This window comes from Lygodium microphyllum, chromosome 9 (genome assembly GCF_053477565.2).
Source record: "Lygodium microphyllum isolate KBCC chromosome 9, Lygodium_microphyllum_v1.1.10, whole genome shotgun sequence".
NCBI lineage: Eukaryota > Viridiplantae > Streptophyta > Polypodiopsida > Schizaeales > Lygodiaceae > Lygodium > Lygodium microphyllum.
In genome coordinates, this window is record NC_141143.1 from 26,926,170 (window position 1) to 27,070,348 (window position 144,179).

At 41.2% G+C, this 144,179-nt stretch overlaps 1 protein-coding gene and 1 pseudogene across 3 annotated transcripts; both read left to right on the plus strand.

Annotated features, from left to right (window-relative positions):
* The first annotated feature begins 1,307 nt into the window (after positions 1 to 1,307).
* ERA1 (Prenyltransferase family protein) lies at positions 1,308 to 76,199 on the plus strand. Of its 3 annotated transcripts, none has more exons than XM_087684440.1 (13): positions 1,309 to 1,546; positions 1,634 to 1,720; positions 33,732 to 33,837; positions 36,789 to 36,824; positions 36,959 to 37,041; positions 53,236 to 53,289; positions 73,020 to 73,071; positions 73,170 to 73,234; positions 73,403 to 73,459; positions 73,860 to 73,932; positions 74,796 to 74,885; positions 74,964 to 75,341; positions 75,797 to 76,199. In XM_087684440.1, the coding sequence occupies exons 1-13, from the start codon at positions 1,419 to 1,421 to the stop codon at positions 76,052 to 76,054; spliced, it is 1,467 nt and encodes a 488-aa protein (XP_087540566.1). In that variant the 5' UTR covers positions 1,309 to 1,418; the 3' UTR covers positions 76,055 to 76,199. The 3 variants fall into 3 exon arrangements, with proteins under 3 accessions (XP_087540567.1, XP_087540566.1, XP_087540568.1); XM_087684442.1 differs by having other exon boundaries at positions 1,523 to 1,546; positions 33,725 to 33,837; XM_087684441.1 differs by lacking the exons at positions 36,789 to 36,824; positions 36,959 to 37,041 and having other exon boundaries at positions 1,308 to 1,546; positions 53,228 to 53,289.
* Positions 59,812 to 62,070, plus strand: LOC148030893 (uncharacterized; annotated as a pseudogene).
* Positions 76,200 to 144,179: the final 67,980 nt, after the last annotated feature.

A 144,179-nucleotide genomic window follows, 5' to 3' on the forward strand; every position in this document is an offset into this window, starting at 1 on the left:
TTCTTTTGGACTTTAGGTTGTAGCCTCTCCAACAATTTCTCTTTTGCTTTAGCTTCATCCATGGTATCTTGTGCCTTCTTGGGCAATCTTTTGCAAAGTGCCCCCCTCATTTGCAAACATAACAAGTATCACAAAAAGATCCAAACCGAACCTACAAAACAATCTCCAAACCCCCTTGATCGATAATTTCCAAGTATTCAAGGATCTCCTTCCTTCAGTTCCACAATATGCATCCCCCGTGATTAGGTTTAAGAGCACTCATAACATAAAAGAATGCAAGAGCATACATAACATAACCAAGGGTGCCAACCGAGGCTACAACCTCATCATCTAGCCAAACGGGAAGATCTAGCAATGTGATCCAAATAAGGCATTCATAACACACAGTCTTTGGCCAGGGGGATAGGCTCCATGGCATAGCCACCAAAACAAGATTCCCCTTATAACCGATTGCATAGCCAAGCACCCAATCCCTCTTAGTAGCAGAGTTGAGAAGCACTAGGAAAAATCCCTTCTTGACAAAGTGATATTGCTAGACAATAGCTTTGCTTTGATATGTCAAGGTAAACCACCACAAAAACTCATCCTCAATTGGAGGGGGCCCCATAAAATAAAATAGACACCATTGGCTGAAAAGTTTACATGCCGTTGCTTGATTCTATCCAATGAGAAGTTAACGTTTGCAGGATGGAAGACCTTCCTTATGAACTTAGCATTTCAACACTCATTGATACAAGCTTGCTTCTTGAGGATCTTCTTCTCCACTTCTCACATTTCCAGACCCTCTCCTCTCGTTGTAATAGTGCAATCAAACTCCGTGGGGATGTCATCTACCATCAATTTCTTCCCATGTTGCAAAGCATTAGTGTCTTCCTAGGCCGAAGGCTTGTTGCAAGCCATTGCAAACAGTTGCATGCATGTAACTTCACACATCGGGTTGGAGTAATAACCCTAAAGGCCATTCATGATGTCACGATCATTATAGTCATTGATTCATGGTGGGCGTTCCACTTTTCCCAACCTCTCCTAGTCCAACTCGTGTCACGATTGTTGATATTGCAAACAGTTGCATGCATGTAACTTCACACATCGGGCTGGAGTAATAACCCTAAAGGCCATTCATGTGTCACGATCGTAAATAGTCATTAATACACGTGGGCGTTCCACTTTTCGCAACCTCTCCTAGTCCAACTCGTGTCACGATTGTTGATAGTCATTATACACGGTGGGCATTCCACTTTCCCGACCTTCAATATGACATACACATTTTGCCTTTGTAGATATTCATATTGTTAACCATCGACACGAATACGTGGTCGCATTTTTAATTAAAAAAACCTTGTAGCGGATTCGCACATAATTAACGTTTAAGATAATACTTTCAGAGTTCACTCTGTGAGAGAGAGAGAGAGAGAGAGATGGCGTCCTCCATCAGAGACAAAAATGCTCCAACAAACACACAGATACAACAGAAGGATCTGGAGGACAAAGTTGCCGTCTTGTTGCAAGCATTCGCTTCTGGATCAGCTCATCACCATTCTATGCTGTGAGTTGCTCCGATGGCGCCATTTTATGTGCTTCTTTCCAGGCTTTTATGCCATTCATTTATCTGAGCATAATCTCGATATAACAGGCTGGAACTTTGGCGTGAAGAGCACTCAAGCTTTCTCTTTAGAGGACTTGAGCGCCTAAGTCCCAGCTTTTGTGTCCTGGATGCAAAGTGAGTTGCTTTTACTTTGCTACAAAACTAATTTGACAGTTCTTGAAATTGAGATTTGAAACGACCAAGTTGTTAATTTAAAGTCAAACAGGTTTATCTTATTTAAAGGCAAAGAGGTTTATCCTTCCATTGAATCACTAAATTGTTGGGCATTCAGATACTTAGCTGTCATGTAAAAATATGAGAGTATTGAAGCTATGAATTAAGCATGTAGACTTACCATGATCTCTTGTAGGTGCAACCAAAATGTTTGAGTTGGTGACATTTGAGCCTATACACCTAAAAGAATAAGTTTCATGTGACACTTGGTATGAGCTGGGGTTTCTTTATAAGATGAGAATAGAAAAATGAAAAATCAATCTCTTTCCGTTGATGAATAGTTGTCGATATGTCTTTTTTCTTATTATTGAGACGACTAAAGAGCTTGAGAAGAAGGGCTTGTGATGAATGTATAGGTCTGCTATCCTATAAAACAACGAAAAAAGAGGGCATATGGATATATTTGATCATGGAGTGGGGGATGATGATGTAGATGAATGGGGCTAACTTTAGGCTATTGTACAAAAGTTTATAACTAAGAAAATTGATGTAAAATTAAAAAAAAAGTGTTTTTTTAATAAGAGAAAGGAAAGAGCTAATGCAAAAAGAAGAAGTGGAGTAGTGCAAGACAAGTTTTCAGCCACAAGTCACAAGGTATGACCAGTGGTAAGACACTAGAAAGCTTGTGTGATAAATATCCTATGAGAGTGCTATGAAAGAGAAACATGAACATAGAGGGAAGCACACAGAGAGAGAGAGAGAGAGAGAGAGAGAGGGAGAGAGAGAGAGAGAGAGAGAGAGAGAGAGAGAGAGTAGAAGATGAAGGAAGAATACTGCACTCACTAAAGAAGCATGTTGATACAATGGAGATGGATTAATCAGTCCTTGCACGTAGTCCAAAGCATCAGTGAGAGCGCCAAATTAAGCTAATGACAATGGCAATATCAGGTACGGAGAGTTGAAGTGTGTACTTACAAAGGGAAGATTGAAGAGTGTGTGTCTGCCAAGTGGGGGAGAGTGGCCATAAATGTCCCAAATTTGGTTGACCTGTACTAGTAGATACCAAAAAAGCTAGTTGATCAGTATTTAATGTTGGTCATTGAAGAAAAATACTAGAAAAAATAGGGGTGATCTTGAAAAAATCCCACAAATGACAAGGACAATGTCTAGTAGGTGTAGATAGATTGTGGAAAAGAGTAATTGGCCTAGGAATACACACAGGAAGCCAAAAAATAAAGAAAATGCACGTAAACTTCCAAAGCTTCTATGTCTTCGTCAAATTCTGACGGGAGCTCATAACTAGGAGATGACAGATTGATATAACTAATATAGATAGGCCTATATCCCCTCCTAGATCCGGGGGTATTTGAGGACCCAATAACCTCATCTGATGAAGCATAGAAGCCTGGGGCAAAGGCTTCGTGAAGAGATCAATTGCGTTGTTCTCCGTGGGACAAGAGGCCACCTCTAACTCGGAATCCATAATCGTCTCTTGAACATAGTGATACAGAACCTCAATGTGCTTCGTGCGAGGATGAAACATAGGGTTCCTTGCTAGAGCTAGAGCACTCTAGTTGTCCAACGTAGCTTTGTAGGTCTAGATTGAGGAAAACCAATCTTTGCAAACATGTTGTGAAACTAAATGACCTCCAATGTTGTAGAACATAATGCATGATACTCTACCTCCGTAGAAGAAAGGGCCATAGTAGGTTGCTTCTTGCTGCTCTACGAGATAACTCTCAATTCAAGGAAGAATGCATAACATGTAGTGGAGCGGCACGAATCCACATTACCCTTAGTCTGAATTGCTTCAACTAGAGAGAGTAATCCTCTCTTCATACATGATATGGTAGGATCGAGTCCTTTATAAATGATGAAGAACGCGCAGGGCCGCTTTTTAATGCTCCTAAGTGGGAGTCTTTATGAAAAAAGACAATAATGCCACAATAAAAGAAACATCTGACTGAGTGTAAATAAGCCAGATGAGGGAGCCAACAAGACACGTATAGTGGGTGGCATCTATAAGGGGAGCTCCAATTGCCAAAAGCTTAGACTTTGGGTTCATGGGGCAAGAAATAGGCCAATAATCGGCCATGTCAAACTCCGAGAGAAGCTTAGAAATGTACCTATGTGACGAAATAAAAATGCACTGTGCCATTTGATAGATCTCGAAGCCAAGGAAGAAACGTAGGATACCAAGATTCTTCATGTTAAACTCTTGTCGCAAAATCTCCCGAGTACAATCAATCTTGTGACTAGAGCTCCCTGTAACGATAAGATCATCCACACACAAGATGAGCAAAACACACTTGTCACCCGCAACCTTGAAGTATAGGTTTGGGTCATGAGTTGATCGACGGAAGCCACACTATAGAAAGAAACGATCAATTCTTTGGTATTAAGCAGAAGGAGTCTGCTTCAGGCCGTAAGAGGGCCTTCTGCAATTTGTAGACATGGTCCTCCTTCCCCTGCACAAGAAAACCTGGAGGTTGTGAAACATAAATCTCCTTTTGAAGTGTTAGAAGTGGTGTAGCAATGGAAGCATAGACAAGTGCTAAAATAAATTGCTGAACACAAGACAGAAGAGAAAGAAAATAGAAGAACACTGCAAAAGAAGAGAACTTAGAGATGTGCTCAGAAAATGGAATCCATATACCAAACACAAGAATGATGCGTATAATAGTGAGTCACTGGTTACGTGGGCACTGGCATTGGCTCCTCTCTCCAATAGGAAGACCACTTGAAGAATGATGATGATTGAACGAGGAGGAGGAGAAGCCCTTGAATAAATAGGCCCAAAATATGTCAAATATTGTAGTTGGTTGGCGAGCATTAAAGCATAAAATGCCACAAAAGCCACATAAAAATCACTAAAATAATGCCTAAATAATGAGTAGTGTGCCCAACCCAATTGGTATACACAAACTCACAGATGAGCTGACAATCTTGCTAACACCCTCTCTTAGATCATGGGTGATTTGATACAATACAATGATAATGATACAATGAGAATGACTCATTATAGTCCATACAACAGAGAACCACCAGAGTAGAACCATGGATACCTAAGTAGTGGGTGATCAAGCCACCACCAAGGTGTCTCGGGGAGAATCTAATGTTGATGTCAATCATACCAGCTCCTAAAAATAAAGAAGAGTCATAACTGATCTCTGTGTTTGTTAACAATATCTCGTAGGAGCATATAAGACTATTCTGTCAAAAATGCCTCTGAATATATATGACTATGGATTCTCTGTCTTTGGCCAAGACTGTCAAAGTGTCCCCTCATGTGAGCTCGTACTAGGAGCAATCCCTCTCTTTGTTAAATAACAACCCATCATGAACTTGGATGTTAATCCTAGCTCCAGGATTGGAACCTACTGGATTCCGATCGATGCATTAGGAACGTTCCTCTCTGGAACTTGTGCACCTACATACTTGTATAGATGAGGCACATCTGCCCCATCTCACCGCCCTCTCACACTCGCTCTCCGGCATTGGAGAATTATGAGGAATGATCGCATCACCTGGACTAGAAAGAAGTAGAGAAAGGGGTAGTCAAGCCCTTCCCTTGATCTAAAGAAGCGGATCCCTTCTATGCCTTCTCCTTGGCTGGAGGTTTGGAGTCGGAATCTAAGGAAGATGATGACTCATCGAAGGATTTCGTATCTTGAGTCTTCTACTTCTCCTTCTTCTTTTGTGAGATTGCTAACTTCTTCTTCGGTGGAGGAGGAGGAGGGGGAGGAGCTGAAGACGAAGAAGGGGTGCTAAGAAGCAACTTGGAAGGAAGGAGAGGAACTGAGGGTGGGGGAGGGTCAATTGATGATGAAGAATCACCTAGAATAGAAACATTAATAGGATCCTCGGAGGCCGAAGCCTTGCCGAAGATCACATCCTTGCTTACCTTAAGCTTTTGTGTCTTTGGGTTGTAGAGTTGATAGCCCTCTGTGGGAGTGTTGTAGCCTACGAAGATGAGCTTTTTGGACTTTGAGTCAAGCTTCGTCTTCCTCTTCTTGTCTATATGGACAAATGCATCATATCCAAAGATGCAGAAGTGAGACATGGAGGGCTTTCAACCAAAGAAGGCCCTGTAGGGAGTCATGTCCAGTAATGCAAAAGTCGGGGAACAGTTGTGGATGTGAATTGCAATAGCCACTACCTCACCCCAAAGGGAATGAGAAAGACCTTGATGATCGAGAGCCATCTTCAATATGGTCCGATTTGCACGCTGCACTACACCATTCTCCGAAGGTATGTTTGGATGGGTATACTCCACTTGAAAGCTGTGATCCCTGCAAAACTAAGAAAAGAGGTTAGAAGTAAACTCTCCACCATGATTAGCTCATACGCCATGAACTTTGAAAGTTGTTCATGTCTCCACAAACACCTTTCACTCGCAAAAACGGAAGTACATCTCACTCTTGTACTCCAAAAAAATAAGGCCACACATAACAATTGAAGTCGTTGATAATCAACATCAAATACTTGGCCTTCCTAAGGGAGGCCTTGTTGCCCATAGGTTTGCAAAGATCAGTGTGAATCAACTCAAGCAGGATTGAAGCTCTCCTAGTGGCAACTTGGGGATGAGGTTTATGTTGCTTGCCCCTCAAATAGGTAGGGCAATGTGTGAATAGGAGGGAAGTCAGAAAGTCCCTTGACTATCTTCTTCCAAGAAGTTGGTTGTATAGTGTTGTCGCAACGCGTAGGGTTGAAGGTCACCACAGGGGTTTGGCAAGAGTATGTGCGAGACAAAGCATACCTAGAGTGTCAACAATGTGTTGGTACACAAAGAATAAAATGTATTTATACTTAGGGCACGTAAGGGTGCTTTTATGTGTACAATGTGCGTGTACTATACACGGGGTTTAAAGCGGATCTTTATCCCAACCACCTCCCACTTAAAGGTCCGATGTGAATCTCTAACCAACTCCCACTAGTCATATGCAATGCTCGTGCTGAGCTTTGCTTAGACTTTTAGTGAGAACATATACAGGGTTGTCTTGTGTTTTGATCTTGGTCAATGTGATTTGACCATCTTCCAAAATCTGTCTAATGAAGTGATATCGCACGTCTATATGTTTTGTGCGTGAATGATACATGGCATTCTTAGCCAAATACACAGCACTTTGGCTATCACATCCCAAAACTGTAGTATCCATAGACATGCCGAGATCCTCTGCAGGTCTGCTCAACCATATCTTCCTTAGAAGCTTCAGTAGTTGATATGTATTTAGCTTCAGTGGTACTGAGTGCAATGATGTTCTGTAACCTGGAGCACCAAGACACTGTTAGCAGAGTATTTGTCAGCTCATGTGTGAGTCTGAGCTTGATCTGGGCTGGGTATTTTTTAAAGGTATTTTAGGTATTTTTCTGGTGTGGCATTTTATGCCAGTGGAGCATTTTTATGCACCAGCCGGCCAGCTTTAATGCTGTCCGACCAGCATTATTGCTCCCCACTTTTTCAGCCTATTTATACTCAGTGGCTCCTCCTCAATCAGTCACTTCATCTTCACCATCTGCAGACTCTGTGGAGAGAGGAGCCAGTGCCAGTGCCCACGCAGCCAGTGACTCACTGTTGTATGCGACTGTCTCGTGTTCAGATATATGGATTCCATTTCCCGTGCATACATCTGAGTTCTCATCCTTATTGTGTTCTTTTCTTTTTCTCTTTTTGTCTTGTGTTTCAGCAGTTTATTTCAGCACATGTTTATGCTTCCACCGCTGCTCCACTTCTGACATGGTATCAGTTTTCAGGATTTGTGTTTCTGCTGTGTTTTCTTGCTGATTTCAGGACTGTTTTGTACCCCTGCTGATCAGACGACTGCTGTCGCAGCCAGGCGACCTGTTTTGGGGCTGTTTTCAGCCTGCGTTTTTTGCAGTTTTGCCATCGCTTGCTGCCTCCGTACCCTCTGTTGCCTGCGTTTTTCATCTGCAGCTGCTGGCGACAGTTTTCTACCTGTTTTTCTCCAGTTTACAGCCTGCGTTTTGCTGATTCAGCATCTCTCGTGGCTGGGTGACTGTTACTTCAGGCCGTTTTCTCTGTTTTTGGCAGTTTTTGACTGATTTTTTGACTTTCTGCAGCGGATTTTGTCTTCTATTGATCAGATTTTGGGTTCTATTGCATGTGAACTCTCTTTTTCTGTAGTCTGTGCTTGTGTTTTGGCTGTGTTTCCTCTCTAAATTCCATCTCTTCTCTACTTCTCTTCTTATCCTCTTCATATGGCTCCTCCGTGCACTTCCACTGATGATAATTTACATGGACCTGATTATCTCACATGGAGTGCTGTCATGAAAGCTTGGTTTGTGCAGAAGCGGTTATGGTACATCGTCTGTGGAGCTATGCCTCGACCTCTCTGTCCTTTTCCTCTTTCTGAAGACTTTGATGAGGACAACCATGAGGAAGCGGTACTCACATGGGACTCGGACGATGCCCGTGCTTACTCGGCGTTGCTTCGGTGTATTTCTAAAGCGGTCTTACCGGCAGTTACCTCCTGTAGGACGTCTCCTGAAGTATGGCAGAAGTTGCAGCAGATGTACGAGGCACCTTCCACCATGCGGGCCGTCACACTTTATGGCCAGCTCTAGCAGATGAAGTTTAAGCCGAAAGATACTATTCAGTCTTTTCTTCTTCGTGTTACGCAAGTACAGGACCAGCTTTGGCACATGCAATCTGCTCTTCCCGAGGTGCATCTTGTCGGGACGGTCCTCTACAAGCTCCCCCCGGAGTTTGATGGAGTGGCCAATGCTTTGCGGGCGCAGACATCCTCGACTCCTGTCAGTTTTACACATATGACCTCGATGCTTCTTGAGCATGAGACATCCTTGAGATTACAGGGGCGGCTTCCGGCACATTATGGAAACGAGGCTTATGTAGCTTCAGAGAGGGATAACGGGAAGAAGAAGTCGAAGGACCAGTGTTACCACTGTGGCAAGAAGGGACATTTGCGGAAGGACTGCACGTCGTTAGCGGCTTCCAGGAAGAAGGAGCAGAAGACAAAGCGGGATGTTGACTCTACGGATGAGTCCTCTCCTTCATCAGACTCCGACTTAGATCCTCCGACGAAGGTGAAGTCCAAGGCGCGGAAGGGATCCTCTTCTTTGGATCGCGGGAAGGGCTTGGTGGCCCCTTCCTCGGCTGCTTTCTAGTGGTGGTGATGAGGTCATCCCTCACGACTCTCTTGTGCCAGAGAGGGAGTGCGAGCGGGTGTTCAGATGGGGCAGCCGCGTCTCATCTATATTTTTATACAGGTGCACAGGTTCCAGAGAGGGACGTCCCTGACGCATCGACTTCAGTCTGGCGGAATCAAATCCTGGAGTTGGGATTGACATCCAGGTTCATGCTGAGCTGGTTATCTGACAGAGAGCGGGAGGCTTTCGTCTGGAGCTCACATGAGGGGACACTTTGGCGGTCTGGCCAAAGGCGGGGAATCCATGGTCACCTATGTTCAGGGGCATTTTTGACAGGATGGTCTTGTATGCTACTGCGAGACATTGGTGATGGACACAGAGACATGCTATGATCTTCTCTATTTTCAGGAGTTTGGTACGATCGACATCGACATCAGGTTCTCTCCGAGGCACCTTGGTGGTGGCTTGATCACCCACTGCTTGGGTATCCATGGTTCTACTTGGTGGTTCTATGTTGTATAGTTTCTGATCCCTTTTCATTGTACTATTGTATTGTATCAGATCACTCATGATCTGAGAGAGGGTGTTAGCAGAGTATTTGTCAGCTCATGTGTGAGTCTGAGCTTGATCTGGGCTGGGCATTTTTTAAAGGTATTTTAGGTATTTTTCTGGTGTAGCATTTTATGCCAGTGGAGCATTTTTATGCACCAGCTGGCCAGCTTTAATGCTGTCCGACCAGCATTATTGCTCCCCACTTTTTCAGCCTATTTATACTCAGTGGCTCCTCCTCAATCAGTCACTTCATCTTCACCATCTGCAGACTCTGTGGAGAGAGGAGCCAGTGCCAGTGCCCACGCAGCCAGTGACTCACTGTTGTATGCGACTGTCTCGTGTTCAGATATATGGATTCCATTTCCCGTGCATACATCTGAGTTCTCATCCTTATTGTGTTCTTTTCTTTTTCTCTTTTTGTCTTGTGTTTCAGCAGTTTATTTCAGCACATGTTTATGCTTCCACCGCTGCTCCACTTCTGACAGACACAACCCCACCGGCAAATGTGAAGACATACCCGTTGGTGGACCTACGAGTGTCCAAGTCACATGTCATGTCTGCATCACAATAACCCTGCAAACTAAGTGCACCTTGCCCATAGCATATACAAATAGTTAATTTCTTTATAAGATGAGAATAGAAAGAGAGAAAAGCAGCCTTTGTCCGTTGATGAACAAAGTACATTGATATGGCTTGGTTTTTATTATTGATATGGTAGAAAAGTTCGAGAAGGACGGGGTTACAATGAATTTATAGGCCTATTGTTCTATAGAATAGCAGCAAAAAAAGAGAGAATATGTTGTAGCCAAGTTTAGTCTATCTTCAGCTACTGTACAAGAATTTATAGCTAAGAAAACTGTTGTAGAATGAGTAAAAATGAGCTCTCTTTATATAAGAATGGAAATAAGTGGAGTGGAACAACACAAGTTTCCAGCCACATGTTATGAGGTATGATAAGTGGTGGGATACTTGGAAGCATGTGTGACAAGCATTTCGATGTTAAGATATATGACAGTGTAGAGAGATAGTAGGGTTTATGGGGAGAAACACAAAGTGTGTATGACAAACACTGAGAGAGAAGAGAAACTCAGAAATACAAAAGAACACGGTGACAATGCATTGAATCATACTATGAGAAGAAAAGTGGATATAGTGGAGTGGAAGCTTAGAAGATGATTGCACTGTCTTGTCTGAAGTAGGCAGCAACACCTGTGGGGAATCTGCACAGTGAAGGGAGCAAAATGCAATCCTTGGGGTAGTGGGCTGTTGAAGTAATCACTAGAAGGTGAAGCACAGCTATTGAGGGAGTGAAGTGTAGTCCTTTGATGCCGTGAAGAGGACCAGGTTGCAAAACATAGTAGTAGAATACAAGAGTAAAACGCCATAGTAGAACGTGGCAGTAGGATGCCATAATAAAATGTAGTAGTAAAACATGGTAGTAGAACACCATAGCAGAATGTGACAGTAGAATGCGACAGCAGAATGCCATAGTAGAACAGTAAAAAATGCCACTGAACATATGTGACTATGGCTTTCTTGCCGTTGGCTAGACCGCAAAGTGTCCCCTCATGAAAGCTCATACTAGGAGCCAAAACCACGCTCTGTCAAATAACTAGCTCATCATAAACTTGGATGTCAACCCAGCTCTAGGTTTTGAACCTGCAAGACTTTGGTCGAGATTCGTCAGGAAAACCCCTCTTGGGAACCTGTACACTTGTATACTTGTATAGATGAGGCTCTCAGACCCCATCTCACCATCCTCTCACACTCCCTCTCCGGCATTGGAGAGGTGTGAGGAATGACCGCATCATCTGTACTAGCAACTTGGAAGGGAGGCCCTTGCAAGGTTGTTGGGATGTAAAGGTCCTTTATTCACGATGTAAAGGTCCTTTATTCACCTCCATGTACTTTACACGTGTATTGTTATGTTGTACAGGTGAATGCACCCTTACGGGCCCTAAGTGTAAATACATTTTATTCTTTGTGTACCAACACATTGTTGGTACACCCAAATCTGTTCGTCACTCTTACTTTCACTCTCACTCACCTGTTCACTTCCTCTGCTGCAAATCTTCACGCTTCTGCTACCCGCGCGCTCCAACAATTGGTATCAGAGCTGAGGTTAAGGTGCTCGCGCTCCTCGAAGTCCGTGTGAGACAGCACCAGCTCTTCGCTCGCGAGAAATCAGTAAGTTGTCACTCATACAGGTCAGGTCGTCACTGTTTCAAGCACGTGTATGTGCTGGACAGTCAGGCGACTGTTGCAGGTCACGTTTTGTGCAAGCGACAGCCTGATAGACAGGCGACAAGTCGTTTTTGACCTGGCAGGCAGGGACAGGTCGTTTTTGATCAGGTGGCAGCCAAACAGGTCACGAGCAGCCAGGACAGGTCGTTTTAGACCATGCAGGCAGTCACGAACAGGTCACGAGCAGCCAGGCGCAGGCTGCACAGGTCAACGCTGGTCACAAAAACTGCAGTGACAGGCTGCGTGGCACCAGGCGCAGGCTGCACAGTCACGCAATGCAGTTTCGGCACGTTTTCTGAGCAGGCGACAGCTCACGCAAGGCTGCGTGGCATCTGACGGGCAGCGCGACAGTCAACGGCTGCAGTTCGACACATTTTTCTTCCAGAAATTTTTACATTTTTCTAAGGTTTACTGCAAGCAACCCTTTGGCCACTGACGGGAGTTCGCGCACGCAAGCACAGTTCTCAGATTTGGTCAAATTTGAACCTGGAAATTTGGGGCTTTTCCCAGATTTGATGCTGTTTATGCTTGACAGTGACATCTGTGTCAGAAATTGCAGACATTGTGCACATTGACCTCAATTAATTTGGGGATTTTTCAAAATTTGTTGGAATTTTGCTCATCCGAGTAAAATTTCTTGGCATTGGACCAAGGAAAATTGGGGCTTTTCATGTATTGATGCAATTTTGCTCAGCTGAGTCAGTTTGGGTGACATTTGCGCACATTTGGACCTGGAAATTTGGGATTTTGTGCAGAATTTGATAAATTTCTGCATTATTTGCCTATGCAGTGGTTGGTTTATGTCAAAACAGCAAAGGATTATTGCTGGTTATGCAAGAACAGCAGTGTATTTGCTGATTTAGCTTGTGCTCTTGCAGTTCAGTGCTTTTACACTTGTACTTGTGAAAAATGGCTGCAACTTCTTCCAGTTCTGACATTAAAAGTTTGATGGAAATCAAGCGATTTGATGGTCAGGGCTTTGATCTTTGGAAAGATCGTATGCAGGACATACTGTTCTTAAAGGATTGTGAGGATGCTTTGCAAATGGATAAACCCGCACAAATGTCTGAGGCGGATTGGGCCAAAGTCAATAAAAGGGCTGTGGCTTATATAAAGATGGGTGTCACTGATGACATTTTGATAGACATTAAGGGTTTAGACACTGGTCATGCAATATGGGAGAAGTTGAAGACTACCTATGAGATCACCACACATGTTAATCAGGTGCATTTAATGCGTAAGTTGGCGAATATGCGGCTGGATGAGTCCAAGCCTGCAGCTGAGCACTTGAGTGCATTTACTGGCATTTTAAATTAGCTCAAGGATGCAAGTTTGGATTTTGATGATAAGTTGAGGGCGATCTTTTTGATCATGACATTGCCTGACTCTTGGGAGACTTTGGTTGTTTCTCTCAGCAATAACCCCAATCTCACATATGATGGTGTGAGGGGTTCGATCTTGAATGAAGAAATTAGACGTAAGTCTAGTGGAGAAGGCAGCAACTCAGCTTATAATGTTAGAGGCAGGGCTGAAAAGAAAAATGCAAATGCTGGACAGAGAAGCAGGAGCAAGAGCAAAGGAAAAGAAAAGAGTGATGTTACATGCTATCAGTGTGGTCGGAAGGGCCACAAGAAGCCTGATTGCAGGTATTACAAGAAGGAACAAGAGAGAAAGAAGAATGCAGGAGACAAAAAGAAGAAAAAGGAAAAGACAGATGCATTTGAGGCAGGTAAAGGCAAGGAAAAGGCCAATGTGGCCTCTAGTGTTGTCATAGAGGAGCTCTCAGATGCAGAGGCTGATGTATTATGTGCAGTGGATTATGATGCCCTTGTATGCCACATGCAGGATATGCAGATCACCAAGGCTGATGTGATTGATGCACTTTTGTTAGTTGATGATTGTGTCACTCAGACTTGGATTGTAGACTCTGGTGCCTCTTTCCATGTGACTCCATGCTTGGAGTGTTTTGCTACTTTTGATGCAGGCTGTTATGGCAAGGTTTACCTTGGAAATAATCATGCTTGCAGCATTGATGGGATTGGCACCATACACTTGTCTTTGGATAATGGGCAAGAACTTGTGTTGAAAGATGTCAGATATGTGCCTGGCATCAAGAAGAGTTTACTATCTGTTGGACAGCTTGACTTGCATGGTTACACCACACTGTTTGGTGGTGGTTTGTGGAAATTAAAAAGGGGTTCCATGCTGATTGCTAAAGGAACCAAGAAGGGCACTCTGTATTGTCTGCACTGTAAAGCCTTGAATGGCAAGTTTCTTGCAGTTGCTGAAATTGGCTGTCATTTGGAGTTATGGCATAAGAGATTAGGCCATATGAGCCAGAAAGGTCTTGATGTTCTTACCTCTTTGAAGAGGGTTGATGGAAAAGGCTCCAAACTTGATTTTTGTAATGACTGTCAGTTTGGAAAGCAAATGAAAAATTCCTTTTACTTTGGTGTCTCCCGTAAGTCAAATGTATTGGACTTGGTGCACTCTGATGTATGTAGCATGCCTTTGAAATCGTTGGGTGGTGCTGCATACTTTGCCTCTTTTATTGATGATTGTTCCAGGAAGATTTGGGTTTATTTGTTGAAAAAGAAAAGTGAAGTGTTTGCTGTTTTTAAAACTTTTCATGAATTCGTGACTACTCAGACAGGTAGAAAGTTGAAATGCTTGAGAACTGATAACGGGGGTGAGTTCACGTCTAATGAATTTAAGTCCTTTTGTGACTTGCATGGGATCAAGAGGGAGCTTACAGCCCCTTACAGCCCTTCTTCGAATGATGTGGCTGAAAGATACAATAGGACTCTATGTGAGAGAGTGCGGTGCATGCTGTCCATTGCTAATCTCCCTCATGAATTTTGGGGAGAGGCACTTAAAACCGCGGTTCACATTTGCAACCGCTCTCCAAACATGTCCCTAAATAATGGCATTCCTGAGGAGGTTTGGTCTAGCAAACCGGCCTCATATGACCATTTACGAATATTTGGCTGTGATGCTTTTGTGCATGTTAGAAATGAGCTGAGGAATGAGCTTGACCCGAAATCCACCAAAGGCATTTTCATGGGCTATGGTGATGAGGGTGAATTTGGCTATAGAGTGTGGCTACCTCAGTCCAAGAAAATTGTTTGCAGCCGTAATGTTGTGTTTAATGAGGCAAAGTTGCTGAAAGGTACTTTAGCCTCTGATGAAGACATGAAAAAGGTCAAATTTCAGAATTCGCAGCCACCTATTACTTCAAATGATGAGCCTCATGGTGCTGTACCACAGGCTGAAACTGATGATCAGCCGGTTATCTTTGAGCCAGATGATGATGGACAGCAAATAGAAGCACAGGGAGGTCATGGACAGCAAGATAGACTTGCTGATTATGAAAATGCAGGTGCTGGAAATGAAAATGAAGGTGCTGTACAGCATGAACAGCATGCTGAAAATGGCTTACAGCAGCCAATAAATGCTGAAAATAACATGCCTCCAGACGTAGATCCGATTCCTGAGAATGTAGATCTTTGGGTACGCAGGTCTACACGCCTTAGAAGGCAGCCAGATAGGTATGACCCCTCTTTGCATTATGTGATGCTTACTGATGAGGGTGAGCCTCTGACATATAAAGAGGCTAAGTCATGCAAATTCAGCAATAAGTGGGAGCTAGCTATTAGGAAGAGATTAAATCTCTGTATGCTAATGATACTTGGGATCTTGTGTCGTTGCCCAAAGGAAGAAAGCCTCTTCCAAACAAATGGGTTTACAAAGTAAAGACAGTTGATGGGAAACCCAAGTACAAGGCAAGATTGGTTGCCAAAGGGTATGCACAGAAGGAAGGGATTGACTTCCAGGAGGTCTTCTCACCTGTCGTGAAGATGACCACACTACGTGTGCTTTTTGCTCTCATTGCTGTATTGGATTTAGAGCTGTACCAAATGGATGTGTGAACAGCTTTTCTGCATGGTGACATTGATGAGGAGATCTACATGAAACAACCCGAGGGTTTTGTAGTTCCTGGAAAAGAGCAGTTGATGTGTAAACTAAAACGCAGCTTATATAGGCTGAAACAAGCACCACGGCAGTGGTACAAAAAGTTTGGCACTTTTATGCTCTCTCATGGGTTTACGCGCAGCCATGCAGACCATTGTTTGTATATGAAAAAGGATACAGATGGCAGCCCTATCATACTTGTTTTGTATGTGGATGATATGTTGCTAGCTGGGAAGAGAAAGACTAGCTTGGATGCTCTCAAAGATCAGCTGAAATCAGCTTTTTCCATGAAAGATTTGGGGAATGCAGAGCATATATTGGGCATGAGGATTCGTAGGGATAGAACGCAGAAATTGCTGTTCTTATCTCAAGAAAAGTACATTGAAAAGATATTGGACAGATTTAACATGGCTGAAGCTAAGCCTCTTGGAGTATCCTTACCTCCATACCTTAAGCTTAGTAAAGCCAACAGCCCAAAAAATGACATGGAAGCCAATGCTATGAAGGGAGTCCCTTATGCATCAGCTTGTGGCTCTCTTATGTATGCTATGGTGGCTACTCGTCCAGACATTGCTCATGCAGTGGGAGTTGTCAGCAGGTTTATGTCAAATCCTGGCAAACCACATTGGGAGGTTGTTAAGAGTATTCTTAGATACCTGAAGGGTACACAAAGAAAGTGTATTTGCTATGGGCAGGGTGCACTTAATTTGCAGGGTTATTGTGATGCAGACATGGCAGGTGACTTAGACACTCGCAGGTCCACTAGCGGGTATGTCTTTACAGTTGCCGGAGGGGCCGTCTCTTGGTGCTCTAGGTTGCAGAACATTGTAGCATTGAGTACTATTGAAGCTGAATACATATTAGCTATTGAAGCTTCTAAGGAAGCTATATGGTTGAGCAGACTTGCAGAGGATCTCGGCATGTCTATGAGTACTCCAGTGTTGGGATGTGATAGCCAGAGTGCTGTGTATCTGGCTAAAAATGCCATGTATCATTCACGCACAAAGCATATTGATGTGCGATATCACTTTATCAGACAGATTCTGGAGGATGGTCTAATCACATTGACCAAGATCAAAACACAGGACAACCTTGCAGATGTTCTCACTAAAAGTCTAGGCAAGGCTCAGCATGAGCATTGCGTACGACTAGTGGGAGTTGGTTAAAGGTTCACTCCGGACCTTTAAGTGGGAGGTTGTTGGGATGTAAAGGTCCTTTATTCACGATGTAAAGGTCCTTTATTCACCTCCGTGTACTTTACACGTGTATTGTTATGTTGTACATGTGAATGCACCCTTATGGGCCCTAAGTATAAATACATTTTATTCTTTGTGTACCAACACATTGTTGGTACACCCAAATCTGTTCGTCACTCTTACTCTCACTCTCACTCACCTGTTCACTTCCTCTGCTGCAAATCTTCACGCTTTCGCTACTCGCGCGCTCCAACAGGGAGGCCCTTGCAGCCATTGCTGGGCCCACATAGGTGGAGCCTAGACCTGATCTTGGAGATGAGGAAGACTCGCCGAGAGAGTCGTCACCCTTCGTCACCGTCCGTTCCTGCTCTTGTTGTAAACTTGCTAATGTCTTGGAGTCCTTCTAGAGGTGTCTCTTCTTGTCACAATAATAGTATTGAGACTTGTTCTTCTTTCGCCGTATGGCACCCCTCTCTGAAACTAGAATATCTGAATCACCAAGAGACAACATCCTCACAAAAACTTGAAGCTGAGCATAGCAAAATGCCATAAATGGCAGCAGGTCGGCCAGCATTTAATGTTGATCGACCAGCATAAAATGCCCAAAATAGACATCATAAAATGCCACATAAAATGTCTAAATTATCTAGGAAATATATTGGTGCCCTCGCCCATTGAATTGCAAGCATGGACTCAACCATGAATTGACATATCTGCTAATAGTCTCCCCCTCTGCGAGAGAGGGAATCTCAAAAACTCATGGAGCATAGACTTGAAATTATTCGATGATGAAGGAAGTGCCATCGAAGATATCGAAGGACTCCTAGAGGTGTCATTGGTCATGCTGAAGAAGGTATTTGGGGTGTGGAAGATATTGAAAAACTCACGGAGCATAGACTCGGAATTGTCTGATGATGAAGTGCCATTGGTCATGTTGAAGAAGATATTTGGGGTGTCGAAGATATCAAAGAACTCCTAGAGGTGGCCTCTTGAGCTTGAGTAGTTGAGGGTGGGAAACCGTGAGGCTCATGCTGAGCCAAGGATGGGCAATAGTTGGTGTCTTGCAATGGAGTGAACTGTAGAGTTGAAGTAATGGAAGGTATTGAATAGCCATTGTCTCTTGAAGGAGTGGACTGTTGAGGGGACAATAGCCAACAATCACTCTCTCTTGGTGGAGTCGACTGCAAAACCACATGTTGTCGAGATGACATTTCTAAAACCCTAGAAGAAGTAGAAGCAACCTTTGTAGCACATTGTGGCAGTCGCACCTAACGATCCTCCTTTTGTTCGATAGGACTTGGTGCGCATCGGATGCATCTTATTGCCTTGAGCATAAAAGTCTAAAAGCCAGTGCATAATAAATTGTGTGGCCTAGCCTAGAGAGGTCCATGTCGGCAAGCATTGGTGGGAGGTCCGGTGATGCTAGAAGAGGAGCACCCAATGGTTTGCCCATTTGCTTGTGGAGAAGTCATAGCATCAGATTATCAACATGTAAAAGGAAGGGTGGGAGGGAGAGGAAGAGAAGGGTATCTTTGTCTCCCCAGTAATGCAATGCGAGGGGGAAATCAATAGATGATGCCGATCCGACAACTGGCCTTTGCCTTCCTTGATGAATAGGATCTTTAGCTCTTTGAGCTCCTACGCTCTAATAGCATGTCAAGATATGCGACGGTGCAGAGAGATAGTAGGGTTTGCGGAGAGAAAGATTTGCGGAGAGAAAGACAGTGTGTACAGCAAACAGTGAGAGAGAAGAGAAACTCAAAAACGCAAAAGAACATGGCGATGATGCACTGAATCATGCTATGAGAAGAAAAGCTAATACAATGGAGCCAAAGCTCAGAAGATGATTGCACTGTCCTGTTTGAATTAGGTGGTAGCACCTGTGGGGAATCTACACAGTGTGGAGAGTGAAATGCAGTCCTTCGGGTAGTGGGCTATCAAAGTAATCATTGAAAGGTGAAGGACAACTGTCAAGGGAGCAAAGTGCAGTTCTCTAATGCTAGGAAGAGGACTAGACTAGAAAATGCAGCAGTAGAATGTAGCAATAGAACGCAGGAGTAGAATGGCGTAGTGAAATGTGGCAGTAGAACATGGTAGTAGAATGCCAGAATAGAACGCCGAATGGGAATGCATGGAAGGTGGAGGTGGCCATGAATTGGAATGTCCTTCAATAGGGGTGTGAGTAGTAGTGGCAAGGAGAAAGAAGGTTGGCGGGATGACGGAAGAAGAGTAGTGAATGAATAAGAAGAGAGGTGAGAGTGTGGAATGAATGAAGAGGCAGCCTATTTCTAGGCCTTAGTTGTTTAGGGTGGCACACCATTGTGTGGGTGTCCACTGAAAAAGTGCCCATAATGAGGGCATTAGCCCTTTTTGGGGTTGTTAGTGCAAAACCCTGATTGAGCTGGATACACGAAAGATGTTGGGAATAAAGGCCCTCGTGCTTTTAAATGTGCTCGGGTGTGAACACACCCTTAGCACTTGTACTTACACATATATATCTATCTAAAAACCTAAAGGCACACACTCATCATTGTACCTACATGGACACACAGCTGCCTCATGGACTACGCACAGTTATTGGTCAAATCCGCATCTTATCCCACCACCTAAGGATTGAGACAAGCAGATACGAGGTAGATACCACTGTCTGTTTCGAGGGGGTTTTGGACCCCTGAGACGGATCATGCAGTTTGAGGATCAGAGAAGCTTGGGATTTTTCCTCTTGGAGCTCCAGAGACGCAGAGCAACAATTCTACGGAGTAGGAGGCCCCCACAGCTCGGCTCACATAGACAAAGAGCAGTCACTGACTTTTTCACTGATACACGACAGAGTATGGCAGATACCACTACTACTGCCACACAGTCTACAGGAGTACACCATCATTGGATCTCATCTTCTGTAGGTGTCCCTCTGGATAGAGCAGTGGCACTTAGCCGGTCTAGGCGCCCACGTCCACCCGGACGAAGGCCTAGACATCCACACCATAGATAGATTAAAGCCATCATTGAGCGCCACAGGAGATAGATGCCGAGACGCCTCAGCCATACAGAGATACACCTCCCTAGAGAACAGACATATCATTGATGGAGAGTTTTCCTTTCTCTACTCTCACTTTCAGATCATTGACATGTTTCACTTTTATAGGACACTATTTCAGTCTTATAGGCATGTTTGTCATCTTTTTCTCGTTCCAGATGAGAAACAAACCACCATTGTATGTACTGCTTTGGTCTCATAGGCCACATTCGCCTTTTAGAGACGTTAATATACTCTCTCTCTCTCTCTCTCTCTCTCTCTCCATGACTAAGGAACACCCACTGTCTTGATCTTCGTGCCTAACCCGTCACTACAAACTGGTATCAGAGCTGCGGTTGAGGCATTTGTACCTCTCGGAGATTGATCAGGACAGGCAAGCAGGTCGTGAACTGCAAAAGGCTCTAGCGTGGAGAGTGTGCACCTAGCCCTAGCGTGGAGAGTCTGGAACTGTAGCGTGGCAACGCTGATGTCGGACACTGCACGGCTCAGTGACGACTGGCAAGTGGGGCGACGGCTGGCAGTGGGGCAGCGAATGTTTGGACTGGTGACGACCAGCAGTCGCCGACCAGGCCAGCGCAACCATTGAGATGTGACTGGGCAGTTGCAGCGACGGGCAACTGCAGCGCTGATGACAGAAGTGGGCAGCGGGCAGCGGGCAGCGGGCAGCGTGTGACGGGCAGCAACTGACGGGCATCCAGCGGGTGGCCGTTTGGCAGGCGCGATAGGTCGTGGACCTGAATGGCACCCGCAATTCTTCTCTTTTTTCTTTTTCAAAAATTTTGAGTTCGCTTTTACCTCCTCTCCTCCGGGTGTTCTTGCGCGCAAACACAATGTGCAAATCTGTGCAAGTTTAGGCCCTGAAATTTGGGGCTTTTCCCGAATTTGGGGATCTCAACTCAGAATTGGACAATCTGACTCAAAAATTGCAGAGTCAGTGCACATTTGCCCGGGAATTTTGGGATTTTTCACATTTTAGTGAAATTCTTTCAATTTCATTGAAATTAGTGCATGCAGGACTTGGAAAATTTGGGGATTTGTCCAGATTTGGTGCAAGCAAGATGCAAGAGTGATATCTGTCTCAGAAATTGCAGGAATTTGTGACATTTTGTCTCCAACATTTGGGGCTTTTCATGTACATGCACAAATTGGGCTGAAATTTCCCTAATTTCTCGACATTGATGCACATTGGACCCTGTGCAATTTGGGGCTTTTGCAGTTTGGGCAAAATTTGTGCAGCATTCGGTCATTTTATGTATATGCAGGTTCAATTCCATGCAATTTGGACATTGACACTTGGTAAAATTTGGGGGTTTTGCTGAAATTGCTCTATTTTGGCAGAATTGGCCTGTTCTATGCATGACAAAGAAAATGCAGATGTGTGGTTGATGCTTTGAGCACAAAAATTTTGGGGCTTTTGACTGTGTGTGTCAAATTTTATGCCCGTGGGTACATGTACAACAGAAATTGCAGCTAAAATTTTGGATTTCTCATGTAATGTGATGCATATGCCCTTGGAATAGTTGTAATCAATTGTGGAATGTTGTAGCACATGGTTTGGTGCTTCTGAAAATTTAATTACAGATCTGAAATCTGTGCTTCTATGTTGTCATTTATTGCTACTTGGTACTTGTTTGTACCTTGGTTACTTGGGTAACTGTTTTGGGCCTGCATTTGCTATTTTTTGGTCACATTTGGGCTGAAAATCATGGCTGGCAGTAGTGACAACAGTAATCTCATGCACATAAAGAAGGTTGAAGGAACACATAACTTTGCAGTTTGGCAAAAATAGTGCTACAATATCCTGTTGCAAAAGAAGTAGGCAAAGCCGATCAAAACCAAAGGGGCAAAGCCCACGGACATGGAATAGGAAGATTGGGATGAATTAAATGAGTTTGCACGCTCAACCATCGAGCTATCAATTTCTGATGCCTTGTTGTTCAACATTGAAGGTTTGGATTCTGCAAATGCTGTATGGACTCGACTTGAAGAACTGTATGCATAGAAAAGTGCTGCAAGCAAAGTGTATTGGCTGAAAAAGCTCATGGATTTGCGTATGAAAGAGGGTACAGCAATGTCTACTCAATTGAGTGAGTTTAACTCTATTTTCAGCTAGCTGGTTGCCTTGAAATTTATGATTGATGAGGAATTTAAGGCTACTTTCTTGCTTTACACTCTACTAGAGAGTTGGGATACATTCAGGACTGCTATGAGCAATGCTAATGCGATTCTTTTGTATGCTGATGTAGAGAGTAGGGGCAGATCATAACAGAAAGGCAATCTTGATAGCAAGGGACGTAGTAAATCGAGTGGTAAGGATGCTGAATGCCATCATTGTGGCAAGAAGGGTCACTTTAAACGTGACTGCTACAAATGGAAGAAAGATAAAAGGAAAGGGCAAGAAGACAGATGATAGCAAGGAAGAGAAGAAAGAGGGTCAACCTAAGAAGAGCAGTGTCAAAATTTAAGAGGTGAATGTAGTCACTCATGACAGTGACAATGGGAATGACTTACTCTTGGTCTCTTCACACTTTGGTGCACATGCTTTACTTGCAGATACAGATGATGACATGCATACGTGGATTTTTGATTCAGGTGCTTTCTTTTATGTCACCCCTTATCGTGAGTGGTTCTCTGCCTATATAGGGGGTCGAAATGATGTTGTCCATCTTGGGAACAACTATGCATGTGACATTGCAGGTATTGGTAGTGTGCAGTTACAGTTTGAGCATGGCTCTATCTTTACACTTCAGCATATACGGCATGTACCTTAGCTCAAGAAGAGCTCGATTAGCACAAGGTAGCTAGATGATGATGGTTTTCATATCACCTTTGGTGATGGAAAATGGAAGATTTGTAAGGGATCTGGAGTGATTGCCAGAGGTTGTAAAAGTGATACTTTGTATCCTCACCATGTATCTAGTATGAGTGATCATTTTGTTGCCATGACCGAGTAGCCAAGTGTTTCTTTGTGGCATGGCTGGTTGGGACACATGAGTCAAACATGAATGAAAGTGCTTTATTGTTTAGGTTACTTGCCTTGTCTTCGTTATGCTGATTTTGAGCATTGTGATCATTGAATTTATGGTAAATATGCACAGACGTCTCATAAAAAGTCTCTTTCGTTGAAATCTTCTCTTCTAGAGTTAGTACATCCGGATGTATATCAGATGCGAGGATTATCTTTAGGGGGAAAGCAATATTTTGTCACCTTTGTCGATGATGCACACAAAAGGTATGGGTTTACCCTATTCGTAGCAAGGATGAAGTGCTTGACAAATTTAAAAAATTCTTGGCATTGGCTGAAAATCAGACAGATAAGACACTTAAGTATCTTCGCTCTAACAATGGTGGGGAATATGTATCCAAGGCCTTTCAGGCATTTTGTGACAGCAAAGGGATCAAGAGGGAGCTCACTACTCCTTATAATCCACCCCAAAATGGAATTGTAGAGCTTATGAATCGGACCATACAGGATAAGGTCCGTACGATGCTGTCTTATGCTGCATTTCCCCATGGTTTTTGGGCAGAGGCTGTTATGATAGCCATACACTTAATTATTCGGTCACCAAACAGGTCTTTGGGAGGGGGAGTTCCCCAAGAAGCATGGTCGGGCAAGCCACCTTCATATGCTCACCTGAAAGTGTTTGACTGCGAGGCTTTTGTGCACATTCGTAAAGAAAAACGCAGCAAACTTGAGCCAAAGTCCTGTAAATGCATTTTTCTAGGATATGGTGACGAGGGTGAAATGGGGTATAGACTGTGGGATCCCAAGAAAAGGAAAGTAGTACGCAGCAATGATGTTATCTTCCGGGAAGATTGCATGCATAAACAGCCCGAAAAGACCAAGGAGGTCCATAGGGTTGTATTCCGGGAAGAAATACCTTTTGGACAGCAAAATGTGCTCATTGTACATTAGCAAATACCTGCTGTAAATGAACCTGTAAATGCAGAAAATGATGCTGGAAATGATCAGCCAGCTATTGCCCATGATAATGAGCCACAATATGTGCAGGAACAGCCAGGACAACAAGCTGTTAATGGTGATTTGAAGGTTGAAATGCCAGGACAGCAAACTGAAAATGCTCAACAACCAGCAACAATGATCATTGGGTTAGGAGATCGTCTAGGGCTACTAGACAATCTGATAGATTCATTCCTGGTGCAAATAATGTGGCTGATTATGTCATGTTGACAGACTGTGGTGAACCGTCTTGCTTCAAGGAAGCAATGGACAGATAGGACAGCAAGAAATGGTATAAAGCCATGTTGTAAAAAATGGAATCTCTTGAGAAAAATGACACTTGGGACTTGGTGCAGTTGCCTAAAGGGCAGAAAACACTTCCATGCAAATGGGTTTTACAAGATAGTCACTTTTGGTTCCTCACCAAAGTACAAAGCAAGATTGGTTGCAAAGGGGTACAAACAGGAGCATGGAATTGACTTCGATGAGATTTTCTCTCATGTAGTCAAGATGACTACATTGAGGACCATTTTGGGCTTGGTTGCGACTGAAGATATGGAGCTCATATAGGTGGATATAAAGACTGCATTCTTACATGGTGATTTGCATGAAGACATATACATGTAGCAGCTTGAAGGGTTTGTTGAAACAGGGAAAGAAAAGATGGTATGTAAACTCAAAAGGAGTTTATATGGACTAAAACAAGCACCAAGAGAATGGTATCATAAGTTTAATATATTTATGCAATCTTAAGGTTTCCATAGAAGTCAAGTGGATTACTACTTGTATACCAAGAAGGCAGCAAATGATAGCTTGATTATCTTGGTTTTGTATGTAGATGACATGCTGATTGCTAGTAGGGATACTCATGCCTTGGATTCACTGAAGCAAAGTCTTCATGGCAACTTTGACATGAAGGATCTTGGTGATGCAAATCACATTCTTAGTATGTGAATACTCAGAGATAGGTCAAAAGGATTGCTCTATCTATCTCAGCAGGAATATATCTCCAAAGTTTTGCAGCGTTTCAATATGGATGGGGGGAAAACAATTGGGATTTCATTGTCTCCATATGTGAAACTCAGTGTAGAGGATAGCTCTACATTTGATGATGAGAAGGTTGAAATGACCAAGATATCATATGCTTCAGCTATTGGCAGTTTGATGTATGCTATGGCTGCTACATGTCCTGACATTGCCTTTGCAGTGGGAGTGGTTAGCAGATACATGGCAAACCCTGGCAAGAAGCAATGGGATGCGGTAAAAGGTATTATGAGATACCTCAAAGGCACAAAGGAGTTGTGCATTTGCTTTGGAAAGCAGAAGGCATGTGTTGTTGGCTTTACGGATGCAGACTATGCTCGTCATGCGGATTGCAGAAAGTCCACTTCTGGGTATGTGTTTACTTTCATAGGAGGAGCAGTTTCTTGGATCTCCAGGCTACAAAACTACGTTGCATTGTCTACTATAGAGGCAGAATATGTGGCTGCCACTGAGGCATGCAAGGAGACTTTATGGCTTTCACGTCTGGTAGGAGAGCTTGGCATCACAAAGTTACCTGTTCTCCATTGTGACAATGAGAGTACCATCATGCTAGCACGGAATCTTGTCTTTCATGCAAAGACAAAGCACATACAGGTGAAGTACTGTAAAATATTATACGGCGCAGCGAACAGAATCTGAGAAAGAGATAGAGAGTACACAACAGATAAGAGGAGAATCAGTAAATTCTTTAACTTCAAACAACTAATATAAAGATGGCTCTGTCCACTCGTGTGCTTCCACTGTATGAAGCTTAGATGGCGATCTAGACAGAAGATAGGTGAAGAGCTTAAGGCTAGCTGGAACAACAACTCTGACTGGGTGAAAGATAATAAGTGAGTGATGGCTACGAAGGGGTTTAGCTTTTATAGCCTGCGAAGGTCGTTAGGTCGGCCTGCTGACCGACCTACCATATGAGCCTCCACTAGTCCCTTCCTTTACCATCGGGCCGGAGGCGATGCCCTCGGACCCCCGCTAGGGGGGCCGCTGGCCCCCCTGGGACCCCCCAGCCAGGGGCCGCTTCCGCGGCCCTCGGACCCCACAATAGGGGCCCCTTGTAACTCCCTTACCACGCAACTCAATGCAATGTGCCTCGAGTTGCTACCTACTTAACCTCTTCGTCTAACCCAAAGATTAGACCCACAATGGTCACCTTTTTGCCATCCGGTCACATAGACCTCATCTGATATACAAGTCAGGACTCCACCAATGTCCGGGCTCACACTTGGCTTCTCCTCATAATGGAGGCCTTACAACTTTGAGCACCATGGATCATTGGTAGCACCTAATGAGGGTGGGGCATTGATCATATCTAACAAGTACCACTTCATTAGAGATGTACTTGACAGCAAGAGCATTGAGCTTGTCAAAGTGCATGCAGATGATAATCCTGCAGACCTTTTCACAAAGGGTCTTCCAGCAGAGCGGTTTGCTCATTGGCGACAGATGATGGGAGTTGGATAGATATATGTATTTCAGCTTTGTACATACCTAGACTTAGCTGATTCTTTTCTCCTCTTAAGGCACATTGCCTTTAGGTGGGAGGTTGTTGGGAATAAAGGCCCTCGTGCCTTTAAATATGCAAGGGTGTGAACACACCCTCTGCACTTGTACTTACACATATTATATATATCTATCTAAAAACCTAAAGGTACACACTCGTCATTGTATCTACAATCGTACACACTCTACTTTGCTCTCTCTCTCTCTCTCTCTCTCTGCGACTAAGGAACACCTACTGTCTTGATCTTCATGCCTGACCTATCACTATAGAAGGCGTGGTTTCTCAACACCCAATACTTGTCTCTTCTCTATGGCCTTCCTTTTTGGACTAAGTATTGTCAAGAATAGAAATGATCGAATTTACTAAGCACTGCCAAAGGTTCAAGTTTCTATTTTTTGAATATCATCCTATTTTTTTAAGGATCAATATTTTTAGAATCAATCCAAGGCTCCTTAAATTTAGAAACGTCCTAAAATTTAGAGATCCCATAATATGGATGTCATGTGAAAACTCTTTAGGAGTACATTACAAAAAACATGTTGAAATCTTTTTATGAGCTTTCTATAAAAAAATGTGTGCATTTTAAGCTTTTAGCCTACACATGCACATTGTACAAACATTTCATGATCATGCCATCTTGTTGATTGTAATCATTTGTTTTAGTGGATCTAGCCTACACTTCAAGACATTAATCCTTTGTGTGTGCAAGCCTCATTGTAATATGCTTGTGTTTTGGTCAAAGATATCCGATCAAATCATATAGGTGATAGTGTTATCAAGATAATATGTGTGCTCTAATACCATGTCAAGATATGCGATGGCGCAAAGAGACACTAGAGTTTGTGGGGAGAAACACAGTGTGTATGTGAAATATTGAGAGAGAAGAGGAATAAAAAACACAAGAATACACTGATGATGTACTGAATCGTGCTATGTAAAGAAAAGCTAATACAGTGGGGCCGAAGCTTAGAAGTGTTAGCAGAGTATTTGTCAGCTCATGTGTGAGTCTGAGCTTAATCTGGGTTGGGCATTTTTATTAGGTATTTTAGGTGTTTTTCTGGTGTGGCATTTTATGCCAGTGGAGCATTTTTATGCACCAGTCGGTCAGCATTAATGCTGTCCGACCAGCATTATTGCTCCCCACTTTTTCAGCCTATTTATACTCAGTGCTCCTCCTCAGTCATTATCGTCATCATCATCTTCACCATCTGCAGAATCTGTGGAGAGAGGAGCCAGTGCCAGTGCCCACGCAGCCAGTGACTCACTGTTGTATGCGACTGTCTCATGTTCAGATATATGGATTCCATTTCCCGTGCGTATACTGAGTTCTCATCTGTATCATGTTCTTTTCTTTTCTCTTTTTGTCTTGTGTTTCAGCAGTTTATTTCAGCATATGTTTATGCTTTCACCGCTGCTCCACTTCTGACATGGTATCAGTTTTCAGGATCTGTGCTCCTGCTGTGTTTTCTTACTGATTTCAGGACTGTCTTCTACCCCTGCTGATCAGACGACTGCTGTTGCAGCCAGGCGACCTGTTTTGGGGCTGTTTTCAGCCTGCGTTTTGTGCAGTTTTGCCATCGCCTGTTGTCTGCGTTTTTCATCTGCAGCTGCTGGCGACAGTTTTCTACCTGTTTTTCTCCAGTTTACAGCCTGCGTTTTGCTGACTCCGCGTCTTTCGTGGCTGGGTGGCTATTACTTCAGGCCGTTTTTGCTGTTTGTGGCAGTTTTTGACTGATTTTTTGACTTTCTGCAGTAGATTTTGTCTTCTATTGATTAGATTTTGGGTTATATTGCATGTGAACTCTCATTTTCTGCCGTCTGTGCTTGTGTTTTGGCTGTGTTTCCTCTCTACATTCCATCTCTTCTCTACTTCTCTTCTTATCCTCTCCATATGGCTCCTCCGTGCACTTCCACTGATGATAAGTTACATGGACTTGATTATCTCACATGGAGTGCTGTCATGAATGCTTGGTTTGTGCAGAAGCGGTTATGGTACATCGTCTGTGGAGCTATTGCTCGACCTCTCCGTCCTTTTCCTCTTCATGAAGACTTTGATGAGGACAACCATGAGGAAGCGGTGCTCACATGGGACTCGGACGATGCCCGTGCTTCCTCGGCATTGCTTCGGTGTATTTCTAAAGCGGTCTTACCGGCGGTTACCTCCTGTAGGACATCTCCTGAAGTATGGCAGAAGTTGCAGCAGATGTACGAGGCACCTTCCACCATGCGGGCAGTCATACTTTATGGCCAACTCTAGCAGATGAAGTTTGAGCCGAAAGATACTATTCAGTCTTTTCTTCTTCGTGTTACGCAGGTACAGGATCAGCTTCGGCACATGCAATCTGCTCTTCCCGAGGAGCATCTTGTCGGGACGGTCCTCTACAAGCTCCCCCCGGAGTTTGATGGAGTGGCCAATGCTTTGCAGGCGCAGACATCATCGACTCCTGTCGGTTTTACACATATGACCTCGATGCTTCTTGAGCATGAGACATCCTTGAGATTACAGGGGCGGCTTTCGGCACATTATGGAGACGAGGCTTATGTAGCTTCAGAGAGGGATAACGGGAAGAAGAAGTCGAAGGACCAGTGTTACCACTGTGGCAAGAAGGGACATTTGCGGAAGGACTGCACGTCGTTAGCGGCTTCCAGGAAGAAGGAGCAGAAGACAAAGCGGATGTTGACTCTACGGATGAGTCCTCTCCTTCATCAGACTCCGACTTAGATCCTCCGACGAAGGTGAAGTCCAAGGCGCGGAAGGGATCCTCTTCTTTGGATCGCGGGAAGGGCTTGGTGGCCCCTTCCTCGGCTGCTTTCTAGTGGTGGTGATGAGGTCATCCCTCACGACTCTCTTGTGCCAGAGAGGGAGTGTGAGCAGTTGTTCAGATGGGGCAGCCGCGCCTCATCTATACTTTTATACAGGTGCACAGGCTCCAGAGAGGGACATCCCTGACGCATCGCCTTCAGTCTGGCGGAATCAAATCCTGGAGCAAGGATTGACATCCAGGTTCATGATGAGTTGGTTATCTGACCGAGAGCGGGAGGCTTTCGTCTGGAGCTCACATGAGGGGACACTTTGGCGGTGGCCAAAGGCGGGGAATCCATGGTCACCTATGTTCAGGGGCATTTTTGACAGGCTGGTCTTGTATGCTACTGCAAGATATTGGTGATGGACACAGAGACATGCTATGATCTTCTCTATTTTCAGGTGTTTGGTACGATCGACATCGACATCAGGTTCTCTCCGAGGCACCTTGGGCTTGATCACCCACTGCTTGGGTATCCATGGTTCTACTTGGTGATTCTATGTTGTATAGTTTCTGATCCCTTTTTCATTGTCCTATTGTATTGTATCAGATCACTCATGATCTGAGAGAGGGTGTTAGCAGAGTATTTGTCAGCTCATGTGTGAGTCTGAGCTTGATCTGGGTTGGGCATTTTTATTAGGTATTTTAGGTGTTTTTCTGGTGTGGCATTTTATGCCAGTGGAGCATTTTTATGCACCAGTCAGCCAACATTAATGCTGTCCGACCAGCATTATTGCTCCCCACTTTTTCAGCCTATTTATACTCAGTGCTCCTCCTTAGTCATTATCATCATCATCATCTTCACCATCTGCAGACTCTGTGGAGAGAGGAGCCAGTGCCAGTGCCCATGCAGCCAGTGACTCACTGTTGTATGCGACTGTCTCGTGTTCAGATATATGGATTCCATTTCCCGTGCATACATCTGAGTTCTCATCTGTATCGTGTTCTTTTCTTTTCTCTTTTTGTCTTGTGTTTCAGCAGTTTATTTCAGCACATGTTTATGCTTTCACCGCTGCTCCACTTCTGACAAGAAGATGGCTGCACTATCTTGTCCGAACCACCAGATGGTAGCACCTGTGGGGAATCTGCACAATGAAGGGAGCAAAATGTAATCCTTTGGGTAGTGGGCTATTGAAGTAATCATTGAAAGGTGAAGGACTATTGAGGGAGCAAAGTGCAGTTTTCTAATGCCATTAGGGATGAAGAAGACGATCATCAGTTGCTATTGAGGAAGTAAAGTGTAGTTTTCTCATGCCAAGAAGAGGACCATACTACAACATGTAGCAATAGAATGTTGTAGTAGAACGTGGCAGTAAAATGTGGTAGTAGAAAGCCGTGGTAGAATGCCAAGTGGGGATGGATGAAAGGTGGCCCACGAACTCCAATATTCTTCAATAGGGGTGTGAGAAGCAATGGCAGGGAGAGAGAAGGATGTCAGAATGATAGAAGAAGAGTGGTGACTGAATGAGAAGAGGGGTATAAAATGAATGGAGTGGTGGTCTATTTATAGGCCTCAGTTATCTAGGGTGGCGCACCATTGTATGGGTGCCAATTGAAAAAGTGACCAAAATGAGGACACTAGTTCTTTTTGGGGATGTTAGTGCGAAACCCTAACTGAAGTGTGGAAACTGAAGAATTGGTTTTTCAACACCTCTTCTCAGTTCCAAAAAGGGTTGAAGAAAGAGGAGCAAAGAGAGATATGAAGATGTAGAGGATGCCGAACATCGAAGATTTCCACTTGAAAGGTAACCTGTAGTAAGGAATAGTAGATAGGATGAACTTGTAGAGCCTGACTCCACTTGAGGAGAGAAGCCACTAGCTGTGTACCTCCATGTTGGAAGGAATTCGAAGGCCTCATCACCAAGGGTGCATGAACCTTCAAGGCCTCTATCGAGGTGGTATTTGAAGATCATGGATATCAATAAGAGAAATGATTGCTCAAAAATAGCCATTCCCCAAGAGGAAATGGCGGGGAATAACTTCATGATGAGTAGGTGCCCCCTCTGAGGGTGGAGACACAGGGGCCCACTCTGAAGCCAAAGAAGTAGGAGCCCCCTTTGAGAGCAAAGAGAGTACATCCCCCTTTGAACCCCCCTTGTGAGAGAGGGAATTTAAAAACTCGTGGATCACGTGCTTCAAATCATGTGATGATGAAGAAAGTGCCGCTAACCCTATCGAAAAAAAATATTTCGGGTGGTGTAGATGTTGAAGAAATCCCAAAGGTGGTCTCTAGAACAAGAGTTGAGGGTGGGAGAAAGCGAGGCTCATGCTTAGCCAAGGGTGGGCAACAGTTGGTGTTTCTTGATGGAGTGGAGTGCGGACCTGAAGTAAAGGAAGGAGTCAAATAGCCACTGTCTCTTGAAGGAGCAGACTGTTGAGGGGATAATATTAAACAATTATCGTCTCTCGGTTGAGCAGATTGCACAACCATGGGTTGTTGAAGTGGCATTCTTGAAACCCTAGAAGAAGTAGAAACAACCTCTGTAGTGCATTGTGGTGGTTGTGGCCAGAGCCCCCCTGGCACCCTTATTGCCTCCTAGCCTAATGTCCTCCCTACGGATAGACCTCTTGCATTTGGGGCCGGTCCTAGGCTCTAGTATGGTAAAACCAGCCACTTGGTGAAGGGCTCTTGCCACTAACCTTGGGGGAGGTTTAGTGCATGATCAGAAGTTTGCCCATGAGGGCACAAGAACTTTTGTGCAAATACACAACCAAGCACTCGGCCTACAATCAACAGCTAGGAAAATGTTTTTCTAAAGGATAGGGTCTTTAGCTCTTTGAGCTCATGTGCTTTGATACCATGTCAAGGTAATAGGTATGCTTTGATACCATGTCAAGATAACATGTATGCTTTGATATCATGTCAAGATATGCGACGGTGTAGAGAGAAGGCAAGTTTTGTAGGGAGAAACACAATGTGTATGGCAAACACAAAGAGAGGAGAAATGCAGAAACATAAAAGAACATGATGACGATTCACTAAATCATGCTATGTGAAAAAAAGCTTATACAGTGGAGCCAAAGCTTAGAAGATGATTGCTCTGTCCTGTTTGAATCAGGAAACAACATTTGTGGGGAATCTGCAGAGTGAAGGGAGCAAAATGTAGTCCTTTAGGGAGTGGGCTATCAAAGTAATCACTAAAAGGTGCAGGACATCTGTCGAGGGAGGGAAGCGTAGTCTGTCAAGGGAGGGAAGTGTAGTCCTCGAATGCTGTCAGGGATGAAGAAGATGATCATCAGCTATTGAGGGAGTGAAACACAGTCCTCTAATGCCAAGAAGAGGAAGTTGCAAAATGCAGCAATAGAACGCAGCAATAGAACATGGCAGTAGAATGCCGCAGTAAAACACGCCAGTAGAATGCTGCAGTAAAAGGCAGCAATAGAATGTCACAGTAGAACACGGCAATAGAATGCCGCAATAGGATGTCCATTAGGCTGGAAACACAGGAAAACCAGCATGATCTGGGTAGAAACGGGCCTGATGAACAGCTGAAACAACAGTAGAAAGCCATGAGCAGCTGGAACTGCCTATGTAGAGGTTAAACGCAGCTGGTGCAGGCTGTGTTTTGCTGAAACATGGCATAGTGGGATGTGAGGCTGGGCAATGGACTCCAGGGCCTGGCAAGAAGTGTGTAGCCTGCAAAATCGCAGGGACTGTGCAGAAAAAGACAGCTTGCTGCATCAGAATTCAATATTTTTGCGAAAGCAGGAGGATGATACCATGTTAAAATGAGAGTGAAAGTAGGAACTTGCAAAACAGAAGACAGAAAACTGAAGAGCAAAGATGAAGGTGATGAGAAAAACAGAAGTGATTATCAGGAAGGCTGATACAAAGAAAAACCCCTACATGTGTCGCAGTGTATGGCTATATTGAAGCCAGTGGGAACATGAGAATTGAAAGAAACTGTGACTAAACAAATGAAGTTGCCTAGCTGACAGGCTTCTCTATTATAGACACATGACCTAAAGTGGTACAAAATGTGTCCAAGGCCTGAATAGCATCAGCGAGCCCAAAAGGACACTGACCACAAAATGGACAAAGTGGACCAAGATGACCTAAATGACCATGACTTGACAGAGCTCCTCATGTTCCTCATTGACTTGATGTAGGGCTCATAACCAGGATATGAGCATGACTGTTAATACAGTTTGGTTTATGATTTGTTTTGTTTGATTTTCCTCATCATCTGCATACATGGGGAAATTTGCTTTGCACTTTTAATTGGATGGTTCTACCTCACAAGACCTTATATTTGAGTTTGACTTTATGCCCAAGTTGATGTGGTTGAAGCGTATTGAAGTTTAAATAATTTTTCAACTTGATTACTGTTTGTGTTAGTGATGTTTGAGCACTTTTATTAAGGCCTTCAATATTTTGATTGATTCTTTAAGGAGTGGTACATGAATGATACATTTTTTGTAGTCAAGTTTGATGTAGGTATTGTGCTCTAATGTTTCAAGTTTTACATTTTTTGTTTTGGTTGTCCTTGTTGTTTTTCATTATTGAGTCAAGTGTCTTTTGCAAGTGTTCAGTCGGCCATGGTTGTGCTATTGGATTTTGCATTCACTTGCACTTCTTGGTGAACCCATCGATCCAATTCTTGGAAAGAGAAGTATTGGTTTTCTTTCGAGATGTCAGGTTTGAACCTTTCATGCAAATGTTGAAGCTTTTGATTTGTGAGTATCCTTTTTGTGTAGTTCTTGAAAGTTCTCAGTATTTTTAGTAATGTTGACTATATATGAAGTTATGAAGCATGTGATACAAAGTAGCAAGTGTACGCATGTAATATTTCTGGAGAAATATGGGTTTGTTTAAAGTCAGATATTCACAAATATATTGCCATTATCACCATACCTCAGCCTGTGATAAACAGCTTATAATGGGCCATTGTGACAACCTAAGCTTAAGACTCAAAGCTAAGATCAAGCATTGAGACAAGATTGAGCAAAGGTTGCAAAAAGGCTAGACAAAAGGTTGAGAAGAAGGCCATAGATTTGCATGATGAGTGAGTATGTATGTTGAAGTAAGACATCTTTTAGTCAAGACCATCTTCTTCCTTCTTACTTATACATTTGTTCACGGTGGAAGATAGAGAGTGCTTTGAATGCTCTTCAAGAAAACTTCTTGCGGCTACATGCACCTCACATTCGTACCATCCTCCATAGTAAATGAGGGATCATTATCTTTAGTACTTTTAATTTTCCAAGAAAAGAAAATTCTTTTAATAATACCTCAGAGAAATCCTCTGATGTAAATACAAAATACAAGGAACTTTGTGAAGAGTGACCAAGTACATAAAAAATACAATGGTTATGTGAACAACCAATCTGGTGGGCTAAACTGCTAGATCATCTGGAAGGGGGCAGGGTATGAAAGAAGTTGTGAATCCAAAATCTGCAAGAAAGCATATGAAAGGTGTCTGAATCCCAAATCTGCAGGAAAGCCTCCCTTTTCTTCCTTAACCTTGAAGTCTAGGACCTCCCTAAGACCCCGTTAGAAGTTGCTTGTTATCATTAATTAGCGAATGAGCAATCATGATTTTTATTACATTGTGTCAGTCCATGCATCAATTAGATGCTGTTGTTTACCGCATTTCCAGACCGTTTTATCATCATTTGTGAGGCTCATTGGCATGTGGCTGCTAGTCAATTGATCCACTGTGCAGGTCGGCCATTTATTGGCATGTGCAACATGCTTTTGGCCTGTTGCAGGCAGTTGGTTGCAGATTGGCCCTATGGGCAGCAGGTTGGCCGGTCTCACCATTATCACCTTTCAAAGGTGGCTGCTATCGTGCCTCCTTTCACTCAGCCAGCATTCACCCTTGTTCTCTTCATCATCGCCTGCAAGCATTCACCCTCATTCTCTTCATCATCACCTGCAATCATTTTTTCCTCCTTTCATTCCGGCACCCTCACTGGCATACTTTAGCATTCGTGCAGCCATCACTTGACCTCATTCTCTTCATCATTGCCTGCAGTCATCTTCATCTGGCTCCATTCTGGCACCCTCACTGATGTACGTTGGCATTCATGCAGGGGCTGCTTGTACTCAGCTCATTACTGCATTCAGTTTCAGTTTTGATTCCATCACCATTCCTGCATTCTTCTTCACACACATTTTCTCTCCTTTTTTTTTGGTAATAGCTCTTGCTTGGTGTGTGTGTGTGTCTTTATTGCTTCAGTTATGTGCAGTCACAGATCCTTGCCAAATGCTATGCAAGGAGAGACCTTCAGCCTGCTGCACTTTTGATTCCACTGCCTTCTTTTGGACCTTTCACTCAGCAGGTGACATCAAAACAAAGGTGCAACAGCTGTCATCGTCATCAAAATGCAGCCTTGTGTCTTCTTCCCAAATTATGGTGAAGGCTGCAGAGAAATCTGCCAAAGGGTGGTGGAATTTACAAATGTTTTTAAATGGTGGTTTGAGGACTTTTGTTTTGCTTTGGAGATTTTTGGCTTTAACTTTGCAATTTTCATGCACAACTGCTTTTCATCAAAAGTACAGTCCAAATGATATTAGATTCATAAAGAGATCACATTTAACTGCTTCTACCAAGAGTATAGACTTCAATTTGTGCAAATATTAAAAAAGTACACATTTTCGGGAAATTCAATTTTTGCAAAACCCATACAGATCAGTTAGTTACTTTATGCATCTCATCATGCTTGCTACTGTCCTATTGTGTGATTGCTCCACCTGCTGACCTGCTGCTATGCCATACACAACCTGCTGGTAGGTGCGCTTTTTGTACAACAGGCAGCCCAATTGCTGCCCAGGCACCCAAAATGTTCCACTGCCGCCCGAAACTTTGTGGGCGCCACCCTAGACATTCTTTTGGCTCATGTATCTATGAATAGGGGATCTTTTCAGTCACTTAGCATCCTATATCTGGCAGTCTACAGTTGCTGCCCATCGCCAATATTATTGTCCTGTTGCTGGTAACTGCTCCACCTGCTGCCACCTCATGCATGGCATGTTGGCATCTGTATTTTCTGTGCAGTAGGCATCCCTGCCCAGCTGCCACCCAGCTCCCACCTAGTGCCACGTCATTATCCAGCTGCTGCTGACCTGATTCCAGCCCTTTGCCGGCATTTTCAGCACCTTTTTCAGTTGTGTTTGCTGTTGATCAGGCCATCTTGGCTGAACCATCATCCTGGATAGTTTGTAGGCTGTGTTTTCATCACATCTGCTGCTGCCCCCTTCCCGGTGTTCCCAGAAAGATGTGTCTGCTGCTGATCGTTCATCTGTGACTGCTACAGCTGTGTTTTCATCATCTTTTGTTGCATGGCATTCTTTGACATTTGAGCTTTGATGGTGTGTTGATTTGGGATCTTTTGGAGGCATCTCCATTGACCCCCTCCACTCAGCTTGCTCTTGGAGAGAGTAGTTTTGAGTTTTTCTCCGCTCTTTGGACATACATTATATTGTTCTATTCATCGAGTTATTCCTCTACACTCATGAGTTTTGTGTTTTTTGAATTTCTCTTGAAGTTCAGTTGTTGATTTGAGTTCATGCACATTTTGTGTGTTCTCTACAAGCCCTAAAGTGTCCCGCTCGTGTATGTTGTACTAACTTATAATATGTTTCAGGATTCTCATGGTGGTTATGGTGGAGGGCCTAGTCAGGTGGATAACCGTTGCGTCTTATTGATTTCTTCCACTTGCATTTTGTAAATGAGTGACTTGTGTTTTCAGACTTGGAAGCAAGATCAGCTTGTGCTTAGCTGTATGAGTTGATCATTGTCCTCATGCTTTTGTAGATGCCACATCTAGCTACTACTTATGCAGCAGTTTGTTCGCTGATTACAATTGGTGGAAAGGATGCTTTGGCTTCAATAAACAGGTATTGAAGATATATAATCAAGTTGCTGTGGGGCTGGAGTAGTACTTGTTTTGTCTGTTCTTGGGTGCACAAAAAACTTAAGAGATTGTATACATATTAGTAATTACCAGATTATTGTAATAAACTCGAATGTAGTCTACAAGTTGCTTGAAAAATAATTGTCTTTTTCTGGGATTAAGTTTGTTGAAGGGAATATATGTATGTACTTACTGTTAGATATGATCAATGCCCCACCCTCATTAGGTGCTACCAATGATCCATGGTGCTCAAAGTTGTAAGGCCCCCATTATGAGGAGAAGCCAAATGTGAGCCCGGACATTGGTTGAGTCCTGACTTGTATATCAGATGAGGTCTATGTGACCGGATGGCAAAAAAGGTGACTGTTGTGGGTCTAATCTTTGGGTTAGACGGAGTGGTTAAGCTGGTAGCAACTCGAGGCACATTGCATTGAGTTGCGTGGTAAGGGAGTTAAAAGGGGCCCCTATTGTGGGGTCCGGGGGCCGCGGAAGCGGCCCCTGGCTGGGGGGTCCCAGGGGGGCCAGCGGCCCCCCTGGCGGGGGTCCGGGGGCAGCGCCCCCGGCCCGATGGTAAAGGGAATATTCCCTGGAATATTCCCTGGCCGACTAGTGGAGGCTCATATGGTAGGTCGGTCAGCAGGCCGACCTAACGACCTTCGCGGGCTATAAAAGCTAAACCCCTTCGCAGCCATCTTACACTTATCTTTCACCCAGTCAGAGTTGTTGTTCCAGCTAGCCTTAAGCTCTTCACCTATCTTCTGTCTAGATCGCCATCTAAGCTTCATTCATTGGAAGCGCACGGGTGGACAGAGCCATCTTTGTATCAGTTGTTTGGAGTTAAAGAATTTTACTGATTCTCCTCTTATCTGTTGTGTACTCTCTATCTCTTTCTCAGATTCTGTTCGCTGCGCCGTGTAATATTTTTACATGGTATCAGAGCCCAGGGGGCTCTAGAGATCGGAGAGCGTGCAAGAGGCAAAGGCTTCAACAGCAAAGAGAAACGATGTCGACTCCGGGAAGCAGTTCTGGCGCATCCGGAAGCGGTGCAGGAGGTGGTGCTGCTGTACCGGCTATTCAAACACTGAGGATTCGTCCACCAACCTTCAGCGAAGGCAAGTTAGATGGTACAAACTACACCTTGTGGAAGTTCAAAATTACTACTATCCTTGATTCTTATGAGCTTCTGGAGACTGTGCTGGGGACTGACGCAGAACCACAGCCTACCCCCGACCCATCAAATCCTAGTGTGATGATTCCTCCGAATGCAGATCTTCTACGAGCTTGGAAACGAAGGAATGCAGATGCATTGTGTGCCTTAGTTACAAGCTGTTCTGACAGTGTTTTGACTCTGATTCAGCATACAACCAAAGCGTCGGAGGCTTGGAATGTACTAAGGAGTCAGTATGAAACACGAAACCAAACAAGGATTCAAAACTTGGAGAATCAACTAGCAGCGGAGAAGTTTGCTGAAGGAGAGACGGTTGAAGCATTCATCACTCGGATTAAGAATCTACGCGACCAGATGGCTGGCGCTGGGATACAAAAGACTAGCGAAGAGCTAGCTCGGAGGTGTCTTCGGATTTGTCCACAAAAGTTTGATGGACTAGTAACTGCCCTTAATACTCAGGTGAGACCTCAAGCTTTGACTTTTGAGGAGTTTTGTGCATTATTAATGGAGGAGGAGTTGAGGCTGAAAGCCCGAGAAGGAAGCAACAATGGAGATGCTGCATTCTCTGCCAATGCAAAAGGCAAAGGTGTTTCCTCCACCAAAAATGATGGTGACAAAAAGAAGAAGGGCGGCAAGAAGAAGTTTCAAGGAGAGTGCTTCTACTGTAAGAAGAAAGGACATGCAATTGCAGATTGTCGTGTCAAGAAGGCAGATGAAAAGAATGGTACCCTTAAAAGTAAAGGGAAAGAGACAGCCAATACGGCTGAAGCAGAGTTGGAATTATTCATGGCGACCATTGAGGAAGTGTGCTCCTCGGCGCAAGAAGAATCTACCACTGACTCTTGGGTGTTGGATAGTGGGGCCTCCCGTCACATGACCAACAAGAAAGGTCTATACAGTTCTATGCAGCCTCTACAAGAATCCATCACTGTGACGGTTGGAAATGATGCTAAATGCCCTGCTGCGGGCACAGGTACTATTTCTTTTGTTGCTGCAAATGGTGAAGTCAAAAAGCTTTCAAATGTGTTGTATGTTCCCGAAATCAGGAGAAATCTCTTATCAGTTGCTGCCATAACTGATCTTGGTCATGAAGTGAGGTTCAAGAAGACAGGTGCAGAAATTATTGATAGTGCTGGCACAATTGTTGGCAAAGGAGAAAGAAGGAACAACCTGTATGAGCTAAGTGCTCTTACAGCCACCGCTGGAGTGGGCACAAGTAAGCTTTGGCATGAAAGGTTTGGACACATCGGATTTGCAGTATTGAAGGAGATGCAAAAGCAAGGTATGGTTGCTCACCTACCTACAATAACTGAATTGAAGGAACCATGTGAAGCTTGTATGATGGGCAAGCAACAGAGAAAGGCATTTCCACAAGAAAGCAAGAATAGAGCACATGCTCCTCTAGAGTTGGTGCATGCTGACTTGTGTGGTAAGATGCCTACACAGGCCTTGGGGGGATCTTCTTATTTTATGTTGATTGTCGATGACTACAGTAGGAAGATGTGGGTGTACTTCCTTCGTGATAAGGCTCAAGCTTTTGGTAAGTTTAAAGAATGGCTAATACTTGTTGAGAATGAAACAGGGAAAAGTGTGAAGAAATTTAGAACAGATGGTGGTGGTGAGTTCAACTCAAAGGAGTTTGAAGGCTTTTGCAAGAGCAAAGGGATCAAGCGTCAATTGACGACGCCTCACACACCTCAGCAGAATGGTGTTGTGGAACGCAGGAATCGTACCATTGTGGAGATGGCAAGATGCATGCTAAAGGGCAAGGGATTGCCTAACCATTTTTGGGCTGAAGCTGTTAATACTGCAGTCTACATTCTAAATCGGAGCTACACAAAGGCTCTCAAGGGAAAAACACCTCATGAGGCTTACACTGGTAAGAAACCATCTGTTTCACATTTCAGAATTTTTGGATGTGAATGTTATGCACATGTTCCAGATGAGAAGAGAAACAAGTTACAACCAAAAAGCAGAAAATGTATCTTCTTGGGTTATAGTGATGAGCAGAAGGCTTACAAGTTATATGACCAAGAGGCAAAGAAGATCATCGCGAGCCGTGATGTGGTGTTCAAGGAGGAGCCGCATACAGTGGAGGAGGAGAAGGCAAGGTCTTCCACTTTATCATCAAGCGAAGAAGTAGTCCACTATGAACCTGTCCCGAGAGCTATCCCTATCCTTAAGGAGGAGGAAGCATCATCTTCAGATGATGAGGAAAAAGTTCACCAACCTGACATCACCCCACCGGAAAAGCCATTGCCGCGCTGGGTGAAGCAGCTCTATGACCACAATAATCCTATGCCTGCATCTGTTGAGGAGAAGGCAGACGGACCAAGGAGGTCTCAGAGAATAGAGGAGCAAAGGAGGGCTTCTGCTCACATAGTCAACATGGCCTTGATGGTTGAGATTATGAGAGAAGTAAAGGAGCCAACTGACTTAGAAGAAGCACTTGCAGATCCATCATGGAAGGCTGCTATGCAGGCGGAGTATGACAGCATAATGAAGAATGACACTTGGGAGCTAGTGGATCGGCCAGCAAAGCGGAAGATTATTGGCACCAAGTGGATCTGGAAGGTAAAGTACAAGGCTGATGGTACCTTAGAAAAGTACAAAGCTAGACTGGTTGCCCAAGGATTTTCACAAGTTGAAGGGTTTGATTTTCAAGAGTCATTTGCCCCAACTGCCAGAATGACCACTATTCGCACGGTACTTGCAGTGGCTGCCCACAAGAAGTGGCCAGTGTACCAAATGGATGTTAAGTCAGCGTTCTTAAATGGTGACCTCAAGGAGGAGGTGTACGTGGCTCAGCCACCAGGGTTTGAGGCCCCCCATTCTGAGAACAAAGTGTGTAAACTGAAGAAGGCATTGTATGGGCTGAAACAAGCCCCCAGAGCATGGTACCAACGGATAGATAGGTTCTTTTTAAACCTAAACTTCAAAAGATGTGCCTCAGATGCTAACTTGTATGTTTACAGGGATGGTAAAAAGTCTGTAGTGATTGTCCTATATGTGGACGACCTTCTTATTACAGGTGACTATGAAGATATGATCAACCAAACTCGAAAGGCTTTGAGTTTTGAGTTTGAAATGACAGACTTGGGCTTGCTGCACTATTGTTTGGGGATTGAAGTCTGGCAAGAGCCAGGAAAGATCTTCATCTCTCAGAAGAAGTATGCATGGGAGATCTTGAAGGCATTTGGCATGACCGAGTGCAAGGAGATAGCTACACCTATGGAGGTGAATGTAAAGTTATCCGTTGAGGATACATCAGCACTAGCAGACATTGGGAGGTATAGGAGGTTGGTCGGCAGTCTAATCTACTTGTGTAACACCAGACCAGATATCAGTTTTGCTGTTGGTGTTTTGAGCAGGTTCTCAAACAAACCTCATGAGAGTCATTGGAAAGCTGGGATGCGGGTGCTCAGATACTTGAAGAAAACTCTTGACTATGGTATCACATACAGTTTCGGAACTTCTCTTGTGGGGAACTGTGACTCAGATTGGGCAGGAGACATTGATTCCAGGAAGTCAGTTTCTGGTTATTGTTTCTCTTTGGGTTCAGGAATTTTCTCTTGGATTAGTAAGAAGCAACCAACAGTGGCATTGTCTTCTACCGAAGCAGAGTACAAGGCAGCTTGTTTTGCTGCATGTGAGGCCGTATGGTTGAGAAGGATTCTATGGCATATGGGAGTGCAGGATGAAGAACCAACTGTGCTGAGATGTGACAATCAGAGTTGCATCGCCATTGCCAAAAATCCAGTGTTTCATGCACGCACCAAACATATAGAGATCCAGTATCACTATGTGCGTGATTTGATGGAGGATGGGATAGTGGAATTGGTCTACTGTCCAACAGAGGAGAATGGAGCAGATATCTTCACCAAAGCACTTACGAAGGATCTGCTTCAAGTTCATCTTCAGAGACTCGGCATTGGGCCGAGGAGATAGTTCACCTATGGGTGGACATTGAGGGGGGGTGTTAGATATGATCAATGCCCCACCCTCATTAGGTGCTACCAATGATCCATGGTGCTCAAAGTTGTAAGGCCCCCATTATGAGGAGAAGCCAAATGTGAGCCCGGACATTGGTTGAGTCCTGACTTGTATATCAGATGAGGTCTATGTGACCGGATGGCAAAAAAGGTGACTGTTGTGGGTCTAATCTTTGGGTTAGACGGAGTGGTTAAGCTGGTAGCAACTCGAGGCACATTGCATTGAGTTGCGTGGTAAGGGAGTTAAAAGGGGCCCCTATTGTGGGGTCCGGGGGCCGCGGAAGCGGCCCCTGGCTGGGGGGTCCCAGGGGGGCCAGCGGCCCCCCTGGCGGGGGTCCGGGGGCAGCGCCCCCGGCCCGATGGTAAAGGGAATATTCCCTGGAATATTCCCTGGCCGACTAGTGGAGGCTCATATGGTAGGTCGGTCAGCAGGCCGACCTAACGACCTTCGCGGGCTATAAAAGCTAAACCCCTTCGCAGCCATCTTACACTTATCTTTCACCCAGTCAGAGTTGTTGTTCCAGCTAGCCTTAAGCTCTTCACCTATCTTCTGTCTAGATCGCCATCTAAGCTTCATTCATTGGAAGCGCACGGGTGGACAGAGCCATCTTTGTATCAGTTGTTTGGAGTTAAAGAATTTTACTGATTCTCCTCTTATCTGTTGTGTACTCTCTATCTCTTTCTCAGATTCTGTTCGCTGCGCCGTGTAATATTTTTACACTTACCTATATGAACACTCACAAAAAGCGAGAGAGAAAGAAAGTCATATTAACGTCCTATGGAGGCCGATACTGATCTAAAGGACAAATCAAGCACATCAATCATCATTTATAGATTTCACTTTGGGTGTCAAAAGGCATAGTCAACTGGAAAGCTGAAAACGGAAAAAGTAAACTAACCTCTGAGATCAACCTATCCTTACCGGATAGGAGTACAATATATCAAAAGATCATCTAGGCATTTTAGATGGTCACTTCCTTTCTACTTTGGATGTTTGGAACTTTGCAATGATGGCTCCACCTTGTTTGTAGACCGCTCATTTTCCCTGCCTTTGAGCTTCATGTACTTGGCTGATTTTTGTTTCTTGCTCTTGAGTTGGTGGGTGAGAGCTCATTTTTCCATCCATATCTTGGTTCTTTGCAAGGATCTGGTTTGCTTTGTTAGCTCTGCCTTTTCTTGCACTGTTGTGTATCAGAATATTAGATGCTTTCCTTTGACTGTGATTGAGGGATCTCCAATAGCGATGAAGGGAATGGCCCTACACACCTTTCTTTGTATTATTTCGTGTTGTGGAACAAAGATGTCTTTCTCTATCTCTTTATCCTCCAAGACCTTGACCTTATCCCACCCTTTATCTTGGTTCTCTACTCTGATTTCCTTCACAACCCATTCTTGCAGTTGTTTTTCTTTAATATGCGTAATGACTTCTTTTACTAAAATCTCTTTTTGTAGTTCAGATTGTTGCACTTGATGGATGGTCTCATCTTCATTTTTCTTTTGCTGGCTGATGTGTGCTTCCAGTGATTGAACTTCCTTTTTTGTTTCCGTCAGCTCCTCCTTTAGCGTTTTGTTTTGGTTCCAGGGAAAGCCTAGTGGTTGGTTTCAATGATGGTGAGGCTAGTACCTTGGAGAAGCTTGGTTTGGTTGCCATCTCTACCTGTGGATGGGGTTATAGATAAAATGGGGGGGCTGTTACTGCTATACTGCCCTGGCCATTTGACGGACAGCTCCTTGCCCTTAGGTGACAGGGACTACTTCACCCTACTTTGGCTGAACTATCAGACAGGTGGATTTCAGGGCTGGTTGGGCAGGGGGGTATGGGATGGAAAACTACACAGAGAACAGGGACAAGTGGGGAAGACCTATGGCAGGGCTGATTTCGGATTGGGTAGGGGTAGGACAGATTTGGGATGGGGCAAAATCTGAGGCAAGCTTGGGTAGGGCAGGGCAGTGTAGGGGCAGGGGAAAATCTAGGGCCGGAGGTGGGGCATCAGAGCAGGGCAAGGGCCGTGCAGGTCTGAGGTGAGCCAGGGTAGTGCAAGGGCAGGGGCAGATTTGGGGCGTGGCAGGGACAGGGCAAGTCTGAGGTGGGCCAGCAGATCAAGAAAAATCAAGGCAGGGGCCAGGCATGTCTGAGGCAAGCCAGTAGATTAGGGTGGTTCAGAGCAAAGCGAGCTGTAGCAGATCTGGGATGAGGTAGGGGTGTGGCAGGGGTGGGGGCAAAGGAGAGAGAGAGAAAGAAAGAAAGAAAGAAAGTTATATTAACATCTTCTAAAGACCAAAACTAGCCTATGAGACAAACTGTGATACAACTGATGAGGTCCAGCTATCCAAAATAAAAGTGCTGAATGAAAAGCTAAAAACTGGAAACTGAAAATACGGTGCTGTGAGTGTGATAAGTGTCGTGTATGTGTATGTGCGCATGTAGCCATTATCTGGAGTACCAGAGCTACATGAGAGAGAGAGAGAGAGAGAGAGAGGGAGAGAGAGGAGTGTGTTTTTTTTTACAAAAAAAAAGAGAGGAGTGTGTTTGCATGCTTCCTTTGCTAGGGGAAATGGGGTATGCTCAAGTAATTTTAAAGGTGAAATGGTCATAGATCCTCGAGCAATTGTACAGATGTGCAGGAACTATTTTATGGATTTGCTTGGAGTGCAATCCTTTGCTTCTAATGCAGTCATGGTGGCTCGCTCATTGTTTTGTGATCTGGTTAAAGATCAAGTCTTGCTGGATGTTACTGGCACATTGAATGTAGACATAGCACAAGATGGGGTGATGGAAGTTGTGTTGCATTTGCCTAAAGATAAGAGCCTTGGGTGGGATGATATCACTAACGAGTTTTGTGAGACCTATGCAACCCAATTGGCTGCGCCTTTGATAGCCTTATGTCAGCAGGTTTGGATGATTGGAAACATGCTGTGCTCTTGGAAGGAGGGTGTCATTAAATTGATCCCCAAAGTGCCATCCCCTTTAGCTTTGAAGCACTGGCAGCCGATTTCTTGGATGGGCTTTGTGTACAAGATTTTTACCAAAGTCTTGGCCAGTAGATTGCATGAATACCTTTCGGACCATATTTACCCTCTGTAGTATGGATTTGTTAAAGGAAGGAATATTCTACACAACACCTTGAACATCGAAACGGGGATAGATTGTGCTCACTATACAAAGTAGAAAACGTTGATGGTTTAGTTGGATCTGGAAAAAGACTTTGACCACTTGGAATGATCTTTTTTGGGCCAGCTAATGTAGTGCATGGGATTTGGTCCTAGAATGTCTAGACTTACTAACACCATTAGTGTGGATTTCTCTTTGAGAGTTTTTCTTAATAGTGGTATCACAGAATCCTTTCCTCTTTGCCAATCTATTAGATAGGGTTGTCCCTTGAGTCCTTTATTCTTTGCCTTGGCCACTCATCCTATTTTGATGATGTTATTGAGCCTCGCGGCTAATGGTGAGGTAGTCAGACTCTCACTCCCTTCATAGGAGCAATTGGTAATCTTTGGTTGATGGACACTTTCATGTTTCTCAAAGCTAAGTGTGACAATATACAAAGAGCAATGGTTACATGGGACTTGTTTGCCCTTGCTTTGGGGCTTTGCATTAATGCCTCTAGATTAACCCTTATCAGTTGCATTGAAAGTGATCTTCAAGCCTTGGGCTAGCAAGGTGAGGTTGTGCTTAGGCACCGTTTTCAAGCATCTAGGATATCCTTTGGGGTGCATGTCTCCTCTAAAATGCTAATGGATTGGATATCCTTAGGCATTATGGGCAAGTTTATATATTGGAAATCACAGCTTGGCCTTTTCACGTGAGATTGAAAACAACTCAAACCATCATGGTACTAATGGTTTTATATTACCTACCCTTGCTTCCTTGGTTGAAGTCTCACTTGTGGGGAATAACTCAACCCATCTTGCTTTGGGAGAAGGATTCTACATGGATGAACCCTTAGACCTTAGGGTTGTTAATGTGCGTTCACACCGGAAAGGTGTAAAACACGGTAAGTGCCCGAATTGTGCAACATAAACACATAAAATAGAAAAGAATGTAACTGTAGGAAAAAACCTCTCGTAAGAAGAGTAAAAAGTGCCCTAGTGTTCTACTATGGATCACCAAGATTCCTCTGTGAACGTAGGCGCAAGTCAAACCGAACAAACCCCCTTGGAGCAAAAAGTGATCAGCATATGAGGATTATCTACCAAAGGAGATCAAATTTAAAGCATTGCGAAATGCTTCAAATTTGCATAAGGAAGAGCTTTGGTGAAGATTTTTGCCACATTGTTGGTGGTAGGATTGTAGACAAGGTTGATATCTCTTGGATGTAGCCTCTCTTTGACAAAGTGATAGTGGATCTCTTTGTGTTTCGTGCGTGCATGAAACATTGGGTTTGGTGCTACTACAATGGCACTTTGACTCTTAGTAAACAAAGGAGTAGGCTTTGTGACATATATATCAAGATCAGCCAACAAATGTCTCAGCCATACACATTCAACTGTGGTAGTGAAAGTTGCCTTGTATTCAGCTTCACAAGATGATGTGGCAACAATGGATTGCTTATTGCTAAGCCAACAAATGCAAGATGAGCCAAGAAAGAAACACTTTCCACTTGTAGAGTGACGTGAATCAAAATCAGCACCCCAATCTGAATCATTGTAAGCATGTAATTGTAGCGGTCCCCCCTTGGCATAAAGCAACTCAAGAGTCCTAGTACCCTGCAAGTGATGAAAAACACGCTTCACAGCTTGCCAATGTGACATGCGTGGGTTGTGCATATATGTGCTTAGGGCTAAAATTGCAAACTGAATACAGCCTTGTGTTGCATAAGTAAATGAGGCATCCAACTACTTGAGCATATGTATGAATGTCAAATGGATCACTGTCATCATGCAAAGGCAGCTTGAGTCTAGTCTCCATCGGTGTGCGAATTGGTTTGTAATACTAAAAGGCAAATCTCTCAAGGAGTTTACCAATATATCTGGACTGTGACAATCCAATGCCTCTAGCATCATGGATAAGCTCAATGCCCAAGTAGTAATGCAAAGGCCCTAAATTTGACATTTCAAAAGTTTGCTGCAAATTTTTCTTGAATGCTGAAATCTGATCAGCATGTGTTCTTGTGAGTAGAAGATTATCTACATAAAAACAAATGACCAAAGCAAGGATCCTTTCTCTTTGCATATGTAAAGAGTAGACTCTGATGGGCTGTTAATGAACCCTTCATTGAGTAAAAAGGCGTCATTTTTTGCATACCAAGCTTGTGGAGCTTGCTTGCATACCAAGTGTTTGGATCCCTCAACTGCAAAACCAATGGGCTGTTGTACATACACTTCTTCGTAAAGTTCCCCATGTAAAAATGCAGTTTTAATATTAAGTTGGTACACAATCCAACCATAATGGGTACCATACACCGGATGGTAGTCATATGGGATGTAGGAGCAAATGTCTCCTCATAATCAATGCCCTCCTTTTGCGCATAGCCTTTTGCTACAAGCCTAGCTTTATACCGATCGATGGATCCATCCGCTTTTCTTTTCAGCTTATAAACCCGTTTTGTGCCAATGGCTTTCTTTCCAACAACCAATGTCACTAAATCCTATGTTTGATTCTTTATGATAGAATCAAATTCAGCTTGCTTTGCTGCCATCCAATGCACACTCTGTTATGCATCCTCCAAACAATTAAGCCCCTCATTATCAAGTGTGTGTGATGCCATAACAAACTCCATTGTATTAGCATGATCATGTTGACATACTTGTCTTTGAGTACAACCAGCAATAGGAGCATCCAAATGACTATCTTTCATGGTTTGCAAGTACCCTCTAGGCGTATGCCTAGCTTCCTGATTATGTACAAGATCCTGATGAACCTCAAATTCAGCATCTTGCTGAATATTCAGATTAGCCATAGGCTGAATTTTTGCATTGCTTAATGGAGCAACTGGCTGAACATTTTATTCATTTACTGAAACTCCAGCTGTATTACCAAAAGAAATGGGCAGCAGCCCTTCAAATGCATCATTTGCAGCCTGATATATATCAAAACCAGCAAGGGATAGTTCTGATTTTTCATAAAAAATCACATCCCTACTGACAAAGATTTTCTTGGAAATAGGGTCGTACAATTTGTATCCTTTGCTCACTGTTGTATACTACAAAAATGCATTTGACAGCTTTGTTGTCCAACTTCGTTCTTAGTACTTTGGGAATATGCGCATATACAAAGCATGCTAGCAGCCATCAATAGATGCTCATGCAGTGCTTCCAATACAACTGTCCTGCAATAGGATGTTTCAGCAAGGAGAGGAATAATACAAAAAAAGGGGGGGCAAGGGAGGAGGGGGTAGGTTGGCTGCCTTTTTTTGTCATTTGCAATGGCAGACTTTAGTCCAGCATTTGAGCATTCCGCAGCTGCCTTCAAGCTTGCAATCTTGTATATGTCCCTTAAACACAAGCAGATTCACTCGGTTCTATCCACAGAGTATTTGTTGATGGCAGGATAGTCAAGCACTCCCCACTTCATGTTAAAGAGAGAGTTGATTGGCTTTAGGCATCTCTTCTCCTAGAGATAGGTCGATTGGGGTGTCCCTACTTCATTTGCCACTAGCTACACATTCTAGTCTTTGACATGATGAACTCTTGCAAAGGCAACTCTACATTTTAAAACCTTGGAGGATCAGTAAGAGAGAGGTCTTGAGTCCCAACGTAATGTAAATGTGGAACAAAAATAGTGAAGGCCTTTTTTTTTCACCACAAGGACCCAAGATGCATGGAGAGATTTAGCTATCTTCAAGATGGAAATGCTCTTTGGAGTTCTCTTGGGGCTATTAGCGGCTTGGGGATTTTCTATTGGAGCAACTAGAAAGAATTTATGAGGGGAATTGCGGCAATTGGTAAAGGTGGAAAGTTGGGGCACCACCCTCACACTCATGCTTCCAATCTCCTCACTGTAGATGCAACCACTTGCAGTATGCCAAATTCCCAGCTCAAATCTATGAAAGGAAGTGTAGCATCAAGCAGATCTACTTATAGGTGATTGCAAAGTTCAATCATGTCCTCCAGGAGCAACTTTCCCAGCAATTATTACAAAATTAGCCTAGGAGCCCCTTGCTTCATTGAACTCATGAGTCAAAGATTTTACAAACCTGATTATCTTGAAGGACAAGAATCATCAATAGTAAACTTAGGCCCCTCCTTCCAAAGACCGTTCATTAAATGGAGATGGGGTTTGTCCAAGAATGGAGTATTTTAGACAATACTGTCAATATAGACTAAGTTTGAATGTATCAATAAGCACACAAGCCTCATCCAAATGGAGCAATTTGGACAATATCTTTTAGTATAATTTTGATGCTCAGGAAATTGATGCTATCATCTTGGATTTCAATTATTCCTATTCCAAAGTCAACCAAGACTTCCTAGAGGGAACCAAGGCTTATATGGGCTTTCCCTTAACAATCAATTAGGGAAGTGTAATTATTGATGGATGAATGGGAGAGAGTTCCAACCTTTGATCCACAAGTGTGTGTGGCTTGGACTTTGGGTGAGGAGTGTGATAGAATTTTTGACTTAGACTATGCAATGGCACAGCCCTCTATGTTAGAGGAGTTATAATTAGGCTGGAGGCCTTAATTTGGATTGCTGTGGGATTAAAGACTACTTGTCAACCAAAAGTATGAAAGTGACAAAATCAAGGTTTCTGGTTGTTCAAAGCCTCAAAAGGCGTGACATTTTTCAATGCCTTGGTAGGGCACTTGTTCAAAACATGACAAGCACACATAACTGCTTCCATCCAAAAGCCATGTGGCAGATTCTTAGCTTTGAGTATACATTTGGCCATCTCCATGAGTAACACATTCTTCCTTTCTGTAACCCCATTTTGCTGTGGAGTATATGTAGTAGTACACTGATGGGCAATGCCTTTTTGCTTTAAAAAATTATTTAGTAAGGAAGATATGTATTCTCCCCTTGGTCCAAACAGAGAGTCTTAATTCTACAGCGAGATTGATTTTTAAGAAGTGCAACAAACGCAAAAAATGCATCATATACCTCTGACTTTTTCACCATTGAGTAAACCCCACAAAAACAAGTCGAGTCATCAATGAAGGTAACGAAGTAATAACATTAACACAATGACTTTGTCAGCATAGGTCCACATACATCCGAATGCACAATCTATAATCTGGCTGTTGCCTTAAGAGCAACATCATGAGGGAACGAGAATTGATGCATTGTTTCCAAAATGCATCCCTCACAAGTACGCTCAGGAGGTCTCTCCAAGAGAGGTAAGCCATCTAGCAATTGAGTACGCAGCATAAGCATCAAACTGCCATAGTTGACATGCCTCATGCAAGCATGGCACAAATTCTCTTGTGACATAGCGGTAGTAAGAGTAGACGCTAAATAGATTGATTGATAAATTGAATAAGCATCTAACTCATAGAGTCCATGACATAATGTGCCAGCCAATGCCAAAGTCAAGAATTCCTTATCTCTGACTATGCATTTGTCATCATCAAATGTGACATGCATACCACACTTTACTAAAGAAGAAATAGATAATAAATTCTGCTTTATTCCTAGCACATATAATGTATCTTGTAAATGGAGAGTAGAGCCATCAATGGCTTTTAAGACAATCTCCCCAACACCTCTAACAGGATAATATGCATTGTTGGCACATTGCACAGATTTGCCAACAAGAGCACGGAGGAAAACAAATCCTTGTGGGATGTAATGTGCTTAGAAGCACCAGTGTTAAAGAACCAAGTGCTAGCATCCTTATTAGTACAACTATATATTAGCCCAAGAAGAATCATAACTACAAGTGTAAAAACAATAGTCTTGGTCTATAACAAAAGACGCGGACGCTATAGATGTAGAAGTTGCATTAGAAATAGACATCCCTGACTCCTTTTCCTTGGCAATGCACTTTTTACATTCCGTGATGTAGTGACTTGGCTTTTTACAATAATGGCATTTGCCCTTCTTGGCTTGCGCGCCTCTTGCTTCTTGTTTCTCTATGAACTACCTAAACTTCTAGAACTCTGCGGAGCATTTCTAGACTGGTTGCCCTTGCCCTTCTGTCTCGCCATAAAAGCCTATTTAGAGGCTACGACATCCACTTCATTGTTCTTTCTTGTTTGCTCTTCTTCTAGGAGTAAACTAACCAATTGAAGAAAGGTAAATGGTTGAAGAGAAATTCTCATGGTGAGATTTAAGGCCGTGTGAAAGGCCAAATAAGAGGGTGGCAAGGAATTCATAGTAGTAGAGATCATTTGTGCATTAGAATAATATTGATCTACATTCATTAACTACTCGTGCAAATCTTGAATTTTGTCTAGATGATCTTGCATGGCATCACCTTCATCCATCTTCACATTCTCAAGCTCCTTTTTCAAGAAAGAGATGCGTGTCTCATTTTTTCTAGCAAACACTTACTCAAGTGTGAGCCATGTTTCTCATGAAGGAGTAGACCTTGTATGTGGTATTATGGACTACTAAACTGCCAATGCAATCAATGACAATGCTTGAGCATCCTATGTGTTCCAAACCTTTTGTGTTGCTGATCTTTGGGGAAGTGGTTGAGCTAGAGTGGGCCTTTGATCATGTCGTCCTGGGGGAGGTGTTGCAGGAGCCACAAATCCGGGATGGACTTCTTCACCATTAACATAATCCCAAAGATTTTTTGCAATCAGCACATTCTTCATCATGAAAGATCATAGAGAATAATTATTGCCGTCCAATCTATCTTCCTTGGATACATATGTGAATACATCATTTTGTTCCTAATTGGCCATGGTAATTATCATTGTTTCAAAGAACGCAAAGGCAAGAACCAAAGCTGGAACAACCTGGAAATCTGCAAATTTCTAGAAATTACAACATACACCAAGCTGTAATTGGCAAAATTGTGTCACTCTTGATCATAACTGTCCGATGTACATGCTGTCCAATGCACAAACAGTGCTCAGCAGCACAACAAATGCAAAAGCCCCAAAATTTAGCTGTCCAAAATGCACAATTTCGGTCGATTTCAGACTGAATCTTCAGCACATGTACCAATGTTTGCCAAGCCTGCAAAAGCTCCAAATTCTCTGACCTGAATCCCAAGAAATTTCTGCAATGTGTGTGTCCAAAAAACGCGTCTAGGAGCAGAAATGCACTCCTTGGGCAAAAGCCCCTTGCTGTAACTCAAATTTTTGAATAAAAAAATGAACAAATGTCTCTTTTACCTCTAATGCTGGGCTGCCTCAGGCCTGGTGGAGCTGTGTGACAGCTGGAGTTGGAAGAGGTGCTAGTAGAGGAGCTGGAAGAAGCAGTGGTGGAGTAGAGCTTAGGTGGAACTGGCAGTGTAGAATGCCCAGGGGTGGCGCTGGTGTGGAGAATGGAGATGGAAGCTCTCAGCTGAGAGTACACAATTGACAGTAGAGTGAGTATGAGAGAAGACACAGCATGACACCCAGTGCAATTCCAAAGTGTATGATGAAAGTACGAAGTACAACCCTTAGACCTTAGGGTTGTTAATGTGCATTCACACCCAAAAGGGGTAAAACACGGTAAGTGACTAAACTGTGTAACATAAACACATAAAATAGAAAAGAATGTAACTGGGGGAAAAACCTCTCATAAGAATAGTCAAAAGTGCCCCAGTGTCCTACTGTGGATCACCGACACTCCTTTGTGAGCATAGGCGTGAGTCAAATCCAACATTTATGTTTCTAGAACATGATTAGCATTGCCCCTGAATAGCATGACCGCAATTAAGGATCTTCAATAGACTGATAGGAAACTGATAGAAAACAGTGGCAGAACTTAGGGAACAAGTGTCCAAGTGTTTATTTCAAACAAAAAGTGCTAGTAGTTTGAGGCAGATGTGTCCATGGATGCATATTGACTTTATGGAACCTTATTGCTTCTTTCAAGAATATGTGATGAGCTTTGCCCTTGAATAGCATGTACATAATTTAGGATGTTCAGCAGACTAGTATGAAACTGATAGAAAACAGTTGCAGAACTGCAGGGAACAGGTTCTCAAGTTTTTACTCCAAATGAAAGATGTTTCAGGAGGGTTCAGGTGATTGTTTCGTATAATTTGTTTTTGCTGATTCTTTTGGGACTTCTATAGATTCAAATAAGCTGAATGCCTTTGATTTCACTCTATTGAATAGTATCAACAATTGTAAAACTCAGGCTACTTGTATATGATCTATCTACAAACTTATTTAGTATTTACTGCTTCGTTATAATGTTGTTAGGTGAGTTAGAAAGCTGTAAAGCTATTATATGCTACTGCAGGTGAATCTATTATTGTGAGAATTCATATTGCTGATCTTGCTATCCTTGATGAAAGCGAAGAATGAGATTGTTTTGAACAATATGATGATTCATCAATGCTTGATCTTCTCACTAGCATCTTCACCATTATCTTGTTATATTCATTATTAGATTGTGAGGGATGTAACTGGGTTTTGAGTCATAAAAGGGTCCTGCGAAATGATCGTGTTGGAGCTTTCATAAGAAAAGCAAACTGGATTCTTGTGCTATTATAATCATTGCTTTCATATGCTCAAACGGATTTACATGAAAATAACCAAAAGGTTTTCTGTCTTAAGATGAAAAACAATTCTTATATCCCGGGTGATAACTAAAGGACACCCAAGAAGCATACACATATGTCATGATACAAAAAGAGACTGGATCATATTTTCCAGGATCAGAGGATCAGGATCATTAGTATATATAAATTTCAACGTGCTTTGTTGAGCTAAAAACAGCTGCAGACAGTCTTCAATCAACATGCTAATTCAGCAAGATATGTATGCATATGTTGTGTTAAAGAAAGAAAATAAACGATCAGGATCATTAGTATATAATTTCAACAGGCTTCATCGAGCTAAAATCAGCCACAGACGGTCTTCAATCAACATGCTAATCGAGCAAAATTTGTCAAAGTTTGTGGCTTTGGCAAGGAGAGCCCTAGCCAAACTCCTGCGTTATCCAAGATAGTTCTTTTGGAATGGTGATTGTAAGCTCTCTAGATGCAACATGCGCTCCCTTTGTTTTAGGACTCAGCCAAGTTGATCAGCTTAATGTTGATCTAGAAACAACAGTTGAGGGGCCAAGGAAAACTAGGAAGATTACATAGTTGCTTGAGCACAACACATGAAAATTCAATGTCTCAAGTAGATAAAATTGAGATGCAAATACATGTGTTCGTGCAAATGATGGACTCCATGGACCGCAAGTGACAACATTAGTGGAGTTAGTTGAGAAGGGTAAGGGCAAGGAAAGAGAAATGCTGGACAATAAGTCCATGTGCATAGACCTCAATACACCCTCAACATCAAAGGATGTTGGCAGTGCAAGTAGGGACCCTACTATCATATCTGCTGATATTCAGTCTAGGGAGAAGCTATTAAGGGTAAGGGATAATCTTGTCTTAAAAGATATGAAACCTCTTCAATTCAATGGGAAAGAAAAAGAGGAACAAAGGTACAATTTTCATGTTTTGTAGAAATGGCATGATTTACATTGGCCAAGGAAGATCCCATCTGCATATCAAGTGTTTGAGGCCAGATTGTCGTTGGGGTCCAAAGCATATAGGTGACAGTGAATGCTTAAAGAAGCCAACAGGATCGCCAAAGATTTGTCTCAGTTCACATTTCTTGAAGGAATTCCTTCGACAGAATGAAATGAAAAGAAACTGGGATGACTGTGAGATGGTCATGCAAAGGTGTAGACCGTTGATAACAATCATGGTGTATTGAAATAATTCTCAAGCTAGAGGGAATTTATGACTTCCAAAAGATAAGGGGTTTTGTTAGGGGGTTGGATAAGCCCGGTAAAAGGGAAGTTAAGAGGAGTGCACCTAAGACTGAAGCAATTAAATTCATAATATATTCTTAGGTGCATTCACCAGCTCCACCAACTCTGAGTCAATTGCTAAAGCATTAAGCAGTAAAACCATGGGAAATCTCAAACAAAAATCGGCTTTCACTAAATATAAGAAGCACCAATATTTGGCAAGAAACAAAGCATAGAGGTAAGGTTAAGCCAAGAGGATTACAAAAATGCAAGAAATGAAATTTTGTGCTTGTTTGAAAAGGGAAGAAGGTGAAAGATAAATAGATCCATGTGGTGCAGATCTTGGCAATCCAAGGCATGGAATTATAAATCGTTAGAGGTTCTGCATAGGGACAACACACAAATGTAGCATGTTCATCTCAATGTGGAAGACCTCATTTGGGCCACATGAGTTAGTGAGAATGCATGTATTAGTAAGAGGGCATAGGATCACAACCATGATTGGTGACTCGGCCACACATGATTTTATCAATTATTCCCTTGTTAAGAAGCTAAAACTTCCCTTGCTATCTAGTCAACACCAATATGAGATAAAATGATGAAATGGTAGGATAGAAAATATTGTGACACAATTATGTCCAATTTGAAAATTAACATCCAAGTGCGAAAGGAAAAGCAGGATTATCAGATAATGAATCTGAATAAAGCAGATATATCTCTAGTTAGAGACTGGATTTGGAGCCTAGGATCGTCTTTAAAATGGAGCTATCATCACAATTCATTGGAAGTTAAAATGTGGTATGATTGTTGTAATTCAAAGTGAACATAATCAGTTGAACTCTCGTTTAATTTATTCACTTGAATTAGATGAATAAGAAGCTTTGAGAGAGATATTTTGATTGGTCTTTGCCTATTGAACAGAGTTTTCAATTTGCAATCAAACCAAATTTTTTCTGTCCTTCTGAAAGTATAAATATCAATGAATCAACATAATTGTTGAGTGAATTTCCTAGTGACTTACCTATTGGTTTGTGTATTTTCTATCGGAAAAAGCTCCTATCGACATGCTGTGTGCCGCCATCGTGCCTCCCCCATCTCTCTTGCCGCCATAGCGCCTCCCCCCTTCTCCGACTGTCATTGCATCCCCCTCCCTAGCCGCCTCCCCATCCAGGGCCCAGCTTTGGGACTTGCTTCACTCCACGCTACGCATCGGCACAACGCAGATTGTGGAGGCAGTTCTAATGGGCCAAGGGATCTTCATGGTACGGCTCACATCGGCAGATACAGCCCGTGAGTTACTAGCCAGTTCACCCTATGCTTCCAGGAAGGGGGTCATCTATATGGTCCCTTGGTACAGTGGCTTCACAGTGGAGGCATTTGTGCTCCACAACAGGTTCCTTAGACACTCGGTCACCCTTCTCTTTCGTGGACTAGCGATAGAGTATTGCCAGTTGGTGGAAGACTTTGGACGGCTCTTCAGCACTGTCCTTTCCGCCTCTTTCGCGAACGTAGTGACAGCTATAGGAGTTCCAAAGGTACGGGTGGCAGTGAAAGAGACAAAGAATATACCACAGTTTCTAGAGATTGAGACAGGCGGACACTCCTTCAAGCAACAGGTCATTGTGACTGGGCAGCCAGGGCAATGCGTGCGTTGCCATGACTTCGGGCACCAAGTAGTAGACTGCACGCGCTTCAGAGCTAAGGCGGCTTTGCTGACAAGCCCATAGGTGGACATGGATGGCTTTACACGGGTACAGAGATGACAGAGAGGGAGACGGTAGGGGGAGGGGTCGCAAGCAGCCCCTTAGACAATGCCACGGCAGCAAGGAGCAGGAGAGCGAGCGTCGCTCCCCCAGCAGAGCACCACGCGGCCCTCCCCTCCTCGCCTTACCCGATAGGATCACATGCCTACATATCCACCCCCCACGGAGGCGTCACAGGCCACCTCATCGAAGGGCCCCCCTCTCCCCCCCAACCCATTCCCCCCCCCTCCCACAGGAGGCGAGGAGCCCCATATGCCAATATCCATCCTCCACCCACTGGCAATCTAGTTCCCCCTTCCCTACCCACATAACCACCAGTTCATCCGTCCATGGCGCTTGTCACACCTTCCCGAGATAGGTGCAACTGCTACCACAGGAGTTTTTTTGCAATGGGCCGTGGTCTTACCTGAGAGTTGCGGAGCACGGAGAGTTCCCACTACCCCTGGAGGTGGGAATCTTCGTGATATGCAAGTCTAGGAACAGCAAAGTCCATCTACTAGCACCATCGGATGGACCAAACTATGCCTTCTTCTTTCAGACCTCTCACACTGGAGATTGGACGATGGCTCAGATAGAGGAGGAGATGAAGAGCCAGGTGGCAGACCACACCTCCGAGTGGTTGGGAGAAGGTGGACTAGCCCTTTTCTCCCAGCAGTGGCCAGGTTGCATGATGGACATTAATTGGTGGGAGTTGGGGCCGAGGTCCCTCATTTGAGCATTATCTTTCAAGCCCCTCCGTAGTGGAGAGCGCCGATGGATGTGATCGAGCGGCCCTTGGCACAAGCAGCCCGTTTCTACCAGTGTACGGAGTCTCGCCTCTCAGCTTGGTTGATTGATACCCTAGTGGTACCACCAGGCACATCCATCACCCCCATGGTCTGCCTAAGGGCCACCATGGGTGAATGGAGTTCACCGTTCAGGCCGGCAGCAGCTTCCACATCGAACAGATGCTTGTTCAGTCAGTCACAGGTCTCCCTATGAGTTTACATCTTGCATCTTGGAATATGAATAGTCTCCACTATAGTGGGGCACGTGGTTCCAGGAAGTTGATTGTTCGGTAGGAGCTTCAGCCTGCCCTTGCCGGACGGATCGACATCTTACTTCTACAGGAGCACAAGCTCACTTCCACTCGGGCCCAGCAGGTAGGGAAGTACTTCCGAGCAGTTCACTCACTTACTGGGAGCGCGCCATCAGTGCCTACGGCAAGAGTGGATACGTATGCACCTTTGTTGGCCCGAGTCTCACCGTCTGTGTGTCACAAGATTGTGACAACTATTACCTTTTTGTTGATTTCTTTATTACATATTTTATTTGGTTTTTTCTTTTTGGAAGGATCCCTCTTGAAATCTAAACGCCTGAGTTGCATGGCCAATATGTGAAACGGACAGGAATGTCTAGTGAGTCAAGACTGGACAGTTAAGATCCAGTATAAGTCTAGAAGAGACTGATGGCACTGTAGATTGACAAGTCTGGAAGAGATTTGTGAAAGTGTATATGGTCAAGTGTGTTGAAGAACTAGCCTGGAAGAGACTAGTTCAAAGTGAAGATGGACAAATCTTCAAGAGATTAGTCCATGTGGGGTCATTAGTGGAAATTCACTTTCAGTTGAGCTACATTGCAAATCTGGATGTAGCCATAGTCTGCAAAGATGGTCAGAAGACTAGTGGGATGCAATGGAAGCAACTCCTAAAATTGAGGGAGTTACTATTTTTGGACCTCAGAATCTGTTCACGTCATTATCTTCGTTTTTGTACGAGGATTAATCTTCTGGTTTGCGCCGAGTTCAAATTTTGAACCGAGGATGGAGAATTTTAGACCGAAAGGTTTAAACAGGAAAATTGTTACATGTAAGCGATGTGTCACAATTTGGGCATAAATTCCCAAAAGAGAGAGAGAGGGCAGCACAAAAACGAGTTTCAATGCATGGGGGGACTCATTTTTGTGAAAGGGAGATGGATTGCTGCAGATGGAGGGCTCTTGAGAGCTGGTCTACCTTGTCTATGATGGACAGAGGCTAGAGTTTGCTTTCTACTCTCTCTCTTTCTCTCCCTGATAGTATGGTTATGCTGCAGAATCAAGGGCCTTTCTTCTGATTCAGGTAGAGCTGCGTGGAATATGCTGTTTTTGCATGAGGCAAGAGCCTCCCTTCTCCAGGAAAAGGAGCAGTTGTTTGCAGTTCCCAGCAGGGACAGGTGAGGGTGTTAACCTCACCAAGCAAGTGACTGAAACAGCACTGAACCAGAACTGATTCTGGACTGTTTAGAGGGTATTTCAGAGCCCAATTGATGTCAGAATCAAGGGGCACTTGGCACAAAAGATGCAGGACAGTGCAGGGAACAATATGAGCTGAAAACAGGTTTCAGAACAGGTCTGAACCAGTAAATACAGCAGGCTGAAATGGTCAATTCTGCACTCCAACCAGAAGATTCAGACTTGGGCAGAGTTTCGCCTCCTGGTCAGCTTGTTTTGGGTCAGTAATTGTACTGTTATGCTGTCAAATTTCACCCAGAATAGGTGAAAGACAGCCCATTGTACTTTATCCTTTCTACAAATAAAGAAATACCGCGAGGGGCGCCTAACTTAGGGGCCAATAGGGTGTTTGTGTGGCAACAGGAGCATTCTAGCTTCCTGTATTTCTTCTTGATTTTGTGTCTTTAAGTTCAGGTAAAGTGGACGACTGTAAATTGGGTGAAAGCATTTATGTAATTTTTGGTTGTACACTACCGCCCTTTCCAATGAACAGGCCGGTTTCATGGTTCCGTTGCCAGGACGGAATCACTTTTTCCCTAAAGAGTGAGCCAGGGTTTGTTTGGGTGTAAGACACAGAATTGTGCATTATGGCTGATAGAAAGGAAGACACCAGAGAGGAAGCGTCTTCATCACAGGAGATCCCTGTTGTTCATGAGGTGGGAGAGTCTTCTAGACCTCCACAGTTTGTCACTTCTCTTGTTATGGTTGAGCCACAAGTTCATACGGCTTTTTCTATGGATGAAGACATTTTCAAGACTTAGTTAGTTGCTGCTGTGAGTATGTTTACTCAAGTGATGCAGAATCCGAGGTTTTTGGCATTTTTGCAGCCCTCCCTTCCTTCACAGCAAGTTGGGCAATTTGCAAAGATTTCGGATCCAGTAGAGGTCCAGGATAAGGGTAAGCATGCTGCAGATTCAGTGGAAACACCAAGGCAGCTTGCGGAGTCAATGGAGACTCCAAGATTGGTTCCGACTGTCCAGGAACAGTGGCGGAAACGCTAGTTACATAGGCATTGCCAGTTCAGCTCGCCACTTTACAGCAGCCAAATGTTGGCTTAAATGGACAGGGAAACTGTTTTTAGGCTTTACCACAGGTTTTCCCACCGACCTCTGTACATCCTGGGTACTTTGGAGGTGGATCTGTATTTCAGAGTATGGCTGGTTATGCGCCTGGAAACCAGATTTATGTACCAGGAACAGTGTTTGGGGGTACACAGGGTTTTATGCCAAACCCCATGTATGGCAATATAGGTATGCAGCCTGGATTTCAGGGAATTCAGGGCAGTTTTGGCATGCCACAGGGCACTTTTGGTATGGCTGGTTATCAAAATCAGCAAGCAAGTATTGTGTCTACAAGCCCTGTAGTCAGTGGTCAGGCAACTCCTATGCCACCTGTTAGTGTTCCTATGTTGTAGGCATATCCTATGGACCCTTTGATGGTTCATGAGAAGCCAAAGCCATACAAGGAAGGTGGTGCAGCCGTACAGTTTGACATCTTTCGAGGATTTGAAGATAGGACTAAGGCACTCTCTTTCTTACAGCAGTTTGATGCCGCATTTGCAGGAGGGAACTTTACAAAGCCTTCTAAGGTTCGAAAAGTTGCCACTTTTCTTAAGGACAATGCTAGTTAGTGGTGGAGTACACTGTTGATGCAAGGACAGGCTCCTGCCACTTGGACTTACTTCAAGCAAGTATTTGCTTCTGCTTGGTTGACCAATGAATTTGAGATTGATGTTATGTCAGCTTGGCACAATTTGGATGCAACTAAATGCAAGGATCTGGAAGATTATAACAAGAAGTTTTGGAAGGCTTTGCTTCCAGTCACTTCTTACAGGGTTGTGCCATTGACTGAGCAGATAGAGAAATATTGCTGTGGGCTGACCAAGGAACTCCGGAATTATTGTACAAAGACAAAGGTCACCACTTTGACTCAGTTAATTGAGAATGCTACCACAGGAAATGCATTATTGTTGGGACAGTCAAGTGGTTTTGGGGGCAGCATTAAACAGGACAAATCTGAAAAATTTTCAGCAAACAAGCCATTTGGTAAACAGGTTTCTCAGATTTCTCAAAGCACAGAAATCTTGGCAGTTCAAGAAGAAATCAGCCAAGTCCTTTGGACAGCAGTCAATGGACCAGAAGAAACCTTTTGTGCGCAAGTCTCTTGAAGAGAGAGAGGCTTTAATGGCTGAGAGGAAACGCTTTATCTGTGAGCAGACTGGTCATATTGCGTCTAACTGTCCGGACAAGAATAAGAGATCAGCTGATGATGATAAAGAGGACAGGAAAGGAAAGAAGCCCAAACCTTTAGCAGGTTTAGTGCCAGATATGCTGGGAGACAAGCCACACTCGGATGCTAATGAGCTCTGCAGAGCTTGGGGTAAAGTTAGGGATCAACATGCACTTATTTTCTTTGATCCTGGAGCTAAGACAAACTTTATCTCACCAGAGTTGGCTTCTACTTTGGGCATCAGAGCAGATGAGATGGGCTACACAGCAGAGGCAGGGTTGGCATGTCCTGGTCACTTAGAGTTTGTGACACCCATTCTTGGAAAGCTGTGTCTTCATATAGTCTTATGTTGATGCAGAAGAATTTTATATCATGCCACTTGAAGGCTGTGATGTCTTGTTGGGAATGCCATGGATGTTCAGAAAGCATGGTGTGATGGATGCCTTTAATAAGACACTGACTTTGGAACATAGGGGAAAGACTCATGTGCTTGATGTGAAGCTTAAAGGAGAGTCTGTACCTGTTGTATCGGCTTCTGCCATTACATCTGTAATAAAGAATCATCTTTCTGCGTACTTGATTTTTGCACGTGATGTCAAGGATAATGATGAGTCAAATTTTCTATGTTAGATAGAGACAGGTCTGCTTTCTTGTCTCAGTTGAGTGATTGTTTTTCTAACTCATTACCATCACAGTTGCCACCAGAGAGGTTTGAGGATCATGCAATAGATTTGGTGCCAGGCAGTAGCCCACCAAATAGACCTCCGTATAGGGTTAGTGCAGCCCAACAGAAAGAGATATTGAGCTAGGTGAATGAGCTGTTGAAAAAAGGGCTGATTCAGCCAAGTTCATCTCCCTTTTGCTCACCAGTGCTCTTAGTGCAGAAGAAGGATGGCTCTTGGCGCATGTGCATAGATTATCGAGCTTTGAACAAGAGTACCATCAAGACAGGTTCCCCATTCCAAGAATTGACGATATCCTTGACCGTTTGGAAGGAGCGTCAATTTTCAGCAGGATAGATTTGAAGAGTGGATATCATCAGATCAGGATTAAGCGAGAGGATGTGCATAAGATTGCATTTAGGACCATGTTTAGTCTCTATGAGTTCTTGGTAATGCCATTTGGACTTACTAATGCTCCTGCTACGTTTAATCGAATGATGGACAGGATTTTTCGTCCATACAGGCAGTTTGTTGGTACATTCTTTGATGACATGATTGTCTTTTCAAAGAATGAACAGGAGCATAGAGAACACTTGAAAGCAGTCTTTGATGAGCTTTGTAGTAATAGGTTGCTTATCAATGGCAAAAAGAGTGAGTTCTTCTTGGAAGAAATCCAGTTCGTGGGGCACATAGTGTCAAAGGATGGTGTCCGAATGGATCATGCTAAGGTTGAAGCAATTAGAACATGGCCAGATTTGAAGACTGTCCATGATGTTAGAAGCTTCTTGGGTTTGTGTTCCTACTACAGGAGGTTCATTCGCAATTTTGCAGAGATTGCTTCACCTTTACATGCTTTATAGAAGAAAGGAGTCTCTTTCCAGTGGACGCAGTGTTGGCTGTGATTCATGTGCTTTCTTGTTGGAAACACTACCTACTTGGGGCAGATTTTGTTGTCTAGACAGATCATCAGACATTGCATTATTTCTTAACTCAGACTAAGCTGTCAGAAAAGCATATGCGTTGAGCAAACTTTTTGTCAATGTTCCATTTTCAGATTGTGCATGTGGAAGGCAAAAAGAATGTTGTGGCTGATGCTTTGTCAAGGAAGCCACAAATTTCAGCTGTGTCAATTCCTTATCATCATGAGCTTGATGATATGAAGGAACAGTATGCTGATGATGAAGATTTTGCAAGGATCTTTGATCAGCTTATCAATGGACAACATCATGAGCATTATCTTCTCAAGGATGGTTTCATGTTGATGCATGGTAGACTATGTGTGACTATGCCATTGAGACGGAAAGTTATGACAGAGAGTCATTCTCCACCGTATGCAAGGCATTGTGGTATTGATGCAACAGTTAAAGCAGTAGAGACATTCTTTTATTGGCCTACTTTGAGAAGAGACGTGGATGCTTTTGTGCGGCAGTGTTTGATTTGCCAGAAGGTCAAGTTTGACAGGCAAAAAGCACCAGGGCTTTTACAACCATTGCCTATTCCGGATAAACCATGGGAAAGCATAGCTATGGATTTTATCTTTGATCTTCCAAGGACACAGACAGGAAATGATGGGATATGGACTATTATTTGCAGGTTTAGCAAACAGGCTCATTTCATTCCTGGTAGGAAGAAGATAAAACCAGATCAGATGGCACGTTTGTTTATGTGCAATGGCTTCAAGTATCATGGTATGCCACAGTCTATTGTCAGTGACCGTGATCCACGGATAATGTCTTCAAGTATCATGGTATGCCACAGTCTATTGTCAGTGACCGTGATCCACGGATGACAAGTCTATTCTGGAGAGGCATATTTGAGAACATGGGCACAACGCTTAAGTTCTCATCGTCATTTCATCCACAGACTGATGGATAGTCAGAAGAGAGCTTCTTGCTCTATGACAGGTGCAATCCATGACAGGTTACCAATATCCTTTAGTAGGTTGTTCAAGCAATGAGCCATACAATATGAAACTGTGATATGTGGATAATATCCCTGAATAATAGCACCTGCTGCCCTATTTGCAGGCTCTCCATTTGCAACAAATCCCACAACATGCTCTGGGCCAATAAGCTCAATACCTGTAACCCACTCTGCTGCAAGTACATCTGCTGACTTTCCTGTCCCCGATGCATCATGTGAAGATATAAAATACATTTCCCCACGAGAATAAGCAACCATACCATGAATGGATTGCTTGCGTGTATCACTCCAACCATCAGCAATCAAGGAAACTCCATTTTTAGCCCACATGCTCTTTCTAGTCACTGTTGCTTGCTCAACAAGGCGCTTTTCCTTGTCGAGCAAAGTGGTGCGTAAGGTCTCTGATGATGGAGGTACATACGAAGGGCCATACTCACCAATCTTCTTGCACATCAATTTAAAATACTCAAACTTGGCTGCACGAAATTGAATGTGGTCATGATAAAAATAGCGTGCCACTAATGTATCCACCTCTTCCTTCTTCTTGGGATCCCAACTAGCATCAAGTGTGCTTTGTCTACGTGCAACATGTGGCGTTGTTGATGCCATGGCCGATGCAATGCCTGTAGTAGGTGTGGAGGTAGCACTTCCTGATACTGACCCTGCTCTAGATACATCTGATGGGGATGGTGTCATAAAAGTTGCAGGGTCAACTGCAACACGTCGTGGTCTAGATGCAAGATAAGCTTGTTGACCTGCTACACGGTTACGAAGCTCCCTTTGCTTTTCCAAGGTCACATTTGGACAAAACTGCACCTCTGAAATTGGCTCATGTAGGAGATGAGCTCGTACTTGATTATGCATAAATATTAAAATTTAAAATGGAACAAGTGGCAATTGGTAGTCCATATTCTAATATTTAAGTAACTTTGAAAAATGAAAATAATAAAAATTTGAAATACAAGTGCTCGAGCCTCGGCTCAATGGATTACCTTGTTTGCTCCACTAGTTCGCTTGTATGGGCAAAGCTTGCAAGTCCATGGTCGAGATCCTCCACCACTCAAAGGGCGGTCAGCATTTACTTCTTCCCACCATGACCAATCATCAGATCTTCTTCCTCGACCACCAACCCGACGAGCGGGGCGGGAAGATGAAGCCATTTATGATTTCAGGCTGAAAATTGAAGGCCTTAGGTTCAAGAGTCGAGAGAAGGAAAAATTGAAGGCTGAAAATTGATTATTGAAGGCTTGAGAGAAGGGAGAAGGCTCAAGAGTCAAGACTCACTTAAGAGTCGAGAGAGAAGGGAAAGGGAGAGAAGGGAGAAGAAGAAGAAGGTTCATGGAAGAAGGAAGAAGAGAAGGGAGAAGTGAAGAGAAGGTAGAAGGAAGAAGAGAAGGAAGAGAAGAAAGAGAAAGAAAAGAAAGAAGAAGAAGGAAGAGAAGGAAGAGGTTGGAGGTGGGAGGAGAAAGAAGAGAAAGAAGAAGAAGGAAGAGAGGGAAGAGAAGGAAGAGAAGAAAGAAGAAGAAGGAAGAGAAAGAAGGTGGCTGGGCCCTGGGGTCTAGGGGTAGGATGCAGGCGGGTCTCGCGAGCAGGATGCAGGGCCCAGGCGGGAGCAGGACGTAGGCTAGGACTGGGCTCAAGCCTCAGGCGGAAGCAGATGGGAGCAGGAGAACTGGGCCAGGTGGGAGCAGGCGGGACGTAGGAGAACTGGGCGCAGGCGGAAACAGTTAGCGGGCGGCCCGTAGCTAATTTTTGCCACGTGGGATTCCTTGTCCCGTTTCAGACACGGAACGCACTGCCTGAAACGGGACAGGGAACGTTCCATCATTTGGAAATGCGGTCCGCGACGGATACATGTCGGGGACGGCGATTCCACGTGCCGAGGGGCTGTTCCGGCCATTTCTTGTCACTATGCCTAATGTGTTGGAACTTTACCTTGAAGCATTTCGCTTGCAACCTACCTTGATCCCTTGTATCTCTAAGCTGAAATAGATTGTCAAAGTGACAATTGCTTAAGAAAGAAATTATGTACAGAAACAGATTTTGTACAGGTTGACACTTATTGTGTCCATATGGTTTTCTCAGTGCTAAAGAAGTGAGTATTGCTTGCAAGAATACAGTTTTTACTTCTATTGAATTGAATACATGTTGTAACAATGGTTACTCGATCGGGCATGTATTCTGTGAATTGACTCAGTGGGGATATCATTTTGATGTACCGGCCACTAGATCTCTAGTCAGGGTGATATGGAGTCATCAAATGAGAATTTGCCACTATGGGGATATCATTGTGGTGTACCGGCCACTATATCTGGAAATAGTGATGTGGAGTCACATGATGATAGTCTCCCATGTTTCACAGTTAGAACATACATGTGTTAACAGTGTGTTCAGTACACAATGTTGATTGATAGCATGTATATGTTGTACATGTGGTGCCAAGTGTAAGTTCACTGGGTTAGCTGGAAGCATGCATGACATTCATGCAAACGAGGACATTTGCGATTTCGAGAGGGAGGTATGTCACAAGACTGTGACAACTATTACCTTTTTGTTGATTTCTTTATTACATATTTTATTTGGTTTTTCTTTTTGGAAGAATCCCTCTTGAAATCTAAACGCCTGAGTTGCATGGCCAGTATGTGAAACGGACAGGAATGTCTAGTGAGTCAAGACTGGACAGTTAAGGTCCAGTATAAGTCTGGAAGAGACTGATGGCACTGTAGATTGACAGGTCTGGAAGAGACTTGTGAAAGTGTGTATGGACAAGTGTGTTGAAGAACTAGCCTGGAAGAGACTAGTTCAAAGTGAAGATGGACAAATCTTCAAGAGATTAGTCCATGTGAGGTCATCAGTGGAAATTCACTTTCAGTTGAGCTACATTGCAAATCTGGATGTAGCCATAGTCTGCAAAGATGGTCAGAAGACTAGTGGGATGCAATGGAAGCAACTCCTAAAATTGAGGGAGTTACTATTTTTGGACCTCAGAATCTGTTCGCGTCATTATCTTCGTTTTTGTACGAGGATTAATCTTCTGGTTTGTGCCGAGTTCAAATTTTGAACCGAGGATGGAGAATTTTAGACCGAAAGGTTTAAACAGGAAAATTGTTACATGTAAGCCATGTGTCACAATTTGGGCATAAATTCCCAAAAGAGAGAGAGAGGGCAGCACAAAAACGAGTTTCAATGCATGGGGGGCTCATTTTTGTGAAAGGGAGATGGATTGCTGCAGATGGAGGGCTCTTGAGAGCTGGTTTACCTTGTCTATGATGCACAGAGGCTAGAGTTTGCTTCCTACTCTCTCTCTTTCTCTCCCTGACAGTATGGTTATGCTGCAGAATCAAGGGCCTTTCTTCTGATTCAGGTACAGCTGCGTGGAATATGCTGTTTTTGCATGAGGCAAGAGCCTCCCTTCTCTAGGAAAAGGAGCAGTTGTTTGCAGTTTCCAGCAGGGACAGGTGAGGGTGTTAACCTCACCAAGCAAGTGACTGAAACAGCACTGAACCAGAACTGATTCTGGACTGTTTAGAGGGTATTTCAGAGCCCAATTGATGTCAGAATCAAGGGGCACTTGGCACAGATGATGCAGGACAGTGCAAGGAACAATATGAGCTGAAAACAGGTTTCAGAACAGGTCTGAACCAGTAAATACAGCAGGCTGAAATGGTCAATTCTGCACTCCAACCAAAAGATTCAGACTTGGGCAGAGTTTCGCCTCCTAGTCAGCTTGTTTTGGGTCAGTAATTGTACTGTTATGCTGTCAAATTTCACATAGAATAGGTGAAAGACAGCCCATTGTACTTTCTCCTTTCTAAAAATAAAGAAATACTGCAAGGGGCGCCTAACTTAGGGGCCAACAGGGTGTCTGTGTGGCAACAGGAGCATTCTAGCTTCCTGCATTTCTTCTTGATTCTGTGTCTTTAAGTTCAGGTAAAGTGGATGACTGTAAATTGGGTGAAAGTATTTATGTAATTTTTGGTTGTACACTACCGCCCTTTCCAGTGAACAGGCCGGTTACACTGTGTACGAGACCATGAGATGATAGTGGCAAGGAGGGTTCTATGGATCAGATTGGATATTGGGGATTTGTTCCTTGGAGTTCTCAATGTCTATGCCCCTAATGAGGTTAGGGCATGTAGCAGATTGTGGGTAGAGATCGCTGCAGGACTCCTAGAGATGGGCTCCTGGATTGTTGGAGGAGACTTCAACAACCTGGAGGCTGTAGAGGACCAGTAGGGCAGAGGCAGAAACTACCAAGGCATGGTTGGGGAGGAGCAGGAAGCATGGGAGGTCTTTCTACTGGCAGTAGGAGCACGCGATGCTTGGAGAGACCTTGCCTTCCACAGGAGGGAGAGGTTGCTGGACTTCTCTTGGGGATATAGGCGGCTAGGTGGAGTCCTGGTCTAGTGGTTGGACAGGTTCTATGTGGGAGAGTGGGGATGCTCTCGTGGAGGCCAGGTTGGGTAGTTGGCGAGCACCACTTTGTTCGATCATTGCGTGGTTCTCTTGACACTTGACCCCCCAGCATCTGCCCTAGACACACGATCCTGACTCGATCTATAGGAGGGATGAGGTGAAGAGGCAGATTGAGCAGATTTGGACCAGGGAGTGGGGTCCTAGTTGAGTCGAGCAATATCTGCTAGGAGGCAGCCCTACAGGCCAGGTAGCAGAGTTGGGAGGAGGAGAGAGCACTTCGGCGGGACCTTGCAGCCACACAGAGATTATTACAAGAGGCACCAGGGGATTCCACCCTCCACACATAGGAGGTGCGCGCACGAGTAGCCATTGCCGGCCTAGAGGATAGGTGCTTGGAGTTCTCATTCCGCACCTCAGCAACTTTCTGGGCACGGAAGGCGGACACGATGTGCAAGGAGTTTTTCTAGGTACACCAGTCCCGCACCTCAAGAGAGCAGATACGTAGCCTTCGGGATTAGTATGGGAGGACTCGTTCTAGCCCAAACAAGGTGATGGAGATTGCCACTGCCTACTACAGACGCCTTTTCCAACAGGAGATAGCCTCAGCTAGAGCAGAGCGATGTAGATAGTAGGTTTGGGATCACATCTCGTCACTCATCACAGAGATGCGATGCTCCCTCCTAGCCCCCTTCACAAAGAAGGAATTGGAGGAGGCTTTTTATACACAGGACGGGCAGAAATGCTCGGGAGAGAATAGCCTTTCTAAGGCCTTTTTCACTACCTATTGGGAGGTGGTGAAGGACCCCTTACTGATGGCCTTCCATGAGATTTTCACTTTAGGACAGATGCCAAGGAGTCTTTCGGCAGGCCTCATCAGTCTCCTCCTCAAAGGAGGGGGAGACCGGTTGGAGCTTTCCCAGTGGAGACCAATCACCCTTTTGTTAGTGGCCTATAAGGCACTGGCAAAGATGATTGGTAGGCGACTCCCCCCGGTGCATCCAGATATCATTCATGACACACAAATAAATTTTGTCCAAGATAGAAGCATCCTAGACTATGCATTCACCTTCTTTGAGGTGACAAAGTGGGCTCAGCACAATGGGCAGGGACTGGCCGTACTACTACTGGACTTTGAGAAAGCCTATGATAGGGTGGACTAGGATTTCCTAGAGGGCACCATGGTGAGGTTAGGCCTCCCCCATGCATGGATCTGTGGGGTCTCCGCACTTTATAGATCGGCTACTAGCAGGGTTCTCACAGGTGGTAGGCGAGGGGAGGAGTTTCGGCTGGAGCGATTGGTTTGGCAGGGCTGCCCTCTGGTCCCATACCTGTTCTTACTCTTGGCAGAGGCGATGTTTCACTTCCTCAGGTCACGGGTGAGCGGGTTATGTAGCCTCCGACTTCTAATGAGAGAGGAGATGGAGTTGTTAGACTCAGAGTATACGGATGATACATCACTCTACATAGAGGATGATGAGTTGGTGCTGGAGAGAGTGAGATTGGCTCTTGAGGTGCTCTGTACTGCAGCGGGAACAAAAATCAACTAGCGAAAGTCAGTTGGATTCCTTACAGACTCGGACTCTAGTACAGAGTGGGTTGTCCACCTGGGATTTAGGTGGGTGAGTAGAGGGAAGATAGTCCGTTACCTAGGGTTCCAGGTGGGACTTGACATTACTCCCGCCCAACAGTTTTTTCCAGTCCTCGACTCTGTTCGGAGGAAGCTGACCTACTGGAGTACTGCTCCCCTCTCCCTAGCAGGCCGAGCCTTGGTGGTTAACTAGGTCCTCCTAGTGACGGCTTGGTACATCGCCTCGTGTTGGTGCTTCTCCTCATCCTGCGTAGTTCGGCTTTGTCGCCTAGTGCGGAATTTCCTTTGGGCAGGGTCTGACGGTTTGAGGGATTCCTAGGCCAAGGTGGCGTGGGCGGCCATTATCCGACATCGGTCAGAGGGAGTATTAGAGTATGGCCCTCTTGAGCAAGCTAGTAGTCTGCGGCCTCACACCAGGAGGGCAGATCTCGAAGGTCCTACTGCAGGAGGGTCTTCAAGATTGTAGACCAAGGCTTGGTGGTGAGTGGAGGCCGTCCTTGAGATGGATCTTCACAACAGCCCAGATCACCCTCCCCAGATCCCTCTTCTCACGCAGCTTGCTCCGTGTGTGGCAGGGCTTCCGAAAAGCCCTAATCTAGAGCCTCCTAGGTTGCCAGGAGGAGATAGATCGTCAGCCGCTGATTTGGAACCCCTAGGTCAGAGATCGGGATGGGGCATAGATTGGCGAGCGCCCCTATATCCAATGGGCTGGTTGGGAGGCCGACCTGGTTCGTACCATCAGGACATGGTGGGAGGTGTACAAGATGATGGACGAGGAGGTGCTACAGCGAGTATCAGGTTGCTAGAGAGGAGTTGAGCTGAGGAGAAGGAAGATAGACACAGCAATACCTCAGGAGTGGCTTGCTCCCTCGATACGGGAGCCGATAGAGCTCGAGGAGGTATGGGCCGCTAGGTTTTTACCAGCAGGTATCCCCCTACAGGTGGCAGGTAGAGTGGGCGGCGCTCCCCCTGGGACCTTCTTCACTGTGTAGGAGGGGGGGCGTCTGGCCCTTGATAGAGGGTAGCAGGATGAGGGGATAGCTGTCCTTTCATGAAGGAGGATTCGGATGATTGGCCTCAGGGGAAGATATGGCGGTTGGACCCTTATGTCTTCTGGAAGGAGCTTAGGGAGTGGCGCCTCTAAATCTGGGAGGGCGGGCCACTTGATGAGCTGGAGTGGGATTCGAGAGAGTGGCTATGGCCAGCCACTGCGGTCGCCAAGAAGCCATCGAGGTTCCTGGAGTACACTGCCAGGATTGGCATACACGTATTGATGCAGGAGGACATGGATTGGGTGTCGTCACGTAGCAGGCACTGGGCGGAGCACAACATCACTGAGCCTTTCCGATGGTCCTTTTGGCGCTGCCTATGGGATAGCTGGAGGCCGAGGAGGGTATCATATTTCTTATGGTTTGTGGCACATGGAGGTTTGGCGGTGGGAAGTTGGCTAGCCTAGATGCAGGAGGAGGGAGGTTGTAAGAGTTGCACACAGCAGCCTCTGGAAGCCCCAAAGCATTGCCTTTGGTCGTGTGAAGCGGTGCAGCTTGTGTGGAGAGGAGCATGCCGTATCCTTCCCCGTATAGCACCCAGCCTTGGATGTATCTCATGGGGAGCTTTGTGCTAGCAGGCAGTTAGCACAGCTCTGGACCTCCATCATCCACTCCCTCCGCGGCTGATGGGACTTGCTGTGAGTCTAGGGCTCATCAGGAGCTCCGTTGTCATTTCATTCGTACTTGGGGCGGCCAGGACCTGTTTTTCGTGATGCAAGTGGGCAGCCCCAGATGGCGATACACCCCCTCCTCCATGGCTTCTGGCCCCCATCCCCCCTAGACCGCCCTGAGAGGCTTGTACATCTGATATATCTGTGACTGTGCATCAGCTCTAGCTAGTCTGTTGAGCATGAGCACTTCCTTGTATTCAGGTTTTTTCTGAAGTAATATAATTAGCCACACTTAATTTGCAAAAAAAAAAAAAAGGTCTGTGTATTGAGACTTGCCTATTGGTCTGTCTGTTAAGATGGGTGACACTAAGCATCCTTATAAAGTTAATTGGGATGCCCACCAAATCTCCAAGGGACCTAGAAGAGCTGCATATTTTTCTAGATTTAGCCGGATTTTATTGTAGATTCATTCAGGATCATGCAAAATAGCTTTTCCCAAGATTAAAGGGAAGGGGAAAGACTTCCAATGAGGAACAAACCAAAAGTAAAGCTTTGGAAGGCTTAAGATAGCTGTCCCCAAGATTAAAGGTAAAGGGAAAGACTTTGAATGGGGAACAAACCAAAGGTAAAGCTTTGGAAAGCTGAAGATAGCTATTGGTATACATCCAAGTTTAAATATAGTGGATCCCAACAACCCTTTGCGGTTGAAACTAATGCAAGTAATTTTGCAATATTTGCAGTCTTGTTGCAAGAGGGTTGATCTATAGCTTTTGAGGTCAAGAAGCTTGACCATGCACAACAGAATGATTTTTTCATAGCAGGGAGCTCTAAAGAAATGGCAGGTGCTCAACAGGTTCATAAGGCAAGTCAAAGCACCATGGTAATTGTGCCGTGTTATTTAGATTCAATCAATCTTGAAGTCTGCTTATGGAAAAAGGTCTTAATGAATATTGGATGCCCGCCTTCGAGTGGATTTTCATCCATGCCATATCATTGGTTCTTGAAATATTTAGAACCTTAGTTCAAGAGCTCATAAACTGCCTGTTAGTTGTAAAGTAGTTCGCTGTTTTAGGTATTGTCTGATGGCTCAAGATTGTAGCCACTGAATTTGTGGTCAGTGCTCTATAGATAAGCCCTGCAAGACTGTGCTGGTACTCTACTTATACATTGCGTAGCGTTGTGCGTTTATTAGTAGGTGGAATCTGCTTTGCCAAAAGAAAAGAAAAAAAGAACTCAGTTTTGAAAGAAGAAATCAATGTTTTTTGTAGCTATTTGGTCCATGTCCTATAAAGGCTGTATTGGCAGACATCTGTAAAGAAATTTGCATATGATAAGTAGTCTTCTGTCATCTATAAGGGCTGAAAGGGCTTTAGAGTTGATAAAATCACCATATTGCATGTTCCAGAAGTATAGTGATTGGCTAAAGTAACTGTTTAAATCCAAAAGAGAAGTAGGTTTTACTGTTTTGCCATTTCAATAAGTAGTTCTCAGATTTCAATTCAAATGCAGAATGCATGAAAATGGAGAAATTGATGTGCGTGGATGCTACACTGCTATAGCGGTCAGTCATATTGCCAAGTTTGTCACATGTGTTGATTGTTTGAAATACAGCTGGATGAAGTCTGGGGAAGCTCAAGAACTGTATGAATGCCTTTACAGGTTGCACATTTATTGGACTTCATGATTCCAGCTGTAACTACTGGAGTTGCTGAATATATTGTTAGGTGATAAACAAACTCATGCATACTCAACAATAATAATAAATATACAAGATTCTGCCGATTTCTATATGTATGGTTCTATGACAAAAGCTGGTCTTACTGATAAATCCAAGATATGTCTGAGCTTTAGAAGTAGTCATCTTGGTAATGCTTCTATCTTTTGGTTTGCAGTTGTCAGACTCATGAAGGTGGCATTGGGGGAGAACCAGGGGCTGAAGCGCATGGAGGGTGCTTTTTCGAAACTCTCTAGGGGTGTAAGCAATCAGTTTTGGGAGTGTTATCTGGCCAAGTAGCATACGTTAGCAAAGAAATCCATCCATGCATATACTGTTGAAAGCACAAGTTAGGATGAGTACTTTCAAAAGCAGTTGTCCTGTCACTTAGATAGGTGAAGCATTTTTGAAACCCTTGATTTGAAAGTCGCAGTGAAGTGTGGAGATCTAAAGATAAGAAACTAGTTCCTGAATATTGATGTGACAATGATATTGTCTGGGAATAACATAGTAGCTGTTGATTCTAGATGCTGCTACTTGCTTGTTTTGAGCAAAATGGTATTGTCTGGGAATAACATAACATCTGTTGATTGTAGATGCTGCTGCTCACTTGTTTTGATCAAAATGGTTTTTAGGTACACATATTGTGGACTCGCTGCACTCGTACTCCTAAATCAAGCACATCATCTAGATCTTCCGCACCTGGTGGTAAGTGTGTCAGAGTGTGGCTGCATCCACAGGGTTTTCCTCTAGCTAATAATGTGGAAGTGCCAATTTTCAGTATGGGAGGTCACAATGGCTCATGATAGCTTCTTTTTGTGCACTTTTATTGCTGCCTTTGACAAATTTGTTATTGATAACATGAGCATTTCTGTTCCTAGCCTGATTTTCATGTAAAGTCTTTCCCCTCCCCCTTTTTTTTCACTGCATGGTGGGCCAGGCCATCTGGGGGCGGGATTTTGGGGGTTTGTGTGTTGTGTGTGCCTGCTTCATCTGGACTATCGATTGGGTTTCACAAGTATGACATTCCTATGGGCCTTTGCTTTTGTCATTTAACTGTCTGGGTTGTGAACTAAGCACGATCATAATAGGGCAATAGAACTGCATGAGTGCAGTCGATTTACATCAACTTGAGATCTTGGTTGGAGTAAGTGACAAGTAGTGTTGCATTTGACAGCCTGGGTTGATTATGCCAATGTGTTGGCTCATTGCACTCACTTAATCTTTAACACAGTTTTTACAGTCAAATTTTCAAATTCACTACAGATCACTAATGGTAAAACAGAAAACAAAAGCTTAAATTATTTTCCCATGTCAATGCATTTTCCAACAGTTTGGGGACAGTTAAGATGTTTGAAGACAAGCTCGTAAGTTGTCATTAGTATGACCTTTACCATATGCACGTCTACATCAATTTAGATTTGAAACCATTTTTATGATCTGTCGCTATCCTGAATGTGAATACAAGCATCACACAGAACTAGGGTGTTTGTTCGTCCATGTATCTGCTTATTGGTAAATAGGATGCCATTTGCTAAATATCAGTGAACCTAGTTGTGGTTCTGGTACAGAACTGGACAGTTTTTAGACAAGGGAAGGTTGAAGGTGGGTTTCAAGGCAGAGTCAACAAATTAGTGGATGGATGCTATTCATTTTGGCAGGTATGATGTACATATTTTTTATCATCAATTTCCCTTACTATTCATTGACATGTCATACAATTGCGCTGCTCTTTTCAGGGGGGGCTTTTCCCTCTGATTCAAAGACTTGCTGAAGAGCTCATCAGCCCTGAGGCTACAGCCAATCGGTTGCTTAACCAGAAACAACATGCAAAGCCTACAAGCTTTAGTAGAACCACAGTTGCATGTCCAAGGCAGGAGCCATTACATACTGGACAAAATCATGGTGTTGTATCTGATCCAGGTGCTGTGAGTGCAGCAGCACTTTTTCCTGCTGTGAATGACGTCAGATGGAAACAGAGTCCTGGAAATAATGAGGAAAGAGGTTCTCCTATCGATGTTGTTCAGGGTAAACAAGCAGGCTTCTCCGACGTCATACAAATGGGTCCTCTTTTCAATCCACAAGCTTTGCAAGCTTACATATTATTGTGTTGTCAGGTATGATCCTTACCTAAATGTTAGCCTTGGTAGTAGAAATATAGATTCCTAATCTGGCCTTTTTTTTTTTTTTCCCCCGGTTTGGTTGGAGGGGGGATCAAAATGGTCTGAAATTGGACATATGCTTCATGAAATTGGTGTAATTCAGAGTCTTGCATAGCCTATGCCTAATGAACCCTTGCATCTTTATTTTCATCACCAAACACTTAAGTTCCATCTGATGATAGTGGCGGTGAAGGTTTTGTCTGATGGTTGATAGCTTTATGTAATTGCTGATTGCTTGTTGACCTGGTTAAAACAAGTGCAGGACATTATGCTTTCTAATTTGAAATCACTCTTCATAAGATTGAATGCTCTTAAATTGCACAGAAACTTGGGACTACAGTAGTTCAAAGAGGATTTACTAGTAATGTGGGAAGTTCTAAGCAACATGTGCATTTAATATTGCTTATCAGGCTCTTGAAGGAGGGCTTCGTGACAAGCCTGGCAAGGCACGGGATTTTTATCATACATGTTATTGCTTGAGTGGGCTCTCAAGTGCTCAGTATTCGTTTTCAACAAGGTTAGGAGGACCACCATTGCCATCTCATGTATTGGGTCCCTATGACAACTTGCTAGAGCCAACGCATCCACTCTGTAATGTGGTTTTGACAAGGTATCATGATGCTCGAGAGTTTTTCACCGAGTTGTCTGGTGATGAAGGAAAGATCTAAAGCTAAGATTGTATCAACACCCGTGTCATCAATCAATATATCGATAGATGCACAACTAAGTGTACTACATTTAATTAATAAACAAACAAGCTTTATGGCTATCCTTTATTTTTTGCTTAGAAAAATAAATAAATGAGCTATGGTTTCACCAAAAAAATGTGTAATGTACTGGTATACCATTTGATTGAAAATTGTAGTGGATGCAAGAGTACAAGAGTCACAAAAAGCTAAAGAGATGACAGAATAGTTGCGGAAACTGCCGTATGTCAGGGGGGAGAGAGAGAGAGAGAGAGAGAGAGGCGCACGCACGCACACATTCTCTATCTCTCTCTCTGTGTATACCAGTCTCTGTGTTTTCATCTGTCTTTGAATGTGTGCGTGTCTGGTAATGGCACTTGGTGTGGATTATTGCGATCACTCAAAGAAACAGTAGTCAAAGCACGTCTTGTTCTGTATCTTCTCCACCAGTCGAGCAAACGGACAGCGGATCCTCTTATGTTTGTACTGTGGCATTGCCATTCCCTTGTAATGATGTATGTGTATCCTCCATTCTACCATGATTGGTGAAGGATCCCATTTGCCTTGTAAGATCTTATAGCTATGGAAACCCCGAACTCAGGCAGTCGGCACGATGACGAAGTAAGTCCACTTGAGAAGGCAATTTAGGCACATTTTTCGCACTGGCTATTGTTGAATGGCGAAATAACTAAAACCCTTGAGAGATGGGTTACAGGCTCTCCTACTTGCATGTCAATGTTGCTTGGGATTTGCCCACAAAGCCATGGAACTCCTCACCTGTTTTCTCATTTGCTAGACGGCATATCTTCACTAGAAACTAGGCGCTAAGGACTAATTTTCATAGGAGTCAGCTTTGCTTCACTTGTCTAGTATGTTGAAATAAGGTGACCCGTCTTGCTTTATCCCATATGAAATTGCTTTCGTAATGTCTATTCTTTGAGCAAACTTTGTTTAGCTTTTGTTTCAATTTTTAGATTTGCAAAAACTCTATTAGCTTTGGCAACATTTTTTAGCCTTTTTGTAGGTAGCTAATGTAAGTGAAGAGTGCACTATATAGAGTGCTCAAGATATGGGGGACAAAAGTTCACTATTGTACCATCCAAGATGTTTGATTCCCCCCCTTCGTGGCGCCGCCACAACCCTACAAACCCCTCAGCAGCGTCGCCACAACACTATTGTACTATCTAAGATTGTGTGTGTGTGCGCGTGCGTGTAGTCTCCTTGCAAAACTCCTCTTTATGTGAATGATAAATGTGATGACTTGCAAAAGCATAATAGCAAAGATTCCCTCCCTTTACCTTTTGGTTATTTATTAAGAAAGCTTTTATAGTTCATATGGATAGCTCTTTGTTAATTACTTTGGTTGACAATTATCTTTGAAGTTATATTATTTGGTAACACATATAAATGGCCACATTGGAGGTGGAGATGATTAGACTAAACTTGGCTTCCATGAAATGATAAAATAGTGGATCCACTTTATACTTGTATTTGCATACTTCAAGGCCTTCACGTAGTTGTGGTCAATATTATGGTTCAAGGACTTCCATTGGTGCAAAGCATTGGGAGAATGTAAGCATGGAGCACCTGGTATTACATGAAGAAATACCTTTAAAACCTTTTATCACAAAAGTTACCAAAGCAACAATGTATGATACATCACAAAATGTATACATCCATATGATACATATGAGGGCAAGGGGGTTGATAAAGTTGCATCTCCCAATAATGTTGTAATTGGATTGTTGCAGGGAGGGTTGATTGTTGCATGGAGGGTTAAGATTATACCATGCTTGACCCACAATTGACACTCTGGATAATTCAAGGAGTGGTCATATTGCTTGTATATTTCAAAGACTAGGTGGAGTTTGTCAAAATAATATTCCGAGTTAAAGTGGACACAAAGGTCATCAACAAACACCTTGAGTCACTTTTTCAACATATCCTTAAAGATTGTGCACTTCTGCCTCTAGAAGGTTGCTAGTGCATTAGTCAATTTAAATGACTTGACAATATAAGCACAAATACCCCTCATTGGGTAGCAAATATGGTTTTTTGTCTGTCATCTTGGTGGACTTGTACTTTATTATATCTTGAAAATCCACCTAAGAAGTTGTAAGCTTCCTTGTTTGCTACATGTTTGATCATATGATCATTGTGCAGTAGTGGATAGTGATTTCTCATGGTTATAGCATTCACTTTATTGTAGTTGATCTGCACATGAAGTTTTTTGTTCTTCAATACCACAATGATCAATGGGACCCAATTGGTATGCTTGATTTCATAAATGAATCTCGATTTTTGTAACTTATTGATGTTTCTTGGATATGATGGGCATATCAAGGATTCATAGGATACTATCGTTGCTCGATAGGCTTGGAAACATCTTTAAGAGGGATCATGTGGGTGAGAATATGTTGTGGTATATTCTTAAGATCAAAGTAGTTCTAGGCAAAAACATCCTAATACTCTTGCAGCAAGTTAATCATCATCCTTTGCACTCATGTCCTCGGCAATGTACATAGGCTTAGGGGTTTTCCTCGATGCTGTAATGTTCACTTCTTTGACCTTTGTTGGTCTCTCAATGGGTTCATCAGATGTACCTTCATGTTTTGCACTAAGTAGTACAACTACCTACTCACCTTTTTTGAACTTTGTGAATCATGATGGAATGTTTTGTGATTTTTTCTAACTTTGAGTTTCTAACTTACTATTGTAAGAGTTATGTTTTAAGTATTTTTACCTTAAATGTAGTGGAAGGTTAGTCTTAGACTTATAATATTAGGTTGGTCATTGGAATTTTCGGGTCAAAATCACTCTACTTCTATACATATCAAAGTTAAAACTTGTCATGATGTTCTACTAGACTTTAACTATGTCATCTTTGATTGTGAAGACCTTAGGGTTTAGATAGCAATCATTGAACTTGTGCTCCATTTTTTCATACTCAAGTCTCTTGAGGTGTTTGAGGCATTCCAATTCTAAGTTTAGTCTCACGATACTCGCATGAATGAGAAAGCTCTCAATTTGAGAGGTTTGGGGTCCATACAAATTTTCTCACTAGTATGGCAATCAATGTCATACCCTATTGTGTTAGAATTATAATCGTCATCATTTTGAATAGATTGACAGTCCTTGGGTTCACTCACTTTCTCAACATCTACACCTTGCTTCTCCATCAATTACGCAAATACCCTATTATGGAAATAAAATAAGATTTGATGTAGATATTTCCATTTCCATGTGGGGCTATTTAGTAAATCTTCAAAGATGCTTAGATTAGTTTTTGCTAGATTATGGAAACATGGCTGCCATTGGCAAATAATCTTGTGTAACAAAAGCCTATTTGTTGGGGTAGGGTCATAGAAAAAAACAAGGTCCTCTGCGAGCTGCTTAGCTGTACGCTCCTTAAAGAGCAATCTACCGATTTCGAGGTGGTAACACTTAAAAGAACCAATGAAACTCTCAACATTTTGCCACTCACAACAATCTGAAATGTATGCTTCTGTAAATACGAGACAAGTTGTTACATATGTATCATGAAATTTCTCATTCTCAATGAGTTGCAAATACTTTTTGAAGCATGTTTAGAGCCAATGCTAGAGCAAAAATAAAATAAAAGCTAGAAAATCAAAAGATTACAATGACCAATGAGCTAAATTGTTACCCTAGTCGTTGTTGAGACATACATTGTGACAAGATTGTTAACCTTGAACTATACCCTAGCAATCTTGATCAATCAATCTCTTAATAGTTCCATTGGTCTAACTATAAACACATTGGTAATGATCAAATTAAAATACATTGATTTAATCAATGGATTTTCCCAAGCTTGGAGTATGTCTTGATTAACTATGCTTGCACCAACTCTAGTGTCAATAAATTCCTCACCGAATAGTATCTCCAAGGATTTCCACAAGAAGGAGAACATGTAACTCAGCTCATTCCCAGAACTTGTCAATTCCTAAGGTAGTTTAGAACATTAGGAGAAATATGGACTATCTTTTTTGCCCCTTAAGGGGTTTCTCTCATCTCTCTCTCTCTCTAAAAAGAGATTCCAAAATAATATTATAATAAGAGATCTTCTACAATCAAGCAAATCTCATATTTGTATTTTCAATAGATTTCACTTTTTGTCAAAATCCTCATAACTAAAAAAATACCATTCTATTTTATCTAGAAACGGAGCCAATCATTAATATACGACTCTTTAATGCCCTTATGACTTTTTAACATGAAAATATATTAGAATCATTCTCATTCTTGCTTCTTAAAAGGGCCGAAGTTTAAAAACAATATAAAATGACGTACACATCATATTTTAAGATTTTTTAAACCCAAAGACACCTTTTTGACTCAAGAGTTTTCTTGTAAATTTTTATCTTTTTTGGACAAGCATATGCCTATTTATGTGCATTTTTTCATTCCCTCTCAAAGCTCTAGTTTTGTCCCAAAATTTGTGTACTCTTCTCCTTCCCTCAAGAATATGATTTCTTGCATATGAATTCTTTTGAAGCAACACTCAGTACTATCTACAACACTCTCTATCCTGCTACAAGCAATCCCAGGAGTGGTTTTGATACCATTTGCTGAAATCAAATAATCTCTATCTACAACACTCTCTACCCTGCTATAATTAATCTCCCTCTTCATCAGTACTATGCTATAAGGTATCTTCCTCTTCAATAGTCTATACTACAAGCAATCAAGTGATAATGGAGGTATCTTTATTTTTAAAATATATCTGATGTTATTATTCTTCACAGTTGTTTAATCCTTAAGTATCAATTCATGGGGAGAGAGAGAGAGAGAGAGAGAGAGAGAGAGAGAGAGAGGGAGGGAGGGAGGGAGGGAGGGAGGGAGGGAGCGAGAGAGAGAGAGAGAGAGAGAGAGAGAGAGAGAGAGAGAGAGAGAGAGAGAGAGAGAGAGAGAGAGAGAGAGAGAGAGAGAGAGAGAGAGAGAGAGAGAGAACTGTGCGAGATAAACTAAGAAAATAAGTGAGATAAAGTGACAGTAAATTAGAGCAGAAAATAAGATGATGTTATTGTTCTCCACTAGTCAAGCTTCTGTATAAATGTGTTTAAATATCTTCGATCAATTCTTGTTTTGAGAGAGAGAGAGAGAGAGAGAGAGAGAGAGAGAGAGAGAGAGAGAGAGAGAGAGAGAGAGAGAGAGAGAGAGAGAGAGAGAGAGAGAGAGAGAGAGAGTATTTTGGATAGAATAGAAGATAAGATTTCATGCTAATTAGAGGTAGATTAAAAGCTATGATTACATGCAGATTAGGGGTTGATTAGGGTCTATCATAATTGAAATCAAGCAAAAGAGACAAGATTCAACTGGGTAAAACAAGAACACATATATAGTGAATCAAAGGGATGTAATTGTGTGATTTGAATGTTAATCCATGTTAAAATTGACATATATTTTTCTTTGTAGAATGCGAATGTAGGAAGTACCAAGAGAAAGAGGGATATTCACTTTCAATTTTGGAGGATGAATATGCACCAATGCTCAAAAGAAGTGTGAAAAGGGATGATGCAATAAGAAAGAAATGCAGGGGAAAGAAATGTGGACCTTTGGGTTGGTGAGTGCATCTATCTACCCGATCCGGTCACTCAAAGGCCACCACAATTTGAAGGGCTTACATCATTTGTAAAGTTTGTTTGTGAAGGCAATGAAGGATTGTATGGATACACATGCAGACTCTTCACAAAAGGATTATTAGCAGGGGTTCATCGAGCCTTGACAAATATGCAGACAAGATTACAAGGGAATATGCAGCCTTTGATGAAAAATGATAGATTATTGGTTGAGGGGGATAGGGAGAACCCAGAGCCTACAACAAGCAAGTTTGTCATTGAAGATGCTATGCATGCTACACACATGCAGAATATGGAGTGACAATCTAAAGTTATGGACTTGGAGAAGGAGAATCGAAACATAAAGAGGAAGCTAAAAAACAACTAAATGAGAAAGTTTTAGAACTAATTGGTGAGCCAACATATCTGAAAAATACACACATATTGAAGTATGGTTTCAAAGAAGTTACATTTTTATTGAATGCATCCAACAACCTTGTATTGGATATATGTAGGTTTCGGATTGCTATGGTCAAGAACTACAATATGTCTATGGAAGAATGTAGAGACAAGCTCCTCAAACTTGATGAGAGTGAGATTATTAAGGGGCAAAAACTTGAACGTATGAGTATAACACTTATGAATCGAGTATTGGATCCCAACATTGACGAAAACCATCCTTTATACTTCAGCGTACAATCAGAGAATGAAATATGGTGGCTTGTAGCATTTAAAGTACTAAAGGAGGACCATGAAGTACTTAAAGTTTTTTTAAACCTCACTAATATACCTAGTGTTATTCAATAACAAAATAATGGAGCAATTTTACACATCGAGGGGGTTTGAAAACTATCAAGTTGAATGGCATCTTGCAGGTGATTTAAAAACATTGAAGTGTATGTTTGGTTTATCAAATGTAGTGAATGCAAAATTTCTGTGCATATACTGCATGCAAACTAGGAAGAAAGGGAAAGATAGAAAGAAAGAATGGCTTGCCAAGGCAGGACAATAAGGTGCTCCAACACGTGATCAAAAAGTCATGAGAAATGGAATGCTAGTTCAAGTGGATCCAAATTGGCGTACTACTAAAAAGGGTTTACTTTTGCACATTGTATTATTTGGTTAGAATAATTGAGAAGCTAGTATATTAATATATATGCTTTGCATACAGGATGCAGCCCGTGTTAGAAGCTAATGCTACATGCAAGAAGGTAGAACAAGTCCTCTCTGAAGTTGGATTGCACCGGGGCCAAGTAGAAATAAAAAAGGACGGGAAAGAGTGAAAATATCCCTTGTAAACTATGCTTTGGCGGTCCCAAGGCTAGAAAGTTTATATCTCCACCTTGAGATGAGGAAGGCAATATACTTGTAAAATAACTAAAGAAGTACGAAGCATGGAAAAAGTTGCACCTTGTTCCGGATTGGAGCAATGGGGGGCGAATGAGGATTGCGAAGGCAGAAGTGTGGATACATCTAGAAAGATTAACAGCTCTCTTACAAAAGTTGACGTTTAGGGATGGTGATGCCAATATATTTAAAGAGATAGTTGCTAAATTTCATAAGTCTATGGTGGAGGCATGGACTACAAACAACATAACACACTACATGGTCAATATTGTCACCACAAAAAAATATCACCATTTCGAATTAGTTTGTGTTTCTAATCTCTCTTCTTGTGTAGCATTTACTTAAAGCACATGGTCCGTACTTTGCAGATCAAGGACGTTTGGCAGTGTGGTTAACTCAAGGCATGGAATGATCTCATTGGCAAGCTCACTGTGCTTTTCAAAAGGCAACTGATCATGGAGGCGGCATCAATGATTCCAATTCTATGAGGCAATTATTACAATGGTGGTATAGGAGATTAGAGATACGATACGAGGAAAAAGAAAGAAGTCCAAAGCCTCTCAAGAAGAATTTATAAGTAGGGCAATATAAGTGAGAAAAGCAAGATATGAAAACAACACAGCTAGACAATGCCACACAAAATGGTTGGAAATCCAAGAGAGAAATGGCAAGAAATGGAGATCTAGATAAAGATAATACTTTTGATGCATTTAGAGTCTACGAGAGAGCACACATTAGGAAAAAAATGAACTCACAAATGGGCCCTTAAAAATAATATAGCTTAAGATGTGGGCCTTTTGGATTGTCCAATAGGAAGGCTAGATGTTGAGATCCATGGAGGGTGAATCTTCTCTCTCCAAATCTTGGGTTTTTTATTAAAAAAAGGAGTAGTGAGGGATTTAAAAAAGGGAGAATGAATAGTACACAAAATTTTAGTTTCTCTCACCTCATATTTCCCCCCTTTTTTTGGAGAATTTTTAATTTTGGTTTTTTTCCCTCTCATGGAATCAGTTTGATCCAAAAGTTCAGCAACAGACCACTTTCCCTCTCTTCTCTATATTCATGAATTTTTGTCTCCATTGAAGCTCCATGCTGAGAGTAATTAGGGTTTTGAGCGTTCTGCTTACCTCTACACTTTCTTCTCCATGTAGCTCCAGATTTTAGGCAAAACACAGGTGTCCATCTCTCTTTGCATTTTCTCTTGTTTGCTATTTTTTCAATAGGGTTTGATGTTGTTTCTTACTGTTATTATTGTTTTATTGCAAAGATTGTTTGGGGCAGGAGACAAAGGTGCTCATCTCTCTCTCTCTCCTTTCTTTCCCCCCTCTCTCTATGTGTTGTTTCTCTTTTATGTTGTGTTTTCAATAGAATTTGATGTTGGTTCTAATTGTTGTTTTCTTGCAGAGTTTATTTGAAGAGCAAGAGGCAAAGGTGTTAATCTCTCTCTCTGTTTGGTTTTTTTTTGCTGAAATCTTTTCAATATAACATAATGTTATTTCTAACCCTTGTTGTTGTTTTATTGCAGAGATAATTTTGGGTGACATTGCATAAGTGCTCATCTCTCTCTCCCTCACTCTCTCTCTACGTGTTTTCTCACCTTCATGTAAATACTAACTCTTGCTATTGTTTTTTGCAGAGATCAATTTGGGCAAGATTGGATAGGTGCTCATTTTTTTCTCTCTCCCACGTACTCACACATACTCTCTTTCTTCCTCTCTGCATTATACCTTTTCTACTATCTTTATAATAGGGTTTGATTCTAGTTCTAACGTAAGGATCAATTGTTGTTGCAGCACTTAATACAAGGTAGAGCAGAGATTCTGTAGCTCAATTTACAGGTAAATTTGCCATGTTTTGTGGTGCTAAAATTTATTCATTTAATTAGTGACTTTTATGTTTGATGGGATTGATGTTTTTTTATGTCCATCATTTGCAATGGGTTTTGATTAGCAATGATTCAATCTTATCTTCAACAGATCAGCTTATAGGTAATTTGACCATGTCTTATATTGCTTCTATTCATGCATTTATCTAAGAGCTAAAAGGGATTCATGAAAGTATTTTTGTTAGAAGGGATTCATGCATGTGTTTTTTTGTACATGTAGGTATTGTACAAGGTTTAGGTGAAGTATATAATTCTCGATCGACTATTTTGATGTGATGAGTGATTCCTTTGTGCTAGATGATATGGATGTGTTGGAAGTCGATGGTTCAAAAATCCTTTGCTTTATTGGTCCTATGTGTCCATTTGGATCTCCATGCCAATTGGCAATGATCCATGAAACTCTTGTATCATATCATCCATATAACACATAATGTGTTGAGTCTTAGAATATCTCAGGTGTCAATCCAATGTGCCTATTAAGATTTGCATGCCATGTGACTGCTATCCTTGTAACAACTACTCTATAATACCCACATTTCATACAATGTATTGAGTCAAATTAGGCTCCTCTTCATTATAATAAAATTTATTTTGGTAAAATTCTTTGAGTATTCTTGTGCTAGTCTTTTCATTATATTTCATGTAAATGATATGATCAAAGTGATGCCTTGAAATTGAATCTATACTTTGTGTTGATGTACATATCCACATGTGTTTCGATATCGATGTTTATGTCTGTTTACAAAAGTGTAAACATCTCTTAATGACATGTTGATTTGCATGGCATATTGGTGATTACTGGATAGACTTAAAATGCTTATTATTTAGGGGTTAATACATACTTCTTTACATCTAATACGTAGATTATAATGCGTGAGAGAAGAACAAGCATTCTCTCGATAGAAGTACGTAATAGAAAGGATGAAGAAGGGAATTGGATCACTGATACGTATCATTGCTCATCTTGGGTACATATGCGTCCAAGTATGAAGGGAGCTTTCAAGGTGAAAGCATCTGCAATTGCAGATGTATCAAAGCACTGGAAGGGTAAAATTTTAGCTCTTAGACAAACGAATGTTGATTCTCACCTTGTAACAAAGGCCTTTGTACAACATCTATTCACAAAAACAAATATATATTCTGCCCACTGTGCCCTTTCATGCTTTCTCTTGGTCGTTGAATAGGCTTAGATGCCTCTTTCTTGGCTTCTACCCCCTTCTTTGGTAGCTCCTTATTGGATTCTGCTTTGCTAGTGCACCTTTTAGGGGACTAACTTCCCCATAAGGATTAAGGACTTGTGTTCCCTTATCATCCCATTTAATGTTCACCACAACATGTTTTACATGATCTCTAATGCCTTCTTTAATCTTCTATCCTCTTATAATGACTCATAAATTAAAAGCCTTAGTGGTGTTAACACACATAGCTTTCATAAAGCTAACACCACTACCACTAGGCAGCTCTTCTACAATAGCTTTTCCTCTATACACTATTTGGTTTGATCCCTCATCCTATTGAAGGTTAGTCCCTTGTGGTCGATGATTAATTGGACTTGGTTGCTTATTTTTGCTGAAGAGAACAGATCTTACTCTAGCAAGTACTAGCTAGATGGCTAGACTTCGCACCTATGTTGCATTTGACATTATGGAAGTTTCTTGGAAAGTCTTGACCAACTTATAGCTAAATCTTCATGGACCACCTGCTTGACCATCATACCACTTACAACTAAATCTTAATGGACCACCCTCTTGAGATTATCGAGTTTTTGACATGTTTTGTTGCTTCTTTAGGAAATTAACATCCATGGCTATTTGTCTATACTATTTTGTTATTATATTGGTATAATGCTTCATCATCGCTTTGACTTTGGCAAGAACATTTGATATAATAGACTGATAACCGTGATCATCCACTTGCTGTTCAACTACCCTAACCCCTTGATTAGGGATCAAATGTTGATTAATTGGCATAACATTAGGGTTCTTATATGGCTTTCAATATTTAGTGGAACCATTTGGCTAGCCATCGCTATAGCAACATTAAGAGGAGCCAACAGAATAGGCACATTTTGCATTATGCTTCCTCTTCCATTTTGGACTAGTCATGGGTGTACTAGTCGCACCTTGATTTCCATTAGTCACTACCAAATTATTTCTAGGACCTAGACTCAAATTGAGGTTTATCCTAGATACGTAGGCCACTTGTAAGCGATACTCAACCTCCTCTGCTCATGTAATAGCAATGTCTATATCAGAAAGAGCAACATTACTCAACTATACTTGGATATTGAAGTCCAATCCATGCAAAAAGTACTGCAATGGAATCTGGATACATGTTTGCAATTTATGAAACACCTCTTTCATTTTCTTGGCATAAAATCAAGCATTCTCATGGGACTCTTGACATGTCACATTTAGAACACGTAGCCAATACTTTCCACCTCTCCTAGGAGCAAACTCCCTTCAAAAGGCCGCAAATAATAAATCAATTGTAGTTATGGTTGCAGCAACCAAGCCGTGATACCACTTTGCAACTCTTCCTTTTAGAGTCATGTTGAGAAACATCATGAGATGTCATTTGTTCTGAATTTGGCAATCAAACATTAATATCTAGAACTCACTTATGTGGACTTCTACATCTTCCTCTACTAACCCAGTTAAAATGGATAGAGGGAAACTTAGGGCTAAAAAATTAGATGTTCTTGCAAGTATTGCAATAGGTTATGCCCTCATGATGATTGGGTTTGCTCTAGGGGTTTGTATTGGTGGGGTTATACTCCCACTTGAAGTGGATTGACTTTTTGGAGAAAGGGAAATATTGGAGCTGTTAGATATGCTCAATGCCCCACCCTCATAAAGCGCCACCAATGATCCATGGTGCTCAAAGTTGTAAGGCCCCCATTATGAGGAGAAGCCAAATGTGAGCCCCAACATTGGTTGAGTCCTGACTTGTATATCAGATGAGGTCTATGTGACCGGATGGCAAAAAGGTGACCATTGTGGGTCTAATCTTTGGGTTGGACTGAGTAGTTAAGCTAGTAGCAACTCGAGGCACATTGCATCGAGTTGTGGGGTAAGAGAGTTGAAAGGGGCCCCTATTTTGGGGTCCAGGGGTCGTGGAAGCAGCCTCTAGATGGGGGGTCCCAGGGGGGCCCGCGGTCTGCCTAGTGGGGGTCTAAAGGCAGTGCCCCCGGCCTGACGGTAAAGGGAATATTCCTTGGAATATTCCCTGGCCGACTAGTGGAGGCTCATATGGTAGGTCGGTCATGCCGACCTAACCGCCTTCATGGGCTATAAAAGCTAAACCCCTTTATAGCCATCGATTATCTATCTTTCACCCAATCAAAGTTGTTCCAGCTAGCCTTAAGCTCTTTACCTATCTTTTGTCTAGTTCGCCATCTAAGCTTCACTGTGGAAGCACACGGGTGGACAGAGCTATCTCTGTATCAGTTATTTGGAGCCAAAGAAATTTTCTAATTCTCCTCTTATCTGTTGTGTACTCTTTATCTCTATCTCTTTCTCAAGATTCTGTTCACTGCGCCATGTAATTTTAACATGGTATCAGAGCCGAGGGGGCTCTAGGGATCGAAGAGCGCGCAAGAGGCAAAGGTTTCAACAGCAAAGAGGAACAATGTCATCTTTCAAAAGCGGTTCTGGCACATCAGGAAGAGGTGCAGGAGGTGGTGCTACTGTACTTGCTATTCAAACACTGAGGATTCGTCCACCAACCTTCAGTGAAGGAACATTAGATGGTACAAAATATACATTGTGGAAGTTCAAAATTACAACTATCCTTGATTCTTATGAGCTTTTGGAGACTGTGCTAAGGACTGATATAGAACCACAGCCTAACCCCGACCCATCAAATCTTAGTGTGATGATTCCTCCGAATGCAAATCTTCTACGAGCTTGGAAATGAAGGAATGCAGATGGACTGTTGCCTTAGTTACAAGTTGTTGTGACAGTGTTTTGACTTTGATTTAGCATACAACCAAAGCATCAGAGGCTTAGAATGTACTGAGGAGTCAGTATGAAACGCAAAACCAAACAAGGATTCAAAACTTGGAGAATCAATTAGCAGCGGAGAAGTTTGCTGAAGGAGAGATAGCCAAAGCATTCATCACTTGGATCAAGAATCTGCGCGACCAGATGGTTGGTGCTAGGATACAAAAGACTAGCAAGGAGCTAGCTCAGAAGTGTCTTTGGATTTGTCCACAAAAGTTTGATGGACTAGTAACTGCCCTTAATACTCAGGTGAGGCCTCAAGATTTGAGTTTTGAGGAGTTTTGTGTATTATTGCTGGAGGAGGAGTTGAGGCTGAAAGCTTGAGAAGGAAGCAACAATGGAGATGCTGCATTCTCTGCCAATACGAAAGGCAAAGGTTGTTCCTCCACCAAAAATGATGGTGACAAAAAGAAGAAGGGTGGTAAAAAGAAGTTTCAAGGAGAGTGTTTCTACTGCAAGAAGAAAGGACATGCAATCGTAGATTGTCATGTTAAGAAGGCATATGAAAAGAATGGTACCCTTAAAAGTAAAGGGAAAGAGACAACCAATACGTCTGAAGCAGAGTTGGAGTTATTCATGGCGACCATTGAGGAGGTTGCTCCTCGGCGCAATAAGAATTTTCCATTGACTCATGGGTGTTGGATAGTGGGGCCTCCCCCGTCACATGACCAACAAGAAAGGTCTGTACAGTTCTATGAAACCTCTACAAGAATCCATCACTGATGGTTGGAAATGATGCAAAATGCCTTGTTGCAAGCACATGTACTATTTCATTTGTTGTTGCAAATGGTGATGTCAAAAAGCTTTCAAATGTGTTGTACATTCTCGAAATTAGGAGAAATATGTTATCAGTTGCTGCTATAACTGATCTTGCTCATGAAGTGAGGTTCAAGAAGACATGTGCAAAAATTCTTGACAGTGATGGCAATGTTGTTGGCAAAGGAGAAAGAAGGAACAACCTATATGAGCTAAATGCTCTTATAGCCACAAATGGAGTGGTCACAAGTAAGCTTTGGCACGAAAGGTTTGGACATATTGGTTTGGTAGTATTGAAGGAGATGCACAAGCAAGGTATGGTTGCTCACCTACCTGCAATGAATGAATTGAAGGAACCATGTGAAGCTTGTATGATGGGCAAGCAACAGAGAAAGGCATTTTCACAAGAAAGCAATAATACAACACATGCTTCCCTAGAGTTGGTGCATGCTGACTTGTGCGGAAAGATGCCTACACAGACTTTGCGGGGATCTTCTTATTTTATGTTGATTTTTGATGACTATAGTAGGAAGATGTGGGTGTACGTTCTTCGTGATAAGGCTCAAGATTTTGGTAAGTTTAAAGAATGGCTAATACTTGTTGAGAATGAAACAGGGAAAAGTGTGAGGAAATTTAGAACAGATGGTGGTGGTGAGTTCAATTGAAAGGAGTTTGAAGACTTTTGCAAGAGTAAAGCGATCAAGCGTCAATTGACGACGCCTCACACACCTCAGTAGAACGGTGTTGTGGAAGGTAGGAATTGCACCATTGTGGAGATGTCAAGATGCATGCTAAAGGGCAAGGGATTGCCTAACCATTTTTGGGCTAAAGCTGTTAATACTACAGTCTACATTTTAAATCGGAACTACACAAAGGCTCTCAAGGGAAAAATGCCTCACCAGACTTACACTAGTAAGAAACCATCTGTCTCACACTTCAGAATTTTTGGATGTGAATGTTATGTACATATTCGAGATGAGAAGAGAAACAAGTTACAACCAAAAAGTAGAAAATGTATCTTCTTGGGTTAGAGTGATGAGCAGAAGGCTTACAAATTATATGACCAAGAGGCAAAGAAGATCATCGCGAGCCGTGATGTGGTGTTCAAGGAGCAGCTACATACAGTGGAGGAGGAGAAGGCAACTTCTTCCACTTTATCATCAAGCCAAGAAGTAGTCCACTATGAACCTGTCCCAAGAGTGGCTCCTATCCTTAAGGAGGAGGAAGCATCATCTTCAGATGATGAGGAAAAAGTTCACCAACCTGACATCACCCCACCAGAAAATCCATTGTCGAGTTGGGTGAAGAAGCTCTATGACCACAATAATCCTATGCCCACATTTGTTGAGGAGAAGGCAGACGGACCAAGGAGGTCTCTGAGAGTAGAGGAGAAAAGGAGGGCTTTTGTTCACATAGTCAATATGGCCTTGATGATTGAGATTATGAGAGAAGTAAAGGAGCCAAATGACTTAGAAGAAGCATTTGCAGATCCAGCATGAAAGGCATCTATGCAAGCGGAGTATGACAACATAATGAAGAATGACACTTGGGAGCTAGTGGTTCGGCCATCAAAGTGGAAGGTTATTGGCACCAAGTGGCTCTAGAAGGTAAAGTACAAGGCTGATGGTACCTTAGAAAAGTACAAAGCTAGACTGGTTGCACAAGGATTTTCACAGGTTGAAGGGTTTGATTTTCAAGATTCATTTTCCCCAATTGCCAGAATGACCACTATTTGCACAATAGTTGCAGTGGCCGCCCACAAGCAGTGACTAGTTTACCAAATGCATGGTAATTCAACGTTCTTAAATGGTGAACTCAAGGAGGAGGTGTATGTGGCTCAGATACTAGGGTTTAAGGCCCCCCATTCTGAGAACAAAGTGTGTAAGCTGAAGGCATTGTATGGGCTGAAACAAGCCCCCAGAGCATGGTACTAGTGGATAGATTAGTTCTTTTTAAGCTTAAACTTCAAAAGATGTGCCTTAGAGGCTAACTTGTATGTTTATAGGGATGGTGAAAAGTCTGTAGTGATTGTCCTATATGTGGAAAACCTTCTTATTACAGGTGACTATGAAGATATGATCAACCAAACTCGAAAGGCTTTGAGTTTTGAGTTTGAAATGACAAACTTGGCCTTGCTACAGTATTGTTTATGAATTGAAGTCTGGCAAGAGCAAGGAAAGATCTTCATCTCTTAGAAGAAGTATGCATAGGAGATCTTGAAGACATTTGGCATGATTGAGTGCAAGGAGATGGCTACACCTATGGAGGTGAATGCAAAGTTATTCAGTGAGGATGCATCAGCACTGGCTGACATTGGGAGGTACAGGAGGATGGTCGGCAGTCTGATCTACTTGTGTAATACCAGACCGGATATAAGTTTTTCTATTGATGTTTTGAGCAGGTTGTCAAACAAACCTCATGAGAGTCATTGGATTAGCGATATCAAAATACTACAATTAGGAGAATACCTTCTAATGATTTTAGCTTGCCGTCTAGCCCTTTCAACTCTTTGTTGTTGTTGAATCTCAGATTGATGGTGTCTACCAGGAAATAACATATCTATTTCAATGCTCTTTGGCATTAACTCATTGACTCATCCCTATTAACGAAGATTTGGAAATCGCCACTTATTAGCAGCTCCTTGTAAATGCACCACTTGTTGGGACCTAAAACTAGCCCAACACTAGCTCTAGGGCTCTGTATACCATGGGGATTGGCTCCAAGATGTGTCGTCTTACACATAGAATACGAACGTAATAGAGTCCTCTCATAATATACCATAACAATCTAGGAGACTGTATATATTTCTCACTTAATCATTTTTCCCCAAAATATCAAACTATCCTAGAATGAAGGAATAATCTCACAGTCTCAACGTTGGTCGTCACCTAAACAGACAATTGCTATGCATCTGGAAATTTATATTTGGATACCATGTTTAAATTGCATATGCAAAATATCTAGCATTTTGTGCTCAAACAACCTAACTATAAACCAGCCAACGCAAAGTGTGCAAAGAATCTTCTCATGATTTATTTCTAATCTCATCGTGTGATGCTGCTAGGAACAAGACCAGTTAATCTGTGTTATTGAACCCCTTAAAACTTATACGAACGGTGTCCTATATGCTAAGATATGCAAATAAATCACAACTTAATCAAACATCTTTTCATTTCAGCCCCACATCCCCTGCTGTTCAAATTTAGATTAATTGTATGAATGAGGGAGGTTTCGTGATGTTTTTTCATAAAAATGAACTCTAAAAATGCACATTAACACATTTAAAAAAAAAAACTAAGACAAATCCTTGTGCTTCACCTTCATTATATATTCACAAATATTTTTCAAATTTTTTAAATTTTTCTATGCACAAAAACTATTTTTTCCTAAAATTTTTTCCTCTTTTGATAAATTTTCATGATTTTTTCCATTTATTTTATCATAAATTATTGATTTTGTTAGGTTTTTTTTATATGTATGACTTAAGAGAAGTTTAATCCATATGCATATTTTAATTCATGCCATATAAACATCATTTGAATCTCAAAACCCGAAAATGATCCCATTTTTCATTAAATCCCATGTTTTGAGTTTGTAATTTTATTACTTTTAATATACATAATGGAAAATGAATGAATTTTTAACATTTCAGACATCAACAAACATGTATGAAAAATTTGTAATTATTTTCTTAAAATATGCACTAACAACTCATCATTAAATTTAAATAAGGATCACTTACCAGAAAAATTGCATACATACCTCTTGTAATTCGAGGAAATAGAGCCGTTGACACAATTCTTTCACTCAATTGATGCTTACAAATCACCCGATCTATGTTCCATTATTCTTCGGAACCATCCTCCATCATCGATTCTTCAAATTAGTCCCCCTCTCTCTCTCATAAACAACCATGTGAATAAGAAATAAGGAGGAAAGAGAAACATGAGAGAGAAAGATTGATATTTTATCTTGCTGAATACTACATCATTTATCATGTAGATTGGAGCATTGAAAAGTGAAAATTTGAAGCATTTATAGCCCAAGAGTAGGGAGAGAATCATTGTGGGCCCCGAAAATCCAAATTTTGGGGGGATGAAGGAGGCATCGAAAAAAATGTGCTCCTGCCCATGGCATTTCATTGCTCATGTTTTTCTCCCTCTAATCAAGCTTAACTACCAAGCTACAACTTATCTAGTTCAAATCTTAATGTTCACACTTGAACAGAATTAGTTCTCACCTGGTTGAGGGGGAAAATTGCCTTAAAATTGTGATCCGATGGGATGGGCAGCTTTTTAGCATCAAAATCTATTACCTTGGCTTCCTTCCAATGGTTTCTAGATTTTGGATCTAGTAGTAGCTACTTCATAATGCCAAACCTTGTGGCCATTAAATGGGGGGCCAAACAACCTCTAATTGACGAACGGAAACTTGAAAGCATTTGGGAGAACTCCAACTCCTTGATCCACAATTGTTTCATTTTCCACTAAAAAAAATACATCTTTGATGCCTCTCGGGGTCCTTTTGCACTTGACTCCCGACTTTAAAATCCACTCTTATTGGCGACCATGGGATACAACAACTCAGCCCGTCGAATCTATAAACTAACCTACAAAAATAGAAACCATAAAGAGCATTAAGCTTTTACATAGAAAAATGCACAACAAAACACAAATACAGCTCTCACCCTATCCCCCTTGACAAAATCAAAGCATGAAGTCCATGAGGGATAGGCCAAGCATAGTCAAATAGAGAGCTTAAGCTAGTCATGAATCAACTACCCGAACACAAATTGGCTAAAAATAACTATCAAAGGAGTCATCCTAAGTGGTGGTTTGACCTACCTACTTGACCTAGGATAACTAGGCTAGGAACTCCTAGGAATGGACTCCTATAGCTTGACCTATGTATTTTTCCTATTTAATCACATTATTCTTTCTTCAATATTGGATACTCGGGTGTGAAAAAGAAGGGGTTGAGTGTATTGTGACTCAAGGAGAATAGGGCATCAGCCTCCTCAGGTCTTGTCTTGGTATCCAAGAACCTATCAAGCTCCAGCAAGATGACACTAAATCCTTTTCTTCTTTCGCTCACTTTTGTTTTTGCTCCAACCATCCTTATTTGTTTTTTCAGCTAAATGCCACCCCTAGGAAGAAAAGGCATTGGATGTGCATTGGACCTACCAGGCCTTCACAAGGCAATGATCATTTGCTCTTGGAAAATTTTCTTTTATTTTTTCAGAGATTAAAATCCCTTTTTTCACATTCTTGTATTATATATATATTTTTCAGATATATTTATTGTTTCTTCTCCTTTCTTTTATTTGGCAAGCTTCACAATCTGCCTCACAACCAACAGGGATTCCTAGAACCAGTTGCCTAGCAGGCTGGTAGAATAGGGTCATTAGGACAACTCGCAAAAATAGCTCCTAGAGTGCTTGACAATGTCTTTATAGGAGGTGATGGATTGCTCAAATCTCCCCTAGACACACCTAACCAAACCATGGGACTTCATGCCTGAATACTGGTCCTCCACAAAAGAAAAATTCCCTAGGTATATATCCACATAAAGCATAAAGGGAAAGGACTCATAAAGGAAGGACATCACCTAAACTTAGCCACAAGAAGCTTTTGTGTAGCAAGAGGCTCCATCTAGGTACTCCATCAAATTTGTTTAATACATCACTAAAACAAAAAACCATTAACTGCACCCACACTAAACAAGCAAGTGGACCTCTTGGCCTAACGAAATAAACAATTTCAATGCGAAATAAATGGCCCACTTGGCCTAATGAAATTAACCAATAAAGCATACCATTCAACATCCTATTGTTGAAAACAAACCCTTGGTCCACCCATAAACTATATTGAAGCACAAAACTAGACCAAGGGGATGGGCTGCTTAGGCCCTATACTAAATGCATCAAATTATTAGCTAACCCCCTTGCATAAGTAGCAATGAGTTTCCTATGAATATGTTGCTAAATGATTTGATGTGTCCATGTTAGAACAAGAAGATGGTCAATCGCTACTTGGCTCATAACCCATACTAATCATTGGTGACCAAAACAAGACATGTGAGAAAATAGTCCCCACATAGTAGCCCTAGACTAACATTAGGAGGAAATTATAAAAATCCTTCAAGATCACAGTTAAGAAAGACATCTTCCAACAACATCATAATTAGCTAGGAAATCTGCAAAGCAATTCCTCTATTTGGGGAAATAGCTGGCAAGCCATTGCCTCAAAGATCTCAAGGGCATCCAAGGTTGCATAATGGTACATTCTTAGAATGGGATCGCTCACACCATAGGTCCTATTCAATTGTTTGATCACTAACTGCAAGTGGCCTTTCACCAATAACCAATGAATACCATCACGTCTTGCTAGATTCAGTCCCATGAGCAAGGCCTTGTATTCTACCATGTTATTCATAAAAGCAGTGCCTAAATAGACTCTCATTTTCACAACCACTTGATGAGAAGGATATTTAATAACAACCCCTATACTTGCATGCTTAGCAGGTCCTTGAGAAGTTTCATCAAAATATAATGTATGAACCCATGCTTCATTGATACAACCTACCATGGAAATCAACCTACTTGTACTTATGATAATGAAAGTCTAATTGTGAGGGAGGGTGTAAATAAGTACAATCTCTCCTTCCTCATTGAACTCAATAAGGGCACTTGTAAGAACCTGGTGGTAGTGGTTGCAATGGACCTTAATACCCCATGTAAAAGATTCATCTTGCCATTCAATAATGTGATAACCCTTACTCCATTAGATTACTTTGCCTTGGTAGTAATGTTGCTCTAAATATGGATGCTCAAGATAAGGAATGATTTTTCCCATCCAACAGTCTTAGTACCCTTTGCAAGTTTAAGCTGAATCTTGAAGGATTTGCAAAGGCACAAAGTCCAATGTTAGCCCCTATACATAATAGAGCTTTAGCTTATTCAAATTTACTTTGGTTTTGAACTCTGGCCCTTGCAAATCTGCTAAAATGGCTGTAGAGCCATTATTTCCTATAAGAATAATTTTATAAGAACTATCCCATTTGGGTTCTAACTTGTGTGGGAAGAGCTCACGATGGGCATCGTAATATAGGACCTATTGACCCTTAGCAAATTTATACTTCTTAGCTCAAAGGTAAGAAGTATTTTCATCCGCTTTTTCTCTACTCCTTGATCTAACAAAGCTTGTAATGGAATCCCATCAATATGTGCAAGGGAATGAATCTTTCTTGCAACGCTTTCTCTTCTCTCAATGAATGATTTAGAGCAAACCTTATTGTAGGTAGCTCAATCTTCAAGGACAAAACACACTCTTTTCCATAAACTAATTTAAAAGGCAATTAGCATATAGCTCTTTTAAATGTCTTGTTATAAACCCAAATAGCCATATACAACTTCTTATCCCAATCACGCTTACCTTCAGATACCATCTTGGATAAAATCTCCACAAGCTACTTATTAGTACTCTTTACTTGCCCATTAGCTTGGTAGTTATATGATGTGGTATTTTATGTTTAATCTTTAGTGCCTATTTTTAATATATAGAACAGAAAATGAATAAATTTTTGACATTTCAAAAATTAGTAAATATGTTTCAATCATTTGCAATCATTTTCTTATAATATGCATTAACAACTCGGCATAGAAATTAAATAACGATGACTTACTCAAAAAATCACACACATGTATCTCCTAATTTGAGGAAATGGAGCTATTCATGCAATTCTCAGGCCACCGTTGATTTTGAATCATCATCCTCATTGATTCGTCAAATTAGCCCTTTCTCTCTCCCTCTCTCTCTCTCTCTCTCTCATAAACAGCCATATGAATAAGAAATCAAGAGGAGATAGAAATATTGATTTTTTATATTCTTGAATATTACATAATTTATCGCGTGGATCGAAGCATTGAGGAGTAAAAAATTGAAGCATATATTGCCCAAGAGTAAGGAGAGGATCATTGTAGGCTCAAAAATCCAATTTTTGGGGAGATAGAGGTGGCACCAAAAAAATGCGCTCCTCCCCATGGCATTTCATTGCTCATGTTTTTCTCCCTCTAATCAACCTTAACTTATCTAGTTCAAATCTTGATGTGCACACTTGACTCCAAGTGGTTTCGGCTTGGTTGAGGGGGGCAAACAGCCTTAGAATTGAGGTTTGACTGGATGGGCAGATTTTTGGTGTCAAAATCTATCACTATAGCCTCCTTCACACGCTTTTTGACTTTTTCATTTAGTAGCTACTTCTTAACACCAAATCATGCAACCATTAAATGGGGTATCAAGTGGCCTTCGATAACGAACGAACACTTGCATTGGATTCCTAGTGTCAAAATGCATCTAGGAAAACTCTAGCTTCTTGATTTGCAATCGTTTCATATTGCACTAAAAATACCTCCTTTATGCCTCTCATGTCCTTCTACACTTGAATCCTGGCTTTAAAATCCATTCTCATTGACGACCACAATGAGATAAGGTGACTGATCCCATTGAATCTATGAACAGACCTGCACAAAAAAAAAATCATAAAGAGCATCAGGCTAATATATAGAAAAATGCACAACACACAAACACAGCTCTTGCCCTACCCCTTGACAAAATCAAAGCGTCAAGTCCACGAGGGATAGGCCAAGCATAGTCATATAGAGAGTTGAAGCTAGTTGTGAACCAATTGCTCAAGTAGAGACTGGCTAAAAGAAAAACAATCATTCTAAGTAGTGGTCTAACTTGCCTACTTGACCTAGGACAATTGGACTAGGAACTCCTACTAGGCGACGAATCCTATAGCTTGGTTTATATATTTTTTGGATTTAATCACATTCTTTTTTCTTCAATGTTGGATACTCAAACATGTAAAAAGAAGGGAGTTGAGCATATTGTGACCCATGGAGAACAGGGCATCAGCCTCAGGTCCTCTCTCGGTATCCAACCTACCAAGCTCTTACAAGGTGACACTAAGTCATTTTCTTCTTTTTCTCACTTTTGCTTTCACTCCAACCGTCCTTATTTATTTTTTCGACTGAATGCCACTCCCAAGAAGACAAGGTATTGGCCCCAAACTCATCCCCAAGAACCTACCAGGCCTTCACAAGGCAATGATCATTTGCTTGTGGAATTTTTTCTTTTCTTTACTTTCTTTTTTTAGGGATTAGAACCCCTTTTTACACACGTCTGTATTATATATATATATATTCATAGTTTCTTCTCTTATTTTTAATGTGGCAAGCTTCTCTATCTGCCTCACAAGTAAGAAAGATTCCTAGAACCAATCACCTAGTAGGCTAGCAAAATAGGGTTACTAGGAATACTCTCAAAATAGCTCTTAGAGTACCCAACAATGCCTTTACAGGAGGTGACAGACTACTCAAATCCCCCCTAGACATACCTAACTAAACCTTGGGACTTCATGCCTTGAATGTTGGTCACTTGACAAAAGAAAAGTTTTTCACACATATATATATACATAAAGCATAAGGGAAAGGACTTGCAAAGGAAGGATATCACTTGGACTTGGCCACAAAAAGCTTCGTGTAGCAAGAGACTCCATCCAAGTACTCTGTTAGATCTATTTAATACAACACTAAAACAAGAAACCATTAACCACACCATGTCAAACAAGCAAATTGACCTCTTGGCCTAAAAAAATAAATCATTTTAGTGCGAAATGAATGGCCCTCTTGGCCTAACAAAATTAAAAGTCAGTTGGTTAAATACAAAGTTAGTTAGTCAATTAATAAGTTAGTAAGGTTACTAACTAAAGACTGACTAAAGTAAAAACTAACTAACGTTAATAATTAACCATTTTTATTTAATTAAAAATATAAAAAATTGAGAGTTGTAACTTGACATTTTTTTTGTATTGACAAGGACTATAGCCACCCGTCACGGAAGTTACAACATGAAAGAGAGTTATGAGCCATATTAGTCACTAGTGTTAATGTGTATAGTATGGATGGTAAAAAAAATAGAATTTTGGGCAAAACTAGTATATTTTAGATATTATTTATTGTAAATATCCTAAAAATCTATGGAACATTTTTAGAACAGGATGCCATGTTAAAAAAAAGCAAGTGATTTTTAAAAGCCACTTTTGGAAATTTAATACAAAAAAGAAGGATTAGCGAAATCACACATGTCACGATCATAGTTTGTAGATGGCAAACAACACTTCAAACATGGAGAAGAAGAAGGAGTGATCAGAAAGATTTCTAATCAAGTGTCTTGGGAGTTTACACCCCCCTTTCAAAGCCAATGGAACCATCAGATTTGTGATTTGAGCATCAAATTGCATCTTAGAAGTTTCATATGGCTGATTTTACCAAGATCCCCTCCACAAAGAGCTCTTCTTCTCAGCGCCACAACACTTCTTCTCTAATTTAGCTATAAATAAGTAGCATGGGGAGTGGTTTAGGAAAGAAAAAGAAGACCTCGAGAGGCTGCGAGAGAGAGGTAGAGAGAGGGAGGTAGAATGATACCCCTCTAAGAGACTGCGAGAAGAAACTTGAGAGATAGAGAAAGAGAGAGAGAGGAGCTACCTCGAGAGACTGCGAAGGAGAGAGTTAGCTCAATCCCCCTGTCTCGGTCTACAAGTAAGCCATATTCTCTTATGCTCTCCCATCTCGAATTTATTCTGTCTTTCCTATCTCCTAAACACGGTTGTAGATGATGGCTCCAAAGAGATGAGGTTGAAGGACCATGGAAACCACTGTAATCGGGTATTGCCAGAGATACGGGAGTGCCTAAGGTTTTCAGAGTTGCCACTACCCATGAAACATCGGGTGTGGCAAACACACTCGCGAGTAAAGATGAAATTTCCAATGTCATCATACCAAACTAGGTTATTCACTACTAGGTTATTATTTCACCACATAAAATAATAAGGTTTATGGCAAAATTCTACATAAAATATTAGATTCCATATTATTTACTTACACAAATTGACAATTTTATCTAGAAAGTATACTAATATACACATAAACATTTAATTGTTATGAATTGTAGCTAGAGATTCTAAATTGTAGAATCATGTTAAGGATAATTGCTAGAAGTTATTGCACATATGTCTTTATGCACATTCGATATAGTTATGGTCAAAGGCGACAAGGTTAAGTGTTGACTAATGCTTGTTATGAAAAGTGAAACTCTAGTTAAAGGATCTGTAAGTCATCTCGTTAAGGTATTGATACAATATAATTCTTTAAGGAATTTCACTTATGTTGGGTAAGATAGCACAAACAGAAAATTCATGCCTTTCTTAACATGTTGTTATAAGAGATGTACTTAATACTTCTTTATGGGGAGGAGAATCCTCATTAGAATGTAAGGTTACCTGAGGATAAGGTCTACCTTGGCTATGGAAGCTGTGAGTTGCATGATGGTGTGATTGTCATTGCATCATTTGATATGCGTTTGAAAGGATTGTTTGTGTTTGCTAGAATCTAGATCTTTGATTGAAAATATTGACAAATAGGATAAAAGAAAGGATCGCGCTAGGCTACCCCCAAGCTAGTTGTGCGAGACTCTACTCCAAGGGGGTCATGGTTATTGCTTCAAGAGGCTTAGATTGGCTCCATAAGTGAAAGGTATGTCCGTAGGGATAGTCTCAAGCAATAGGAAATGTGGGTGCTAGGGGGGGTCTCTAGCCGTAAATCCTGCATTGTTCCTAGAATCTGACGAGCCCCTTTGTCACCCAAGATGGGATCTTAGAACTCGAAATACTAGTTACAAGGGTGGAATCTTGGTGGGCACATTATCGTCGTGGAATTCTGTATATCTTCCGTAGGGTCGAAAAGATAAAAATTGTAATAAACTTTCAATATAATAAAGAAATTTATTTTATTCAAGGATTGTTTGAATTGTATGTGTGTCCGTGAGATAAATTACGTGAAGGAACCTGTGATTTAACAAAATAATTAAGGAAGCTGGTTGTATATATTCCAATAAATGTCCAATAGTAGGATGGTCGCGGTTAGCTGGGAGTTGTTCTAAATCAGCGATAGAAATAGAAAGACGGTAAATTGACCAACTAGTCATTAGGTAGAACTGACTTGTATTATTTTAGGGGGTCCGAATGGGATTTTTCCTTATGGGAAGGAGGGTTGACGTACCATACTCCCCTTTGTCAACTAGCAAGTCATTGCCTCAAAGATCTTAAGGGCATACAAGGTTGCACGATAATACATTCTTAGAATGGGATCCCTCACACTATAGGTCCCGTTCAATTGGTTGATCACTAACTGTGAGTCGCCTTTCACCACCAATAACTAGTGAATACCACCACTTCTAGCTAGATTTAGTCCCATGAGCAAGGACTTCTATTTTGCAATGTTATTTGTAAAAGCATTGCCTAAATATACTCCCATTTTCACAACTAGTCAATGATGGGAATCTTTAATAACAACCCCTATACTTGCATGCTTAGCAGGTCCTCAAGAAGTTCCATCAAAATATAATGTATAAACCCAAGCTTCATTGATACAACTTGCCATGGAAATCAACCTACTTATACTTATGATAATCAAAGTCTAATAGAGAGACAGAGGGTGTATGACATGTATAATCCCTCCTTTCTTTTACTTAACTCAATAGGGATGCTCGTTTAAGAACCTGATGCTAGTGGTGGTAGTAGACCTTAATATCCCACGTAAAAGATCTGACTTGCTACTCAGTAATGTAAGAACCTTTACTTCACCAGAATACTTTGCCTTGGTGGTAGTGCTCCTCTAAATATGGATGCTCAAGATAAGGAATGATTTTCTTCATCCAATAGTCTTGGTACCCTTTGCAAGTTTAAGCTCTATCCTAAAGGACCTGCAAAGGCACCAAGTCCAACGTTAGTCCCTATACATAGTAGGTCTTTAGCTTATTCAAATTTACTTTATTTTTGAACTAAACACCTTGCAAATCTGCTAAAAGGGTTGTAGAGCCATTCTGTCCCTTAAATAAACAATTTTATAAGGACCATCCCATTTGGGTTCCAACTTGCATGGAAAGAGCTCATGATAGGCATCATAATATAGGACCAATTGACCCTTAGTAAATTTATACTTCTTAGCCCGAAGGTCATGAAGTATTCTCATCCCCTTCTTCCCTAGCTCTTGATGTAACAAAGCTTGTAATCAAATCTCATCAAGATGTGCAAGGGAAATGAATCTTTCTTGCAACGGTTTCTCTTCTCCCAAGGAATGATTTAGAGCAAACCTTATTGTAGGTAGCTCAATCTTCAAGGGAAAAACACACTTTTTTTCATATACTAATTTAAAAGGGATGTGGCACATGTAGCTCTTTTAAATGTCATGTTATAAGCCCAAACAGCCACATACAACCTCTTATTCCAATGATTCTTACCTTTAGATATCGTCTTGGATAAAATCCCCACAAGCTTCTTATTAGTACTCTCTACTTGCTCATTAGCTTGGTTGTTATAAGGCATGGTCTTATTATATTTAATCTTCAATAATCCCATCAAATCCTCAATCACTTTATTCAAAAAATATGTCCAATGATCATACACAAGTCTCTTAAGTGGACCAAAACGACAAACGATTTGTTCCAAAATAAAACTATCCGTTTCTTTGGTATTATTCTTCATCATAGCATGGGCTTCAAACCACTTTCTGAAATAGTCTATTGCCACAATGATATAACACTTCTATGTAGTTGATCCAATGAAATCATTGCTCCACTTCTCAAATGGTAATATAGCCACGATAGGAGTCAATGGATGCTTCCTATTCTCCGGCCTATTATCATGTCTTTGACATGTATCACATCTCTTAATATATGCAAATGCAATATAAGAAAATGGATGGCCACTAATACCTAGCCCTCAAAGCTTTTTGTGTAGTCAACCGTCCAGAAAAGTGCCCTCCATAAGGGGAGTCATGATACTCTTCCAAGATAAATAGAATCTCATTAAGCATAACACATTGGGGATAAATATCATCAATCCCTTATAGTGTTCTTGAAATCAAAGCGAATTTCAAGGCTTGCTACCTAATTTTCCTCTTTTCAACCGTCGACAAAGCAGTTCCAAGCTCTATTGTATATAAATAGTGTGTTATAGCAGCATTACAAGATGAAATGGAGGCCCTATCAAATTTGAATAGACCCTTGAGGTGAATTCTTTCAACCAAGATTTCCTTCGGCTCCTCGAAATCCACAAGAAATTTAATGATGACTTGCAACTTCAGTGGCTTCTAATTTCATAACCAAACTCCTACAAAGTGATCAGCCACTTCATTAGGCTATCAGGCAGCTATAACTTATTCAACAATAGCCTTAGCCCTTATGCCTTTGTATATAATACTACCTTTTCATAAAAGATGTAGTGCTTGAATTTATTTTTTGTAAAGACCATTCAAAGGCATAGTTTCTCCATGTAGGTATAATTAATCTTGGATGTTTCCAATTTACAACAATAAATACAATCAGATGATACCACTTCTCCTCCTAAATTTGGCCTAAACAGTAACTAATACTATACATCATGCTGTTGAAATCATATAGAATATCTCACCCCTTTTAGCTGCTTTCACAATTGGCACTTTTACCAATTCTTGCTTCACATCCTCGAAGGATACTTGACATGGATCACTCAAAAAATATAGATAGTTAAAGGACAACAGACTTGTAAATGACAAGATCCTCTCAGCCAGTGCATTGTTAAAGCATTGATAATAACCTACTAATGACAAAAAGTTATACACTTCTTTAGGAGTATGTGCCAGACTCATAGCAATGATAACCTTTATCTTTTTAGGATCAGGGTCGCAATACCAACCAAGCTAACCACATGACCCAACAATAATCTATAGGGCACTCCAAAGACACATTTTCTTGGATTAAGAGTAATTTAGAACTATTTACACTACTCGAAACATTTTCTTAGAATAATCAACTATCTCTCCCTTCTTGTGATGGCTACCCCCAAGTCATCAAATAAGACTTTGAGTTCCTTTGGAAAAATATCATAGAAAAGTTTTATCAGTCCTACATTGCCAAGACCCTAGCACATTGCGTAGGCCAAAAGCCATAACATGATATGCAAAGGTACCAAATACAATGATAAATGTTGTTTTTAACTTATCTTTCTTTGGGATAGTCAATTGATTATAACTGGCAAAATAGCCAATAAACGAGTAGATATCCTAGCCCCCCAACTGATTTAGAATCTAATCAATAAATGGTAGCGTATAGTAATCTTTGAAAGTCTATTTATTGAGCTCCCTAAAATCTACACAAAGATGGATTTAATTATTTTTCTTTTTCTTGGTAACTATTGGCAAACACCACTCAAGAAATATCAGGCTAGCCTTACACAATTTTTGTAGCTCCTCAAATAGTCTGTCTCCATGAGCTCAAAAGTCATACACCTCACTTTTTATCGCAAAGGACATCAATCTTCCTCAGAGGAATAGTATGCATAGCCAGACTAGGAGGAATACCCCTCACCTCATCATAGGAAAAAATATCACGAAATTCTTGAATCAAGGACACATAGTCATTCTCTCTTCTAGGCTAAGCATAGATTCTAATTTAATCGGTGTGGCTTATGCAATATACTGAGATCTAGCTCAATCACATCCACATCTCTAATTCTATCTTGAGCTTCTATAAGCTCATTCAGAGTCACCTGATAGACATCTTCTGTAGTAGATCTCTCTCTTGATTCATTGCTCACTACTAGAAAGATCCTCTTATGCATCTAATTCTATTTAAGATAAATGCACTCTCTTGCTTTGAGGAGATTCAGGATATCATTCACTATTACATGTCTAGCATCTCTATCAAAAATCAAATGATCAATGAGTATACTAACTTGATAGTCAGATTGCAAGACCCGTGACCTTCCTAATAATACTTGATAGCTTGGCTGCCTTGCAAACCTAATAATCCTAAAGTCCAAAATGCATTTCACATTAAATTGCCATGAGCCATCCAAAGAATTATGGAGGCATCCCTTTGGATTTCCAGTCCTAGCCTTTCCATGAATTTTGAACTCATAATGTCGACGGAGAATCCCATATCCACAATGGCATGATCCACTAATATGCCCTCAACATATGCTACCACCCTTGGACAATACTTTTTAGCATGTTGTTCAAACCAGTCATCCCCCACATGTGCTATTCCTAAGGGCTTGACGATATACCCAATGTGAAGAATCTTCTTAAACTCTTTTCGTGCTCCTGGGAATAACTTGATCGGCTATAGGAGGTTTACACCAAGTTTACCTCTCAACGAGAATTGGCTAAATCAAATTTGTGATAATTAGCAATGGTTCTCTTCTCTTGCTTGACCATTCTTTCTCTTGGTTTTACTGAACATGCTTAGTGCCTCTTTCTTGGCTTTTATCCCCTTCTTTGGCAGCTCCTTATTGGAGTTAGCTTTGCCACCAACAGCTTTTAGAGGACCGACTTCCACATCAGGATTAAGGACTTGCATCCCCTTATAATCCTATTTAGGGTTTTTCCTCAACATGTTTTACATTATCTCTAATGCCTTCTTTGTCAAACTTGATCCTCTGTGCTGACATAACTAGATCAATAAGACCTAGTAAAACCCTCTCCCGCACATAGTGATAATGCACCTCAATGTGCTTTGTTCTAGCATGATAGAATAGGTTATTTGCCAAGTGTATACTACTCATTTTGTCACAATAAATGACAACTGGCCCATCTGTAGGCTGATGCATATCATAAAGTAGCTTATGCAACCAAGCTACCTCACATGCAACCATTGCTGCACCCCTGTACTCAGCCTCTGTGCTCAACAAGGCAACTATAGGCTGTTTCTTGTTGCTCCAAGTGATTGTAGCACTTCCAAAAGAGAACATATATCCACTGGTAGATCATCTATCAGAAATACTACCAGCCCAATCAGCATCAGTGTATCCATGGAACTGTATCTGAACCCCAGTCTCATAAAATAGTCTATACTGCAATGTGGACTTCACATACCTGAGTATGCGTCTAGTCGCATCCAAATGCGGTTTCCTTGGAGCCTGCATAAACTGACTTACCAATCCAACATCATAGCTCAAATCTGGCTTGGTAATAGTCATATAAATCAAACTTCCTACTATGCGTCTGTACATAGTAGGATCTTCGAGCAACTCACCTGTATCTGCGCGTTCAACTTTACATTTTGCTCCAAAGGAACTGAAATAGGCTTATAGCCTGTCATCCCATATTTGGACAGCATGTTCAATCCATACTGCCTCTGCAAGAGCCATATCCCACTTGGTGATCTAATCACCTCAATGCCCAAGAAATAACACAGCTCTCCCAAATCCTTCATCTCAAACTTCTACTTCAATAGCATTTTCGCATGAAGGATATCCTCATCACTATCACCTGTGATAATCAAATCATTAACATAAATGACAAGCAGCATAATACCTTTCTCTGTTTTTCTCACATACAGTGAGAAATTTGCCTTGGAAATCTGAAAGCCAATAGTGACAAGATACTATCCTATCTTGTGAGACCATGCTCTAGGTGCTTGCTTCAAGTCATACAAGGCTTTCTTCAACCTGCGAACAAACTCAGGATGAATAGCATGCACATAACCTAGTGGCTGCTCCATATAAAACTCTTCTTGCAAATCACCATGCAAGAAGGCATTCTTTACATCCATCTGATGTAAAGACCATCCCTTTGATGCAGCCATAGCAATGACTGCTCTTATAGTTTCCATCCTTGCGACCGGACTGAATGTTTCTTCATAATCAATGCCATATGTTTGTGCATACCCCTTGACTAGTAATCTTGCCTTGTATCTGTTCACAGAACCATCTGCATTGTGCTTCACCTTATAAACCCACTTACAACAAATTGCATTCTTATCTCTAGGCAAAGGTACCAATTCCCATGTAGCATTTGCTTCCAAAGCATCCATTTCTTCATCCATGGCTTTCTCCCATTTTTTGTTTCCCATGGCTTGCTCAAAAGAAGTGGGTTCTGGTTCCTGTATTACTTTGACTATATAGGCATAGTGATAGCTGTAAATCCCTCATATTTCAGCCTATCCACAGGATACCTAGCTCTAGTAGACCTGCGCAAAGTAGGCTCACTTTCAGATGCTCTCAAAACATCCTTGGTCTTCCTTACTCCAGGTGTAACAATAGAAGGAATACCCAACTCATCATCAATGCTCTGTTCTGAGCCACTGAATTCACCATCCACATAAGAGTGACCTGCATTCACATCAAACATGGGCTGATCTACCTTCTCTTTTCCTTTTCGTGATACCTGCACACCACTATCTGCATTACTTTGAGAAGATTCTCCTGATCTCAATTTGCCTGTCCCATGGCGAAGAATGTGAACCACTGCTAGAGGACACTCTAGGTTCACTAATATCTTGTGACTGCTGTTGTGAATTCTGTGCATCATTACCATTTTGTGCATCTATATTATCAATCACATTTACTGGTTTATACCAGCTATTCATCTCATAAAAAACAACATCTCTGCTGACTGTAAATTTACGAGTAGAAGGGTTGTAGCATCTATACCCGTTCTGGACATAGTAACCAATAAAGATGCACTTCTCAGCTTTTGGATCCAACTTGGATCTCAACTCATCTGGCACATGAACATAGGCAATGCAACCAAAAATTTTCAAATGAGAAATATCTGGTTTCCTACTAGTATACCTCTCCTTTGGAGTCATCCCATGTATTGCTGCAGTGGGAGTCCTGTTCATTATGTAGATTGCTATAGCAACTGCTTCAGCCCAGTAAAAATCTGGCAAGTCTTTTTCGTTGAGCATGGCACGAGATACCTCTCCAATATGCCCGTTTTTCCTTTATGCAATTCCATTTTGTTGTGGGGTATGACTACATGAATGTTGCTGGTTTATGCCATGCTCCTGTAGGAACCTTGCAAACTCATTTGAGAGGTACTCTCCCCCTCCATCTGACCTTAGGCATTTTATTTTCAGGCCTGTTTCTTTTTCAACCATAGCTTTAAGAGTTTTGAAATGCCCAAACACTTCACTTTTCTTTTTCATAAGATACACCCAAACTTTTTTGCTATAGTCATCAATAAAAGTGACAAAATAATGATAGCCTCCAATAGATGCAGCTTTAGTAGTCCACACATCAGAGTGGATTAATTCCAATGGCTTCTTACGCTCTTGAACATGTCCAGGAAATGGTTTCCTTGCTTGTTTTCCAAATTGACAGGCTTCACATACCTTATGCATTTTTACAACCTTGAATTTAGGCAATCCTGCAACAATATTTTGGCCCTACATTGATTTAAATCACTGTACATTAACATGACCAATGCGTTTATGCCAGATATCAATATCTGCAACTACTCCGGTCCCATGTGTAAACATTGCTGCACTCAATTCAGGCATGTCTGCATCCGATGTAAACATTCTACCCTTCTTCTTTCCTTTTGCTATCAAGCGACCTTTATTTTTCATATCCTCAACAAAGCATCCATGAGGATTAAATCTGATCTGCAAGCCTTGCTCAACCATTTGACCAATAGAAACCAGATTCTTGGTGATATTCGGGACATGAAATACATCTGACACGTATTTCTTTTTCCCATCCTACATAGACAAAGGAATTTTTCCAATCTGCACAATAGGATGTGCAGTATCATCACTAGTCTCCACAAATCCTAGTTTTTCCATTTTCCTTGCATCCTGCATCCATTCTGCATGACCTGTCATGTGGTTTGATGCACTTGAGTCAACATACCACACTTCGTTGCTTTCTTCTGCACTTGTCACAGAATTGTTCATGTACTGCACCATAAACAAATGCTCATTTCTGTCATCACCCTGTCTACTAGAAGATGCATAATTCCCTTGTTGCAATTTTCCATTCATGCTGTCATTCTACTTTTTATAGCAGTCTTTAGCCATATGATCCATTTTACCACAGTAGTAGGATTCAAAATTGTTGTTTGCATTTTGGCATCTTTTCCATCCACCACGACCTCTTTGGCTCCCCCTGCCTCTAGAGTTACCACGTCCTCCTCCATAGGATTGGTTTTTTTGAGTTTGTTGCATATTCTAATTTCTACCACGGCCTCCAGATCGGCCTTCTCTACCTCTGCCTCTACCTCTTCAGCATTTGAGTAGAAGATAGTTTCTTTTGAAGTTCCTCCTGAAGAAGATGCACCATCATTTCTCTGCTCCTCAGAAATTAGAAGAGCAATCAACTCCTCAAAATCAAGAAATCTTTCACGGACGGAAATGGATGTTCGGAACTGTGCATAATCCTTTCCTAGACCATTCAAGGTCACGGAAACTAAATCATCATCTTTCACTGGTGACCCAATGGAAGCAAGTGCATCTGCAATCTTCTTCACCTTCATGTGGTAGTCATTGATGCTCATACTTTCTCTTTGCACATTGTGCAACTCTTGCTTGAGCTGCATTTTCCTGGCTTGCATATTTGTGCTATACATTTTTGACAAAGTATCCCATGCCTCCTTTGGCGCACTTGCATCCTGAATATGCACAATCATAGAGTTTGAAATATTGATAGACAGCCAATACATGACTTTTCCGGCTCTCTCATGCCATCCTTTAAATGCCTGCATTTGCTGTTGATTGGGAACATCAGGAAGAGCTGGTTCTTCGTCATTTCCTGCAACAAATTCCCAATATCCTTTTTCCATAAGGAAATTCATCATTCTAAACTTCCATGCTTGGAAGTTGTTCTTATCAAGCTTTTCAGTGACAATCTGTGAAAGAGAATTAGACGCTATTACAGAACACTGCAAAAAATTCTGTCACTGTAAAAAATACAGCTTCAGCCTCACAAGGGCAAATCTGAAAAACTGACGAAAGTGGTATTTGACCACACAGTCACTTCCTAGTGACGATTTTGGATCAACAGGCAACAAGGATGATTCTGTAACTCCCAATGTCTTTGTGCACAGGCATACGATGCAATTTCTACGGTAACTTTTCACCGACCTGTAGAACAGTGGTCGCATAGCATAAAACAAGGCATTTTCTTGAGTGCGTGCAGAAAACTTCCGCCTCCAAAATAGGCCCCAAAATGGTATCAAATAAAAAAAACAGGGCAACACAGCGAATGGCGTCTCAATCTGAGACAATGCACTCTTGCACTCTGTGGTACCTGCAGAGACTTGCTCCCAAACTCAAAAAAATGAAAGCAATACTGGTCCTCTTACTAGAACACCGCGAACTTGGTTTGCATTCTTGAGCTCCTTACCACGAACAAGGCTCTAATACCATGTCAAGATTGTGGGAGAGAAGGAAGGAGTCTCACTTGTAGCTCTCTCACTTGCACAATGGGGGAATACACACAAAGGTGGAGGCCGAAAACAGTTTTCCTCGTCTTAGTTGTGTAAGCCAAAAAGAACTCAAGTACATAGAAATAGAAGAACCCTATATATGGGTCTCAAACCGAACTCAACTAACTAAGGTGGCATACTAACTGAGCCACGAACTAGAGTAGATAAGGATAGCTGTCATCTAGCTATTATTCATGGGCAGTATACCAACTGCATCTGCAGCTAACAAGTCGGTGACATAAATGCACAATGGTCACCCTGGCATATCACGAGTGGAGCTCGATATCCCAACATTCTTTACCCTTCTATCCTCTCATAATGCCTCATAAATTGAAAGCCTCAGTGGTATTGACACGCACAAGTTTGATAGAGCTAACACCATTACCACTGGGTAGTTCTTCTACCATATCTTTTCCTCTCCACAATATTTGCTTTGGTCCCTCATCTTGTTGAAGGTTAGCCCCTTGTGCTTGATGATTAATTGGACCTGGTTGCTTACTCCCTTGCTGAAGAGAACTGATCTTACTCTAGCAAGTACTAGATAGATGACCAAACTTCCTACATATGCCACATTTGAAATTAGGGGAATTTCTTAGATAAGTGTTGATCACCACACCACTTACAACTAAATCTTGATGGACCACCCTCTTTAGAGCATTGACATCCTATCAAGTTTTGCTACTTCTTTAGGAAGTTAACATTCACAATGATTTATCTATACTATAACGTTATTATATTGGTATAATGCTTCATTATCTCTTTGACTTGACTAAGAAAATTTGATGCACTAGGCTCCCTGATTATAGATCAACCATTGATTAATTGGCATAACATTAGGATTCATTATTTGGCTTCTAGTATTTAGTGGAACCATTTGGCTAGCCATTGACATAGCAACATTAAGAGGAGCCAACAACATAGGCAAATTTTGCATTATGCTTCCTATTCCATTTAGACTGGTCATGGGTGTGCTAGTTGCACCTTGACTTCCATTGGTCACTGCCAAATTATTTCTAGGACCTAGGCTTGAATTCAAATTTACCCTACATGGGTAGGCCACTTGTAAGCAAGACTCTACCTCTTGTGCTTATGTAATAGCAATGTCTATATGAAAAAGAAACATTACTCAACTACACTTGGATATTGAAGTCTAATCCATGCAAAAAGTGCTGCAATCGGGGAGCATGTGGAATTGGGATAGAGGTTTGCAATTTGTGAAACACCTATTTCGGTTTCTTGGCATAAACTCAAGCATTCTCATGGGACTCTTGACATATCACATTTAGAACATGTGGCCAATATTCTCCACCTCTCTCAAGAACAAACTACCTTCAAAAGGCCGTAAATAATGAATCAATCGTAGTTATGGTTGCGGCTTCCAAGCCATGATACCACTTTGCAACTCTTCTTTTCAAAGTCATGTTGAGAAACATCATGAGATGTCCTTTATCCCGAATTTGGCAATTGAACTTTAATATCTAGAACTCACTTATGTGGAGTTTTGCATCTTTCTCTACTAACCCATTAAAAATGAGTAGAGGGAAACCTAGGCTAGCAAATCCGGTGTTCTTGCAAGTATTGCAATAGGTTGCACCATCACGATGATTGGTTTTGCTCTAGGGGTTTATATTGGTGTGGTTATACTCCCACTCGAAGTAGATTGAATTTTCGAAGAAAGGGGAATACTAGAGTTTCCTCCTCCCCCTAACAAACTGAGTAGGATATTAATTGGGTCAACAAGACCTCTCTTTCTTAGTGATATCAGACTACTATGCTTAGGAGAATACCTTCTAATGATTTCAACTCGCCATCTAGCCCTTTCAGCTCTTTCTTGTCATTGAATCTAGACTTGATGGTGTGTATCAAGGAAATAATGAATCTATTTCAATGCTCTTTGGCATAAAAAAATCAACTCATCCAAATTAACCAATATTAAAAAACTACCACTTATTAGTGGCTCCCAACAAATGCACCACCTGTCGCGACTTAAAATGGGCCCAATACTGGCTCTAAGGCTCTAGTCGAACCTCCTATGCTCATGAAACCACCCTCACGGCCTCACGACCAGGAGCATCTAGAGGTTATGTATTGCTTTAATAAATAACACATTTGTATCACTTGCAGTCCAATGGATTTACCCTTCTCGAATCCACAGAGGGAGTATCCAAACATACAGGTGATCAACATCTTGATTCACATACATAAAAAGCTTCCCCCAACATAATGTTGTGGCTCTTATGATTGTCCTATACCCTAGGGATTGATTCACATACATAAAAAGCTTCCCCCAACATAATGTTGTGGCTCTTATGACTATCCTATACCCTAGGGATTGGCCCTAGGATGCGTTATCCTACACATAGAACACAAACTTAATAGATTTCTCTCATAATATAGCATAACAATCTAGGAGACTGTCTATGTTCCTTAATTGATTTCCACCAAGATATTGAATATTCTATAGCAAAGAAAAATCTTACACTCTCAACGTTGGTCATCACCTAAACATACAATTGCCATGCATCCATGAATTCATATTCTAATACCATGTTTGAATTGCATATGCAATGTAAATAGCATTTTGTGCTCAAATAACCTAACTACAAACCGGCTAACATGAAGTGCACAAATAATTTGCTTACGATTTCTTTCTAATCGCGTCGTGCGACGTTACTAAAAATAGCACTGGGCTAACTCTTGCTACTAAACCCTTTAAAAATTATATGAACCGCATCCTATATGCTAAGATATGCAAAGAAATTACCACTTAATCAAACATCTTTCCATTTCAGGTTCACATCCCCTACCATTTAAATTTAGATTGATTGCACGAATATAGGGAGATTTCGTGATGATTTTTCATAAAAATCACCTTAATTATATATTCACAAATATTTTTTTGAATTTTCACAAATTTCTATGCATAAATTTTTGGGGTAAAACTCTCAGAATTTTAACTATTTTAATTAATTTTTTCATTTATTCTGTCATAAATGATTGATTTTTTGAGTTTTCTGATTTGATGACTTAAGAGAAGTATAATACATTAGCATATCCAATTTCATGCTATATGAATATCATTTGAATCTCGAAACTTGAAAATGATCCCATTTTTCCTTAAATCTTGTATTTCGAGTTTTGTAATTTTATACGCAAAATGGAAAATGAATGAATTTCTGAAGTTTCAAAAATCACAAACATGTTTCAATCATTTATAACCATTTTCTTATAATATGTACCAACAGTTCATCATAAAAATTAAATAACAATCACTTACTCAAAAAATCACATACGTAGGTCTCGTAATTCAAGGAAATGGAGTCCTTGATGCAATTATTCGAACCTCGGCTCTTTCAAATCACCCAATATACGTCCCATTACACTTTCGAATCATTGTCATCACCAATTGTTCAAATCAGTCTCTCTCTCTCTCTCTCTCTCATAAACAACCATATGAATAAGGAATAAGGAGGAGAGAGAAGCATGAGAGAGATTTACTGATTTTTTATATTTCTAAATACTACATCACTTATGGTGTAGATTGGAGCATTGAAGAGGAAAGAGTTGAAGCATCTATTGCCCCAGAGTAGGGGGAGAGGATCATTGCAAACTTGAAAATCCAATTTTCGGGGGGATGGATGAGGCGCTGAAAAAAAGTGCTGCCCCCATGGCGTTTCATTGCTCTAAGCTACAACTTATCTAGTTCAAATCTTGATGTTCACACTTGATCTAAAGTGGTTATGACTTGGTCGAGGGGGACAAATGGCCTCATAATTGCGATTCGATGGGACACATAGCTTTTTGGTGTCGAAATCTATCATCTTGGCCTCCGTCACATGCTTCCCAGCTTCAGAATTTAGTAGTAGCTGCTTCATGTCGCAAAACCTTACGGCCATTAATGGGTGGTCAAATGGCCTCCGATTGACGAATGGACACTTGTGTTGGATTATTTCATGATATATATGCACATTCTAGACCCTCCTTAGAATTGCCTCCCATAAATGCATAAATTGTGGGGTTAGAATGTCTACATGGACTAGTTGATGTCCCTTGACAAGCTACCATGGAGACTAAGGAAATTACTACTTCTAAAATTTCTCCATATGTAAGCTTTTAATACTAGTCTAGATGCCCACATACTATAAGGCTAGGATTGGCCATTCAAAACTAAGTTTAGCATGCATATTTCTCAAACCCTTTGTTGGTTTACTCTATCATATACTAGATTAGGGCATGAAAAGCATGCATGGCAAACCCTAGTATGACATCTACAATCTAGATACTAGGATCATTTTGATGGATCCAACATGGGCTACAAGGCTTGGGGAAGTTACTATATGTATATCCTCTACATCACGTGCGTTCAAGGCCAATTTATAAATATCCTTATCTGTGATTTTTTTCATGAATAAAACATAACCCTTTTTACTCAATTTGTAAATAACCCCTTTATTTACACCTTTCTGTATGTAAAAAATGTATAAAAATGGTATTTAAAAAATACCTTATTTTCTACCCATATCATGCACACATATATTCATGAGTAACTTACCCGAGCTACAAGGTAAGGATGAAATGCAATGTTTTACATTATGCATCCCTTTATTGTTTTCAAATTGAGAAAGGATGCAAGTATGGAATTGCAATGAGTTCATAATCCAAGGTATGGTATAGAATCTAAATGCAAGTTGAGAAAGACATTAGTAGTTTATGACTAATTACTCTTTAGGATCCAATTATCTTAATGGTGATGAAATTAATCCAATATTAGCTTATTCAGATTAGTGAGCTACAACATAGTATATCAAGTCTAAAATCCTATAAGTCTTAGAATCCCGTGGGCACAAGTTCAAGTGTCACATTTCTTCATGTGATAGATTGAGTTAAAAGGCATAAGCCATCCTTAAGTCCACACTTAAAAACGAGGTAAGGTGACAATATAGACTTATGAAGCATATATTTGTCTAATTGCTTGTGATGTGCTAAGAGTGCGAAGGCTTCAATAACATTCCTGTTCTCGAATAATGCATTGTAAGAGACAAACTATAAATGTGTTTTTAATGGTCATGAGTATGAGAGCATATACACTTACTACAAGTAGGGGATTTGATTTTCTTTATTTAGAACAATAAAGCAAGTTCATGAGTTCATTGGCATATACAAAAGGGAAAAAAATGGCTATGGCTTGAAAGGCCAACATCCTCACATTACTTTCTTCTTTTATTATTTTCACCATAAAGAAGAAACAAAGTTGGCTTTAGAATAAAATTTACCTTAGGAGTTGCAAAGTATATGCATAGTCTATATGTGTAATTGTACATTGAGTTGTTATAGCCTCAATCATGGTTGTAGTCCTTGGAGATGAATTCAAAAGGTATAAGCTTTGGCTACCAAGATGGTGTTTGCAAAAGAGAGTGACCCAAACTTGATGCTTGCCAAGAGGGCTGTAAACATACCAAAATCTAGCTAAAGCTAGCTGAATTGAAGTCCACAAAGGAGGAAAGAACATAGGCATCTTGTATAGAAGATGTGAAGTTTGCCAAGATTGCAATCTTATAGTATTGGATTGATATGACAAATGTATATATGAGGCATGGAATTGATATCACAAGTGGGTATATAAGGCATGTCATGTCTAGATGCTTGCCTTGGGGAGGTGTACATAAACGCCATGTCATGCCTAGCTGCTGGTGCCTGCATTGGGGAGGCCCCAAATGCATCTGGTCTCATGGGCAAGGATGGCTCTCCTACAAGCCCATTGCAGCCTAAAGCCAGCAATAGTCTTGACACAAGAGTTGTAAGGTTTCACAGTGATGAGAGGGATGCATCCCTTGAAGCAACTCACGATAGGGACGCGCCTTACCTTCCACGAGGATCTGCCCAGCTTCACAATCCGGGTCTTCCGCCTAGTCCTCATGATCATGAATCCCTCCAGCTTCTTAGCTTGGATATGGCGAGCGACCCACTTGCAGAAGCCTGATCCAAGGCCAGGGAGGCAGCTAGAGGAGCCCTCCATCAAGAGAGGACAGCGCCTTAGCAGGATGTATGCGGCTGGAGGTGGCGTTCTGACAACTGGAGAGAGAGAGAGAGAGAGAGAGAGAGAGAGAGAGAGAGAGAGAGAGAGAGAGAGAGAGAAGCGCGGTAGCTGTGATGTAAGATGGAAATGTAATTGCACAATCTGTTGTTTCAGTAATCTCGAAGGAGTTGGAGGAGGAGGGAGCTCTCAAGGCTAAGGGAGGCCTTGTAATTTGAGCAAGGATATAAGCTAGATCGAGAGAGAGAGAGTGTGTGTGTGTGTGTGTTGAACGTGTGCAGAAAGTGTGGCTCAGTCCACCTTTAAGGTGAACGCCAGCCTGAACAGGAGGCCTATTGCACAGTGCACACTGGCCGAGAGAGAGAGAGAGAGAGAGAGAGAGAGAGAGAGAGAGAGAGAGAGAGAGTGAGCCTTGCTTCCTTGCTTGCTTTATTTAGAGTCTTTAGACCATTGTCTCGAGCCAGCTCAAAGCTTTAGGAAAGTCATTTGAATGATTGCATGCTGCATGCCCAACATGGGATGTATGTAATTGGCTTAGCATCATTATGCTTGGCACCTTAAGCACGCACAATCATAAGACTCATGCCATATCATAGTCATATCAAGTCCAACAAACCCAAACAAGCCTTCTCAGTATGCTCAAATGGCAAATCAAATCAAGTGTAGGTAACACTTATAACTACTTAACCAAACTTTAGGGAGTCGGTACATAAAATAAGGATAATCATTAGAGACCTGGAATAAATACATTTGACATGGACTAGTGGGTAGTATACTCCTCCATTTTATATACTTTATTGAGTGATTCAAGTGTGACAGTTTGTCTAAATTTTTACTGTGATCGACTCCCATGTGAATGTGGATGTCTCTCACTACAACGTACTTTTTGCCAATGCAGTAGCAGAGAAGTAAATAGTTCAAATCACAACTCTCAATTGTCAAATTTTTATATCCTCTCAACACTTTCCTAGAAGAACAACCTTTTCTGCATGATCTCATGCAAATACATGAATAGTACATACACAAAATCAAGCAAAAGATCCTTATGAATCCTTTGTATATAACCCTATAATGTGCATGCCATGTGACTATGGTACTAGTCTACTCTATTTGGGTCGTACAAAACATTGTATTCAAGTAAAAATATGCATGCTTCTCATATCTTGCATCAATATCCCAAAGTGAACTCAAAACCGCATCCATTTGGGCCAAGTGTAAGAACCTAGCAAAGGTGAGAATTGGCACTGACAACAAGGATGCATGTGTTGAAGAAACTTAAAGTTTTCACTATACATGCTTATAAAAAGCATTGTGAAGCCAAATATACATCTCCTCAAAACTTCTCAAAGCTATTGGTTCTAGACTTTAGTTCTAAAGTTGGCAAATTCCAAGGAGTTTTAAACTTCTTACTTGTCCAATGGCCACAAAGGTAGATATTATACATAGAATATTCAACCTTAAAGTGAGCATCCTTAAGAAAATATATCATACAATCAACGAATTAGACCGTGCACAAATCAATTCAAATTGTGTTGATCCTAACAAAGCTTCCTTGGGAAATGGATACAATGCTAGTTTTGACTAAGATTTGAATAACTAAGTGTCCCAAGTTGTCTCTTGGAGTTTTGTTACAATGTGTGTGTTTGAAATGTTGGTCGTATATAAGGTTCTGTGTAAGCCTAATTATGTCTTCAAGGTTGCCAACAAGTTCTTGTCCAAGAGACTGTAGAGTTTGTTAGTTTACGTGTTTCCTTTTTACAAGATGATGTAAATATCTCTAATACTATATCACTATTGCATTGCATTGAAAAAATGATCAAACAAGAGCATATGACCTCTCATAATGGTCTAATAAATATTTCCTATTTAAAAGTCTCGTATATCAACCCCATAAGTGATGGAAGTAAGTATCCTCGATTTCTCAAAGGATTGTAGTGAAATAATGTGTAACTTGCATCTTTTTAAAAAGGAAAATTTTATAAGGATACATATCTAAAATGTCCATAAAAATGTAACACCCCTCAGTAACAAGTCTCTAAAGGATATCTAAAAAAATTAAGGTATTATTCTTAACTTTCTTTAGTAGTTTTAGCTAAGGTTTGAAAAAGTAAAAGTCCCAAGTTGTCCCTTGAAGTTTTGTTTACGATGGGTGTGTCTGAAACATTGGTTGTATATAAGATTCTTTGTTAGTCTAATCATGTTTTCAAGGTTGTCTACAAGCTCTTGTCCAAGAGATTCTAGATTCAGTTAGTTTACCTATCTCCTTTTTACAAGATGATGTAAGTATCTCCTATAATATATCAATATTCATTTGCATTTAAAAAAACGGTTTGAACAAGAGCATGGGACCTCTCATAGTGCTCTAAAAAATAGTTCCTATTTAAAAGCCTTGAATATCAATCCCCTAAGTGATGGAATAAATCTCCTTGGCTTTTCAAACGATCATAGTGAAATAATTTGCATGTTACATCTTTCGAATGCAAAAATAAAAATCATATTAAGATGAATATTTACAATGTCCAAAAAGATGTAGTGTGCCTCATTAATAACAAGCCTCTAAATGAGATCTTAAAAATGAAGGCATTCCTATTAGCTTTCTTCAATAGTCCTAAACCTCCTCTTTAGAAGAAGTAACATGGTCAAGTGGAGTTTTGTACTTAGGCCATCATAAATGCACAAGAGTTATTGTTGTGATATTTCCATATTTGCATAATTGATTATTGTAATTAGAATACAAAGTTTGAGAATCTCTTCATTTAGTCTTCCCTTATCACCCAACAAGATAGTTTTTTAGATTAAGAGTTAATTAATTCAGTATCCTTCATCGATTTTCTCATAGAACTCCATAGCTTCTTAACATTCATGCATTCCGATTATAGAACTTGTGGAATACTCCTCTCTTCCTTTCTACATAGGCACTAAGGAGAGATCAATTTGAGCTTAATTATCCTATTGTTTCTTGGAAGCTTACACATTACAATGTGTTGAAATAAAAGACTAGGAAAAGATTGGAACTATTGGAAGGGGTTGGCTATGAAGCATTCAAGATCCTATGCCTTTAGTTTCTGTTCTTATCATGTGATATTTTAAACTTCAAACTCTCACAGTTCTTTTCAAAAAATAAATGTTACTTCCTTCCATACTCTTTTTCCACGAGTAAATATTTCTTTTTAATTTTCTCAAAACTTGCTAGGGTGTTTATCAAATGTGATACAATGTGTGGGAAACTTCCTTATTTTTGTGTAATACCTACTCAAAACATTGAGTCTCACTAGTTGATACCCCCATTGCCATCTAATTCTATATGAATCCCAATGATTCTCTTCATATAGTCTTCCCTTACCACCCATCATCAAAGTTTTGAAGCTTAATTTGTTGATTGATTTAAATTCGTTCATTGGTGTTCTCATAGAACTCCACAGTGTGTTTACCTTCATGGATTCCTATAAAACATGTGGAATACTCTCCTCCTCTATTCTATATAATAGTAGGCATTAACAATAGATATATTTGTACTTAGTTATCTAGTTCTTTCTTGAGAGCTTATACATTACAATGCTATGACATAAAAGATCCGAAAAATATTTAAAATATTGGAAGGGGTTGGATTCCAAGCATTCAAGACCATATGTCTCTAGCTTCTCTACTTAGCATGTAACATTTTAAACTTCCATCTCCTACTATTCTTTGTAAACAATTAAGGTAATTTCTTCCTTCTAAACTCTTCTTACAAAAGTAAAGAAACTTCTTTTATTTTCTCAAAACTTACTAGGTGCTTATTCTAGGTGAGAGAATGAGTGGCCAATATCCTCATTTATGTGTAACTCCTACTCAACAAATAAAATCCCATTAGTTGATTCATCCAATTGCCTATGATTCTATCCAATCCAAAAATTAGGGATTGTTAGTCTTATTTAACAATATGCATATGATATGAAAATCTTTATGATTAGATGTAGAATTTAAGGTTTAGAAAAAATTTGAAGTGGAATCTCATTACTTGAAATTTTTTTTATTTTAAGAAGTGCATAAAGGATTGATGAGCACAATACTCAGACAACGTTATTTGCAAGTATAAAAAAAGTTGCCAAGTTTCCATGAAATTGTAAATGATCTTAATATCAATAATGATGTATATGCCAAAGTATTTTTCATGAAATCTTTAGCCTAATAAAAAATATTTGAGATTATTCTTATTGGGATAGTTAAGAACTTCTAGTTTTTGCAAAAGTTATCTCAAAGATCACCATGGAAACATACACTTTCTAATTTATTTTGATGTTGGTCACATGTCCCTAAAACATTATCTTCTAAACCTTTTTTGTTCAAGAGAAAATGAAATTTTTTGTAGAGAGTCTAGATAGCCACAAAAGAGGTTTTTCTTCTACAAGACTATTGTAAATAAGCAAAAGAAAAATGTGCTTAAAATATGTTGCAAGAGATTGCCAAATATTTTGAAGGATAACCACAAAAGATACTTATTTCTAAAATCCTAGCATCAATAAGTTAAAAAAAAATCCTTAAAACATGTTGTAAGAGATAGCCAAATACTTTCAAGAAGAGACACACCTCATCTCCTATCTTCTACATCGCTCCACTCAAAAAATTCAACACTCGTAATCTAATATTACAATAAAATAAACCCTTGCATTGTAGTTTCTAACCCCTTTAAGCTAAAAAACAATGTTTTCAAACCATTGTACTTCACATTGATTTGCTTTGAAACATTGGCCTTGGATATTTACTACCTTAAGGAGACATTTAAATTAACTTAAGCAAGATAGTTGGAAGCTTTATCTTTTAGCATCCTCATACCTTAACCTCTAGTCTTCCTAGATTTAGTAAATCAATTCCCTGATACAAAAGGCTATACTATATGATCAACCATACATCATAATGTAATGTTCCCATTACTTAGTTTATTTTAATGTGTGTATACATTCCAAAGAAAATTGATTTATGTTGCACATAAAAAAAAAAAACTAGCTCTAATTATGAAACTGACTCTCATTATGAAGATAATGATTATTATTAATGAGGTATTATATGCCAGTTCATGGAAGAAAGACTTGAGAGACCCTGCCAAGACTAGCTTATTAAAACTATGTTTGTACTATAGAACAACAAAAAGAATTAGTCTAGTGGATAGCCACTTGGCAGTTAAGTGCACTTGGGTGACGACACTGCCGGGATGGGTGAGACCTCCGGGGAAGATTTTCCTATAAGCTAGTAGAAGCTTCTCGCGTGCAGCCAACATCGCCAATGAAGCCTTCATAGCCCGTTGCCAAGTATGCTAAGGCCAAGATGCCAAGGTCTATGCCTTGGTCGGCGTCTTGGTCGTAAGCCTTGGAGTGATGGTTGCTCGACAATATACTACATGGTGCTCGCTCATAGATTAGTAAATCTTTATCTTCGAACTACAAAAATGGAGCTCCCTCTCTAATGCCATTAATGATGTCATCAGAAGCACTAAAAGAAAGCATTCTCTCTTTGTCATTAAAAAATGCTTTAAAAAAAGCAAGTGTCCTCTCTTTTACCCCCACAAAACTATAAATTGAGGGCTTGGGGATGACCAGGAAGAGGGACAAGAGCAATCTTGACGAGGATAAGATACTGATCGAGAAGGAGGAGACTCTATCTGTGAGGCAAAGAGACATCATTCCATTCAACCCAAGGAAGGGGATACGCTAAAGGTCTCTCATCCTCTTCTACTCTAATCCGAGAAGAGAAGACACTGAAAAACTTTATCCTATTCTATCAATCTAGTTAGAAGTTATACCTCTACTCTCATCCCTATTCTGTCTACTAGAGAGAGAGAAGTATTGCCCTCCATGAGGCACGAAGAACCATCTGCGAGGCCTACATCATTGAATCCTGCAATATCCATCATCATCGTTGAGAGTCTTACACCCTTTCCAACCGGTATTACTATTGTGTTCTTCTTCTTCTATGAATCATATTTTCATCATGGCCCTGAAGAAAAAGGATTCAAAAGTGAAAATTGCAAATGACCCTACTAACGTGGAAGCAACAGTTAGAGTTGTGAGCACGGGAGTCACTAATGGAGTCATGGGTGCGGATAACAACCCTTTACCAATCATGATACCACAAGCTTTTAAAAAAATTTATATTGGAATTCAATAGAAATAGGACAAGTCTCTTGAGAAATATTGCAATCTTAGAGTATTCACTTGGTAAATTATTAGAACATCTTATAGGCTAGAAAGTGTTAGGGTAACTATGAAAACCTAGAATTCAAGAGGAATTATGAGGAATTTTAATGTTGACCCCATAGAAAAGAAGACTAGTGAATTCAAGATGAATTTACTAAGAACGAAACCCTGAAGAAACTAGCCAAGGATATAGTTTTAATCTAGAAGCTTTGATAGAAGATTTAAAAAAAAACCAGAAATAACTCTAAGATAAAGAAATTGACTCAAGGCCAAGAAACTTGGTTACAAGAATAAACCTTAAACATTGGAAAGTTAGAGACCCTAAAATCTAGATAGCCTTAGTTAAATTTCAAGGGAAAGAGTTCATTATGTGAGGTTCAAGTAATTATTGTTACTAGATTAATCATCACTTGAAAGTTACATGATTGATTGAAGTCATACTTGCTTGAAGACATCAATCTTGTTTGTGATTTTCTAGATTAGATCTTGATTGAATTAAGTATTAGAATAGATAAAAATTAAGGAGCCCTATACCTCCCCCAAGGATAGGTGTTGAATCCCCATACCAAGAGGGGATGTTTTTACCACCACGGAATCATGGACCGGCTCCGATGGCGAGAGGTCTCTCCACAGGGATCATATTAAGTAGGAGGTTGATAGGGTGCTAGGGGGGCTCTTGCTAATAAATCCTTTACACACCTAGGAACTACTTGGTCCCCTCTATGGCCCAAGTTCTACTTAGGACACCTAAAAACACTAGTTATGGGTGGATTTGATCTTGGTGACGTGTAGATGCACCTGATGAGGCAACATGTGAAATTGTAAATTTTCTCGTGTATGGGTGGGATAACACACATTATGAAACATAATCAATGAATTTGTTTTATTCTGATTGTATGTTTATGAGTAAATTACACAAATGACAAACTGTGCATAAAAGGATTCTTTTTAATTAATGAAGTTATTTTTATATGTTTCATGTAATGTGGTAGGTAATTAGATAATTAAGAACTTCCATAGAGGGAAGTAGGTGGATGGATTCCTGGTGAATCCAATCCTATGGCAGGGTGGTCTTGGTTAGCCAAGAGGTTTCCCCAAAAACAAATGCTAGGAAGAAACTCTAGGAAGGGCCGATTTGCTGACTTACCTAGGGTTTGGTCTTAGAACCCAAACTGTAAATTATCTTAGGGAAAAGGTATGGCAGCTATTCCAGAGCATTGCGAGGGATTTCATATATTCTTATTCTGCTACTGGAAAAAGCGTTATACTCCATGAACCAAGGGTAATGGCAGTCGCTCCTTCCAGACAAGAAGCCTCTCGAAGGACACCTCCGGATGTGAGCTACTTGTTGATACATGTAAACGCCCCGAACAACGTAGTATGCTTAACAATTATGATATTTGCTTGTTTTCGAGATTTAATAGAAAAGAGAATGAACACTTAAAGCTGAAAATGAAAATTACTCACAAAATTACAGCCATAAAAATGTAAAAGTAATGGAGACAAGATTGAGGGTTGAAGATGGACAACCCCCCCCCCCCGCGAAGGAATGTATTTCTGCTCAACCCAAGTCCCTTAGGGAAGAGCTCAGTTACAATCAACCTGAGAGTGAGAAGAAGTAATTCTCACTCTCACAAGATCATGCAAAGATGTACAAACGCACATGCATTATCTATTATGCAATGATAAGAACTGATTTCTTTACAGTATGAGAGAAGAAAAAGGGGAATTCAGCCTTTCTCCATCGTTGATCAGCAGTACAGGGATAGAGCTTGCTGCTCGTAGCTAAAATGGAAGAAAGAGCTCAAGAAGGAGGTGCTGTAATGAATTTACAGCCTTGCTGTCTTGTAAAACAGCAGTGATAGAAGAGGGAATATGGAGGAATTTGATAATGGAGAAGTGGGGGATGATGATGGGGATGGATGGGGCCAGTTTCTGGCTATCTGTGGGTGCTGTACATGAGTTTACAGCAAAGAAAAATGATGCTCAATGAAGAAAAACGAGCTCTTATTTATAGGAGAGGGGAGAGCTAGTACAAAAGGGGAAAGTGGAGTAGCACAAGACAAGTGTCCAGCCACATGTCATGAGATGTGACAAGTGGTGGGACACTTGGAAACTTGTGTGACAAGTGTCTTGACACTTGTCTCTTCTTTATGGCCTTCCTTTTTGGGTTGAATACTGTCAAGAATAGAAACAACCAAATTTAGTAAGCACAGTCAGAGTACAGAACTTACTATTTTTATAATGATATCCCTATTTTTTAGGACTAGCATTTTTAGGCTAATTCGAGGCTCCTAAAATTTAGGGACCTCCTAAAATTTAGGGATCTCCTAGAATTTAGGGACCCCCCAATATGGGTATCATATGAAAGCTTTTTCTGTGTACATCGCAAAAATGGTATCCGAATCTTCATGTGACTTTCCTATGCAAAGAAATGTGCATTTCAAGCTTTCAGCCCACACATGCACATTATACAAGCATTTCATGATCATGCCATCTTGTTGATTGTAACTGTCTGTTCTGGTGGATCTAGCCCACACTTCAAGGCATCAATCCTTTCTGTGTGCGAGTCTAACCCTGATATGCGTGAGTTCTAGTCACAGGCGCCCAATCGGGTCATATAGGTGGAAGTGTGAACTATCTTTTCTCTAACCCACCGTGTGGGTCCACCATAACCTGTGACCACTCATCAGTGGCCAGCTCCAATGCACTTTTCTTTATATCTAATTAGTGCAAAGGAAATAAATTTAATAAATCATTATATAGATAAATTAATGAAAAAGGATACAAATTCTGTTTCTATAGAGTTGTGACAGCCCTCTGGCTTTTATTCAGCTGTCCTCAGCTGAAAATCTTCTTGATATTGTTGTAGAATATTTGGGTAATCCTTCATGAATTTTTCATCTACCCACTATGCATCTGTGGTGGGTAGATTCTTGAATTTTAGCAAGAATTTTCGTGTCACAAGGCCACTTCTCGTGGTTCGATCCTTGAGAAACAAAATCTTTTCAGGTTCCAAGAGTTGCTCTGTTTCTTCAACTTCTGGGGGATCTTCAGTAATGGGTTCCTTTGGTTCTGGTCCTATGTAAGGTTTTAGCAAACTTACATGAAAAGCATTGTGTATTTTCCAATGAGTAGGAAGCTCAAGTCGATAAGAAACTTCATTTATTTTCTCAATCACTTTGAAGGGTCCAAAGTATCTACTGGAGAGCTTGGAAAAGATGAATTTTGACCAGAACCTTGTTTGAGCCTGCTTTTATCAAACTTTAGCAAGACATATTGACCTTTTTCAAAAGCCAAAGGTCTTCTTCGTTTATCTGCTTGCTTCTCTTGTCGCTCTTGCGCAACTTTGATAGTGGCTTGAACTTGATCCATTGTTGTTTTTAAATCTGAAGCAAACTCATCAGCAGCAAAAATCTTATCTTTAGTGCGAATAATTGGAGGAGGAATCACTTTACCCTGTACTATTTCATTTGGAGCTTTCCCTGTGGATGAGTGCACTGTATTGTTGTAAGCAAACTCCAATAATGGAAGATATTTCTCCCATTGTGACTTATGTTCACTAACATAAGCTTCCAACATATCCAAAAGAGTGAGATTCATCACCTCTGTTTGGCCGTCAGTTTGAGGATGAAAAGCTGAGGAGAACTTTAAAGTGGTTCCCAAACTCTCAAATAAAGCACGCCAAAAGTTACTTGTGAATTTGGAGTCTCTATCTGAAATGATCTCAGAAGGCATACCATGTAATTTGAAGATATGTTGAATGAAAAGTCTTGCAGCTTGTGCGGATTTCAATGTTTTATGACATGGAATAAAATGTGATTGTTTACTGAATCTATCAATTATGACCCAAATCATATCATGACCTTGAGGTGTTCTTGGAATACCTAAGATGAAATCCATTGTGATAGATTCCCATAGATCTTTGGGCACTGGAAGAGGTTGCAACAATCCTGGAATCTTCTGCCTATCATATTTGGATTTTTGGCATACCAGACAAGCCTCAATGAAGTTATGTGTATCTTTTCGTAATGTTGGCCAATAAAAGTAGCGCTCAATTGCACTTAGAGTGGCTGCCCTCCCTCTATGCCCTGCATAAGGGGGTTCATGACTTTCTTTAAGCACCTTTTGTCGAACAGGAAGAGTGACACAAAGGCGATTGTTCATGAGAAGGTAACCATCTTTGATGGAATAATCTGGATGAGAACCTCCTTGCTGTAAATTTGACCAAATTGCTGCAAAATCAGTATCTTTATCATAAGTATTCTTCATCGTTTGAAAATCTTCATGATGAGCCACTGTAATAGTTGCAATGCGAGGCACTCTAGAAAGTGCATCAGCAACTACATTTTGTTTCCCTGGAGTGTACATAATTTGAAAATGAAACATAGACAAGAAATTTTCCCATCTTGCATGTTTCTCCTGCAAATGCTTTTGAGTCTTGAAATACTTCAAGCTTTGATGATCGGTTTTAATAAGGAATTCATTGCCTAAAAGATAATGTTTCCATATCTTTAAAGCATGAACCACTGCTAAGAGCTCATTTTCATAAATGTCATACCTTTTCTCCACATCATTTAGACGGCGGCTTTCAAAGGCTACGGCATGGCCTTCTTGATTTAGCACTGCACCAATACAATCACCGCAAGCATCTGCTTCCACCACAAATGGTTTTACCAGATCTGGGATGATAAGAACAGGTCCAGAAGTAAGAGTTGTTTTCAGCCTTGTGAAGGCTGCCTTCTCTTTTTCCTTCCATTGGAAAGAGATCTTTTTCTTTGTAAGGTCATGAAGTGGAGAAGCCATATTCATAAATGTCATACCTTTTCTCCACATCATTTAGACGGCGGCTTTCAAAGGCTACGGCATGGCCTTCTTGATTTAGCACTGCACCAATACAATCACCGCAAGCATCTGCTTCCACCACAAATGGTTTTACCAGATCTGGAATGATAAGAACAGGTCCAGAAGTAAGAGTTGTTTTCAGCCTTGTGAAGGCTGCCTTCTCTTTTTCCTTCCATTGGAAATAGATCTTCTTCTTTGTAAGGTCATGAAGTGGAGAAGCCATATGTGCAAAATGCTTGATGAAGCGGCGGTAATAAGAACATAAGCCAAGAAACGATCGCACCTCATGTACATCACGAAGATGAGGCCATTCTTGGATTATCCTAATCTTTTCAGGATCCATCTGAATCCCTTCAAAAGAGATGACATGCCCAAGGTAATTTATTTTATGCATGAAAAATTCACTCTTTTTACCATTTACCAAGAGTTGATTTTGTTGTAGTAATTGTAGAACAATTTCCAAGTGTTGATGATGCTCCTCTTCATTCTTGCTAAAGACAAGAATATCATCAAAGAAAGTACCGACATATTGTCGATGCTCTCTAAAGATGTGCTCCATCATTCGATTAAAGGTGGCTGGTGCATTGGTTAATCCGAAAGGAACCACCAAGAATTCATAAAGACCGTATGAAGTGCGGAAAGCAGTTTTGTGTACATCTTGTGGTATTACCCTAATTTGATGATAACCACTCTTTAAATCAATGCGGCTGAAAACCTTTGAGCCTCCTAGACGATCCAAAATGTCGTCAATTCTGGGAATAGGAAACCGATTCTTCATGGTGATTTTGTTGAGGGCTCGATAATCAATGCACATCCTGAATGTGCCATCTTTCTTTTGAACAAGAAGAACCGGTGAACAAAATGGTGAGCTACTTAGCCTAATTAGCCCACGGTTGAGTAGGTATTCGACTTGCTTTCTGATTTCTTCTTGTTGAGGACGGCTCACACGGTATGGTGCTATATTAGGAGGAGAACTGCCCGGGATAATATCAATATGATGGTCTTCTGGCCTTTCTGGGGGAAGCTGATAAGGAAGATCTTCCAAAAAACAATCTTTATACTTTTCCAAGAGCTGAAGTTGCTCTTGGTTTTCAGCATTCATATTATCTTTTACATCAGTGACATAAAGCAGACAACATTGAACACAATCCTTAATTGCTCTAGAGACTTGCATATGGCTTACCATAGGTATGGTGTCTCCAGAAACTCCAGCTTGGATCTCGTACTTCTTGCCTTTGTTGGTGAGTTCTACCTTCTTTTTCTGAGAGAAGATGGTTGAATCTATTCTATGATTCCAAGGCATGCCAAGAATCACATCGCGACCATCAAGGTCTCCGATACAGAAGGTATCTTCGTCACTGTAGCCTTGAATTTGAAACTTGAGCTTGCCAATGTAGGGTATCACAGTCTTCATTGTGTCACCTTCATCAACATTTAAAGCTTGGCGAACTTCTACCGGAGTGTCCATCTCTTCATTCTTTAATCCAAGCTCTTTAGCTAATTGCAAGGAAATAATATTTTCATTCGCCCCAAGATCTATCAAGAATAGTGCTTGCTTACCTTGCAACTGTCCCCAAGCTTTTAATAATTTGCACGTCTCTGGAGTGTGAGTTGTGTTTGCAACTACATCACTGATAGCATTGATTTTCACTGGCGACTTAGGCTTGTTGTCAGAAACATTGCTTTGTCCCTTGTTTGGACATTGCTTCGCTATGTGGCCTGTTTGTCCACATTTAAAGCACTTCCCTTCTTTCATGAAGCGTTGCTTTTCTTCTTCGGAAAATTGCTTTGCTTGTGGGTATAGATTGGAGCGAAATTGAGGAGCATTAGGAGGTGCATAGGGCTTCATCTTCTTTTGATTTGATGGCTGCTTTTGCCACTGTTTTTGTCCTTCATTTGGGGCTGAATACTCCTCATCATCAGCTACTCTCTTCTTATCATTCTTTTGGAATGATTTGTTGCCATTGTGCTCCATTTCCCATGTCTCAGCATGGTCAATGAGTTCCCTGAGACTAGAACAATGATAATGATTAAGAGCAGTACAAAGTTTAAAATGCAAACCTCCTTGAAACTTCCTAAGCTTTTCCGAACTGCTGATCTTCTTGAAATGTTGGACCTTCAAAAGTAGCTCCCAAAATCTCTTGGTATAGTCACCAAGTGACTCATTTTTCCTTTGCCAAAGCCGATCCCATTCCATTTTTACATCTCTTTTGAAATGAACAGGAAGAAATTGGCTTTGTATCAGGCGAACAAAGGACCGCCATGATTTTGGGGCAGCATGATCATATTCCAACCCCGTCCACCAAGTATGGGCTAAGTCGGTTAAATGTAAAGCTGCAAACTTAATCTTTTCTTTTTCTTTATACTTGTCACGACCATACAAAATTTGAAATTGACGAATAAACTTCAGAAGAAGATCAGGATTTCGGGAACCATCATACATACTGAACTTGATCTTCTTTTCAAGTTGAGATAGTGACTTAGTCTTCTTCTTCTTCTTATGCCTTCGTCCATGCTCGGATATTGAGGTTGAAGATGATGAAGTGCTTGATGGGGATGAAGATGGAGACGAGGGTGAAGAATGTCAACGCCTTTGACGATGATGAGGTCTTCCACGAGAAGGGTGTGACTCTTCATTACTAGAAGAGGATCCATCAGAATAGGCGCCAGATGACTTTGAAGAAGAGGATGAGCTTCGACACGATCTCTTTCTTTGTCTTGAAGTAGAATGGGACTGCCTCTTAGAAGTAGTTGGACTTCTTGATCGGCGCCTTTCATTGGTATGGTTTTGTCTCCTTGAAGTAGATGGGCTTCCTTCCTTGAATTCTTTGGGATTCTCAACTTTTTCTAGTTTGAGAAGTTGCTCACGAATTTGCTGATTCTCCTCTCTAAGACTTTGAATGGCTTGAAGGATAGCACTCGATTGATCCATTGAGACTAAAGAAAAAAAAAAATGCTCACGCACTCAATGCAAGGACTGAAAACAAACAAACTTATAGTTGTAAGCACTACCAGTGTTGGGGGTGAGGACCGAGCCAAAGCTCTGATACCACTGTAAACGCCCCGAACAACGTAGTATGCTTAACAATTATGATATTTGCTTGTTTTCGAGATTTAATAGAAAAGAGAATGAACACTTAAAGCTGAAAATGAAAATTACTCACAAAATTACAGCCATAAAAATGTAAAAGTAATGGAGACAAGATTGAGGGTTGAAGATGGACAACCCCCCCCCCCCCCCCCCCCCGCGAAGGAATGTATTTCTGCTCAACCCAAGTCCCTTAGGGAAGAGCTCAGTTACAATCAACCTGAGAGTGAGAAGAAGTAATTCTCACTCTCACAAGATCATGCAAATATGTACAAACACACATGCATTATCTATTATGCAATGATAAGAACTGATTTCTTTACAGTATGAGAGAAGAAAAAGGGGAATTCAGCCTTTCTCCATCGTTGATCAGCAGTACAGGGATAGAGCTTGCTGCTTGTAGCTAAAATGGAAGAAAGAGCTCAAGAAGGAGGTGCTGTAATGAATTTACAGGCTTGCTGTCTTGTAAAACAGCAGTGATAGAAGAGGGAATATGGAGGAATTTGATAATGGAGAAGTGGGGGATGATGATGGGGATGGATGGGGCCAGTTTCTGGCTATCTGTGGGTGCTGTACATGAGTTTACAGCAAAGAAAAATGATGCTCAATGAAGAAAAACAAGCTCTTATTTATAGGAGAGGGGAGAGCTAGTACAAAAGGGGAAAGTGGAGTAGCACAAGACAAGTGTCCAGCCACATGTCATGAGATGTGACAAGTGGTGGGACACTTGGAAACTTGTGTGACAAGTGTCTTGACACTTGTCTCTTCTTTATGGCCTTCCTTTTTGGGTTGAATACTGTCAAGAATAGAAACAACCAAATTTAGTAAGCACAGTCAGAGTACAGAACTTACTATTTTTATAATGATATCCCTATTTTTTAGGACTAGCATTTTTAGGCTAATTCGAGGCTCCTAAAATTTAGGGACCTCCTAAAATTTAGGGATCTCCTAGAATTTAGGGACCCCCCCAATATGGGTATCATATGAAAGCTTTTTCTGTGTACATCGCAAAAATGGTATCCGAATCTTCATGTGACTTTCCTATGCAAAGAAATGTGCATTTCAAGCTTTCAGCCCACACATGCACATTATACAAGCATTTCATGATCATGCCATCTTGTTGATTGTAACTGTCTGTTCTGGTGGATCTAGCCCACACTTCAAGGCATCAATCCTTTCTGTGTGCGAGTCTAACCCTGATATGCGTGAGTTCTAGTCACAGGCGCCCAATCGGGTCATATAGGTGGAAGTGTGAACTATCTTTTCTCTAACCCACCGTGTGGGTCCACCATAACCTGTGACCACTCATCAGTGGCCAGCTCCAATGCACTTTTCTTTATATCTAATTAGTGCAAAGGAAATAAATTTAATAAATCATTATATAGATAAATTAATGAAAAAGGATACAAATTCTGTTTCTATAGAGTTGTGACAGCCCTCTGGCTTTTATTCAGCTGTCCTCAGCTGAAAATCTTCTTGATATTGTTGTAGAATATTTGGGTAATCCTTCATGAATTTTTCATCTACCCACTGTGCATCTGTGGTGGGTAGATTCTTGAATTTTAGCAAGAATTTTCGTGTCACAAGGCCACTTCTCGTGGTTCGATCCTTGAGAAACAAAATCTTTTCAGGTTCCAAGAGTTGCTCTGTTTCTTCAACTTCTGGGGGATCTTCAGTAATGGGTTCCTTTGGTTCTGGTCCTATGTAAGGTTTTAGCAAACTTACATGAAAAGCATTGTGTATTTTCCAATGAGTAGGAAGCTCAAGTCGATAAGAAACTTCATTTATTTTCTCAATCACTTTGAAGGGTCCAAAGTATCTACTGGAGAGCTTGGGAAAAGATGAATTTTGACCAGAACCTTGTTTGAGCCTGCTTTTATCAAACTTTAGCAAGACATATTGACCTTTTTCAAAAGCCAAAGGTCTTCTTCGTTTATCTGCTTGCTTCTTTTGTCGCTCTTGCGCAACTTTGATAGTGGCTTGAACTTGATCCATTGTTGTTTTTAAATCTGAAGCAAACTCATCAGCAGCAAAAATCTTATCTTTAGTGCGAATAATTGGAGGAGGAATCACTTTACCCTGTACTATTTCATTTGGAGCTTTCCCTGTGGATGAGTGCACTGTATTGTTGTAAGCAAACTCCAATAATGGAAGATATTTCTCCCATTGTGACTTATGTTCACTAACATAAGCTTCCAACATATCCAAAAGAGTGAGATTCATCACCTCTGTTTGGCCGTCAGTTTGAGGATGAAAAGCTGAGGAGAACTTTAAAGTGGTTCCCAAACTCTCAAATAAAGCACGCCAAAAGTTACTTGTGAATTTGGAGTCTCTATCTGAAATGATCTCAGAAAGGCATACCATGTAATTTGAAGATATGTTGAATGAAAAGTCTTGCAGCTTGTGCGGATTTCAATGTTTTATGACATGGAATAAAATGTGATTGTTTGCTGAATCTATCAATTATGACCCAAATCATATCATGACCTTGAGGTGTTCTTGGAATACCTAAGATGAAATCCATTGTGATAGATTCCCATAGATCTTTGGGCACTGGAAGAGGTTGCAACAATCCTGGAATCTTCTGCCTATCATATTTGGATTTTTGGCATACCAGACAAGCCTCAATGAAGTTATGTGTATCTTTTCGTAATGTTGGCCAATAAAAGTAGCGCTCAATTGCACTTAGAGTGGCTGCCCTCCCTCTATGCCCTGCATAAGGGGGTTCATGACTTTCTTTAAGCACCTTTTGTCGAACAGGAAGAGTGACACAAAGGCGATTGTTCATGAGAAGGTAACCATCTTTGATGGAATAATCTGGATGAGAACCTCCTTGCTGTAAATTTGACCAAATTGCTGCAAAATCAGTATCTTTATCATAAGTATTCTTCATCATTTGAAAATCTTCATGATGAGCCACTGTAATAGTTGCAATGCGAGGCACTCTAGAAAGTGCATCAGCAACTACATTTTGTTTCCCTGGAGTGTACATAATTTGAAAATGAAACATAGACAAGAAATTTTCCCATCTTGCATGTTTCTCCTGCAAATGCTTTTGAGTCTTGAAATACTTCAAGCTTTGATGATCGGTTTTAATAAGGAATTCATTGCCTAAAAGATAATGTTTCCATATCTTTAAAGCATGAACCACTGCTAAGAGCTCATTTTCATAAATGTCATACCTTTTCTCCACATCATTTAGACGGCGGCTTTCAAAGGCTACGGCATGGCCTTCTTGATTTAGCACTGCACCAATACAATCACCGCAAGCATCTGCTTCCACCACAAATGGTTTTACCAGATCTGGAATGATAAGAACAGGTCCAGAAGTAAGAGTTGTTTTCAGCCTTGTGAAGGCTGCCTTCTCTTTTTCCTTCCATTGGAAAGAGATCTTTTTCTTTGTAAGGTCATGAAGTGGAGAAGCCATATTCATAAATGTCATACCTTTTCTCCACATCATTTAGACGGCGGCTTTCAAAGGCTACGGCATGGACTTCTTGATTTAGCACTGCACCAATACAATCACCGCAAGCATCTGCTTCCACCACAAATGGTTTTACCAGATCTGGAATGATAAGAACAGGTCCAGAAGTAAGAGTTGTTTTCAGCCTTGTGAAGGCTGCCTTCTCTTTTTCCTTCCATTGGAAATAGATCTTCTTCTTTGTAAGGTCATGAAGTGGAGAAGCCATATGTGCAAAATGCTTGATGAAGCGGTGGTAATAAGAACATAAGCCAAGAAACGATCGCACCTCATGTACATCACGAAGATGAGGCCATTCTTGGATTATCCTGATCTTTTCAGGATCCATCTGAATCCCTTCAAAAGAGATGACATGCCCAAGGTAATTTATTTTATGCATGAAAAATTCACTCTTTTTACCATTTACCAAGAGTTGATTTTGTTGTAGTAATTGTAGAACAATTTCCAAGTGTTGATGATGCTCCTCTTCATTCTTGCTAAAGACAAGAATATCATCAAAGAAAGTACCGACATATTGTCGATGCTCTCTAAAGATGTGCTCCATCATTCGATTAAAGGTGGCTGGTGCATTGGTTAATCCGAAAGGAACCACCAAGAATTCATAAAGACCGTATGAAGTGCGGAAAGCAGTTTTGTGTACATCTTGTGGTATTACCCTAATTTGATGATAACCACTCTTTAAATCAATGCGGCTGAAAACCTTTGAGCCTCCTAGACGATCCAAAATGTCGTCAATTCTGGGAATAGGAAACCGATTCTTCATGGTGATTTTGTTGAGGGCTCGATAATCAATGCACATCCTGAATGTGCCATCTTTCTTTTGAACAAGAAGAACTGGTGAACAAAATGGTGAGCTACTTGGCCTAATTAGCCCACGGTTGAGTAGGTATTCGACTTGCTTTCTGATTTCTTCTTGTTGAGGACGGCTCACACGGTATGGTGCTATATTAGGAGGAGAACTGCCCGGGATAATATCAATATGATGGTCTTCTGGCCTTTCTGGGGGAAGCTGATAAGGAAGATCTTCCAAAAAACAATCTTTATACTTTTCCAAGAGCTGAAGTTGCTCTTGGTTTTCAGCATTCATATTATCTTTTACATCAGTGACATAAAGCAGACAACATTGAACACAATCCTTAATTGCTCTAGAGACTTGCATATGGCTTACCATAGGTATGGTGTCTCCAGAAACTCCAGCTTGGATCTCGTACTTCTTGCCTTTGTTGGTGAGTTCTACCTTCTTTTTCTGAGAGAAGATGGTTGAATCTATTCTATGATTCCAAGGCATGCCAAGAATCACATCGCGACCATCAAGGTCTCCGATACAGAAGGTATCTTCGTCACTGTAGCCTTGAATTTGAAACTTGAGCTTGCCAATGTAGGGTATCACAGTCTTCATTGTGTCACCTTCATCAACATTTAAAGCTTGGCGAACTTCTACCGGAGTGTCCATCTCTTCATTCTTTAATCCAAGCTCTTTAGCTAATTGCAAGGAAATAATATTTTCATTCGCCCCAAGATCTATCAAGAATAGTGCTTGCTTACCTTGCAACTGTCCCCAAGCTTTTAATAATTTGCACGTCTCTGGAGTGTGAGTTGTGTTTGCAACTACATCACTGATAGCATTGATTTTCACTGGCGACTTAGGCTTGTTGTCAGAAACCTTGCTTTGTCCCTTGTTTGGACATTGCTTCGCTATGTGGCCTGTTTGTCCACATTTAAAGCACTTCCCTTCTTTCATGAAGCGTTGCTTTTCTTCTTCGGAAAATTGCTTTGCTTGTGGGTATAGATTGGAGCGAAATTGAGGAGCATTAGGAGGTGCATAGGGCTTCATATTCTTTTGATTTGATGGCTGCTTTTGCCACTGTTTTTGTCCTTCATTTGGGGCTGAATACTCCTCATCATCAGCTACTCTCTTCTTATCATTCTTTTGGAATGATTTGTTGCCATTGTGCTCCATTTCCCATGTCTCAGCATGGTCAATGAGTTCCCTGAGACTAGAACAATGATAATGATTAAGAGCAGTACAAAGTTTAAAATGCAAACCTCCTTGAAACTTCCTAAGCTTTTCCGAACTGCTGATCTTCTTGAAATGTTGGACCTTCAAAAGTAGCTCCCAAAATCTCTTGGTATAGTCACCAAGTGACTCATTTTTCCTTTGCCAAAGCCGATCCCATTCCATTTTTACATCTCTTTTGAAATGAACAGGAAGAAATTGGCTTTGTATCAGGCGAACAAAGGACCGCCATGATTTTGGGGCAGCATGATCATATTCCAACCCCGTCCACCAAGTATGGGCTAAGTCGGTTAAATGTAAAGCTGCAAACTTAATCTTTTCTTTTTCTTTATACTTGTCACGACCATACAAAATTTGAAATTGACGAATAAACTTCAGAAGAAGATCAGGATTTCAGGAACCATCATACATACTGAACTTGATCTTCTTTTCAAGTTGAGATAGTGACTTAGTCTTCTTCTTCTTCTTATGCCTTCGTCCATGCTCGGATATTGAGGTTGAAGATGATGAAGTGCTTGATGGGGATGAAGATGGAGACGAGGGTGAAGAATGTCGACGCCTTTCACGATGATGAGGTCTTCCACGAGAAGGGTGTGACTCTTCATTACTAGAAGAGGATCCATCAGAATAGGTGCCAGATGACTTTGAAGAAGAGGATGAGCTTCGACACGATCTCTTTCTTTGTCTTGAAGTAGAATGGGACTGCCTCTTAGAAGTAGTTGGACTTCTTGATCGGCGCCTTTCATTGGTATGGTTTTGTCTCCTTGAAGTAGATGGGCTTCCTTCCTTGAATTCTTTGGGATTCTCAACTTTTTCTAGTTTGAGAAGTTGCTCACGAATTTGCTGATTCTCCTCTCTAAGACTTTGAATGGCTTGAAGGATAGCACTCGATTGATCCATTGAGACTAAAGAAAAAAAAAAATGCTCACGCACTCAATGCAAGGACTGAAAACAAACAAACTTATAGTTGTAAGCACTACCAGTGTTGGGGGTGAGGACCGAGCCAAAGCTCTGATACCACTGTAAACGCCCCGAACAACGTAGTATGCTTAACAATTATGATATTTGCTTGTTTTCGAGATTTAATAGAAAAGAGAATGAACACTTAAAGCTGAAAATGAAAATTACTCACAAAATTACAGCCATAAAAATGTAAAAGTAATGGAGACAAGATTGAGGGTTGAAGATGGACAACCCCCCCCCCCCCCCCCCGCGAAGGAATGTATTTCTGCTCAACCCAAGTCCCTTAGGGAAGAGCTCAATTACAATCAACCTGAGAGTGAGAAGAAGTAATTCTCACTCTCACAAGATCATGCAAAGATGTACAAATACACATGCATTATCTATTATGCAATGATAAGAACTGATTTCTTTACAGTATGAGAGAAGAAAAAGGGGAATTCAGCCTTTCTCCATCGTTGATCAGCAGTACAGGGATAGAGCTTGCTGCTTGTAGCTAAAATGGAAGAAAGAGCTCAAGAAGGAGGTGCTGTAATGAATTTACAGGCTTGCTGTCTTGTAAAACAGCAGTGATAGAAGAGGGAATATGGAGGAATTTGATAATGGAGAAGTGGGGGATGATGATGGGGATGGATGGGGCCAGTTTCTGGCTATCTGTGGGTGCTGTACATGAGTTTACAGCAAAGAAAAATGATGCTCAATGAAGAAAAACGAGCTCTTATTTATAGGAGAGGGGAGAGCTAGTACAAAAGGGGAAAGTGGAGTAGCACAAGACAAGTGTCCAGCCACATGTCATGAGATGTGACAAGTGGTGGGACACTTGGAAACTTGTGTGACAAGTGTCTTGACACTTGTCTCTTCTTTATGGCCTTCCTTTTTGGGTTGAATACTGTCAAGAATAGAAACAACCAAATTTAGTAAGCACAGTCAGAGTACAGAACTTACTATTTTTAGAATGACATCCCTATTTTTTAGGACTAGCATTTTTAGGCTAATTCGAGGCTCCTAAAATTTAGGGACCTCCTAAAATTTAGGGATCTCCTAGAATTTAGGGACCCCCCCAATATGGGTATCATATGAAAGCTTTTTCCGTGTACATCACAAAAATGGTATCCGAATCTTCATGTGACTTTCCTATGCAAAGAAATGTGCATTTCAAGCTTTCAGCCCACACACGCACATTATACAAGCATTTCATGATCATGCCATCTTGTTGATTGTAATTGTCTGTTCTGGTGGATCTAGCCCACACTTCAAGGCATCAATCCTTTCTGTGTGCGAGTCTAACCCTGATATGCGTGAGTTCTAGTCACAGGCGCCCAATCGGGTCATATAGGTGGAAGTGTGAACTATCTTTTCTCTAACCCACCGTGTGGGTCCACCATAACCTGTGACCACTCATCAGTGGCCAGCTCCAATGCACTTTTCTTTATATCTAATTAGTGCAAAGGAAATAAATTTAATAAATCATTATATAGATAAATTAATGAAAAAGGATACAAATTCTGTTTCTATAGAGTTGTGACAATACATGACTATTAGGTCAATTAGGAACCTTCAAGTTGGTCCTCCGTGGGTAACGACAAGACGCTTTCCCTGCGGGGTAGATCTAGGATTAACTAGATGGACAAATAACGGACAAAATCAGATCATTTTGGTTAGAGTACGGATGGCGACGACTGGAAGGTAAACTCTGGGGGCAACTACTAAAACGTTATCTGTCACATAATCAAGGGTGGGTACATCACACATAAGAAGTTCCCCAATGCCTTTTTCTAGTAGCTCACACAGTTTTTAGAAAAAGAAAAACCCAAAGTCTAAAACATAATTGTGAGTGGTGTTAGTATAGACTTGATCATAGTTAGCATGCTAACCAAACCAAGTGGAACATTCACACAACTAGACCCTTATTTGATATCCATAATTTTATCCAAGAAACTCTTCTCAACGTAGAAAAATTTTAAATTATCATCTATACACATTGAATCTTCCACCTTGCTCCATGCTTGTTGAGGAGCTTCCCAACGCTTACCTCAGCCTTGTTAAGTGCTTATTGAGGTGAGGAGTAGCCCTTTTATCCATTTTGAGGGGATATAGAGCATGTTGTAGAAGTCATGGATAATTATAAGAGCTTGACAACACTATTGTATTTTGGCCATAACTTTTGCATATGGTATTGAATTTAGGCATTCTATAGTTAGAAATGAAGAGTGCAATGAGAGCTACAAATTTGGGTACTCACAATGTTGATTCTATGCAATTTCTAATTCTTTGTTTCACACAAAATAGAAGTGCTTTGATTTGAATAGCAAATAGTACAATCCATAATGCATGTTTGATGCTTTGGGAATGCTATTTTGGTATCCAGATGGTATGGTTATGCTTTTGGGATTGATTTGAGCTTGAAATAGCTCATATTTCATTGTCATTTTAGTGTTGCAATAACAAGATAACAAGCATTTATCAGTGAGAAAAGCTTATGCCTAATGCTCATTGATACTTATGGATACTCAGCGGATGACCGCTACTTCAATTGTTATGTATACTTCTCGATATGTTGTAGCATGCTTTTAAGATGAGTTTTGAGCTTTATTATATTGATATTGGATGTGGTTACATACTTGGTTACTTCACTGGCTTATGTAGTTGCGATGTTAAGAATCTATTAGGTTTTATGCTTTCGGCTTATGTTTCAGGTATCTTGGTTACTTAAATGTCATGTACTTGATGTTTTGAGCTTGCATTGCTCATTTGGCATACAATTTTGTTTCCATGGGAGCTACTTGTGTTACTTTAGATATTCCATAGACTAGAGCTTTGGATTTATACAGTTGATCTTGAGCTTACTTTCACTAAGACTATGGGACACTTACTTTGTGTATATGCTCTCTTGCCATGTATTTAATGCAGTTACTCTATAGTGGGCTGTTTTGTTCACTTAATTTAAACCTAGCATTTATGTCTGTCAGTGTATTGCTAGTGATATTTATATGCTTTTGGGTTATGTATTGCACTTTGCTCAATGGGTTATGTATTTGGTAGTTCTCTTCTCTTTACTCTGTAACCTCCTATGTGCATGATGCTTATGCCTACCACATGTTTGGTTATTGACACATTGTAGCTATGATAGCTTTTAGTGCCAATTGTTCTTGGTCTTTCTTTCTTGGTTGCTCACAGTTGGTTGTTGGCATACTATTGCAATTTATCACATTAGCTTTTTATTTCAGTTTTATGCATTCTATTTGAGGGTAATGACTTCCATTTGACAATTACTTAATTATAGTTTGTGGAAGCTCACTATTTTGGTAGTTTCTCTTGCTTCTCCCTTGATTAAGTTGTGACTTTAAGGCTATTTTGTTGTCATTTATAGTAGCCTATTTGTCTTCGACTATGCTTTCATCTCTTGCATTGTGGTTGATGGTGTTGAGATTCAAGCTCACAGTCTTTGGTTAGTGTTCTACCTTAGTTGAATAAGGTTAAGTCATACTAACTTATAGATCTGGGTCTCTTGATCTTTGTATGTGTGTTGTACACAGTTGACTTATTGTGTGTTGATGAAGATGGATTGAACAGGGAGCATGTCTGCAAGTCTACTACCCTTCTGGATTGTATTTGTCCATCTCTCTCTCCCTGACTTTGTACATGGTATCAGAGCATGCTCGGTCTCGGGCTCCATCAAAGCATAGTCCCTGTTGCAAGCTGCCACATTCTCGTGATGATGGCGATGTCGATAAAGCCTGTGTGTGTGCAGACACCTTAAAAGCGGCTGATTTCTCCTTCATCGTTACAAGCAAGTTCTTTCCGGTCTTCTTTCCAGTCTTTCCCTATGGTTAATGCACTCTCTTAGACTGCTGGCCTGCTGTATTTCGAGCTGTGATACATAATTGTTTGTAGAACGTAGCAATAAAATGAAAGGTGCTCACGAGTATCCTCGACCCTCCTCTTGCATCTTGGGAGAACGATGACGACGATGTTGCTACGAACACTTCATTGCATATAAGTAGCCTGTGTCTTGCTCCGGTGACATGACAAGCTTGAGAAAACAAGCACTTCGAAACAGCTGATCAAGGAAGCACAGCTCAGGAATCAAAAGCGCAGGCTCACATTAAGCTCGAGAACTACACAGATGCACAATAGAGTTGGATCCATCTCTCTAAGCCTCAACCTTAATTCTATCCTGACAATGTCATTTTTTGAAAGAAAATTAGTACTCGTGCTGTCCGAGATACAGGCTGAGTTTGTGACAGCTACAGCCTCTCTAGCTGCTTGTGCAACTGCCCTTGCTAAGGCCAAATGCTTCTGCAACTGCTGCTGCAGTTGCCGCTCCCTCATGAGTAATTCAGTGGCTCGGGAGACTCATGTGTACATAAAGAAGGTGGTTCTTTTGATTAGAGAGCTTTATCACAAGCAGCCATGACAGCACACAGCAGGACACCTATCCTCCCTTTAAGGTGCATTCCTCTTGCGTTTTCTCTATCACATTTTCAAAAACTTATATTTGTAGCAATATCCAATGTGGCGAATTCTCTGTGTCGTCTGGGAGTATGAACTGAGCTCCCCTGCACACTAGAATTTGATTGGGCACCCCTCGTTCAGCTCGAATGTGCCTCGGCACGTATTGGGTTCATTGAAGATAACCTCTGCTGTATACATAGTCTTCTCTAAGTGTCCCCATCCGATTGGGAAGCTTCTTATATATGCCTCTGTTTATGCGCTTTCATGTGGTAGCATGGCCTAGATTGTAAAGGTTGTTTAGCTTCAAAAGCTTGATGCATTGTAACTACAATTAAATGCGAACCAAAGACATGTACGGGATGAGAATGCAATCGTGGTTATTGCTGAAATTTTTATAGTAAAAACTGGTTGCATTATAGGGTATTGAAGTACATTGCCTGGCTGGCATTTTGAGAAATTAACTGGTTTTGTAAAGGTGGAATGTTGTGAGCATTAAATGCTCAAATTTGAACTGATTTACTATAGTTTTTGCAGTGGGGCTGACTATTAACAGATTGCAGCAAGCATATGTGCCATTGTTGCATGAACAGCTAGACAAGCATTGGTGTCTATTGAGTTATGTATTGACTCCCAGAGGTTGTGACACCTGATTGCTGTGGTTTATGGCTTGTTTGAGATGAGAATAACCTCATTTTGATAGAGAAATACAGATGGTTGCTTACAGATTGTTGTCAGTCATTGAATGCTGCGTATGCCTACATATCTATTGATCAGAAAAATGCTACTTGGTTGGAATTTTATTGCATTAGGATGCTTTGCCACATGTTTGGAAATGTATGATATTGTTGTGAACTAAAATCTATTGATTTTGCAAAGCTGAAGACTTTGAAATGGTAAACTCAAGAGAGAAGGGCACTATCACTCAGATAGTTGGACTACAACAATTTTGTTCTATGGTAATTCAGGATGTTTAATTCCTTAATTGGAATAGGCTGTTGGGACTTAGTCACATGTCTTGAAGATGAGCCCAAGCTATCAGAGGATAGACCTCCAACACAGGATCAATTAAAGGCACACATGACTTGGTTGGAAAAGGCCAGCAAGGTCTTGCATTGGTTGTCATTATGTGTGTCAGACACAAAAGCTATGCAAATTGCAAATTGTACTTCCCCAAAAGCTGCTTGGGACTTATTGATGACGAATTATGGACATGTCACTCATGCGAGAAAGACACAACTGAAGCAAAAATTTAGCCACATATCCAGGAATGGAAGGTCTATTGAAGACTATGTCAGTGAGATAAGACCATTGCAGAACAACTAGGCTCAATTGGAGCTGAATTTAAGGATGATGATTTGGTGGCCACTACCCTCCATGGACTTGGACAGTAATATAAGCAGTTTGACACTTCCATATCAATACGTCACGAAGTAGCCTGACTTTGATGAACTTGTGGGACTCCTATTACATGAAGAAGTGAAACTTGGACTCAATACAAGTTCCAGTGGGTCTAAAAACAATAGGGACAACGTCTTCTACTCAAATCAAAGGAGTAGAGGTGGAAGAGGAAGATCAAACTTTAAAGGAAGAGGTGTTGGAAATGCATATGCAGCCCGTGGACAACAAGCTACTGGATGGAAAAATAGGTAGCCTCAAGCAAATAGAGGTGCGTCAAATGATCGTGAAAGAGAGGGTTATTCAGCTAGAGAAAGAGGCACTTGGCAGCAACCTCAAATGAGTCATGGACAGCAATCAAATGCAAATAAGGATTGTCATTATTGTGGCAAATATGGGCATGTAGCTAAAGATTTCTATAAGAAGCAGAATGATTAGAGAGCAAGAGGGAGGCAACATGGTAATTATGCTTCTTCTAGTGATATGCAGGAGGATGACAGGTTGTTTCCTATGCAACATGTGAATAAAGGGTTGCCTACACAAGCCAAAGTAGATGATGTATGGTATATAGACTCAGGGGCATCTAACCACATGACTCCTCATGGAGAGAGGTTTGACACATTGGTACAAGGTGCTTATGGATATGTTTGCATAGGGGATGATATGTAGCATGAAATTATGCATACATGTACTGTTCCCTTGATGATGCATGGTGACAGGAAAAAGAGTCTCTTGTTAGATATTCTCAATGCCCCACCCTCATAAGGTGCCACCAATG

Coding starts and splice junctions, on each gene's coding strand:
- ERA1 (XM_087684440.1), top strand. CDS start 1,419: ATGGCGTCCTCCATCAGAGACAAAAATGCTCCAACAAACACACAGATA. Junction 1,547..1,633: donor GCTCATCACCATTCTATGCT/GTGAGTTGCTCC, acceptor TCGATATAACAG/GCTGGAACTTTGGCGTGAAG. Junction 33,838..36,788: donor GTTTTCTTTCGAGATGTCAG/GTTTGAACCTTT, acceptor AATATGTTTCAG/GATTCTCATGGTGGTTATGG.